General features: G+C 39.9%; 1 protein-coding gene across 1 annotated transcript; it reads right to left on the minus strand.

Moving 5' to 3' along the window:
* Positions 1-32,486: 32,486 nt before the first annotated feature.
* Positions 32,487-116,923, minus strand: ammecr1 (AMMECR nuclear protein 1). Its single transcript, XM_076302399.1, has 6 exons — positions 115,309-116,923; positions 105,619-105,729; positions 62,693-62,807; positions 47,011-47,101; positions 46,836-46,932; positions 32,487-36,375 (listed from the first exon to the last, which is right to left on the minus strand). Exons 1-6 carry the CDS (start codon positions 115,758-115,760, stop codon positions 36,261-36,263), a joined length of 981 nt encoding a protein of 326 aa, XP_076158514.1. The 5' UTR covers positions 115,761-116,923; the 3' UTR covers positions 32,487-36,260.
* Between the last annotated feature and the right edge of the window lie 27,256 nt (positions 116,924-144,179).

Consider the following 144,179-nt stretch of genomic DNA (forward strand, 5'->3'; position numbering starts at 1 on the left):
GGGGCAGTAACATTAATTTAAAAGTGGTGATCATCAATTATTAAAGTTGAAGGCTTTTGGTAACAAGTGTATTTATTAAGAAATGTCTTATATACTTATTACTATATATTAATTTGTATGTTAATTTAGTCTGTTTATTATTCTATTTTGAACCATTCAGTTGTGACCAAGCATGGAGATTACTTGGTCACACTTATCTGTGAGCTACAGGCATAAAAACAAGACCAATTTGTCAAACCCAGGTAGACACAATTGTTCTTTTATAGCTGCCCTCGCACACTTTTTCATTTCGCTGGATATTTTATTCAACTGTTTCTCAGCATAATGTATGTATGTGAACAGAAAGTAAGACATTCTTACCTTTTTTTTTTCCTTTTCCAAGAACCGAACTGAAGATGCTGGGATCCACCATTTTAAAGACGACTTGAGGCAAAAGGACATCTTGACAACCCTCAGCTGCAACAGCAGAACCAGCCCCTCTGCGGCTTAAGGACAACGTCAGCTTGATAGAAAACTGGGGGGCAGTTACCTTTGGGGTCTAGTGTTTCCCTGTCCCTTATATGCCTTGTGAATCACTGTTTTAAATCGGAGATGCCGACCACAGTCTTTGTTTCTTGTTTCCGATAGTATTTTGAAATAGCCTCTTAGTTCTGTTAATTGGGCAAAATGTCCTGCGAGTGTGATTAGTAAAAGCCTTGTCCATACAGCCACCAGCTTGTTCAATGCATTTCTTGTCAGGCCATTATTCCTAGTCTACCTGTTCAAGTGGAAGCATTTGATGGGTTTACTTTCTTTCTATGTAGTGCTACTCTGTGTGCTACTTTGTGTGTTTTGTTGGAAGGTCTGTGGAAAATTGTGTTTATAAGGCTTAGCTTGACCTTGGACCATGGCGAGTTTTAGGGTGTGCAAGTGAGTTTATGCTGTGTAGTCATCTTTTTTTGGTGGTCTTGGACCTTTGTAAAATAGAAACTTTTTTTATTTTGCCCTCTGTGTGGGGTTGTTGAGGTGCCAGTAGCTGTCCTCTGAAATGGAAAACAAAAACAAAAAAACAAAAAAAACCTCACAACAGCATTGGTGTTTTGCAGAACTTGCATAGAATTTGTGACATGATTGACATAAAGGTTTTTAGCATGTATTTAATATTAGTCGGAGTACTAAAATTTAAGATCAATGACTGTTTTGAGGTGACTGAAGCAAAGTACAATCAAGATTCCTGTTAGGGAAAAATAATCTTCATGGCCATTCTTCATGACATTGCAGTATGTTGTCATTTGTGCTCTCATCAGAGTATTATCATTGCAATTTTTCATACAGACACAATATTTTTTACTGTCATTTCTCTGTGTTTGATTACAAAATGAGTATTGTGGAGTTTTTGGGAGAAAAGACTGTTATTGTGGCCAGTAATTGGATAACAAGAGGGAGATCTTAGTCAAAATTGCACTAGACAGCATTAACATTAGGATTGGATTCTGATTAGCAGTCACTGTTTTAGCTACTCTCCACCTCAGCCGCTCCAAGGCCTTCATGCTCTGTACTGGTTGACTAATGCCTACCCTGCAATGTGGTTTGTTAGTACATCACTTCAATCTGTGAAACGCATGAATTTGACTTCAAATGTTGTTTTAATAGAAATAATTGTTGTTGTGATTTATTTATGTGGTCCCTGCATTTAAAATAAATGCTTCATCAATTCAGTATCTGAATATATGTCATTGCTTTTTTTTCAACTGGGTCAGAGTTTGTGGAACTGAAAATTGTTATGTAGTTCTGGATTAATCCTAGTTGAGCACAAATAGTTTCTGTGGGAATTGAGTCATCCCTAGGTAGTGAATAAACAATACAAACCAGTGGTTAATTTTTCCGGCTCGAAGATAGTTGACTTAGAAAAAAATCTGTTATTTTATAGCATGTTAGCCTATGGGTTTTGCTTTGCTGAAGGTGAGCCCTTTATTTTCACTATAAAATGGAAATACAAATTCTAAACTAGAAATTGTCATATCCAGCATAGCATTCAAACCTAATCTTTGTGCTGGACATGGAAACAACCTTAAATACTCGTATGGTGTAATTCTGAACTTTGACGTATCACGGTAAGTAAATGGCCACAACACTACATTACACTGCGTTACCAAGTGGCAAAGTTAGCAAAATTACCAAGCCACTACGTTGCGGCAACGTAATTTGTTTACTTAATGGCAACTTCCTGTAGGCAACGTTGTGGCAACGTCACTCATAGTACCAAGAGGCAACGTTATCAAAATTACCAAGCCACTACGTTGCGGCAACGTAATTTGTTTACTTAATGGCAACTTCCTGTAGGCAACGTTGTGGCAATGTAATTTGTTTACTTAATGGCAACTTCCTGTAGGCAACGTTGTGGCAACGTCACTTACACTACCAAGAGGCAACGTTATCAAAATTACCAAGCCACTACGTTGCGGCAATGTAATTTGTTTACTTAATGGCAACTTCCTGTAGGCAACGTTGTGGCAACGTCACTTACACTACCAAGAGGCAACGTTATCAAAATTACCAAGCCACTACGTCGTGGCAACGTAATTTGTTTACTTAATGGCAACTTCCTGCAGGCAACGTTGTGGCAATGTTGCCACAACGTTGCCAGAAAGTAATGTCGCCATGACCAAATGGCAACTTATAGGCAACGTTGCCATTTGGTCGTGTGTTAGCTGGGTCAGTCATAGTTTGAAACTTGAATCAGCGAAAATTATTGAAAAGATGGCGGAGTCTTTTACTGCCTATGGCGAAAATCTTAATGTGAATAAAAACTTTCTAGACGAACATTGGTACTTGTATCAACAAGGATTGTGGTTTATATATCACACGAACTTAGTCAGGGCCAATACACCATCAAATAGAACACTGTAAATGCTAGTTTGAACACTTAACTTTTCAGTTAGCCGAATGTCATTATAATGCTGCTAACATTAGCCTATATGCTGCAACACAGGTATGAAATATATTATGTTTTAGTGACCTTGTTGTTTCTATGAACATGAATTGTTGTTTATATGAAACATCAACTTAGACGAGGCATAAAAAGCCCTGTATATCCCCATTAAGAACTTAAACCTTTGAACTAGCTAGCTAGCTGATAGCAAAGCTGGATGCTACCACCGGGTAGACACTGCAGTAAAATGGTTAGCAAACCGTCCATGCCCCCGGCCCGTGAATATTTCAGTTTCAAGGACGAAATCAAGAGTGTCCAAAGGGGTGAAAACCACTTTAAATCGGGTCACATTATTGACTGTTGTGTGTCGAGGGTCAGCTTGTGGGTTTTGTATGGGCCAGCATGAGGAACAAGACCTATCAAACCTACGAAGTTGTGTGGTGAGTTTTGCAGGGAGGTTGGTAATGCTAGTTAACATTAGCTAGGCTACTGTAGCCTTCATACTGTACGAGCTATATCAATCATTAACCTAAAAATACTTCTTCGTACATTTAATGAACATTTTGTGTAATAATTCAAGTTAATAAACTGAATATGGTGGTCCAAGAGCAGACCATGCACCGGTCCATGCATCAGGATGGCAGTCAGATACGAAGCACTGCACAATGTTGCTAACGTTAACGTTAACCGCTTTCACACACACGATATAAAATACACGATGGTAAATATAACATTCAATACCAAAACACTATTATTTACACGATTACTCCTGAAATAACTGCTATTAACTATATAAAAATCATTGCTTGGAGGAGAGGGTTCGCTGCTGTCGCCGGTTGGAAATGAATGATTTCGTGCTGGTTCGTGCTGCTTATATATTTTTCAGTGAGGCCCGGTGGTTTATGGGATGAGTAGTTCCTTCGCTCGGAAATGAAAATATGTACACAGTCTTGTACCTTTGACTTTTTTTGGACTTTCTATTTGTTTTTTCACTCGAAATGATATGTTGTATGCTTATGAGTTACGCCGTAGCTGATTAGCCTAAGACATGCTCTAAAACTCTTTAGATACGGATTTTTCCAAAACGTCAATGGGAGAAATGAATGGGAAATTTACTTCCGGAAACTAAGCTCTCTCGGAGGAGGGGCGGGACTGTGATGCTCTATAAGGTACCACCTGCGAGTTTGCGTAAACTCGCAGCTTCGTTTGGATTCACCCGTTTTATGGCGGGAGTTTCGAATTGTGAGATTTGCATAGGAAGGAGGTGTCGGTGGGGTTTTGAAGTTCTCTGTATGTCCATTTCACCCACTGAACTATCACTATTCATCTATGACAAAGTAAACTCGGTTTTGCATTCTATGACCCCTTTAATACAGAGCAAATGCAATACAGGATTATTAACCATCTCCATGGCATGGAGGAAGATAAGACATGTCTTAACTGGTGTTATATCTCATCTAGAGGTTATATGCTTTTAGAAAATATATGGTTTGGGGTGTTTAATCTGTTTTGCCTGGACAATATAGGCTAAAATGTATCCCCTTTACACTAGATTTGCCTATACAGAATAGAGGGCAATGCATTTTTCATGGCATGGAGGAAGATGGGACATGTCTTAACTGGTGTTATATCTCATCTGCAGGTTATATGCTTTCAGAAAATATGTAGTTTAGGGTGTTTGATTTGTTTTCCCTGGACTGTACATGCCAAAATGTATCTGCTTTACACTAGATTCACCAATACAGAATAGAGGGTAATGTATTGTTCATGGCATGGAGGAAGATGGGACATGTCTTAACTGGTGTTATATCTCATCTGCAGGTTAAATGCTTTCAGAAAATATATAGTTTAGGATGTTTAATCTGTTTTCCCTGGACAAAAGAGGCCAACATGTATCCGCTTTACACTAGATTCGCCTATACAGAATAGAGGGCAATGTATTGTGCATTAATGGAGGAAGATGGGACATGTTTTAAATGGTGTTATATCTTATCTACAGATTATATGCTTTCAGAAAATATATATTTTAGGGTGTTTAATTTGTTTTCCCTGGACTTAACATGCCAAAATATATCCCCTTTACACTAGATTCGCCTATACATTATAGAAGGCATTGTATTGTGCATGCATGGAGCAAGATAAGACATGTCTTAACTGGTGTTATATCTCATCTAAAGGTTATATGCTTTTAGAAAATATATGGTTTTGGGTGTTTAATCTGTTTTGCCTGGACAATATAGGCTAAAATGTATCCCCTTTACACTAGATTCGCCTATACAGAATAGAGGGCAATGCATTGTTCGTGGCATGGAGGAAGATGGGACATGTTTTAAATGGTGCTATATCTTATCTACAGATTATATGCTTTCAGAAAATATATATTTTAGGGTGTTTCATTTGTTTTCCCTGGACTGTATATGCCAAAATGTATCGTCTTTACACTATATTTGATTATATTTGAGTATGTATTATGCTTGGTGTGGAGGAAGATGGAAATGTTATTTTGTTGATTGTTATATTTCATGTACAGGGTATATGCTTTTACAATATGTAGAGTAGAGTTTGCGAGTAAGTGGATTTTTTATGACTTTAATGAACCATGACCCATGTACTGTATAGGCATGCATTGTATATTTGTGTAGATCAATAATTGTTGGCATCTATCATTAGGGGGGGGGGGGGGCAATTAAACTGAATCTTAAACTATATGCATAAGTAGATCAGAAATAATTATTAAAGGAACTTGTGTGGATGGTCACATTGTTCATTTTGACACGTTCCACAGGCATCAGTGCAAGGTAATCCATATCTTCTACACGAACAGCGGAGTGTCTTGCAGAAATGCACACAATTAAGAACAGCTGACTGTCTCTGTACTTGGATCTAACATGAAAGAGTATTTGATTGAGGTTGATTCCATTCCATTCGGTAATCAGTATCTGAAAGCTAAACTGAGGGAGCTGTAGGGGAATGACATATGTTTCACAGAAGGGAAAGGTTTTGAAGGCATGGTGACACTGAGAGAGAAAACATCATGCATCCTCAGGTCCTACTATAAGAACACTAAAAAAGATGGAGATGAAGAGTCATCAGTGACCTCTTAATCTGATAAAACATGAAAAACACTTTCCTAGGCTGAATAATGCTTCAGATATAGCCAAAATTAGCCTCTGGTGGCCATCTTGGACGCCACCTTGAAAATGACACGTCTTTGAAAATGATGAACTGATACTTTAGTCTGACATATATGAATCAGTGACCTTTAAATCAGATTAAACACGACAAACACTTTCCTAGGCTGAATAATGCGTCAGATATAGCCAAAATTAGCTTCCGGTGGCCATCTTGGACGCCATCTTGAAAATTCTAAGTCTTTGAAAATGATGATCTGATACTTTAGTGTGACATATATGACTCAGTGACCGCTAAATCTGATTAAACATGAAAAACACTTTCCTAGGCTGATTAATGCTTCAGATATCCCAAATTAGCTTCTGGTGGCCATCTTGAAAATGACTCCTTTACTGGGGTCAGATTTTACTAGATTTTTAATATGTTATTAAGTACATCTAAAGGTATCATAATCAGTTGAAAAACCTTTTGTATCAATTTTTTTGAGGTTAGGTGTTTTTTTTTTTCATATATTGACCTGCCTACATGTCTTTGTCAGGAGTCAGGACGATTGAAACAAGTCGTCCCGACCAGGTTACTCCATGTATTTTAAGTAAATGCACAAATATCTGTGTTTAAACAATCATTTATGGAGGTGAGATGTGTGACAAGGTGATTTCACGTTGTGCCTAGTAATTGGGTGGTATCACGTGAGGGACAATGACATCTCCTAGCGCGCTACACTTTAATTGCTCCCTGCACTTTGCTTGTGGATGTTGATCGCTTCCCTGCTTTTTGTCTTGTTCCCTGTATCCCCATCTACCTTCGGCCATGCCTTCCTGCCTCCCTGGTTCCCTTGCGAGTCCCCGGGTGTTTGTTTCCACTGCCTCGGGCACTAGTTTTACCATGCTACGAGTTGACTTAACCATACGGAGTAACCATACCGAACACTGTGGACTGCCTGAGTGTGACTGTCACTACAGTTTTGCCTCTAGTTTAATTTGATTGACATTTTTGGTTTGCTTTTGTCCTGTTGTGTGCGTGTGTGTTTGTGGCCTATCGTGGGTCTCCGTCTCGCTCCCTTTCGTCTGCGCTGCTGTGATTGTAGGCCTGGGAGGGGGCGTGAGTGTGTCTGTGACGCGGCGTGTGAGCGTCTGAGGATAGTTGTGCGTCCTTATTTCTCCTTCCTATTTCTTGTGCTGGGGCAACTGGTATAGCTAGCTTAATAGAGGTAAATTTTAGACTGAAATCAGTAGAGCAATTAATTTGTGGACTCGACGCTGTATGGTGGTAGGGTTAGTCAGCGTACAGCGTATATATTTGGGTCCACCAAGTAGGGGGTCGAGTTTTCCCATGTTATCCTATGGAGACTGACGGCCTGTGGGTGGTTAAGGGTACTTATTTGGATGTGCAGTGGCCTAACCCATGTAAAAACCCAGTTAATGACATTTTCAACAATACCCAGATAGCAAAGTCAGATTGACAGATAGCGGACCGCTGGTGGTATGCCACTTGTGGTCTACTGTTGTACCACCATCTCCTTAAATTTAACTTATAACTGACTTAACGTTAACTTATAACTAACTTATAACGTATAACTGAACAAATGAAAAATATTTATAGTGGTAAAATATGGGGCAATTTGTCTGCAACCTGCAAGAGGCTGGCGGACCACTGTCGGTCCATTGGGGGCGTAGCTGGCGGTCCGCTGGCATTTTGCTCATCGGTTCTCTGCAGACCGCCAGCTACGCCCCCAATGGACCGACAGTGGTCCGCCAGCCTCTTGCTATCTGGGTAGAAACATGATATAAATGGGAAAGCTTACTGTTGTAGCTATTAAAATGGCAGAATCATCAACAGGGCATGATATTTAAAAAACTGCTTCATACACGCTTCACGATGATGGCAATGAACATGTTAACAGACATGCACGAAGACGTATAGCCCTGCAACAATCTATCTAAAATAACACCTTTTCGAAGTACCATTCATGATATGTAGTAAAATTTTGAAGTTGTGGGAATTAATATGGCTTAAACTGTATGTTTGTGGGCGGTGGTAGTGTAGTGGTTAAGGAACTGGGCTAGCTAGCGTGCAGTAGCCTGAAAGTTGTCGGTTCAATTCCCGGCTTCCACCGTTGTGCCCTTGAGCAAGGCACTTAACCCCAAGTTGCTCCAGGGACAATGTGATCCCTTGTAATATAACTGACATATGTAAGTCACTTTGGTCAAGAAGTGTCAGCTAAATGTAATGTAACAACAATGTTTAATTCGGCCCCTTATGGCAGGGGTGTCCAAACTGCGGCCCGCGGGCCAAATGCGGCGCCACACACTTTAATCTGGCCTGCCGAGCATTTAATTAGGTTATCATAGGCCGCTCGCTATCTTTTTTCCAGCGATAGACGACGTTGTGGTTAACTTTAGGCTACTACAAACTGCTTTACACTCTTCTTAGAGAATGTTTACAATGTCAATGTCAAAACAGCTTGTTACATCGAGATTGCAGCAGATCTAACTACTTTATGCTACTCCATTTAATTGGGAACACATTTGAGCGTGCACGAGAGGGAGAGAGCGCGGCAGGTTCCAGCTGGCTTGTCATTGTTGATAAATTATATCTCCTTTTTATAAGAAACTTTTAAAAGGAAATCGTGATGGCAACAGTAGTTCCCACTACTGACCATTTATAAATTGTGAGAGGGCACAGCCATAGGCACAGCACTAGGCATAGGCTATATTTGACAGTGCACCATTTATAAATGAATTAAAACAGCATCAAATTAATTCTTAAGAAATTAATTTTCTATAACAAAATGACTGTCATTTAAATGATACAAAACGTTATACATATATATATTTTTTGTGTGTGCAATTTTGAAAACCCAATGTGGCCCTTGAGTCAAAAAGTTTGGACACCCTGCCTTATGGTGTTTCAACTGTCCCGACCAGGAGGGACGCGAATAAAACATTACGCACGTCCCACTTTTGCTGTAATAATTCCTGAACGGTTTTGTTCAAAGCTGAATGAGCATTAGTATTTGACTGAGGACAGATGTAGGTTGCTAGTGACCAAATATTAGCTTTCAGTGTGGTACGGTCGCTTTGTAAATTACGTTTAATTAAAGTGTTTCAACTGTCCTGGCTCTCCCCTACATTGCAACCCCCCCCCCCCACCCCACCCCTGTTTTTCTACATGGACAGTAGGCCTAAAATAAACTAGTTTTTCAGCTGTCAGTTCATCCTACTACTCACTTGTTGCCTCAACCTAATAAAATCCTATTTTTCGCGGAAGCTTGAATGTTAACCTTGATTGTATCATCTGCTTGCACAGCTACAGTAATTAGCCTACTCTGTTAAAGTTAAGCGATTTGTAGGCTAGGCCTACTCTTAAAACAGAGGTGATGTTGACAAGGTTTACAACGGCTAGTTGCGCTATAGTAGATGTTTTTTGACGAAAAATCTGGTGGACCCGTGACGTCGACTTAACAACCGGATACTTGTTCGACTTGATGCAGATCTGCTCAGATCTGACTTGATGTGATGCCTGCTGGGTTGAACACAATGCATACTGGGATGGACGCAATGCATACTGGTTAGAAATCCTGTCCGACTTCTGTCAGACGGGGAGGGACTTACCACCGTGTCACCATGTCACATGACCTTAAAATATCACGGGAGTCTTCGCCTGCAGACAGATCTTGCAGTTGCCTTTCTACGGTCTGCACGAGCTGAAACCAGCCCTCATGACATCAGTTCAAAGACTTGATAGGGCAGGGGTGGGCAAACTGCGGCCTGCGGATCCGGCCCGCCAAGCACTTTCATCCAGCCCGCCGAGCATTTCATTTGGTTATCAGGCTGCTCGCTATTTTTTTTCCTGCGATAGAGACGACGTTTGTTAGCTTTACTGCAAACTGCTTTTCACTCTCCTTAGAGAACGTTTACAATGTCAATGTCAAAACATCATGTTAAATAGAGATAACATCATGTTAAACTAAGTTAACTCTATAGTTATCTCCTTTGCAGCAGATCTAATGTGAACATATTATGCAATCCATTTAATTGGGAACGCGTCTGCACTCACGAGAGGGAGAGAGAGCCGCAGGTTCCAGCTGGGAAATCATGAAGGCAACAGTAGTTCCCACTACTGACCATTTAAAAACTGTGAGAGGGCCCAGCCGTAGGTACAGCACTAGCCATAGCGGAGCAGGCAGAAGATCATTGAGAAATAAACGTGAATTAAAGCGACTGTCTTAAAGCGACAGTGCACAATTTATTAAACAGCGTAAAATTAGCAGTATTTTTAAGCAATTAATATTTTAAAAGAAATATGTTCATACTAAATTATAGGCTATAAAAAATGTATTTTTTAATGTGTGTTGTGGGGGGGGAGCAAAAGTTTGCCCACCCCTGTGATAGGGCCATTTGGGAGGAATCTCCTCATGACGATTTTGACTGGTTTCTCATACTGCTTCCTTATGTTGGAATATGCGAAAATGAACAGAAATCAAAGGGATACCTATTATATGTGATTTCTGCAACAATGGTAGTCTAGCCTACTGAAAACGTTTGGATATTCTGTTATTTTCTGCTGTTGGTTAAATAGATAGACACACATAGGGGAAAACACTTGATATTGTATTTATGTGTCATGCGCCTTATAGGCTTGTTCGAGATGAACTGCGTCTGACTAATAGGCTTGTTCGAGATGAACTGCCTCTGACTTTGACTGACTTTCTATGTCAATGTAGACGAGCCAGACCCACATCAAGATGTAGGGTCTGGGAACTCACCATTGGCAGTGCTCAATCCGAGGGGCGGGATAAACAGTTGTCTTTCGAATTACCTCTGCACGCAATAGGATAGCGCTACAACTCATGAGTCCCATGCATTTTCCCACCAGCGGAGCTAGTTGGCTAGTTGATCAAACTATTGCCAACTTAAAAAATGCTTAACTCATGTTGCGCTGTTCGCAAGCAGCAGCATCCATCTTCTTTGTTTTCAAGTAGCAGGAAATTAACGCGGAACCGTCGCAACTCTGCCATCATTATGTTAAGCCCGCCTGTTCTGTTTTAATCTGTTTAAATTTATACAAGAAGGACACCTACTGGTGTACCCTGGTATAGCACCCTAAGTGCCTTTGTTTTGCCTCGCCCCCGAGAATTTAGTTCTAACGTGTTCATAGAGATGTGTACGACAAAGCTGTTTCTCACGGTCAGATCCTTGGAGTAGATACGTCCGTAAGTGTTCTAAGCAATTATTGTTCGAAATATTCTATGTAAACACTCATGAAAATGCCTCTGTTATAATTCTAAAGATAATGAAATATAAAAAGTTTACTTTTGGTTAAGAACGCATGCTACCACGACTAGCGTGCTAATTAATAGCTCATAGCTTATTAAGAATGTAGCTCGTGGTTATCGTCGGATATAATTAGCATGTTGCTTGTGATATGAAATATACACTTAAAACACATGTTGATGAGATAGTAATTTGACATATGGTAATTTGATGTCTTTTTGTTTATTTTTATAGTTTTACGAAAAAAGAATGAGCAACAATGTAATGAGTGAAAGAACAACTGTGGACAGGCATGTTTTATGGATCAGTAAAGTTCATCGAAAAAACGTTCTGGAGCTTTATTCATTCCACATTCTTCAGTTAACTATCTGTCTGTGCCTTGCAAGGACGCAATTGCTAGGACAGAATACTGCCCACCGACTCTATACACGATGTGATTGGCCTGATCAAAGTTTAATTTTTCCAGCTAGTTGCTAGACTACCCTGGCTGCAAATTACATTTGCTGCCTCTAGGGTGTGTCTAGATTTCTAGGCTAACACCCACAGGTCGCAAATTTGAAATCAAGATTATGAAAGAGGCAAGATTTATCTTAAAGAAGCCCTATGCAGGTCTGGTTATTCCTTCGCTGTTTCTGGGTTTTTTGCCTGATTTGGGCTTTTTCACGACATAGCTCCCCCTGCAGCTTCGGTAGCAAGTGACTGCTACGCTAAACCCCCACTAGCTAGCGAGCTAGCCATCAATAAACCAAGCTAAACACATAGGGCTCACAATAAAACGGTCGAGCAAACACATTGTTCAAGAGACTATCAAATCACATTACAAAAACGAAGTTCACCCAAGGGTAGGCTACTTACAATTTCAACAGCAACAAAGCCAAGTCGGAGTCCGTTTTGCAGTCTTCTTAGAAACTACAATCTGACTACATTTTCGAGTATTTCCGCCGAATTACATCCGGATGTGTTTTTTTCCGTGGAGAAGCACTAGGGGGAGACGAAGCACCCACCAAACGACCCAAAAAGTGTTGTAGAACCATCAGAACGACTCTCAACCTGCATAATTAAGGTCATTTTTGCTAAAATTGTTGCATAGGGCCTCTTTAAATAGAACCAGACTGATCCACCACCTAGTTAATTTAGGTTGATATGAAAACGTGGAATGTGGACTTTCTCATTGACCTTCTGAGTGCCATTTAATCTTTGTTTTTGAAAATGTAAGCAAGGTGAACTGAAGTGAACCGGGGCCTGTACTACGAAGGGAGCTTAACCTACCCAGATGTAAACCAGGGTTACTTTGTTAAACCGGGGTTGACAAAACCTGGTTATCTTAAGTGGTGTTAATCGGTACTACGACGCTGATTATGAAGTTGATTTGTTGAGCCGGGGTTAACCTCATTGGAGTTTGTGCGTGTTCACATAAAAGGGGCGGGTTGCAGCGCAAGTCACCACTTTCAATGATGACGCGATCACCTTATTTGACGGATGAGGAATGCGCAATTATTATGCCAAGTTATGAGGAATTAAAACCCACTCTACGACAAAAATCAAATACGTCGGCTGTGAACAAAGCAAGGCAAGGCTGTTGGCAACGTATTGTAGATCGGGTAGCCTAAATGCCTAAAAGTAAAGTTTTATTTCCACATGTTCTTCAAATATGTGTTACGGAGGATTAATAGCTTGCGGAATGTCTGAAATGAGTTTAAATAATTAAATTGCCTATTTTGAGTTCATAGAAATGCCTACAGATGCAACACAATTTAGAAGTGGGCATATATATTACAGTAATAGGATAATTGAATGTTTAAGTAGCCCCCATTGACTGATTTAGTGTATGCCTAATCCTGTGAACATTTCAGATGGAACACCATTGCCAAACGCACATGGCAGCAGGTGAAAATGAAACACAAACACATTATTCAGAATAGTAGGTTTATATAGTTATAGCTTGCATTAATATTTCTTAATTATGAAAACATGTAGGACTAGTATGCTTATAGCCTTCACTTGGCCTCTGTTTTACAGCTAACAAGAAAAAGGTGTCTTTGAACACTACTGTAAGGAGTGTTTTACAGTAGCAGAGGAGTTGGCCATCGCAAATAGGCCTACTAGTGGAAGGCCGATTGTGGAAGGGGTTGAGGGAGGCATTCGGTCGGATTCTGGTGCTGTGGAAATGTGTAGACTTTATGTGCAGGGTACAGTAATATGACATTCAATTCAACAAGTTTGTTAAAATGGTGATTTTAATTTATTAGGCCTAGGCTATGTCCGATTTATTTTAGGCTATTCTTGCTCAGATGTTCAGCATACTGTAGGCTAGGCTAGGCCTATGTCCGATGTATTTTCGGACATACAGTAGGCCTATTCTTGCTCAGATGTTCAGCATCACCGATTAGATGGAAAACATGAATGTCCACGTAAGGGCATTGCTATGACGGGTGACATTAGAGACTTCTGCCTAGATCATCTGACAAAGATAACGATTTCCCTCGACTGACAATCTATATCTTCATAGATAATATATATATATATATATTAGGGGTGTAACGGTTCATGTATTTGTATTGAACCGAAACGGTACGGGCGTCACGGTTCGGTGCATGAATTTACACGGAGAATACACGGTATAAAAATACATAAAACTTGTGTGCGGATTAATTAATGTCATGCGCAATTAATGTTAAGTAGCGAGAGTTACGGGAGTTCTTTAGCGACACCTAACGCTAATCTGTAGCCTCGCCTTAGCTCTGAAGCTCTGATTGGCGCCTATGTTTTTTTTGTCAGGTCGTCGGTCGAGTCCGTCAGTCATTAGCAGCACTAAGGTTAGACCCACAAGAGTTAGAGGATCGATCGCGAGTTTGAGAACTTCAGTTACAGTAACGTTAGTACAGGCGAAAGAGTGGTGGATAAGATGAAACTGTGTGTCGGCGTTGTTCAGCAGTTGTTGGGTATGTGAGTGGAAAAAATGCTACACATATTCGAAGCCATCACCCAGATGATGTAGGCTACCAATCACTGAAACGAGGGGAAAAAACTTCCCCTGCGCTTCAGCAGCCTTTGGATACACATACAAATAGGGCCAAAACCTATGGCTTAAATTAAATGATTTCGTAATGACAGAAAGCTATGTAAATCGCGTGGTAATTACCTTTATGTTGGGGTAACTTGTAACTTCTCACATGAGGAGCTGGTAGTGTTAAGTGCATAGACAGTAAAATAAAGTGACAACGCTAACCAGGCTAATAAACAAACCATGCTACGGTGAGTTAACGTCAAAGGGCAAAGTCACGTGACTTCTAGTTGTAGGCCTAGTCTGTTTATGAAATGAAAGGAGCAATTTCGTTTTTTAAAAAAAGGCAAAATAGTGTGATATTTTCACAGTTAGTAGGCTAGATTATTACTTTACACACAATAAAAAAATTGTAGACCCTTCCATATACAACTAAACACAGATGTTTCATTTTCTATGTAATTTGCACTTTCAGAAATAAGAGATGCTGTAGGCCTATTTTCAGTTTTATAGCTGATTGTCTTATTTTGTTTACAAGTTACAGATGGAGTCTGGGTACTTATTGTACTGTTTAGCCTACATCTTACACACTTCAGGCTGTTGCAGATAGCTCAGGGAAGAGACTGTATGACACTAGGTGGTACAGCCTGAGACATGTACAAAAAAAATGCTTTCTGCATTTTTGTTTTGCTTTTCCCTCCATTGTACCGAACTCGTACCGAACCGTGATGTCCGAACCGAGGTATGAACCGAACCGTGACTTCTGTGTACCGTTACACCCCTAATATATATATATATATGTATATATAGGGTATATATGGCAGTCTCTAAAACCCCTCGAAGAGAGCACCTCACGATTTGCGCTCCGATGTCGTATGGATCATCCAGGTAGGCTACTCCGACATATCTCGAATTGTTAGTGGAGGGGTGGTACTTATAAAGGGTGTGGTTAACGGAAACCTCGGGTTAACCAAGAACATAACCTGCTCGGAGCAGGTTTGAGATGCAGCGTAAATTGCCATGGCAGCATACCTCGGTTAAAACCCAGTGTTTCCCATACATTGACTAATCTGTGGCGGGGCGCCACATAATCAAAATCGGCCGCCACAGATGAATATTCTGTTTAATTTAATTTAATTTAAATATAAGATCAAATCCTTGCATTGCCATTGAGCTGCGCTTTTTACGCACGCAGCCTTTCCTTACCCCGCCCCGCTCTCTGTCGTAGCCTGCTGCCCCTCCTCTGCGTGCATTTAACAAAATAATCACGATTGTTGAAGGATTGTTGTTGTCACATAGAAGCATTGCATAGAAGACGTCTGGCTAAATTGCTATTAAATCCGCTTAGCATCGTGACCATGCTGCGCAAATTTGTTCAAAACTGCTGCATTGAAGTTAACTCTAATAAGGTCTTATCACTACATAGTAGGCTACATTGAAGAGACTAAACTTAAAGTTAAGTTATGCAATCAGGCAGTATCTCAAAGCTAACGTTAGAATACTGTTTGGATGTAGAATTTAGCATGCTTAGCCTACTTACAGCTGCTTGTCAATTTCGTTGAAGGGCTCATTTTATTGACTCTGAATGTTTGCAAAATCCCGATGTAAATGGAAAATGTTTTCCAAAATTCAAAAGTGCTTGTCCCAAGGAAAGGTAGGAACCTTTATTTTAACTTTGTAGAAAACGTTATGAATTGCATCCACACATCAGCAGCCTTTTAACGTTAACTGTGTTAATCACGAACATCTTAACCCCCCGTTGTCCAAGTCAGCTACCGCCACAAATTGAATCCAATTCTGTGGGAAACACTGAAACCTATCCACCTTTCGTAGTACGGGTTAATCGGGAACTTACGCCACACGTGATCAAGTTACTCTCGAAGTTACCCAGATAAGCCAGTAACCCCGCTTCGTAGTACAGGCCCCTGCTCTCCCCTTCCTGGACAATGCTTTGCTCCAGATTATAAATAAATCAATGCTATCAGGGCATGTAGTGGAGACCGGGAACAGTTGCAACAGGGGATGGTTGCAACATGTCAATTTTCTCCAATCAGAAACAAGGTAGAGTGATGACACTCACACTGCATATGCTCAGTTGGATGCCCCCCCTAGCAGAGAAAAAGCAAGGAGATTCCTGAACTGCTCCAGGATTTATTGTAAAAAAACAGTTTTTTAGGTATGAAAGTATTTATTTTCTTGAGCTTTGTTTCTGTTAAACTGCTGTTACTGTTTTTGTGATTCATCTCAAACTTATATGATTTCAATGAGTGATATGTTAACTTTAAGCTATGGTTAGCATGTGTCAAGGTCCCCTTGTTTAGCTAGCACATGAGGTTTTGTCATAGCTGACAGGAAAGGGGACAGTTGCAACAACTGTTGCAACTGTCCCCGTACAGTCCCGTACAATGCATAAATATGATAATATAAAATATATATTTTTAAAAACATGTTTTACATGACAATAGTCTAAATAAAAGTGAATTGCCTCCCAAATTGTTCCATTCTTCCTATGTCACTAAAGTCCTACTGTATTTTATATCAATTTCAATATTTGACATCTGCACATAAGACCTACTTATCTAGACAAATCTATAATTGTCATGTAATCAAAGCTGGTGAATAAATAACACTGTAATATTATTATAACTTACATAACTTGTATTTACATACAAAAATAATCATTTTGCTGCACTGACATATATTGTAATATATTGCATTTTTAACATGTTGCAACCATCCCCAAACAATGTTGCAACTGTCTCCGGGCCCGGGGTCAGTTGCAACATCTGACTCCTTACATTCAAATGCAAATTGTGAAAAATGTAGATTCTGTAATTATCTTTAAATGGTTTAGACTATTAACAGACATATGTGTATTGTATAAAAAATGGTTTGTCTAATCCAAACCGTCTCGAGTAACAGAGCCAAATGCAAAAAGTGTTGCAACTGTCCCCGGTCTCCCCTACCACAGTCGTTTAATGGTGGCCTACATTGTATGATTTTGGTATGTTTTTACAGTCGGCAACTAAATTTCCAAGGGAAATTCCATGGGAGTTGTAGCCTACTGGAATCGCGGCGCGCTCCCGTCAACTAGATCGTTAAGTGTAAGGTGCCAATCTTAGCGGTTTTAAGTCAGCTGGAGTCAGTCTTTTTCTAGTTTTGCCGTTACGACAATATCAAACATGTTTGATATTATCGTAAGTCTTTCTAGTCGACTCGTGGCTCATGCAAATAGTGACGCAAACAATATAAAAACCAATTAGTGACCTCTCTCCAACACCAAACAGGAAGGGGCAAAGTAGGCGACAGCTGTAGCAAGAGACCTGATGAAACCCATGAATATGATAATTTGTTATTTCGTTTCTTATACATCATTAGTCGGCTCTTCCACGTGACAGAACAACTCTATATCGGTTAGGGATGTCACACATGAAACAATGCTGCAGAAACACGAAAATATGACTTTGAGTTTAGTAGGCTGTCATTTCAGTTCCTGTTGATATCTATTGCACGATGGGTAATAATTTGAAGGAATCTAGTTGCAGTCTTGTAAATAGTGACCCTGCAAGATCCCTAGTCATTGCAATATCATAGTCTGTGACTTAAAACTCTATTACTTGTCTTTAGATATGAGAGGGTCTGAGACTGTAGTCTTTCAAAAATCTTTTCCAAATCTTTCCAAAGTCTGTCAGTGTAAGGAGGGCTTAAAGCAACACCAAAGAGTTTTTTGTATCTTAAAATAATGTTTCCAAATCGTTTCAGTGGTTCATCAACTCGTAACAGGGTAAGCGGCACTTTCTGCATTCGCTTCGTGGCCCTCTATTGGCTATAACCGCACTATGTAAGTTTGCCGGATTGGGTAGCGGATCTGTAGTTGGAATGAGACATGAGAAACTACAAATTTGACTTGCATCTGATGTCGCAATACATCGTACTTTCATAAAATCATGCAACATATTCTACCTGGTCAATGTCTGTGGACATTGTTATAAGCTGGTGCTGGATAAACAAAAAAAAGTGTCCAAACAAATTGGTGCCTTCTTACATATGAACAAAATCCAGGAATTATATCAGTCTGGCTTCAGAGCTCACCACTGAATCAGCCTTAGTTAAAGGTACACTATGCAGATTTAGGTATTTTTGGCTACTGTAGAGCTCCCGAAATATTTATATTTTACTCTGCTGATGTAAATAGCAAACTTCTCGTAACTTCCCCCCTGTACACAATGAAATGCTTGTGTTGTGGAGGTGAAGGATTAACAGGCAAAAAATCTCCAAAGAGCTATATCTACTGACAATGTAATGTTTCACGGTTCTCGCGAGATTTGTCGGGCTGCCATTCTTGAAGTTGCATGGCTGGTTTTCTCTGTAGCAGCTTGCTACATCTACAATAGCTATGCTAGGTGAATGACTATTACAAGTTTGTTTACCATCAAATTGGCTTTGTGAAGGTGAAAATCTTGCATAGTGTACCTTTAAAGTTTTTAATGATCCTAATTGCTGCTGATAATGGACATGTATCAATACTGGTCCTCCTAGACCTCGGTGCTGCCTCTGACACCATAGACCATGACATACTACTTCATAGGCTTGAAAATTTGATAGGCATCAAAAACTCAGCACTCGCACCTACTAGACCGCTACGATCACAGAATACTGGACTTCTTGTAATCCCAAGAATCTCAACAACTACAGTAGGAGGCAGAGCTTTCTGCTACTGCGCACCCCTCCTCTGAAATAATCTCCCTCCCTCAATTCGATTTGCAGACACCCTCCCTATTTTTAAGTCTAGACTTAAAACATACCTCTTTAGTGCCTCGCATAGTTAGATATGGTGCAGTGTGTAACTTCAAGCACCTCTTTTTTGGAATGGACCACCCTGCTGTGTCCTTGTGTGACTAGCACCCCAGTCATGCGTGCAATGGTGGTCACTGACCATACCTGCGCTGGTGTCGACTTCCCTTCACCATACCTTAGTTATGCTGCTATAGCATAGTGCTGTCATGGACTTTTCATGTGTCACACCGTACAACCCCCCCACTCTCTCAACTCTCCCTCTCTTGCCTATGCTCACTATGGTATAACACTATATAGTACCATTGATATACTTATTGATATTAACCATTTCGATTTATAGTAATACTAACCCACTCTATATCTCTCTTTCTTCTCCCCTTACATCACTTGTGAGGTATACCATTACCAGTCATCAGCCATCCTTGTGTTTGGCCCTCATCTCACTGAAGTCCCATCCCTGCGACTGCCCTATGATCGCCTATTGCCTTCCCCCTGCCCGGATTCCTGGCCCGTGCAGCCTAGCGGCCCACTACTTGCCCTATGACAACTCCTAATCTCCCTGGACAATTCCATTTCCTACACTGGACTATTTGAACTTTCTGACACTAAATAGGATTCATGCATTATCATACTGGATATGTAGCCATCCCACCTCTTGTAACATACACCTCAGGTGGCTTTAAACACCATGTTCTATTCCCTACATCTAACTAACTTTTGCATTTATCATGTATACAGACCTTACTGTTCTGTAACAGACCCTAGGCAGACCCTAGGAGACAGGAGAATATAAATGATAATTGCTGCTCGACAATAGTGCAGACGTCTGCGCAAGCAAGTGTATGGATGACTTCGGTCAAGTTGGAAAGAAATGGACAAATTTGAACAAAGTAGGCTATGAGATGTTAGAGGGGTGATTATAACGGGGTTTTCCATATTTAACCCATTAAGATCTAGAGTGCCCATTAAAAAGGCTAAAACCTAAGCATTTTCTGAAAACCACCTGACAACCTGAATCAGAAACACTCTGAGGGTGCATCCGGCCTTATAGGGAGAAGCTCTTGTTAGGTGCATACTAGGGTCTTAATGGGTTAACAATGTAGCCTCACTGATAAGGTAATGTCGGGAAATATGCCACCTTGTGACACTGTAATGGAAATCAAGCATTTTAAGCATATTAAGCACCAAAAGTGATACTATATTGTTAATTTGCAACGTTCTGTGCATCCTACATGTATTTAGGATTAGGCTGCTGACATTGAACAATATGCATGCCGTTTCACCTTCTAGTGGCGCTCAACCTTAATACAGCTTCAGAAGTGCTTAGTTGGAAAAATGCTTAAGTCAGTGGCAAAAAGAGTATAGCTCCTCCCAAACGCGTAACTGCCTCCATGGTCCGTAAAAAGATAGTGAAGTCTAGTCAAGGGCAGAATGTGCGCAGGCTGAAAAGCGATTAGTTGTGCTTAGTTTTTTTTTTTTTTTTTTACTTACGCACCCTTACGCACATGGGAGAATTTGCCCCTTAGAGTGGAGCAAGTAATGATGATTATTAGTCTATTATTATATTTATATTTTTTGCTATAGGCTTAGGCCTACAGAACATTCAGTTTGTAGCCTTAGAAAGTCACAAATGTTGGCTGAAGTAAGCCTATACGATGGGATTCATTTTCGATTGTCAATTAGGTCTATGTTGCCAGCTGAGTTTGCCAAATATTGGTTAGGTCAACAAAAATGGAATTGGCTTTGTTACACTGTAACTTAAAAAATAATTTTATCTTAACGAAACACAAATGACTGAGTATATCACTTTACACTGAGGTAGTTTAAAGTAAGTTGCCATACGCTCTGTGGTGCGTAATAGGCTACAGGAAAATCCCTGACACTCATTAAATGATACAAAAACTTCTTAACAAACATTTTTCCTCCAGGGCTCAATGTTCCATCAGTCAGCGTCAACAAAGTTAATCAAGCAGTTCAAACATAATTTGAGTACCAAATGAATAGGAGATCTTCCTCAAAAAAAGTCAGGCTGCGTAAGTCGAGAAACTGATGGAGTGCCGAGTGTAGGAACAGTTGAGGACAGAGGAATTTAAAATAACATTCACTGTGTTTTCTGTAATACACATATTTCTTATTTAATTAATAGCACCATGACTATTTCTTCATTCAGAGCTATGCAGTCACGTAAATTTTGGTTGGTTATTACGTAATGCACCATATTATTACATTTACATACATTTTTCTTTGCAACAACCGTAATATGTAATAACTTATTACATAATGCAGTAAAATGTAATACATCTTGTGTTTTATCCGTTTATTACAAAATGTGGCAGATTATTGCGGCAGTTATTACCTAATGACGTGAAAATGTATTATATTTTGTCAAGTTATTACATAATTCGGTGCTATTACATAATGCTTTGTAATAGGGTGTGATTATGAACTTTCATAGGGCAGATTCAGTATGGAGTGATCTAAAACTACTCCATAGTATTTGTCAAAGATGTTGAAAGTTAAAATAAGAGGAAACCTGAGAGGACAACCTAGGGCTGCACAATTAATCGAATTTTGATCACGATCACGATTTTGGCTTCCCACGATCAAATTTGCGTGATCGAGCGATATTAAAAATGCGTGCTCTACCCATAGAACCAACCTGGTGTAAAAGGACAAGGTCCACGCCCCTTGCCTAACCCAGTAGTGCCATTGTTAGTGGCTCTTTGTATTCGGAGGCGAGCCAATTAGCGTAGAGAAGTGGCTACATAAATTGTAACTTTTAATTTGAAGGCCGACGTCATAGCTGCATACTGTTGGTTGTCCACCTGACTCCTGCCTTCACCGCGGGATCCCTTGTGCTCTTTTGGCCTCCTGCTCACTGTGCATGCATCCAGTGACATTCCTGGTAGGTTATCGTGGCATTGCGTGAGTAGTTAATAACGTTTCCTATATGATGTAGGCTAGTATAGCTAACACAAACTTTGGGGGTTTTAGGATTGCTGGCGGCTGCTGAACATGGGCCTCATAGCCGACCTCAGCTGATTGGTATGTAATTTTAACTGTCTTCAAAATAATATGTAGCTTGTGCGGGTTTTCAATTGTATCTTTTTCGTGTAGCAGAGCTTGCGGTAACACAAGGAGCGGCAACATCAAGGCATCTTGGTTCAAGTTCCGAACGCTGCTGTTTTGTTTTGTTTTGTTTTGACCTAAGTTGTGATGGTCGATTTTACATGTTTTGTTTATTGTATGTTTGTATACATTTTAACTTTCACACGGGAGAAGAACTGTATACCGACGGACGCTCTCGTCCAGTAGTCCTTGTATAAACCATGATGTTCACCACAGCTGATTGCATATACTGTGCTGTGTGTGTGTGTTAGGAGTATTGGCTACTCTGATTTTCCTCTCTTGTCGGACAGGAGCTGCAGGCCAACTGGGGTGGCGGGCTATCTCGAGGTGGTGGTGTCCCTTCACTTTTCTTGCTGTGGTGCAATTTGAGAATTCGATATTGACATGTTCACGTGTGGTGTCTGTAGACCCTCCCTCGGATAAACTCTCCAGCCCTGGGTAAGCTCCAGCCCTGTTCCTGGCTCCTCTCATCCCTCAGCCAGTAGTCTGAGCACATTCTGGTGTATGTGTGTGACTGTGTGTGTGTGTTTGTGTGTGTATACATGTGTGTCCAGGCCTTGTAGGCCACTTGTGTCAGTGCCTTTGTGACCAAGGTTCTAACTGTCTGGAGAGAACCCACTCCCCATATGTTTTTTAAGATTTGTTAATAAAGACAGTTTATTTTTGGAAACACGCCTCTGGGTTTCTGTGACCACGAACCTGTGTTGCCTGGTTGGGCTTCATGTACCCAGTTACAGTACAATTGATTGAAGATTCTGAGGGGCAGAGCCTCAGATGGCGTAGTCGACATTTCTATTAGAGAGCTAACCTACCACTTGCCACATTTGGCGTAGTCGCCAGAGGATCACATAGCAAAGCCAGAGACGTGTTTTTCTGTCTTTTGTATCTTGTCTGTGTTTTGTTTGATTGGTTTTTGTTTATCTTTTTTTTTTCTCAAGACAAAACAGCAGCTGTTCGTTGGACCAAGGAGGAGTTAGGAAAGCTTGTTTTGGCGCATGGCCAACAAAGGTTGCATCTCTTTTAACCCCCCACCCCCTTGTCTGCAGCATTGACTGCTTCTACTTATGTTGTGTTGTGTGCAGAACAACCAGGAGCGTCTTCTCCCTTTGGGTACCTTCGGGGCATGGGCTGTGGACCCATTAGCGGGGTCTGGGAAGATTCCCTCCTGGGGCCTCATTTATAAAAGCGTTGCGTAGAAACCATCCTTCATTTGATCTTAGATCATTTCTGAAATTATCGTATGTGTGATTCAGAGAAAACGAACGTACGCCACCCTTCCAGATGTGCCCATTATAAATCACAAATGAACGTCAACTTGTGCGCACCCGGATGGTTTTAGGTCTCCGCCTTGTAAACACCCCCTCATCAATATCATTAGCATATGTTTTAATGAAATCAATGGCCTAAAAGCGGTAGCCTATGTAAAATTATATATGAAAACATTGTATAGGCCTAGCCTATGCCATCTGATGTTGACTATATGCGTCAGTTCGAATAGCTTAACTAACTATTCGAACTGACTTAACTATGTTTTTTCCAAGCAAGGCTTTCTGGAAAGAGATCGTATTCATCCATGTCCATTGTCCTCTACTCGCTTTCATTCCTTTTGCTTGCAGTAATGTGAATAATCAACATTTAGGCCTACTTTGTAGAAAAAAAATGGTAGGCCTACCTTATGAAGGAAAGTCCTCTAGGCCTACAGCATAATCCTGTACGTTATGGTACAGTAGGCTACTGCGTTTCCAATATGACCCAGAGTAATATGCTGATTTAGCCTACAAAACAGAGGACTAAATTATAAGCGTGATATGTCATGTAGGCTTAACGTTTCTTTTAGGATAGGCTTTAGGATGTTTTTGCTGAAAAAGTAGCCTAGTTCGCCGGTCATTCATTCATTCTGCATCTTTGCGATCGTTTATTTTTAGGATGTTTTTGCTGAAAAAGTAGCCTAGTTCGCCGGTCATTCATTCATTCTGCATCTTTGCGATCGTTTTCTTTCAATAATGTCCAATGGCTTAAACATTGTCCTTTATTGTTTGCTTTAGGCCTACCTTTATATTTTAGCCTACATTATCCAACTCACGTATTGTCATCTGATCTTGGGCGCTGCCAGTCAAAAAAAGCAAACAGGTGCGCGCTCTGCACCTCTTTACGCAGCTCCGCCGCAACATTAGCCTAAATATGAAGATGCCCTGCTTTCAGAGGATAACTTCCGTCCCTTGGTTGTGTAGGGCAGGCTATTTATGATATAAAATATCTATAGCCTACATTGTATCTAGCTTACATTCAAATATTACCTTTCCGTTACGGAGCTGGGAATAGGCATATGAGCGCAAATTAGGATGTAGTGGAGGCTAAATGCGAGTAAACGCAGTTTCCACCTCTGAAATTTCAGATATAGAGTTTAGGCCTACCCACCTCTTATTAGAGTTTATCCACCTTTCAAAAGAGTTTATTCACTTTTAATATTCAAAACTGCATTATCAATACTATCCTATATTCCCAATATTGTACAATAACCTCCACCATTATCAAACATGTTCTGAATGCCTTTTTAAAAAATCTGATACCGCATGGCGCAGTCCACCTCACCGAGATTGCAGAATTCATAGTTCACCCACCTCTTATTTTACCACTACATCCCTGGCACAAATGTACTTTTTTACAAATGTACTTTTCTCTCCTTAACGAGGACAATTGGACATTTTATGATCAATATTAGATTGGTGAGAACACTAAATCACCTGTAAGAATGTTTCAATCATTCTATCGTAGGTCTTGGTGTGTTTTTTTTTAGATATTATGAAATAAGTGAGCTATAAGTTTTTTCACTTTCTTAAGTGGGCTATAGTTCTCATTAGCAGTTTTATGCCAAACCATGAAACATTAAGCATGCGTCCAAAAACGTCTTTAAAAATCTTCTGATATTGATCATGCATATGGCAAAGAAAGACATGAGATCGTTGGTCTTGGAATTTTGAAAATGCATCGCACTTAGACCTCAGATTACTTGCATTACCCAGGCATTACCACAAGGAAATGGTCGTACGTCAAGTTTGAACCTGACGTGGAGATAAGCACTTTTCCATGTCAAAGACGGTTTTTATAAATCTGAGCGTTGGAATGAATTTGAGCGTACGCACGGTCTAAGATCAAATCTGTGCTTAAGAACGCTTTATAAATGAGGCCCCTGGTCTCTGTGTGTCGCGGTGTTTCGGCCTACTGACCACCCACGTGTCGTGTTTTGTGTACAGGTCGACCAGGAGTGGCCTCTCCCTAGGTGGACCTTCGGGGCATGGGCTGTGGACCCATTAGCGGGGTCTGGGAAGATCCTCTCCTGTCCTCTGTGTGTCGCGGGGTTTGGGCCTACTGACCACCCGCGTGTCGTGCTATGTGTTTTGTGTACAGGTCGACCAGGAGTGGCCTCTCCCTAGGTGGACCTTCGGGGCATGGGCTGTGGACCCATTAGCGGGGTCTGGGAAGATCCTCTCCTGGCCTCTGTGTCGCGGTGTTTCGGCCTACTGACCACCCGCGTGTTATGTGTTTTGTGCATTAAGGGTAACCAGGGTGGCTCCTCCCTAGAGGGACCTTCGGGTCATGGGATCCCAGTGTGGTGAGTCCCATTAGCGGGGTCTGGCTGTAAAGCCCCCCCCGGCCCCTGTCAGTCACGGCATATATGTCCTGTCAGTCACGGCATATATGTTTTGGGAGAGTCTGGCAACCTGCAGTGCCTCCTCACCTGCAGACCTTTGGGTCATGGGCCACCGTAAAGGTGGGGCCCATTAGCGGGGTCTAGTGTGGAGGCCCTCATGGTTCCTGGTTCCTCACCTCTGTAGAGGTTTGACCATCAATCGTAGGGTCGACGAATCAAGAAGCCGGGGTAGAATGTAACAGGACAAGGTCCACGCCCCTTGCCTAACCCAGTAGTGCCATTGCGAGTGGCTCTTTGCATTCGGAGGCGAGCCAATTAGCGTAGAGAAGTGGCTACATAAATTGTAACTTTTAATTTGAAGGCCGACGTCATAGCTGCATACTGTTGGTTGTCCACCTGACTCCTGCCTTCACCGAGGGATCCCTTGTGCTCTTTTGGCCTCCTGCTCACTGTGCATGCATCCAGTGACATTCCTGGTAGGTTATCGTGGCATTGCGTGAGTAGTTAATAACGTTTCCTATATGATGTAGGCTAGTATAGCTAACACAAACTTTGGGGGTTTTAGGATTGCTGTCGGCTGCTGAACATGGGCCTCATAGCCGACCTCAGCTGATTGGTATGTAATTTTAATTGTCTTCAAAATAATATGTAGCTTGTGCGGGTTTTCAATTGTATCTTTTTCGTGTAGCAGAGCTTGCGGTAACACAAGGAGCGGCAACATCAAGGCATCTTGGTTCAAGTTCCGAACGCTGCTGTTTTGTTTTGTTTTGTTTTCACCTAAGTTGTGATGGTCAATTTTACATGTTTTGTTTATTGTATGTTTGTATACATTTTAACTTTCACACGGGAGAAGAACTGTATACCGACGGACGCTCTCGTCCAGTAGTCCTTGTATAAACCATGATGTTCACCACAGCTGATTGCATATACTGTGCTGTGTGTGTGTGTTAGGAGTATTGGCTACTCTGATTTTCCTCTCTTGTCGGACAGGAGCTGCAGGCCAACTGGGGTGGCGGGCTATCTCGAGGTGGTGGTGTCCCTTCACTTTTCTTGCTGTGGTGCAATTTGAGAATTCGATATTGACATGTTCACGTGTGGTGTGTCTGTAGACCCTCCCTCGGATAAACTCTCCAGCCCTGGGTAAGCTCCAGCCCTGTTCCTGGCTCCTCTCATCACTCAGCCAGTAGTCTGAGCACATTCTGGTGTATGTGTGTGTGTGTTTGTGTGTGTATACATGTGTGTCCAGGCCTTGTAGGCCACTTGTGTCAGTGCCTTTGTGACCAAGGTTCTAACTGTCTGGAGAGAACCCACTCCCCATATGTTTTTTAAGATTTGTTAATAAAGACAGTTTATTTTTGGAAACACGCCTCTGGGTTTCTGTGACCACGAAACTGTGTTGCCTGGTTGGGCTTCATGTACCCAGTTACAGTACAGTTGATTGGAGATTCTGAGGGGCAGGGCCTCAGATGGCGTAGTCGACATTTCTATTAGAGAGCTAACCTACCACTTGCCACACTGGCAACCCATAGAGTGCTACAAAACAAATCAAGCGCTAATTAAACCTGTCTGACCATGTGCCTGCATGCAGCCTACCAATCTGCTCAGCCTGATGCACTGCTCAGTTTGGATGCACTGTGGACTAGTAGCATTATGTTAACTATTAGTAGGCCAGTTAGACTATACAAAAAAACGACGATCAAAAATCAAATGTGTGGCACAGCAGAAGGCCAGCTAGAGCTTGTCCCTAGAAACGGATCATCCGTTGTTCGAAAATATTTCGAATTTCAGGCAAGTGAAGTTAACCAAAAACATAAGCAAAGCAGGGCTCTTAACTCATACCTACGTAAAACACATCACATGACGTAAACCACACATGCCTTTTTTAATCACGTTAACTTTTAGTCCTTGTTTGCTTTCTCATGGCTTCCTCCGATATAGCCAATTAATAAGAGTTGAGCTAACACGGGATCCGTGAATTTTATTCATGTATTTTATAAGCTACATGTGCAACCTACAATGCATAAGCGTTTCAAGACAGCCTACTTAAAACGAGTGAACAATAATGAAAATGTAGCCTACACGTCAGTGTTTTACATATCAACGAATGACTAAACCATGTCCAAACTGCGGCCCGCCACGCACTTTAATCCGGTCCAGTTTATCATAGGCCGCTCGCTATTTTTTTTCCAGCGATAGACGACGTTGTGGTTATCTTTAGGCTACCCTACTGCAAACTGCTTTACACTCTTCTTAGAGAACGTTTACAATGTCAATGTCAGAACAGCTTGTTACATCGAGATACATATCTCCATTGCAGCAGATCTAACTACGTTATGTTACTCTATTTAATTGGGAACGCATTTAAGCGTGCAGAAGAGGGAGAGAGTACGATGGCAACACTGCCCTACAAAGCCAAAAGGCAGTAACTGACCAGAGTGTCAAACTGAGAAAAATGACTTTAAAGTTGTTTGATTTGTCTACACAAATGTATTATAGGTAGAGCAATGAAAATCTGGTGACTTGTTGCCCTGATGAAGAAATGTGTGTATATAAAAAAAATCTTGTCCTCAAAGTTGACCTTTGACCCTTATTTGTCAGATACTGTACTCTGCCTTTGTATTATGTATTAAAAAATAAGGAGTGCCATTGCACCATTTATAAATGAATTAAACAGCATCAAATTAACAGTATTTCTTAAGAAATACATTTTCTACAGCAAAATTACTTTCATTTAAATAATACAAAACATTATTATTACAGTGCATGAAAATGCACTGTACTGTTCTTCCTAGGCAACTTCTTATTATTATTACAGTGCATGAAAATGCACTGTACTGTTCTTCCTAGGCAACAACTTCTTATTATTATTATTCCGCTTACCACTTTTTCCGTACGCTATTTCTCTTGAACAGTTTAACTTAGAAACTTCATTCAAACTTTGTAACGTAGGTATTCAAACGGACGAAGCTGCTATGTCTTTTCAACTTTGAAACTTTTATACTTTTTAAACTATTAAAGAAAAACTTTTTAAAAATCCCCATAGACTTAACATTGCCGATTGTGACATCATAAAACGGCTTTTAAGGCAGTTAAGCAATTAGAATCCTATGGCAGGTGTTCAGGCCACCTGCAGCCTCAGGCTTTAAGCATACAATCTGGGTCAATTAAGACTACACATCCTATTCAACTGTTTCCTCTGCCCAAAACTGTTTCAAAATAAAAGTCCTCACTACAATAATCCACTGTTAAACAATGTAACCCATTAAACTACTGAACTTTTTACATTCAACTTTTAAACGGTCTACTTTTAAACTATCATTAAACTATCTATCTATTAAACTAGCTGTCTATCAACAACTTTTAAACTATCTACATTCAACTTTTAAACTTTTAAACTATATACATTCACTAGCTGTCTATCAACAACTTTTAACTTGTCATCAACTATGTCAACACTTTTCATCAACTATGACTCCTACCCACTGTAGCTAGTTAGCATGGTTAACAAAGTTAGCATGTTAACATTGTTAGCATTTTTAACAAAACTGCTAAAAATGATTAGCTAGGTTAGCTAAGTCACATGGTTAGCATAGTTAGCATGCTAGTTAGCATAGTTAGCATATCTGCTAAAAATTATTAGCTAAGTTATCTAAGTAACATGGTTAGCATAGTTAACATGCTAGTTAGCATTTTTAGCAAAACTGCTAAAAATGATTAGCTAAGTTAGCTAAGTAACATTATTATAACCTATTATTATTATTATATTAACCTATTATTATTATTATTATTTGTGTTTATTACACGGCTCTTCCCGAGGCAAGTAGAACGCTCCATTGACTTGAATGGGATTTCCCAAAGTTCTAGCGGTCATTATTTCTTGGGAAAGGACCTCTGAAAAAAATAATGACCTCCGCTGCGCGTCGGGGTCCGGTTCGCCCTGTCGGCACTTATTTTCCCAATAATGACCGGCATTCTATACATTATCCCTTAGGTATTATTTATTATTATTCGCAGTCAAGTCTATATTTGCAGTAATTTAGGGGAGTAAATGTGAGGGGAAGAATTTGGGTGAGCCAGATAGCAAGTCCAATATGTTTAGGGAAAAAAATATTTTTGTCACTAAAATTAATTAATAATCGTGATCTCAATATTGATCAAAATAATCATGATTATCATTTTGGCCATAATCGTGCAGCCCTAGGACAACCTTTTCCAAGATCTTGGCAATAAATGCTAACTTGGAGATAGACCAATGTTAATTATAGTCAACACAAGAGGACAGATGATTTCTTGAAAAGGCATGAAGCTAAAACATCTACGTGGCACAAGGTGGAATTCATATGAGAAACAACCTCAGATAGCTGGGAGAATGATACGGCTCAGAGTAATGCTGTTTTAAGAGAGATTGGTAAAATCTTTGGAGAAGTTCTAAAAATGGGAGACTTTGAGTGTATCTTTTTTTCATTCATGTTATCACTTACTTATGTAATTTATGACGCTGCATATGTTTCATGGAGACCATTAACGACTTTGTTGGGAAATTATTGATGCATCGATTAACATTTTAGAGCCTCAAACTGAAAACATTCTATATGGGCCTATTTTTGGGATTTTGCCCGAAATTGCACAGCGTCTATTGTAATAGCTCCTGTGTCCTCATACTGTGACCTATCATCAAATGCCTGGTATCCCCTGAAAGCTGAGACCTTGTAGAATTTTTAGAAACTGTCAGAATGACTCTGTTATGTACTGTCAAGGTGCTACAGTAGCTGGAATATTGCTTTTTCTTTCAGGCGGTTATGTAAATCCCTGGAAATGGCCACATTTCAGATGTGAAAGTCCCTAAAATGGCCACTGAAACACATCAGAGGCCCACTCCCAGGTGTTGTGAAGATAAATATCTAAGGAAATGTTTGTACAATGAAGTATGACCCCTTCCATTTTTGTGTGGAAATGCTCAGCTGGTTCAACCTCCACGTTCTTCTTCTTTGCCTGTCTTTTCGGCATGTTTTCTGCTTTCTTCTTCTTCAAAAGATCCAAATGATCCTTGAATTTACCCTTGGGGATCAATAAAGTATCTATCTATCTATCTAACTGTAAAAATTGCAACTATTCCTCTGACGAGCCGGTCGTACTAGTAAGCTATTGTTACGCACAACGAAGGTGGACTCAATTTCCCAGAGTTCCCCTCACCGGAGGTGGTTGTACCATACGTCATTCGAAAGGTCTACTCGTTGGCTACAAGACGATCTTTGAACCATCCTCGTAGCTTGTCATAGGCCAGAGCTATTGTCAATCAAAGCTAACTTATCCATTAGGCAGCTCGCATGGCTATCATGCTTCTAACACGTGTTTCTCGACAACGGTACGTCACACAAAGTTGTCACTGGTGTCTACGTACTCAGGAGAGCTTCCTGAACACGCTGAGTGGTGTGAATCCCGGTGATACATAGGATAAGCATACGAACGATGTGGTTTTCTGTCAGAGAAAAGTTATCGTTTGTTTTTTTACAAACTAAACGGTACTGTTTGGGTGGAATTATGCATCTTCTAAACGTAATGTCGACAAAACACGGTGGATATTCGGATTCTCGTGCTTCTTGTGAACAGTATGACACCAAGCATGTTGGGGTAGCCTGAAGCCCGGGATGTACACAAAGGCTGTAATGTGAGGAGACACGGTGGTGGTGGGGGCATTTGGAAACGTGACTAGTGATACAAATTGTAGGTTTTAGCCGTTCGGGATGGGTTTCATTCAGTCGACACGGATCTCAAATGAATCCTGAGGCTCATGGCTTTCCAATGGTGTATGCCATGACTATGTAGCTAGCACAATGACTCGGCTACGATATACTTTACATTGAGATTAGTGATTGAACGAGTGATTTGGGTCGATACCGACCCTGTGCTATGCAGAACAGGTTAAAGTCACTATTGTGATCGGCGGGATCGAACAGGTTTAAGGTCACATTGATTGATCAAGATGTGAATATCAATGAAGGGCATATCTACAAGAGGAACTGTGATGTACTGCAACACAGATTTTCTACTTCTAATGCATAAAAACACCTTACTTCCAACATATAGTTCTCAACGAAAAGCAAGCTCAGATCCAATGAATTTAATAGCAATAGCTGACAAGTGATCCACACAAATGAAAATCTCACAACTCATTGTTTATTTTTTATTGAATAAATGAGTTGAAAGGTAACAATAGTATTTAAAACTACATCATTGCCATAGTCACATACGCCCCCATCCAAGCATGAGAATTCATCCCCACCAGTGCCCCCCCCCCCCCCCATTTAGGATCCGGTATTTTGTTCCATACTATTACATTAAATGCCCAATTCAACGGTCACCACACCAACAACTGGGGAAGGGGAGGATAATCAACAGGTCATTTGTCATCCATTACTAACAGCTCAGAGAGAGAAAACCAAAAAAAAAACTATGGGTATACAAGGCTATACCTGACAACCCCAATTCAAGCAATCCATTTAGTACATGGAGCATTCCATAGTCAGCATTTCTACGTTGCAGAAAATAGAAAACCACTAAATAATTTAGAAACTAGATCCAAAATATTTTCAAAAAGTTTTTTTTATGATGTATAAAACAGTCATGTTGTCTTTTTTCCTCCTTTTTACAGTGTTTTTTTTCTACAAATTGTTTTCATTAAACATGTTACTGTTCATATTCATTGTGTCATTATCAGTCATTTCTACTATTCTACTACTGTTCATCTATCAGTGCGATTGTATACTGGTGCAGCTACTGGGTCCAGAGTAAAGAAAAGAGGCTTTTTATTTTGATGGCATTAAAAAATAAAGATGAATGTTTCTTTTGTATAAAGTATAACTGCTGGTCTTTAGGAAAACACATTAAGAAAAAAAAAACAATTCTAAGAGGCACGCTATGGGGTATTTAAACACAAAAATAAACAAAAACACTGAAAAAGCATTACATTGACCGTATGTCTGGTCAAGGTACTTCCAGATAACAATATTTTATTTAACAGAGTTTGCAAACTGAAAAGGAAAAAAAATGAAATAAAATGAAAATAAAGACAAAAAACACATTAGAAATTGTACAAAATTGGTAAAAAAAGAAGACAAAAATAGACATTTTCTTGCAGGAGTGCTTGGAAGGACAAGGTGGCAGGTCTGAAGAGCAGCATTTGGACATGGCTGGAGGCGTCTTTGGTTCAGGTGAACAAAGGTGAAGTGAGCCTACACATTTCCAAATGGATACTGTACTGGAGGGAACAGTAGCATGGTATGGTGGGGTGTGTGTGTGTGTGTGACACTAATCCAAATACGTATATTTTCTAAAAGGAAGTTACAGTTCCTTTTCAACTGATCTCGGTCCAGGGAAATGCCAATGACATAATTTTTTTTTTTTACTGGGCAGAAAAGGGAGCGTACTATTACTGTAGCCTACAAATATGTTAAAACATTTCCGTAAAGCATTTTGCTTGAAGTCCCAAATGGAGTGTAAACAAATCTAAACATGCACTGAACTGAAACTAGCCTGTCATGGGAGGTACATGTACTAGGCAGTGGAGCAGTAACCATAGTTCCAAATAATAATGTTCTACACACGTAATCTATCTTTTTGCATAGTATTTGTCCTGTGAGAATAGTTGTGATGACAAAATGTTAAAGCGGGAGGGGTTGCAGAAAGCAAACTAACGTGACAAACATTTTATTGTCATGTGGTTGGGATGTGTGTGTGTGTGTGTGTGGGGGGGGGGGGGGGGTACTCTAACACACTAGATGAATGGCATATGTCCTCTACCCCCAAGCCATGAAACAGGGATGGTGATGAGCATGGGTTAGACTTGTGACTCCATGTCCTTTCAAACCTGCAGGTTCATTGTATTTAATCTTGGTTACACTGGTGTGAAACAAAAAACCCCTGCAAAATGTGTGTGCATATGAAGAATCAATAATGATCTATTGATATGATCGGTGAGTCCGCATGACCAGTCATGTTTATTTTGACCGCCCCAAAATGAGGCCTAATAGCACCATTTTATGTTCCTTTTGTTTCTCTTATTTAGTGTCTAGCAGCACAATATGCCATGGATGAACAGATGTTCATGTTCATACATGCAACAGAAAAGTATTGCATATGTGAATACATTTACTCCTGTATGCACATACATAACTCACTAGACTTTGCAGCAGCAAAGAAAGTATTCAGTTTGTGTTGTACTCATCAGAGGACCAGAAAAAAAGGCATTTACATGACTTAGATGACATACAACAAACACCACAAAATGTGAAATTTGAGCTATTTTAGCAGCCTCCAAGTCACAATTCCCAAATGGCATTACAGCGTAATAAAAATTATTGTATTTCGATATACTAAAGCTGGCTCGAACATCTCCCATATCTACGGAAATGAAAAAATTGAGCTAACGCTGCTGGGCATAATATCAGAAAAAAAAAAAAGGTCAAAACAATCAAGTGTATCACTTCAATGTGTGGAAAATGGTGATCTATGCCTGGAAATCTTAAAAATATAGAGAGAAGAGGTAAAGTCGGGCTGCCAATTTACTGGTTCATGTGTGTCAAGTAATTCATTTTTAAGGCAACACAACTGAAATCAGGGTCATCTCTGGGAGTAATAGGGTAACTGTGGATGGAACACCAAAAGCCCTTAATATTGTGCACAATGGAGGAAACAACAATGTCCTTATAGTGACATGTAGAAGCCTCATCACAATTGAGCACCTCTAAAAATGTCAGTTTCTTCTCCAGAAAACAGTACCGATAAGTACTTATGTGGGGGGGGGGGGTCACAACACAGTATGACTTACAAGATTATTCTTGGACATTAAAGTAGTACTAATCCTGTGATTTTCTCAGACAAGCCTGCAGCCCCAGCCCCCGCCCCCACCCCCCGCACTGCAACAGCAAAGTGCAAAGCACTTCACCTGGGTTTAAAAAGATAAAAAGGAGTTCATAAATCACTTGTGTGGCCTCACATGATTGCACCAAACTGCAACACACATAGCTGCAACTTGTGAATCATGTGAACAAAAGCCATTAAATACAACCTTTAAGTCTGAAAAATTATCTTCTCTTTACCAGCCCCATTGGTCTATTGTGAGTGTTCTTAAAATGATTTTCTCTAAATATTCACTCATTAAATAGTATGTTACAGTTTATTTGTTTTTGTAGATAGATGTAAACATTATTCACACCATGATGGTGCACTCGAGAGGCTACAACCACAATATATCAAGACTTTACAAAACCGTCACAAAATGTGACCCAAACCAAGACTGCTAACATAACCAACAAATGTCACGCAAGGATAAGACTCATAGTAAATGGCAGATACAATCAGAAATACCAGCTTTGCCTTCAAGGGAAAAACCTTGACTACACAGCCATTAGCCAAAAAATTCAGGTAAACAGAGTGGTGCCTAGATGTCAAAACTGAAGGGGAAAAAAAGACACCCAGAACCTACTCTGCATGCAGTAAGAAAATTAATATGGCTTATAGTCTTTTCTATGGCATGTCCCTGTGGTTTGAATTTATATTCAGAAAAAAAAAACAATCCTCAAAAACTTGCACAAAAGGGGAGCGATACAACTCAGCTTAAGATAATTCAGTCAAGTGAAGAACAATAGCGTCTAATATCCAGAATTATAATGTTGGGAAGTATCTTAGCCAATTTTCAGTACTTTAATAATAGTCAAAGCTTTCCAAAAACTAAACAAAGAGAAGCAGACCCTTGTATAATAACTACAAGATGTACAAGAGGTCATGAGGCAAACAACTGAAACACATCCACAACCATTAAAACCCACCAAAATTCATGATGTTCCACTGATTTCAGGAGAAAAAAACTTGGGTTATAGATCATGAATGTTTACATGTACCCGACACACATGGCAACACTCGGGGAGAAAAAAAGTTTAAAGAGAACAAAATAAAATAAAATAAAATAAAAGAAGAACAAATACTTACATTTTGCATACCCAGAATAAAACTAATCAAAATTTGGGGCTATCACCTCCATTCACAAAATCTAAACCTGATAAGGGGTCATTATTTCTCCACTTTCTCCTCCTTTAATTCACAAAAGGGTAACGGAAATATATGCTGCAAAAACTAAAATACATGAAAGGAAAAATAGGAATTTTTGCTTCTTTAGTAAATCAATATTAGACTTAATTTGCCAACCCCGTTGCCATGAGCCATCAAAAAGATGGTCTGCACAGCAACGGAAACTATCATCATAAAATGGTACAGTAGTAAAGATAGCTAGACCATGAGGGGGCGGGCTCTCCTGGGAAGAGGTCTGCTGAGAGGTCCAGTGACTGGTCATGCGGCTCGGTGTCAGGAATAATGGTTGTAGGGTGGAAGAGGGTGCCCAATGCCATTCTGGTAGTGATGGTGTTGGCGATGAGCAATATATTCTGCGTAGCTCATAGTCATCTTTTCACTACGATACCTGCATGGAGGAAAAAGAGAAGGTGGACATAACCATGGTTTAACAAAAACCTATTATATTACACTGGACTCTCACCTCCGCGACTACTAAACTAGTCCCTTCTGATGAGCATCCTTTTCATGTTTCAGCACTGGATCTTTCACCATATTGGATCTTCTGCCATATTGGATTTTATTGAAAGCGAAACTTAACTGTCACAGATCAGTGAACTGCACCTGAGCAAGCACACTTTGCAGTACATTGACATTGACTTATTTGCGGCGGCCCACCACAATATCAACATTGACCACCACACAATGATTTTCCAGGTTGTACTAAAATTTGTGCTTAAATCTAGTTAGCATCATAACCACTCTGTGCTAATTTGTTAAAAACTGTTGCATTCAAGTTAATTCTGCAAACCTGCCACCACAAATATAATTCAATTCTGTGGGAAACATTGTCCTCAGAAATAATGTTCTAGATAGCCTAGGCATACTGGATAGCTAATAAATAAGTTAACTACGCTGGTCGGAGTTTTTAGTTTCCTCATATGCTTTTTTGTAACATTAAATGTAACTGATATTTTTTCTTCTCAGTCTTGGAAAATGCATTTCATAATCCAATGGGACTGAATGGGCAAATGTGTTAATGGTAATGTTCACATTTGTCTAATGTTATCCACTTGCACAGGTAGAAGACAAGCTGTAACATTACAGCGTACAGGAGAACTACAATGTGTGGCGCAATAGCACTTGGGAGTACTTCGACCTAGCGTAGTAATATTAATTAACACCTAATTGTAGATCCCAGCCATGCTTTCCGCCGTTTGCGTCGAAGCGGAATTCTATGAAACCTTCTGCTTGTTATCACAACCCTTCACAATGCATGTACAATCTAATTTACCACTACCTGCTACTTTGCTAAGTCAGCTCAAACTAACGCCAGAAGGGCAGGTTGTCTCTATTTACGGAAATGACTGTGTGTGTGCCTCGGAGGGGGAGGGGGAGGCTGAGGGGTCGGCTGAACTCTGTGGTGAATAGGATCTACAATTAGGTGTTAACCCTTAGAACCCGATTGACGCAAAGTGCGTCAAAAAAACACACCCCTTCTTCTGTTACATTGCTCCGGAACGGTTCATCGCAGCGAGATGAAACCTTTATTGCACGACAGAGCAGAAGTGGGGCTTTCCAACGAGACTACACACTTGTCTGTACGATCAAGTATGAAAATAAAAAAAAATCATGAAATTAAATCAAATTGCATCATATTTACAGTCTATACTTCTCTGCGTTCACCTGCACACACATTACTCTAGTTTGAATTACTCGCGAACCCGTGATCGCATCGATATGGCAAGCATATCAGATGAAAGAGGGGGCACAGGGCTATCCATTGGTACCATGTTTATCGATCCTTCGGGCTTATAAAACTAGACGAAGTGACTGCAAAATAATAACGTCATGTACACAAACCAACGCTGCACACTCATTACTCTCGTTTGAATTACTCGCGGACCCGTGATCGCATAGATATGCCACACATGTCAGATGAAAGAGGAGACTCAGAGCTATCATTTGATACCAAGTACATCCTTCTGGGTTATAAAACAGACGAAGTGACAGCAAAATAATAACTTCATATAGCTGGACTTACCCCGCGTTTTTGTCTGTTCTTGTGGCAAAGCATGTTTATAATCCAATGCTATCATGTGTTTCTCTATGGCAAAGCATGTTCATATTCCGGTTTTGAGATCCTAGCAAATTCCTGCATGGCATCCAATTCAAGGCATACATTGCATCCCAATTTGTTCAACAAATAAACACCTTTTTTGCCTTTACTTTGTTCATGGCAATGCAGTAAAAAGTTGAGAATTATTATGACAGCATACACACAGGCACGCAGGCTAACACGTAACCTCGGGTCAAGTCAGGTCAGATCAGTTTGTGTCACAGATAGGGCTGGGCGATATGGACCAAAACTGATATCCCGATATTTTGGGGCTGATTGGCGATATACGATATCGATACGATATTGATATTTCAAACAGAAAGAGCGAAGTGCTTCATATATTCACTCAACACAACAATTATGACAACACAGCCAGTTTTAATTATATTAATTTCAGACTGCTCTAACAAAGCTGTGCAAAAAAGTGTAAACAATAACATAGGCCTACAATAGGCATAGGCTACAGTTGCTCTGATAAAGCTGCGCAAATAACAAAAGACCAAAAGTTGACCCTGACTGACAACGCAGGCCTACATTGTACTGCAATTTGCAATAGGCTATTTTGGGCACAACAATATTGAAAAAACCTGCAGTTTTGTCACACAATGCAGTTTTTTTTTACCTGTAAGGGTTTGATAGTCTACATTTGCTTGTCATCTAGGCCCTATGATGGCCTAGACATGTTGCTATCAACAACAAAAAAAGTTTTAAAAAATTAGGCTACTTAAACAACGTAACTGAGTCACTCATCAAGAGTGTGATAGACGCTACCGTCGTTTTGTATGCGTTCATTTTTGCATGTTCCGGTTCGTAAGAAAAATCCCTATGCACGATTGAATGGGGTTTCAGGAATCATAAAAAATGATGCCCTAACTGCTCGCGAGTCGCGTGCATATCCTCTTAATAAAATCAGCGTTTAGGTCGTCTCCCTGAGGACTTTAGATCTGCTACTGTCACTAAACGCAAGCATTCATCAGTGTATTTAAATTAGCTAGGTGTACCAAAAATGACATTTTACCGTGAGTCGAAGAGCTGTAGCTGCTAAACAGTGTTGTAACTTAAATCTGCGTGTACAAAACCGCTTGGAGCTCCAGTGGAATTTTGATTTCGAGAACGAGAATTCTCGGTCTAGCCGTTGATGTGCCGACGGAATAGGCATCAGCACCAACCTCTGATCAAGGTAAACAAAATCTGACTCAGTGTCCGTCGTGTTTGAAAGTTTGTAGTGCTGCGAGGGAGAACGTGCACACGCAAGGGGCGCAGTTGAGCAGAGCTGCGGCTATCTGAATGGTCTGAACACAGAAGAGCAAGTGGCTTTGATAAAATGGCCCATTATTTGACATAATACCGGTATTACGATATTGTCTCAACTACATATCGTTTTCAAAAATATATCGGTCGTAGTCGTAATACCGATATATCGCCCAGCCCTAGTCACAGATATGGAGCTCAGAAAGGTCACTATAAAAAATGGCATTTATTTCCGTAAATCACACAGCAAATATTTCTGTAAATTGCTCAGCCCCAGAGTATCCCTCTAACATGGCAATTATATTGCCCGATTCAGGACAGTCTGCCCTACAACCACATGAAATGCATGTAGAGCTGTGAGCTGGCTGTGGTGAGATACATGTCGAAATATAAGAATTTTTATAATACACTTTTTATATTTTAATTCTTTAAAAATCAAAATAAAATCAATGCTAGTATTAATACATGAAATGATGGCAGATCTGAATAGCATAGACTCTCCTGAAAAAAACAATATAGGTGTGTGGCACTTACAATGACCAGAATAAATCCTTATGAATAAAGGTAGTGAAAATGCCCTAAAAACAGCTTAGGGTTCTAAGGGTTAATTAATATTACTACGCTAGGTCGAAGTACTCCCAAGTGCTATTGTACCACACATTGTAGTTCTCCTGTTTATTCGCTTGAAAAATCGCCACGTTTCATGTTGTGTGACCTTACACATTTTTATCAACTACTCGTGCAACTGTATTTAAGTAGGGAAAACGTGGATGTGTTTGATTACTGCTATCTTCCTCCCTCTATGGCTACGTCTGAGCCCGCTAGCAAAGCAACATGCTAACACATTCGCGCCGCGCACCAGAGCGTTTGAGTGCATGTACAGACATGGGAGAGGTATGACTCAACTCGTGAAAGTTAAGGTAAGAACATATATTACTACTGACATTGGATGGCGTGTTCCTTTAACATTTATTTAATGTAAACCAGTAGCATACGGTGAGTTTTTGTTGCACCAGAGCGCAGCATCAATTTCCCATCATCCAACTAGCTTCTCTTCAAGAAAATGTCACAATAGTTAATCCTCAGTGATTCCACAAGGGTGTTTATACCTTTTCCAATGAGAGCTATTGCGAGGTAATTAGTCATTTTTTCTCTTTATAATTTTGTTTAATGGTTGCTGCTCCGTGGTTCATTTTAGCAAAAGAATCAAACATACATATTTCAATTCATTGGCGCTGGAGAATGACAGTGGTGCATTCATTGTTTTTCAAAAAGCACAGGCAGAAGGCATGATTTTCAATAACACACCTGCAGCTTCCTGCACACTCGTTAGTCTGTTCCATTGTATGTTTTTCAAATGCTAAGAAGCCGCCTTGTATAAAATAAATCAACAAAAGTTCGGAATGTAGGAGCAGGTATCTAAAGCCTTCGTTCTCTGCGACACAATACAGCCTCATGTCTTTGCATATAAAAAAAAAATGCAATGGCCTTGCAAAGTGCGACAACTTTTGAGTGAAAACCGTTGTCAGTGATGTGGCCGGCTTGGAAGCCTGTGCTCTCGCCTTTAATACCATAGCGCCTTTTCAGGTGTGCCGATAGATTTGACGTAGCCGCAGTATCTTCTCTCACACTGACAGTCTTTCTCTTTGCAAACGGCAACATCTCTTACCACTGCTTCATACGGTACCATCACTCTTGAAAGTCAGACTCAACAAAACAATAATGTGTGAAATGTAAGTAACAAATGCGTCTGAAGTGGTGTGAAGTAGAAGTGAAGTAGAAGACAATAATGAGGTTAGAGCCACCCGCAGCTTAGGAGTAGGTAGTGCACTTACATCGGAGCCATAGACAGAAAAAGAAAGGTCGGAGCTGATGCTGAAAATAGATAGGCGAACAAACAGGCGGCAAAATAAACACATTAATCGATACTCTTGCGGACGCATCGATGCATTGAATTGTCGGCTGCATAATCGATGCATCGATACGAATCGATTAATATTTACACCCCTATCATAAATAAATAAATGTTCTTCATTAAAATACAGGGTGCATAAGTATTCATACCCCTATGTTATATTCCCATAAAAGCAGGCAGATATATATTTTTAAAGGCCAGTTATTTTATGGATCCAGGGTACTATACATCCTGATAAAGTTCCCTTGGGCTTTGGAATTAAAATAGCCCAAATCACATACCCTTCAACATACCTAGAGATTAAGATGGTTTTATTTCAGTTAGCCTAATATAATAGCTGGTTTGATTTGCATTGAGAGATGATCTTATGGAAAGTACCCCATGCCAATCGTGAGAAAGTTTGGAATGGAAAGTTTGGTGTATGTAAGTGCTTCTGAAGTCATGCAGGAAAAACAGAGCGTTCCAACGGTACTACACATGATATGTTTCGGATCAAGGTCGCGATAGCATGTGTTAGAGTGCTAACTTTTGGTGAAATTAGGAGAAATATACAGGCGCGATTAGACAAAATGTAATGAAGTAAACACCTAAATGTGTACATCGGACTTTGTTGTTGTAGTAGTGTGAAAGAATGCATCCTAAGGTAACAAACTATCCCAAAATCTCAACATTGACCAGTGCAAATGCAAAAGCAATGTTTTCACCTTCCGTGTCTCACCTTAAGGCTTGTCCACACCAAATCCAATTTTTCGGAAGAATTATTCATATTTATTTATATTATGCAGGTTATTAAACACATTAAACTAAAACTTTCGGAACAGTCTTCTTTTGATGTGAAATTTTGCATGCGAAAAAGAGCTCAAATCAGCCGGGTTGAACGAACGAAGTAGAACGATAAGCAGAAAAAGCTGATCTTGCTGCCCGTAGTCTCGTTAATAGGCCTATATGCCAAAGTCACAAAGAGTTAATGTTACGTCCCAGGTGTTCAATAGTGCGAACTCTACCACAGATAGCTTTTCCCACTTCTTACCACCTTCCCATCATTTCGCACACAACTGAAAAAAGAATGAAATCAGTGAACAGAGAACTTCTCGCTGCACAGATGTGCATGAAAAGAAAAATTACATTCATTCACGGATCACGTGCATCACGTTAGTCTACAAATAGGCCATTTAGGCATTTGAACCCATAGGATGCAGTGCATGATAATATAGCCCATCATACTTTTAATATAGGCTATGCTGCTGACAACGGCTTTACAGGGTATCTGCACATTTTCCAAGTGCAAATTTAAAGACTTTTAAGACCTTTTCAAGACATCTAAATGAAAAAATTAAGACTATACCACGGCAAAAAGATACATACGACAACTTAAAACTGTTTTATGCAATAGTTTTTTTTCCTACTAATTTTAACCCCCACCCCATTTTGGATGTCTACAGAAGTTACCAAATATTTTTTGACGAAAGAAAAATAATTGTGTGTGAATTACCTTCCCAGCTATAAATGCCCAATTTTAGGGTTTGGGCTGCTTGCTTTTGAAGCTGGTTGTACATATTTGGTTGTGCTTACTGGCTGAGGCGGACTGTTCTTCACCTGTGTCTGTAGTAGCCTAGGCTACTTGCCAAAGACATGTGCACTGGACTGGATTCCCCGATGCTGCTTCCGAGCAAAGATTCTAGATACCCAGCGCAACTCCAAAAAGGAGGACAAATAAGCGTCCGGCTTGAGGCTGCGCCGGACAGGGCTTTTAAAATCTATATGTCAGGCCTAAATTCGAACGTATGGCCAACCTATCGCTAACTGGCTTACCAACTCTTTCTCCCGCTCACGTAGGCTACCTCAGGCCTCGGCTACACAACGAAAACGTCAGGCATATTTGTACATACTGTATTATTACAGTTTTCACACCTTTAACCACACCCGTGAAAAATATCTTCACTCTGCAACCACTACACTTCCTCCCGTAGCCTTATAGTCACTTACAATTGCGTTTTAAATTCACAAAACGGGATGGAGACATTTCACTCGCTCTCTTGCACTCGCTGGCGGTCCCATACGCAAATTGAATACATCCCTTTCGAAAATTCAAGAAATCCCAGACAATTTAAGACTTGTTTAGGCCTTAAAACCTGAAAGTTGTATTTAAGACTTTTTAAAAGACTTTTTAAGGATCCGCGGGAACCCTGCTTTATGTCCAGGGTTCCCACCATTTTAAATTTGGGCTCAGGTTGCCAAGCGCAAGAGAAGTCTCACCGCAGGCTGATGCCCTGGCATGCGTTAACGTTGCTTTATGCTTTACAACTGAAATAATGTGTAACTCTGTAGGCTAAACTCTATGGACCTTATAAAGATAGTAACTGGTATCGTTTATTAGTTTTTGCTGTGTGTTGATCATTACCATTGCAAGCTGATCAATGTTAACCACTTGTTGCAGCAGTGGTTAAAATTGCAATACTCATTTCTATATCAGTCTCTGATGTTAGGCTATGCCCTCTGCTCCTTAGCAGATTAACATGACTTTTGACGTGGTTTCGTGAGTTGCACATAATATAGTCTATGCCATTTTTGTGGCGTGTAGGCATACAACATCTTGGCATGCAACATTTTAATTAGGTCTACTCTACAAGTTGTTACAACAGTCCGCCCAAATTGCAGAACTTGTGTCCAATATGCGGGAGCAAAGGGTGGTTGTGTGTGTGTGTGTTGTGAAGTGGGGTGGATGGGTGCACTGGTGGGACCAACCAATTGTGTTCCGTGATTCGACTGCACTGGCCTATATCATAATAGCTCAACTAGCATAGACAAGGGATGGGAAGGATAAGCTTTCATTTCCCCAGCACCTCTCAAACCAAAATGCACTCCATGAATGAACTAATCTACTTTAAATCTCAATGATTTTTTGAGCTCTCCCTGTTCTCTCTTATAGCGGGCATAGCTTACCCAAAACTTGGCATCTCTTTCTTGGCTACATTTAACTATAAACAACTCCACAATTCACTCAGAAGCCAATAGGCTATAGCTTACTGAAAGTTGCTGCGTGAATCTGTGTGACGTGAGCAAGAAATAGAATGCGAAATATTAAAAATAATCACATCAGACTCGGTGTGTACACACTGCGCAAATTTCGCATTTTCGCACCGGAATTTCATGTCATATCTGGTGTGGACAGGCCTTTAGACTGTGAAAAGTTTGTTTTTGATCTCAACTTTGTGAGCAGCGGAGTTGGCTACTTTCATTCTATAAAGTTGTACAGCAAGTGGGCTAAGCAAGAATTCTTGGAATTTAAAAAAAAAAAATGTAGACTTGCGATACATATACACAGTTAAGAACAAAATTATTCATACCCCTGGCAAATATTGATTTAATGCTGATTTTCTCTTTATCAACATGTTTATTCAGACTAAAAATGACACCGTCACATGCCAAAAGTTTGTAAGACAATGTGGGAGAAACATGAAATAATAAAAAAAAACGTTTTTTGTAGAAGTGTAGAAGTTTCGTACCATTCAGGGCATTGTTAGTGGGGTAATTTACGAGATAAAAGTTGGTTCCATTCCGCCTGCAGAAAGTCATTTGTTTCTGACAGCGCTACTCGACCAGGGTTCGACCTAGGGGAAACGGGTTCTGGGAGGGTGTTTGGCTCGGGGTCATGGTGCAAAGGACCCTAGGGTGAAATTACTCCGAACCATCGCTTTAAAGTAGGCTACTCACGTTCCTCAATCTATGTCTGACCCCGCAGCCTCTGCATGGGTTGTAGCCTACCATCTGAGGGAGTTCTCCCCTCCCAAAGAATTGGTTGGGTCCATATAGGCCGTCTTTTCACAAAGTTCTCTCAGAAAGGCCTACAAATAGCCGGGCCGGACCTACCGTAACGATAAGCGTCAGGGAGGATGGATGGTATAAAGAGGCCAAGAGGGACTGAAAAGGCCAGGTAAAAAAAGAAAGGAAGGCATTGGAGGAGGATGTTGCCAAATGTGCCAAGCTTCCAGATTTCTTTAAAGACAGACACTGGCAACTGGTAAGAGAAATAGCAATGATTAGAAACGTAATTATTGGGTATTGCATTGGTTCCCAAAGATTTTATTTGGGTCGCCAGCACAATGTATGTTTTGTAATTAGGCCTAGCTTATACCATTTAACCAGGAAAGCTATCAGTTTTCTATTAGGATAGTTTGTTTACCACAGTCACGGCCCTAGAATAGCTCTGAAACGGGGCGAACGCGTTGCAGAGGGGACAGCGTGCATCTCACTTTCAATGTTTTTCAACCCGGGGGACCTGGTGACCTTCTCAAGTAAACAGTAACACTAAAGCAAGAGGCTACACTGAGATTCTGGAGGAAAAGATCAGGCAGTGTGCCAAGAGACCTGCCCCAATAGGCATCATTGGACCATTAAACCATACAATGATCCAAAACATCCAGCCAAACAAGGCAAGAAATGGTTAACAGAGAACAATGTCAACATTTTAGAGAGGCCCAGCCAGAGTCCAGACCTCAATCAGTCAAAAAAGTTAGCACAAGGCCAAAGTGATGGCAAATAATCGTTCCTGCCTCAAAACTCTGCTAAAAAGGTGCAGTCTACAATCATTGTGGAGACATTGGAGAGGCTTGGTAGGTATTATAAAAACCATTTTGAGAGCTTTGATGGCAAATAAAGATGTTTCCATTGATTATTTAAAAAGGGTATGAATAATTTTGGCCATTTTTCATGCTAGCACCACATTTTTCATGCTAGCACCACATTTAAAAGTGACTAAGATTTCCGGTAATTTTCCTATTTAAAACTTGTCTGTTCTTGTTTGGAAATCTTAGTCACTTTTAAACGTGATGCTAGCAGGCGAGATGCTAATGGACTAATTCGATTCAATGATCTATGCTAAGCTGGAGCTAAAAGTGGTATCGCCAGACTCAGAACGGCTGGATGAACTGGAGAAAGTAAAAATCAATTTTTTAACTCAAGGGGAGGAGGGAAATGAGTGTAATTCACCAAAAGGTGGAATATCCCTTTAATCTCTATTGTATTCACAACCATACTCTACCTGCACTTGGTATTTAATGCTTCTTTGTACTTCTGGTTGGATGTCAACTGCATTTCATTAGCTCTGTAGTCTGCTAAATGACAATAAAGTTGAATCTAATCTAATCTAATCAATTAAGGCTGAGCCATAATTTGTTGGAAATTCTTACTGAACCATTAGCTGCTTCTCTGACAGGAATCCAGACAGCTTGGTTGTTTCATAAAAGGGAAAAAGACAGTATCGGATTGGTATCGGCAGATACTCAAGGTTAAGGTATCTTCATCGGGCACAAAAAAGTGTCATCATGCAATCCTTACTTGTGAGGGAGCTAAAAATGAACTTCTAGCCACTTCTTGTTACTTTAAGCTGTAACTGTGGAAAAAAGTAGCGACATTGGAAAAAAATTGCATTTTAATACCATCTGTTCAATCATTCAGTCCCCTAAGGGCAGGGGGAGCCTTTGCTTGCTTGGAAGGTCATTCCGAAAAATGGGCTGAATTTGTATAACAAAATTGTCTTCAGAATTAGCAAATACTGAACTGAAATACAATAAGCTTCTCTTACCTGGTCAATTTAATGCTCTTCCTGAAGTCATTTGTGATGGGAGCTTTATAACCTCCCTTGCGAAGTAAGGAATCTATGGTCTGAATGTGGTCCCATCCTGAACAGAGAGAAAAAATATATATGTTAAACAGGAGAGAAATGCACATTTAAAGAAAAAAATAAAAGGTTTACTTACCTTGTTCTTTTGCAACCTCCGGAAGATAGGTGGCTGTGCGTTTTGATCCTTTTTCATTGAAAAATTCTATCCTAATGCCATGCACACCAACCTGTAAGGAAGAATGTGTCATTGTAGGATGGTGCAGAATTGTAGGATGGTGCAGAAAGACTTAGTTTCACCAAGCTATTGCTGGGTGGGGTTAGAGGAACATTGTATAAATTTCTGTCCCATGATCTGGACATGCATTGGCTGCAAAAATTCAACGGGATACAGGTTAATTGGATTTATGTATGAGATGGTATTCATAATTTAAAAGCTAAAATAATAGATATTGCATATATTTTTGCCTGAGATATTCAAAATGAGTATCAATATCCATGAATTCTGGTAGACAAGTCAAGTTCAAAATATTTTGTGCTTGAAAACATGCCTTGATGAATTTTCCTCCAGCTGCAGTCAAGTCAAGTCAAGTCAAGTCAAGTTTATTTATACAGCGCATTTCATACAGAGGTAATTCAATGTGCTTTACATAAACAAAACCAAACAATAATAACAAATAAAAGTATAGAAGGGAAATATAGTCAAAGAATAGTTAAAAGGTAAAGATCATAATAAAAAGAAAACATAAAACACAAGGTAAAATCATTTACAAATAAAGAATAATTAGTCAGCAAAAACAAAGGCAAAAGTAGTAAAAAAGTAATAAAAGACAAGGTAGAATAATTATCAAGGCAGATTCAGAATTTGTAACTCGGCACAGTTAGCAGAAAGCATCTGATAACAGTTTGGTCTTAAGTCCAGATTTAAAACTGGCTACAGTTGGGGCCTTTTTGATGTCATTCGAAAGTTGGTTCCACAGCTGAGCCGCATAGCAGCTAAAAGCTGCTTCACCATGTTTAGTTCTAACAGTAGGTTTTACTAGCAGGTTTTTCACCTGGGACCTGAGAGGACGAGAAGGTGTGTACTGCTGAAGCATGTCTGACAGGTATTTAGGTCCTGCTCCATTTACTAATTTATTCAACAAGCAATAGTGCTTTAAAGTCAATTCTGTGACTTACTGGAAGCCAGTGCAAGGACTTAAGAATTGGAGTAATGTGGTCAGTTCTTTTAGTTTTTGTTAGAATCCTAGCTGCTGCATTTTGTATCACCTGAAGCTGTTTAATAGTCTTTTTAGGAAGGCCTGTGAACAGTCCATTGCAGTAATCAACCCTGCTGGAGATAAATGCATGAATGAGTTTTTCTAAGTCATGTTTTGACATCAGCCCTCTGAGTTTGGCAATATTTTGAGGTGGTAAAAAGCTGATTTAGTTATCGCTTTCATGTGGCTGTTGAAATTTAGATCAGTCAATTAATACACCAAGATTTTTAACAGTATCCTTTGCCGTCAACCCTTTTGTGTCAAGGAGAGTGGCAACCCTAAGCCTTTCCTCCTTTTTACCAAATATAATTACTTCAGTTTTTTCTTTGTTCAGCTGAAGAAAATTGAGACATCCAGGTGTTGATTTTATCTATACACTGACACATAGATTCAAGAGGACCATAGTCGTTTGGTGACAGAGCTAAGTAAATTTGTGTGTAATCTGCATTGCTATGATATGAAATCAAATTATTTTGGATGACTTGTCCAAGTGGGAGCATATAGAGGTTGAATAATAGTGGCCCCAAGATCGACCCCTGGGGAACACCACAGGTCTAGGATGTTGGTGTTGAGGTACAGTTTCCGATGGCAACAAAGAAGCTCCTTTCTTGTAGATTTTAGCCAGCTGATAACTATGCCTGTAAATCCAACCCAGTGTTCTAGTCTGTGTAGTAAAATATTGTGATCAACAGTGTCAAATGCTGAGAGAAAGGAGAGTATGCAGAAATTAAAAACATTGAGAATTTAAACTTGATTGTTTTTTTTTTACTTAACAAGCCTTCCATAATTTAGAGCAGTGCTGCACACTGTCTTGTAGAATAAAATTGGCTACATTCTAGCGCACATATCAACAACAAATATAGCCGCAAGCAGCGATTAACGGGGTCTAAGCAGTATGGCCGAATTGGCTGAAGTGGCTCCTGGAGGAAAATGGTTGAACTATTTGAGAGGTTCAACAGGTGGGAAAAGTACCTGCAGTTTAGGAAAAATTTGTAAATGTGAGAATAAGCACACCAGATTTAACATGTTGAAGTTCTTTAGATATTAACATGGGTTTTTATGAAGATCAGCCCTTTACACTGGCATTAATGGCATATATTGACTCTTGAAATTTAATTCACTGTTAATGGCCATTTTGGAGAGCGAGCCAATTGGCACAAATGTAGCCAAATAAGGTCAGAACTCATTGTACCAAATTTGACATTTAAATAATACAGTTCTTGAGATATTGACATGGAGCACATGTAGTGTACTATTGGTATAATTTCCCAAAATGCAGTATGAATCCAAAGAATGTTGTGGTGATTTTGTATTACTCTCCTTTCTCCCTTATCAGAAGAAAAAACCTAAGTAAATTTTGTCGGCATGGTCTGTAGATGTTGTTATGGAGAATATATGGAGATTAGGATGAACAGCTTTGGAGGATATAGATTAGTTTCACCACAGACTTTTTTAGAATGGTGGTAAGATTTGGAGTTGTGTTTTAATCAGGAGCATCCAGAATCAGAGGAAAACTTTCTTTTAATTCCATGAACTTGAATTATGACCTAAAACGTAAATGTACTTATTGCAGCGCCCCAGAGTTATGGGTAATTACAGTTAGGGTACGTTCAGACTAAGCGTCTTTTTTCGCAGCTGCTTTTACATTATAATCCTATGGAGTAGTTTAAAATGCGACCGCAGCAGTCTTTTTCTGCAGCTCAGAAGTTAAGAAATATTCAACTTCTAGCGGAAAAACTCCATACGTCATGCTGTCTTTTTTACAGCTGACCAATCACAAGCGGATTACTGAGACCTGTGGTTTCCCATGACAAGTAAAAAATGGAGAAGGTGACAGAACACCGGTCGAGAGACCCGTGTCTGAGCAATTTTTTCTTCCGCGATATTTTGTATCCACACGTAACGTTAGTCACTTTGCCTAACGCTTCTGGCTACTTTTTGGAACAAGAGCGCTGGTAGATTTTTTTCCAAACTGGAAAAGCGGTCTGACTCTGCATAACTTCTTTTGTCAGAAAAATACAGTAAGTCTGAACGTAACCTTATGCAAGATCCCGGCATGACTAGGAAGCTACCTAGTACCCACCAGGTTTGGTGACGGTAGGACTTTTTTGCCTGTTCATTTGAATGGAACTTGCAGCGGAATTTGCAAACTTCCGTAGCATTCTGAAGAGCCGTTTAACAGGGTAATTGTACTTGCAAAATAGGCATGAAAAGCAGTGTTAATTTCGTTAACGAAAAATATGACAAAAAATGTTCATTAACAACCTTTTTTCCATGACTAATACGAGACGTTGATGAGCTAAAAATAGATATTTGATAATAAAAACTATGAGGAAATGTAGGTTTCGTTTTCGTTGACGAGAGGAGAAAGGACTAAAATGTTAGTGGTGTGCTACTGGACATTCAAAATGCATGTGAGGGAGTTCTCCTCTCCCAAAGAGTTGGTTGGGTCCATATAGCCCATCTTTTCCTAAAAGAAAGGCCTACCAATAGCCGGGCCGGCCCTACCGTAACGATAAGCGTCAGGGAGGATGGATGGTATAAAGAGGCCAAGAGGGACTGAACAGGCCAGGTAAAAAAAAGAAAGGAAGGCATTGGAGGAGGATGTTGCCAAATGTGCCAAGCTTCCAGATTTTTTTTGGAGACAGACACTGTCAACTGGTAAGAGAAAAAGTAATGACTAGCAACGTAATTATTGGGTATTACATTGGTTCCCAAAGACACAATGTATGTTGTGGTATAGACCTAGCTTATACCATTTAACCAGGAAAGCTTTCAGTTTTTTATTAGGATAGTTTGTTTACCACTGTCACGGCCCTAGAATAGCTCTGAAACAGGGTGAACGCGTTGCAGAGGGGACAGCGTGCATCTCACTCGCAAAATGAAACATTTCTGTGGGGCGCCTGCTATGGACCTCGCAGTTGCAAAATACAAGGGACATGAATCAGCACAAACATTAACGGACAGCTGCTTCCGTTGACCGATTAAAATCTAGTTACCATGCTGTCAACTAAGCCAGACGTGTACCGGGCATGGCTTTTCAATTTGCGTCATATGCTGTAGATAGTTTCGATTGTAGATGCAGATGCTTTAAAGTTAACAGCAGCCTCCTCACATTCCTTATTATTTCGCATTTAAAACGCTCAACAGTGCATTATATTAGGCTACAGTTTAAATGGACATTTTAAAAGCTATAGCCTATTTCCTCTCGTTTTCCACCTCGCAAACTCTACTAGGCTACAGTAAAAGCGCATTATCTTTTGGCTATTGCGCAAAAGCTTCTTGTTCTGATATTTATTCATTTCACATTCTTACGACAACATAGCTTGTCAGAGCATCAATATACAGCCTTAGTACAAGGCCTACAAACAAGCAAACGTTTAACTCCAGAGAAAAATTCGGATTCAACTTTCCAAAGAAACCTCCAGAAATAGGCTACAATATAACGACTTGAGTTATTTGCTATGTTTACATCGGAATTAACGGTGTTATGGATCCATTTGTCTGCAATGCAACGTAGCCTATACATCTCTTTAGATATACAGGAACAGCTTACTATGTTGAAGAGTGGCGATTGCATAGCATGCAAAAATATCCCCAAACTCTGCATTAAAACGTTATCTTTTAGGTAACTTTTGTTAAGGTTTCTTTTCTATCCGCCATGTCTATGTTCAATATGTTGTAGTCATCCATCCATTAAAGAATAATACAGATATATATTCTATTCTATATATATATATATATATTTATTTGTTGGTTTACATCTCAAAGCACTGGCATAACCTCAGTACCCGAGGGAGCGGTAACACATTCTTAGTAGCCAACAAAGTTTTACATTCACTTAACTTGAGTCAAAATAAAAGTCCCATTTGTTTACACATGCGCACAACGAACTCTTGCACATTTTGGCATACAAAAGTCAGTAGCATAATATAAAAAACTAAATGGCCCCAGCCGTGGCGCCAACTGGCACATTAAAGGCATAAAAAGCCCAAAAAATATATACTTTAAAAAACAAAAATATAAAAAACAAAATAATAGTAAGCAACATAACATAATATACATTTTATGATTAATGAGAACATATAACTCAAAAACTTTCCACGCTGATGGTGCTCAAAATGCAACACAACTGTGTTCAAAGCAGGATGAGGAAAACCTGAGGTTGTGTGTTTGTACAAAACTGAATTTCATAGCTTTGCAAATATTTAACATTGCTTCATGTGTAATTGAGATTGCAGAGTTGTGGGAAACTGAGTCAGTGAGTCACCAATCCCTGTAATAGTAGTGGGCCAGACCTATTACGTATCTAGATATGGCACTGTAGAATGGTTGGGGGGGGCATAGAAAAGTTTGAGAACCTGTGGCCTAAAACAATATTGGTGGTTGCATGTTAGATCTGAAGTGAAATGGGTCGTGATGGTCTGTCATTTTTAAAAAGGGGGTCCGCAGAAAAAAGTTTGGGAAACACATTGGACGTTAGCGTTGTCAACCTATTCACAAGCAACTTATTAAATTAATTAAATTATTAATCTTTTTGCATCATCCAACATTGCGATTCATAGTCTTTGCTAATAAATTGTAGCCTCTGAGCAGTAGATCAGCCAGTCCCTGATGATGATTAGCCCGAAATTAGCGAGGAGGCAATGAGGGACAAGTAGAGAGGATAAAAGAGAAAACAATATGAATTAAAATTATTTAATGTAAGAAAGATCAGTATGACAGCAGTAATCTACATGATCCAACCTATATGCTTTGTTCAGAAGTGAGTGTGGTAAAGAAGTAGCCTACATCACCAAACGCCAATATGATAGCCTACCCACGCTGAAAAACATGTAAACATTAGTTCAATATGCCGCTGTGGAAGAGTGGAATACATTTCAACTTATCAACCTATACCTATATTTTTTGTTAACTTCTCAGTTTAAGTAAATTATTATATAACCTTTATACATTTGTTGAACCATGGTACTGTACTAATAAAAACTACTGGATAGTAAGAACTGAACCATTGCTTAATTTATCCAATTTCCACCACCATGGAAAAAGTGGGCTGGTCTTGGGCCTGAAACTCCCGGGCTGAAAAGTGGCCCCACTCTGGCCCTGAATGTTGCTTTACGTAATTTTCAACACTTCATACAACCCGTCACCTTCATTTCAATTTCCGATACCTGTATTAGCCTAATTGAATTAGTTTAAAAAGAGAAAACATTTTGACTAAAAGTAATGACTAAAAGTTGACTAAACTGTAAGGATTTTTCGTCGACTAAAACTAGACTAAAACTACGAAGGAAAACAATGACTAAAATGTGACTTAATCTAATAACCAACATAAAGACTAAAACTAAATCTAAAATAGCCGCCAAAATTAACACTGATGAAAAGCATTGTTCAGTTTTGGCTGGTACAAAATAAATCTGGCCGGTAATTTTTTCATCTACCAACAATTTGTCTAGTAGGGCAAAAAGTTAACTTCAACCCCTGTCAAAGGGTTTTTTGATATAGTATGCAAATCAGCCCATATTTAATATACAGTGCATACGTAACGTATTCACAGCGCTTCACTTTTTCCACATTTCGTTATGTTACAGCCTTATTCCAACATGGATTCAATTAATTTTACCAAAATTCTACACACAATACCCCAGAATGACGACATGAAAATACATTAAAAACAAGTTTTTTTTTTTTTAAATGTTTACAAATTTATCAGAAATAAAGAATGAAAATGCAATATATACATAAGTATTCACAGCTCGATACTTTGTTGGGGCACCTTTAGCAGATATTACAACCAGTCTTTTGGAATATAAGGCCACAAGCTTGGCACACCTATCTTTGGCCAGTTTTGCCCATTCCTCTTTACAGAACCTCTCGAGCTCCATCAGGTTGGATGGGGAGCGTCGGTGCAGCCATTTTCAGATCACTCCAGATATGTTCAATGGGATTCAAGTCTGGGCTCTGGCTGGGCCACTCTAGGACATTCACAGACTTGTCCTGAAGCCACTCCTTCGATATCTTGGCTGTGTGCTTACGGCTCATTTGTTGCGTGCGTTGCAGTGCTGGAGACGCATCCCGTTCACTTTACATGAGCTTACGTCATCCGTTGCCGAACTAAATGGTCCGTTGCGTCGCGTTGCTCCCGTCGCTCGCTTTGAGAAGTTCAGCTGTTGCTGCTCCGACGAACGGCACCGGCCAATCAAATCAAGCCAATCGAAGGACGGCACCAGCCAATCAAATTACGGTTATACTTCAAGTCATTTGCACAGCTACCGTCGGGAACACCCACTGGCATGCGTTGACGGAACACAACTGTGTGTAGAAGCCCTTAGGGTCGTCGTCTTGTTGAAAGATGAACCATCACCCCAGTCTGACCTGTTTTTATTCGGATTATTTAATATTTTACTATTTTATTCCTGATTATTTTTCTTCAATTATTGTAGATGTGTTAATTTAGCTGTACATTTAACTGTACTTTTTTATTTAAACGGTTTATTTTGTTTTTCCACACTTTTATTGCGTTTTATGAGTTCTACCTGCGCTGTTTTTTCGCCTGGTGATCAGCTGTTTTTTTTCCCCTGCCGATTGCCATCAGCAAGGCCTTCACTGCTATTAGACTTGCTGTCTGCTTGTGTGGTGGAAGCTGTGCTGGATTCGAGCTTGCTAGTGTCTCTCTCCTTTTTTATCCTGAATACGCTGGGTTCATAGTCGGTTGACTGTCCAGCTGCTGGTTTAGTCGGTTGACTGACCAGCCGGAGATTGAGGCTTCGTGCTAGCTAGGTGATTAAATTGCACACTTTGGACTGGCTGATGCATCAAGCCGTGTCGGAGTTTGTGTTTTGGCTATGGGGGGCTTTCAGTACACACCCCTTGAACTTCGACAGTTCGCCTCCACCGACACCATCAACATCGAGGTGCTCCACCTTTGCCGGGCAGCGGGGACCCTCCGGCGGAAACGCTACTTGCACAGAGGCGCACGTCGCTCTATCATCCGTGCGACAGACGAAAGCATCCCTCCATCATCTCCATGATTTCTTGCCTAATCAACGCTGTTTTCCAGAGCAGTCCGCTCCCGCAAACAACTCGCTCCCTACAGTGTCAGTGGAGAATCTACAGCGACCAACAACGCAGCGAGAATCTGTCTCTCGCATCTTGGACAACTTCGATGGAGCTGCTGAGAATGTCACATCACCATGTCAGACTGCGCCTGAACCGCCGCAAGACCTTCATTCGAAGGTAAAAGTTCTCACAGCTGGTTCACCGCAGGAAGTTCTGCAGCATGCGCAAGACCCTCCTCCCATCAAATTTGCGTTATTGAACGCACAATCTATTTCGCACAACGCACAATCTTTCATTTTAAACGACCGCTTCACGTCTCATCACCTGGACTTTTTGTTTATAACGTCTTGGCTCAGCGGTAATGACGTCATTCCACTTTGTGAACTCTGCCCTCCTCACTGCAGCTTCATGAATTCCCCTAGGGCTACTGGTCGTGGAGGTGGTCTGGTCAGGTCACTGTTTATAATAACAACTTTAAATGTAGAATTGTACAAATTGATATGTTCTCCACTTTTGAGGTACAGCTTGTAAAGATAAATGCCACCCTCCTCTGTGCATTAGTTTACCGACCACCAAAAATTAAGCTTAATTGTAATTTCATTCAAGAATTTGCTGATCTACTATTAGTGTTGCACGGTGTATCGATACTAAAAAGGTATCACGATGCCTTCACGCAAAAAACGATACGATTTCCGACGTTTTTAGAATCGATACTTTATTAAAATTAACGTTCTGTGTCTGCGTGAACTGCTGCTCTCACTGCTCCTTGCACGCATCTAGGCAAGTGGGCGTGTCAAGCAGGCAGCTCTGAGTGAGTGAGTGCGCAGCCAACGTCAACATACAGTAGTTCTTTGCCGACCGTCCGCCTTGTGGATAAAACAAAAGGTGAAGTGAAATCTGCAACTATTTCAGATACATCGTGAATAGTGAAGGCAAGCCATCAGGTACACAGAGGCCCGTTTGTGAAATATGTTTCAAAGTCATTTAAAAGCAGTAAGCTAGCCTACGCATGGCTAAACACCTCGCAGACATATCCCAACATTTTTGTTCAAAGAACGACAGGTTAACGAATATGCTATAGAAAACACGACTACATGGTTAGTGCCAAGTGAAACGAGTACGGTTCTCTGGGATAAAGCGAACCTTCCTTCATCAATGAATTTTGACGAGACACGAGCTGTAATCATTTTGACGAGACATAACGAGCTGTAATCATAGGGTGCTAACGTGATGAAAGCGCAATGTTCACGCCAGAATAACATTACCATAACTTGTAAACAATCTATTTCATGTTCGGTCAGTACTACTGGTAATATTTGTCATGGCATGTAGAATGCAATTTGTTCAATAAGTATTACCCAGATGTAGAATAGGCTACCCGAAATGCGCTAATTAAAGCCCACAGCATATAATACCACTAAAGCGTGTAGAGTCCTAATAATAATAGCGGGTTATTGTTACGTGGTAGCAAATCATGTTATCAAAGAAATAGACGTAGGCTAATGTAGGAATGCACACAGACATATTGCAACAGGTAATGCTGTAGGCCTATCTGACGAAGACCTGAATGTTTGGAACGTCGTACTTGTACACTGGGCGCAAAGAAGACTATCCTCACATTTTTCCCTTTGCAACTGTCAAAGAAATCCCATGAACACGGGAAGGCCTACGGAAGCCTTTACTGTACATCAGATGGCCTAAAGATTAGGCCCCTCTGCATAGCATTCAGTGATTTGCATGCAGTAATTTCAACACTGACCTTGATCTAGCCTAGTTTGGCTATTTAAAGCTACTTTATTGGCAAAACACAACACAATGTAATGAACTATAACAAAAAATAAAGGACTTAATCACACAAAGTAGGCCTACTATTTTACTGACTATAAAAATAATAATTATGTAGGAAGTTTAGAACCCAGAATTGACCTGCACACTACAAAAGTGCACCGAATTCAACACAAATGACTCAATACACTTGGAGGAGGCATGAGTCCTTTTTTTTTCAGATATCTTAGGATTTCGCCGTAGTATCGTTTCAGTATCGAGCATCGTGATATTTATGGCAGGTATCGTATCGAAGTCATAATTTTGGTATCGTGACAACACTATCTACTATCTTTTATGGCCTCTCGCTCTGACAATTTCATGATTTTAGGGGATTTTAACATTCACATCTGTTGCCCATCAAAACCTTTGGTTAAGGACTTTTTATGCCTTGTGGACTCTTTCAATCTTGTGCAATCTGTTATGGCCCCGACGCATCAGAAAGGCCACACATTAGACCTAGTATTGTCTTATGGTTTCAATGTTTCCAACTTAGAAATTATGGATGTTGGGGTCTCTGATCATTTTTTGATTTTATTTGAATCTATTTTGTTTTGTCCCCCTGTATCTCACCCTAAGTCCTATTCCTTTGCCTGTTCTATTAATTCCACCACAGCCACAACATTCTCTAATACTTTCATCCTCTCTCACTCACCTACTATCTCTGTTGCTATTTCCACCTGCTCTGACGTTGAAGAATTAGTCACTCTCTTTAATGCATCCTGTCTTGAGACCTTAGACTGCGTTGCCCCACTAAAACAAAAACGTGTTAAAACTATCACCACTCCATGGTTAAATGCCACGACCCGTTCTGTCAGAAAATCTTGCAGGAAAGCAGAGCGCAAATGGAAAAAAAAGAAGCTTCAGGTCTTCTATGACCTTTTCAGAGATTCTCTAAAGACCTACCAAAACTCTGTTAAGGCAGCAAAGGTTGAGTATTATGCTCAGCTTATCAACAATAATGCTCATAGGACAAAAGTTTTATTTAATACCATTAACTCTATTATCAATCCTGCCTCTGCGTCATCTACTCTTGCCCCTTCAACAGAAATCTGTGAGAAGTTCCTCAACTTCTTCATCGATAAAATTGACAAAATAAAATCTCAAATCTCACCTCCAGATTCGGATCCCTCAGTGATAGAACTTTCACCTAGCTGCCTCCAACAGTTTCAGGCTATATCTTCCTCCCAGCTTTCTGAGGTGGTCTCCCATATGAAATCTACATCCTGCCACTTAGATGTTTTACCTGCACGCCTTTTTAAAGAAGTTTTTACCATCATCTGCCCTCTTGTATTGGCCATAATTAATCACTCACTAACCAATGGAGTGGTCCCCTCAGGTTTTAACCCTCTAACCGCCCATGTCGCAATATTGCGACAAGCGTCATTACTGAATAAAACAGACGATAGACGCGAGTACAGTGTAAAATCTCATTTGTACTCTTGATCACTAGTTGGCAGACACCCAGAGCTTCGATTCAAGCTCAACCTTTTTTTTTCAAAGTTTTCAGGAAGCATGTGAAAACACGCGAGAAACACACGAAGACGATGTGCATTTCCTCCATAACGCGGAAGCGATGCGGGCCATAGTTTTGCACAAATTGAAGCAGAAATACACCAAATGTTGAAAAAAAAATTCACGTTCGATGAAGTCTTGGATCTGTTATTCACCTATTCTGATTCTGAAGGAGAATATCTGCCTTTTGGAGAATATGATCGATCGTCTATTGACTGATAGTCACGGAGCGTCTGTGAATGGAGGTACGTCTTTGCGACAGTGTCCACTAAGCATACCATGCTTATTTCGACCGATTTCGACCCTCTGCCCAACATAGCTGGAGGTTCCAGTGGCAATAGTGATGATAGTGTCCGTAATGGACGTGGTATAGACAGCAAGGGTTGTAAAAATAGGGCTATGAAGAACTACAAAGTCACCCGCGATATGGAACTGATTTGACCAGGCTACTTTATTGTATAGTAGCATAGGGTTTGTGATTATAGTAATAGTTTACTATTGTTGGTTTACATGTGACTGTATTCCTGTTCATTTGTTATGTCGGTGAAATGACAAAAAAAGAAAGAAAAACTGCTCAAATATGTTCAACATCTAGTATTTACTGAAATGTGCATAATTCACGGTGGTTACCATCCAGTGACGTCATAATATGCAAATTAGATGAGTAAATTTACCCCCTTCATAAACTTCTGTTCATATTAAATGATTTTCACATTTACAGTAGGACTTTATCTCTGACCACTTGCAAGCCATGGTCTTTTGAAATTTGTATGTACAAATCCAATTTATTCTTTTTAAACCCTGGCGGCTAAAGGGTTAAAAACAAAATATTTTTCATTGGTTGTTGGTAGTTAAACCACTTGTGTCATTGTTGCCTTGTTGATAGGGTAAGTAGTAGTCTTTTTATTTATAGTCTGGCTGTTTTCTTTTTGGCATTTTCAAGAACCTTTCAAAATGCACCTTTTCAACCATCATCTAGGCTAATTAGTAGTCACCCCATACTTTGGGGTGATTTTATTTTATAGTTATTGTAAAATGATTAGCCCTATTTTGTCCATAATCTTATACTCTTCCAATGTCAGTGTATCGTTATATTGTTATTTTGATGTAAGATGCTTTGGATAATAATTAAGTAACCACACCCACTCTGCGAATACAAATGAGTTTTATAATGTGATGAGACTCTAATGAATCTGAGATAACAAACTGTCATTAAAGAAAACATATATACAGTGCAACTGTAAAGTTTTCAGACCCTTTCAAGTTTTCCACATTTTGTTATCTTTCAGACTCTTAAAATGGATTCACTTAATTGTTTTCGTCAGTCTACGCACAACACTCCAATACTCCACAAAAAGCAGGTGTTTGGAGCGTTTTGTACATTTATAAAAAATAAAAGGCTGAAATATCCCATTTACATAAGTATTCAGACAACTTGTTATGATGCTTGCAATTGAGCTGTGTGAAAATCAAGCTCAATTAACCTGTCGCTAAGCCCCGCCCCCCATGTGAAACTCAGACAAACATACCAGACTTGATTAGAAATACATTATGGAGAATGACAGCTGACAGTATATCAAAGCAGGCTTTGAGGACGTTTTGGTTAAAAAAGGATTTAATTTCCTCCAGAAGCAATCAAAGGGGACTTAATTATGCTATGGAGGGGTATATTCAAAACTTTAAAATATATACAAGGTGACAATCTTAAAGTGGAGGTGAGTAGCCAGATCACCGTGCAAAAACCACTGACGTTAATGTTAATGCTAGTTAGCTAGCTAGTTGAAGATTGAGACCGAGATATGTTAGGTTACATTAACATTCGATGTAGTAAGAATATAGTAGTTGGCTAATGAGCATTTTCATCTTGAGATTTAACAGGGAACCTGGTTACTGTGCCCACGTTGTTGGCTTAATAGCTTACATTACGTTGAGCTGTTGCAAATGGCCTACGTCCTGTAGGCTACTGTTGATGAAATATACCCCGTTTACTAGCCACTCGGGGTACCGGCTATCGGTATTACACGTCCCCCATGCACAACGTTTGACCATGGTTATCCATCGGGGTTTTTTGAAGACATAAACTCCATAATCAACCATTAAAGATGCCCTGCCACACGTATTTTATTACTTTGTGGTAATGTCTGAAGTTCTACCATGGACTCTAACATTTTTTGTGGAAAACATGCCTTGGTTATCTTGTTTCAAGCCATTCTAGTGTGGTATTGAAAGCCTGCATGAAGACTCTGCTCGATTTGCGCCAGTTCTCATTAATATTCAACGAGCTAAGCTGCTTGACTGATTGGCTAACAGCTAGTAGGTTTCGTCCATAACATGACAGCCGTTATCAACTCATTTTAGCTTCATGGCATGAACTTAGCTTGGCTAGCATTGTCCAAATGTGCATAAATAAAACCTGCTAGGCTAGCGAGTTCATTAAACCTGTATAACATAGCACTTCCTTGAGTTGACAATTACGTTTTACTTACAGGCACTGGTCATAGACTGTGATGGTAGCCTGCTCCAGGCTTCAACAGCAACCTTTTTGCAAAGCCTGTGGCATTGTTCCAAAAAATAAACTGAAGCCATTTGATCTGGGTTCTTGGGCAAAATGCATTGTTGAAGTTCTATTTGTGCATAGCACACAAGTCCGTTGACATTCAGCCATTCTTGCATGGGCCTACGAAAACTGTCACAGAGCTAAACGAATTTTGTGGGCACGGTCTCAACTGGGCGAGCTCATGAATAGCAATGAGCTCATCAATTCCACGTCAATCTGAAGAGCTTTTGCAATTGGCCTAATTTCTCCGCTTATTTCTTTTCAGTGGCTAGAGCTGACAGAGGAGTTAGCTGTTCATTTTCACATTCACGACATAGCACAAACACATGGACCTAACCTTTAATTTGTAATGCTTCCTCCCTGTTGTTTCCTATGGAGTTGTTCGAGCTGATGTCCGAGTCTGTTGAGGCTAGACTGTCATTTCATCTGCGTTCTAAGGGTGGCGCTTAGCGACAGGTCAATTGAGCTATCGTGTGAAAATTATGACCAGTTGAGGGAAGAAAATAAATCGCGATGCAACTACTTTGTCTGTCTCTCTCTCGCATCCAAACATTCACAATGAATGTGAAAGCAAGGACTGTTGGTGTTAAGTTGCTATTAAATCCACTTAGCATTATTAGCACACAACTGATTTTTTTTTTTTCCAAACTGTTGCATTCAAGTTGACTGGTCAGGTCTTATCGTGTTAATCCCGATGTAAATGGAAAGGTATTTTCCCAGACTTAAAGGGCCTGTCACAAAGAGAAAAAGTATTATTTTGAAACTTAAACACACATGGGGGAAACAGAACAGTCCAAACAGTAAACTATGATAAGGTAGGCTAACCCATTAGGCTACTTTGTTTACAATATTTCCAGGCTTCAACCAGTGCTGCTGACATAATAATAATAATAATAATAATAATAATATAGATATTATAATAAATATATAATAAAACTGATTGAAGCTTAATCAACTAAAAAAAATGTGAGAAAATCGCATTGTGACCTTAAAATTGTGAATCATATCGAATCGTGAGTTGAGCACATCTTTACATCCTTACTGGCCGCTCAGCCAAACTGAGTAATCCAGGACGAAGGGCCTTGGTCAGACAGGTAACTATCACTATGAGGTTACTATGAATGAGATGCAGAGTTCCTTTGTGGACATGGAAGAACCCTTACAGAATTACCATTTGAGAATTATTTCAATTTCAATTTAATTTCCCTTATAGAGCGCCAAAACATTACACATGTCTCAAGGCGCTTTACAGAGAGTTAAACGATGCTCTTTCAATGCGGCAGAAAGAGCCGCTGTCTTGACACAATCTACGGTCTAGGGACAATTCTGTAGACCTTACATGCGTGCCTCTCCTAATACTGTAATGTAAAGTTTTTATACATTTTCAAAATACTCCAAACACCTGCTTTTTTGTGGAGTATTGATATTACTGAGTATTAATTTAATCATTAAGAAGAGTCTGAAACAAAGAAATGTGGAAAACTTGAAAGGGTCTGAAAACTTTCCGGTTGCACTGTATATGATTGAAGAGCATTGTTCAGTGTCAATCAGTGTGTGCAATAACATTAAAATAGATTTTGTTGCTTTTTTTGAAGATATCATCTTACCTCCCAGTCAAGATAATCGCCAACATCTTCAAAGTTGGTGAGCAGAGATACTGAGCAGAAGAGACGTGGCAGCTCATCCCTCGTCATGGGGGGAAAGCGGCTGTCTTTAAGGGCACTGAAAGTAACAACAAAACAACTTACAACAATAAAGCTTTCCTTTAGATTTTCTTTTCTTTTTGACAATGACAATTTCCTCCAGATTGTCATAGCCAATGGTGCACATCTGCACCATTACCTTTTAAACATAGAAACTTGGTTCAGATTTTGTTCCGTACACCTTTCACTTATTAGAATAATGATCCGTCACATACACAATAATAACAGTGTACAACTAGTAGTGAGATGTAAACCTGACTTGACATGACTTAAATGGAAAAGAATATAAACTAGAAAATGTAATTCCGAGGAATTACCAGTGCATGAAAATGCAAGTCATAGTTCATGACAACTGACAGTTGGAAAGGCTGAACAGGTTAATAGTTGGATAGTTTAAATTGTTCAATTATTTAATAGGGAATTATTGTAGTGAGGACTTTTTTTTTTTTAAATGGCTTACGTTTAATGGCTTACCATGGATGCACACAATGGCAAGTAGCCTAATCAATCGTTCCTCTGCTTTAAAGTTCATCCAGTGCAGGTGGCTTGCCATATTTAATGTTAAAACGGCTTGCCATGGCACTGCCAGGTTATGGACAATGCCAATTGCATCTGCCCAGAGCCACTCAGGATCTGCCATAACCAATCACTAACATTTGGTCGTGACGTATGTATTGTCCAGTGTTGGGGTCGTTACTCAAAAAAATGTATTACACATTACTTGCTACTGTAAAAAAATGTAATCCCTTGCATTACTTCTTTACTCTCTATGGAAAGTAACGCATTACATTACTTTTGCATTACTGCGCTGAAATGCTCCTATGGACGCTGTTATTGATATGCCCCCTTTTATTTATTATTTAATTTATGATGTATGAAACATTAGGTAGCATAATCTAGTCTACTACACTCTACAACCCAGGTTGCGCTGTAGGCCTACCAGATATTTCTTACAGATAGCTAATCATTGCTTTGTCTTACTGAAAGCTGCCTTCAAGTTCAAACACGCCACCCCAGTGTTGCTTTTAAAAATTGTGCAAATTCGAATTGCTTTATGGAAGCGCTGCTGCCCTGCTTGCGCACCCTCCCTCGCAATGTTGAATGGTGACACGCACACAACAACAAAATTGAATTGAAGTGTGCTCGCGAGTTGCGCACTGTCATTAAGATGCTCTTGTTCACATTGAAAACAGTGGCAGTCCTAGGTTGTATAATACCCTGAAATCTTTTTGGAGGCAATTCGTGATGTGAATGACTTCAGACTAGGCATTAGTTAGTTGTGCACGGTTTCTTGCTCTCCCGCTCAGTATTAAGCTAACAAATACTCCGATGGGTTATGTTTTTTGCAGATGTTCTTGTCGCCTTCCCAGAAGATGCGCGCGTGCACAAACACACTAATATCGGCAACGCAGTTTAACCTCGCTACCGCGACATTTTGAACAGCAGATTTTTTTAATACAGGAAATATTTAGTCTTTTAGTTTTATCTCTTATAAACGGCCTGATTGTACATAGGAAAGCAAAGAGGTATCATTTAAAGCAGTGGTCTCCAACACTGTGCCCGCGGGCACCAGGTAGCCCGCGGGACGACTATGAGGTGCCACCAGCGCACTTTCTAAAAATAGCCAACAGGTCGCCTGCAGATCACGCTAAAAACACGCTCCATTGTGAAGTTTTCAATAGATATTTCTAGACCAGAACCATTTTAAGAATGTATGTAGCCATACATCTGTAACATTAAATTGATATTGGTGATACCTTACAAATTGTAGCTGCGTTAAATTTTAGCCTTTGGCTCCAAATCCGTTTCCCATTCAATCTTTAAACAACAACGGAAGCGGAGCGCATACACGCTGCTCGCACGCATAGACAGTAAAGGGGGAAAAAACTTGCTTGTCTGGTGTAGCCAATGGAAGCATATCTTTGCAAAAGTTCTGTTGCCATTCCATGTTCGTCAAATACGGTTCTTGCATGATTTCAAGGACTGAAAAACAATTGCTTTAGCTCACAGGCCTTTTCTCCATAGGCAACTGCCGTATAGCCTAATAGCGCTGTAAATGTTATTAGCATGCATGACTGAGCAGGACTGTGCATTAGGCTACCCTTTTTTGTCAGATCATGGATCATTTCAGGTGTGCAATAACTTTAAAAGGAGTTTTCATATGTTAGGGTGGTGTGGCGATTACAATTGAAATGTTAAAACCGAATTGTCCACTGAAATCAGAACTTAAACAACCCCTGAATTCATAATGGTGGGTGGGTATAAATTGGGTACAAATTGTAACCCAAATTATTAATTGCACAAAAATTTTTTTTTTTGTAAAAAAAAAAAAAATAGATTAGATTCCCCATGCAAACTTTGAAATGAACAAACTGAACAAAAATGTTGGTAGTGTTGCATAGGTTATTGATATTACATTTGAAAATACAGTTGCTTAATATATAAAGACGTATAGGCCTGCACAATATTGATAATTTAAAAGTAAAAATCACATAGGCCTATTATTTAGGAGGACTACCCTCGCAAAAAAGGGGTGAGGGTATGTTTGTTTTAAATGAGTAGCCCTCTATATGATTTTGGGTCTTCAGGTAGCCCTCATTCCCAAAAAGGTTGGAGACCCCTGATTTAAAGCCAAGAAGACCGTCTCAGAGGCAGCTGCAGTAGGAGGCGGCCTGATTCCACGCACCCGACATGACAGGGTAAAGCACACCGCAACATGCGTCTCCAGGGCTCAAGGAGGAGAATTCCTATTTCCTAATAGGAGAATCTCAAATAGGAGAATAAAGTAATCCTTGCTCACACACTTTTAGTAACTGTAGTGTGATTACTGAATTTAGAACAGTAACATGTTACACTACTCATTACTGACAAATGTAATGTGATTACAGTAACACGTTACTTTCTAACGCGTTACACTCAACTCTGGTCATGTCCAACCTTAAAGCGAAGCAGATTTATTATCTTATATACGAAATGTAATAGAAGTATTTTCCTCTCTAATTTCAACTTCTTTAAGTAAATCAGAGCGTCTGAACTTTCAAAAGTAGTTAAAGTGACTAGGGCTGCAGCTATTGATTCATTTTGGAATCGAGTATTCTATCGATCGATTATTCGAGTAACCAGATAAAAAAATATTTTGCGTTAAGTGCAATTTATTAATATGCACAACAAAGGTCATGCTGTAAACTAGCCCTAGTCACTTCAAAATAAATAAACCTAGCGGTTATGTAGAGCATTATGTAGATTTGTGCATCTACCATTACTACCAAATAATCTCCCTTACAAAAAATAGCTGCAGTTTTTACAGTGCAGTTAGGCTATACAACAATACAGCGTAGTACTTTAGTAGCCTGGGGGCCAGCCAAACTTAGCCCCGCTTTATCCCAGGCTTTATACATTGATGGACAGATAAGCAACAGTGCCTCGTCGATCACATCACCTGAGCACGGTTAGATCGATTTTGTTTGCAACAAAAACGCTGTGGATAGAAGCTAATCAGATGGCTTTGAAGACCCCATATAAAAAGATGCATAACTATTTTCACTGAAAACTATTATTTCTGAAAACTTTGGCAAAAGTGCATATGTGGGAAAACGTCAAAGGGCGTTCTATATTCTCCTGTAACGGCTGCAATTCTTAGAGACATCGGCTACAGTATAAGTTAACCTTCATAGATTAAATAATACAGTGTTAGTGGACACATGACCACTACACTTTTATTTTGACACACTTAAATGGCTACGTCACTACTGACATTTCTCTGGTATTTTTGAGTTTAGCCTACACTATTGACTGACCAGCTAAGGAGTTGCGGTGCCTCTGGAGTTATGGCTTCTAACAAGCGTCCGCGTCTGTTATGTCTGATGTGCATCCACCATGTTTTGATGTCAGTGACGATCATATTGATGTAAGAAAATGACAAAAATAAAAATATAACAGTAAAAATATGAAAGTGTAATATATTTAACGTTTTTCATGCCTAACTTAGCTGCCTCTCTCTGGCATCTTCGTATGGCTGTCACTGTGAAAGTCAGTTTGAGTTTAGCTAGCACCAGCAAAATATAGACATAATTCAGTGATGGGTCATAGCCTAATTAACCATAAAGTTTGATAAATTTGCAGATATAACACTTAATGGGGCAAATAGGGGCAGCCGTGGCCTACTGGTTAACGCTTCGGACTTGTAACCGGAGGGTTGCCGGTTCGAACCCCGACCAGTAGGCATGGCTGAGTGCCCTTGAGCAAGGCACCTAATCCCTCACTGCTCCCCGAGCACCGCTGTTGTTGTAGGCAGCTCACTGCGCCAGGATTAGTGTGTGCTTCACATCACTGTGTGTTCACTGTGTGCCGAGTGTGTTTCACTAATTGGGATAAATGCAGAGACCAAGGGCTTTTCTCAATATGCGTTCTTTTCTATACTTGTGTTTAGGGGTGTCACGATTCTCCAAATCCTCGATTCGATGTAATTTTCGATTTTAAAGTCACGATTCGATTCGATTTTCGATCTTTTTAAAATATTACTATTAATGCATTCCTTATATGTTATTTACTCTTTTTGGCCTTTTCTTTTTCGGGGGGCTTTTATTTTGAAACCGCTTTGAAACCGTTCCAACCGCGAGGTTGTAATGTAAACAGAACTAACATTAGGCCAAAATAGAGACGTGAACATGGTAAAATGAAACAACACAGAATGTTAATTTCATTGTTTCAGCACACTCCGAAGAGACCCAAGGTTAGTGTTCATGGAATATGTACTTATAAATGTGCATTTTAAGCCTTAAAGTAACTTTGGAGTGTAATTAGACCATCTTTTCACTTGCTAAGTTGAGTAGGCTAAGTTAGTTTCAATTGACGTGAATGAACGAATACTTCCACACCGGTGATTTCAAAGTAGCAAGAGGGGCTTTGATTTCGGTAGGTTGATGTGTAGGCCTATATTTTAACTGGCTGCAGCTTAAAATTAGAGGAGTGTTGGCGCTGCAGTTCAGCACGTGCATGTGTGTTTGTGCGTCTTGTCATACATGCTGGACGTGACATTGGGGCTGTGGCTGCATCGTCGATTCTACTTTTAAGTTCGAAGTTCGAGATTGAGATGTAATTTCGATCGATTTCGAAATAAAATCGAAATCGTGACACCCTTACTTGTGTTCTCATGAACTTGAAAATCGTTCTGAAACGTCATCAATCACCGCCGAAGTACTGTTCCAATTCACAAGTTCGCATTTATTCAAGAACGCATAACATTCCCGGAAGTGTTCTCGAATCGTTGGTTTTAGCAAGGATGCATCGGGTGGTGACTTGGTGGATTGAAGATTCCACAATGCATTACGTCAGTTCAGCCGTGACACTCACATAAGAGAAATGGCAGCATTGATACATAATAGGCCTACCTATCATAATTGCTGCTACAATCCGATCCATGTTTAGGCTATAAACGGTAGGCTACAGGCTTCACAACTAACGTTAATATTAACTGTCACTCAAACTGCGAACTTCAAACGTTGTTCCCGCCATCGGCAAGTGAATATATTCTTATTAATATTTAATTAAAGAAAGAAGAAACAAACTTAAACAAGCTGGTGAATTGTATATTTTATTGTAAATGTCAGAAATACTGGGTAGACCAATAGAGCAATAGGTAAATGACTAGACTCCCGAGCTGTTCCGAGAGAAGCTGCCGTTGGCAAGAACGCTGCTGTCTCAAACTGCAAATTGAGCGTCCTGTGTCCTCGCGTTCTCCAGAGTCTGGACCAGGGCCTGAAGTTAACTTTTTTGGCCACCAGCCACTGTGGCAGGTGAATTTTGAAATCCACCTGCCACAGTGTTTTTTTACCAGCCAAAATTATTTTGTGCCCAAAATAAAGGTGAACGACTCAGAAAATGCATAAGAATGGTTCTTGAACGTGTACAGAATACACATTACAGTACTCAAGTAAAAGTAAAAAAAAGTACTTTGTTAATAAATTACTCAAGTAGGCCTAACAAGTTACTTTTTTGTAGGCCTACATTTTTATATTTTTGATGGACCTTTAAAGGGATACAAAAGTATCCTTTATGCATATTCTCCTCCTCTGTAGGCTAATCATATAGTCAAACATATTTTAAAAGCCCAATTGAAATATATTTTATTTAATATATTTTGTCATAGCCAGAATAAGCATTACGTGGCTATGGATTGAAAAGCAGTCTTCCAATACATTGCAGCTGATTCTTCTGCTTTGCATTGCTAGAAGTCTGGTTATAACTCCACCATACAGACAATGTAACCTAAAAACAATGGCTATATTATGGGTAGACCTATATTTAGGCTATAATAGTCTAGGCATATCCACTCGGGCAGAGCGACAGATCAGGCTATCTTTTTTCTCAGCCGACCGTCTCATGTCGTGTCCTGCAACATTGAGGCTACATAAATGAATGCTAGGCTTTTTCTAACTTGTATGCTCGATTTCCAGTGCATTTGATTTGCTTGTAAATTAAGTTGTAGGCCTACTTTCCTTGTCCAATGTGATTGTTGAACGATGCTGGCCAGAAATGAATATACGTGAAAGTTTCCGTGTCATGTCATAGCCTACCTCTAGTCTCGTTGCTACTCTGGCAGCCTCACCAGAAGATGCAGCAACTGTACGTCATTGTGTTAACTGAGCTGTTAGCTAGGCCAGGCATTACTTTTATAATCGTGGGCTAACGCATTCTGAAGCCCCGTTTCTTTTCTCCTGGGAGAGGTGCGCTTTTCCCTCTTCGAGATACTTTCTCCAATAATAAACTTGTACTCGTAATGTAAGGCAATTGAAATGTAGCGGAGTAAAAGAGTAGATTATTGGCTTAAAAATGTACTTGAGTAGCCTAAGAGTAGAAGTAGGCTACCGTTTTGAAAAAGGAAAGTCGTTTGCCGTTCCTCGAAAAAAAAAATGTAACGCGTTAGGCTACTACCCACCCCTGCAAATGGGTTTGATCTCGCTTTCTCCGAGCCTACAAACGGACAGTGCATCTCCTTGCTCAGTGTTGTGTTGGCTACCCGCCAACGTGGCAGGTACATTGACAGTTTCACCCGCCAATCACAAAAGTTACCCGCATTTGGCGTGTGGGCGGGTGCCAATTTCATGCCCTGGTCTGGACTCACGATCTTAACTTTTCAAGTTCGAACTTTCAAGAACGGGAGACGGTTCTTTAGCGTACTTTGTATTGAGAAAAGCCCCAAATTTCCCTCACAGGATCAAGAGTATACTTACTTATATACTCAATGTTAACATTACTCCTTTCTGGCATGTAAAGCTAATGTTATCAATATCCCACTTACAGATAGTTGCAAACTACTACTTATGTACCTGTTCTCTCTCAATTACTTTTTATGTTGACTAATAACCAAAGTAGTGTTTTCTGTTTATGGATATCAGGAAAATGTATCTTATACAAGTATGTCTCGTCATCTCATTTGTGATTACAAAAAAAATGAGGTAACGTTAGTCTGAGACTCGTAATGTTAGCCAAGGATAGGTTGAAGGTTAGTGAACGAGTGCAACAGGTTCATTATCATCAATTGATCAAGTTCAGATAAATTATATAAACATGATGTGCATGTAAAAAAAAAAAAATTCATGTCAGGTTTAACAGTCCCTGTTCTTGGTGGCATGCTTAGTCAAATGAGTCATGGTTTCATGCGCTATGCTTCTCCCATAACGTTAGTTAAATCCTCATCATTCTTGAGTTGTAAGTAGTCTAGCTAAAACCTAAATAAGTGCAAGATATGCCTGTCTATTTCAATGAAATCAGTACTCATATAGTATCTTGCAGTATTTCCCAGAGAATTGAATTCCATTTGTGGTCGTTGGTTTGCAGAATGAACTTAAATGCAACAGTTTTTAACAAATTAGCACAGCGTGGTTATGATGCAAACCAGATTTTAGCACAATTTAGTACAACCTGGAAAATCATTGTGTGGTGGTCAATGTTGATATTGTGGTGGGCCACCACAAATAAGTCAATGTATGGGAAACACTGTCTTGTTTCCCAGCTTCTAATACAGACCCATGTGAACCATATTTATAACTTTTTCTTAGTGAAAGACTTTGAGAATGTAAGTGACTACGCCTATGGCCGTCTATGGAAAACATGGATATGTAATTCTTAATGGATCATATATCATTTGAAATTGCCATTTCTAATCTTTAAACTGAAAGAAACTTACAATTGACACTATTTATTAGCTTTTTATTCTTGGTTATTTGAAATGTTTCTCAAACTGCCCTTTTCTCTGTGAATTCCCAGGAATCTGGAGCATTGCTGTAGAATTCTATTGGGGTATAGAGGGTTAAAATCTCTGGTTGGCTACCTGTTTGCTCTAGGGGTTTGCGACACCCTTCCCCAGCTGTATAGCATAGGCTGGGCAATATGACTGAAAACTGGATCACAATAAAAGTGTTTCATATCAGTCAATATCGATAATTATTGATTTTTTTTACCTATTTGAAATAAGGACCAGGAGATATTTTTTTTTTATTTAAACACTTTTTAACGATTACCGGTATAATGGTAAACCGGGATAAAAATGTTGACGATAACAATTACCGTTTTCATTTGAAATATCATAATTATCACAGTTGATTACCACGGTGTGGAAACCGTGTGTTTAATCCTTCCCAGCTTCATCCGAGCCCGCTTTTGACATACAGTAGGCCTGGTACAATGAAAAGGAAAAAAAAACGAGTACCCTAGTGATTCTGTTGTCTAATTGATGGATTTAACTGCGATTCGGATTAGGTTACACCTGATTTTAAAAGGCGGAACATTTTCACCGCAAAACACTGTATCATGCAACCACTCAGCGTCTTTTTATACCGCGATAATACCGAAAACCGTGATAATTTTGGTCACTATAAGCATGAGTTTCATTTTTCTTACCGTTACATCCCTACTTGTGATATTGCTTTACAGTAGGGCTGCACGATATATCTAAAATCTATCGTTATCGCGATATCAACGCTTGCGATGGACATACCGCAAAGATTACTACATTTTTGATACATTTTGATACATTTTCTGTGTCGCACGCATTCCATACAGTCTATGGTGTATTCACATTCTGAATGTCAGCATATTTTACCAAACCGATGCTGTCATGCAGCCCTAGAAGCCCGTCCCCCACCAGTTTAGGTGTGTGGTGTTTTAGGTGTTGAGGCAGGAGCTAAGTCGTGATGGCTGAAGATAGTGAGTCAAGCGAGGTAGGCTACACTTAGGTGAAGAGGAATTGGTGACTAAAAGGAAAAACATGTCTGTTATAGGGAAATATTTTGGTTTTATGAAGGCCGACTTATTACAAACACAGCGCCAAATGCGTTCTCCACCGTGTTCAAATAAACAATTTCTTTCGTTGTTGTTATAGGATCAGAAGATAGCCTATCTGTCTTTCACTGTAAGGCTTGTATTTCATAATTTGCATTTAGCAAAAGCCCCAGACAGCAGCAGAGAGGTAATCAGGATTCGTTATTTGTAAAAGTTGTTTAGCCTACTTTGTTAGCCTGGACGGTGTGATCGCAGCCACTTACTTTCACTTTCCGCTGCCCTCGTAGTCGGCATGCCGGTAGCCTAATAACGTGGGATGCGCAGCGTATACGTATACAGACTGGGATACTTAAGATTTTAGATGAGTGACCGCCGCGATATAGCTTAAGTACAGTAGCTTTTTTGCTAGGCCCAGCGAAGTCTGGCAATGTGGAATATTCCGCTGGTTGGTGCGCAAGTATTCAGATTGGCTGTCTATCCGTCTTTTACGAGGATTTTCTTGGAGCACATCTTCCACACAACTTCGATAGCCTAGTCAGTGGGTATCTTAGCTGTCCACCTAGGCTACATAATATACTGCTCAAAAAATTAAAGGAACACTTACAGTTTTCCACAATTGTTCAAACCAATTTTTTTAAACCTTCCACCCTTCTCTCCATTCTCAAACTACATTCACAGAATGTCTGACAGTTCTTGCAAAATAAAACACTCGCCTTAAAAGTTTTTCTTCTGCTCAGAATCAAACAGTGTCAGCACCAATCCAGTGTATGATTGAAGTGTCCCCTTAATTTTTGAGCAGTATATTTTATATTGTTTATGTAGAAAATTATACATTTATTTCTGTAATTATACATTTACCCCCCCCCCCCACCCTTCAGTCTATGTTAGCAGCAAGTAGAATGGAGAAAAACATTAAATATTTAAATATCGCAAGTACTCAATAATGTTATCGCATATCGCATGTTTTCCTAATATCGTGCAGCCCTACTTTACAGTAGGCTACTTGGCAATGGCATGGCATCACACGAGCTGTTAAACCCAATCCACTAGCCCAGGGATTCCCAAACTGTGGTATGTGTACCACCGGTGATACGCAAGCTGCCACTAGGGGGTATGCGAGATGAAAAGGGCAATGTCGGAAAGGTGTTAAAAATGATTAATTAATTAATAATCGAATTAATTCATAATTAATCATTTTGAATCAGGTTATAATGATATGGAAACGTGAAATTAAAGGAAATAATTTGTAAACTCTATAGCAGGCTATGTTTTCATTAAAAAAAATAAGCTAGCCACAATGCATGTGATTTCCTGCGGGCAGCCAGAATATATGGCGCGTTAGTTTCGTGGAAGTATAAGCTAGGTAGAAGGCTATGCAAACATGGAAAACAGGGACACTGTCCAAAAGGCTTAATTAAAGCGATCAAAGTGGAGAAGCGAGAGAAACAGAGCAGCAGGCAGGTAACGATGGGATGGGGGGCAGAATGGTGAAGATGGAGGTGGCGCGCAGGGGGGTAAAAGAAAGGACGGGACAGAAAAGACTGCAAAGAAAACAAAAGTAGCCTATGATGAGGCATATAGGCTGAGGCTTCACTTGGATTTGGAGACAGACTGCCCAAACCTACAGTGCGTGGTTTGCAGTGAGGTATCTAACCAGTCTAATGGTGTTCTCCACACTGTTTTTTTAACGTGAGAGCTCATAGATCAGTTGCACAAGTTGGCAGGTAATTAAACATGATGCCTGGGATGTGTCAATAGAATGTGTTACTTTTCAGATGGTGGGGGTATGCGAGCGGAGTCAGGATGTAGAAGGTGGTCCGCGAGGAAAAAAGTTTGGGAACCGCTGCACTAGCCTATGTGGTACACCCCTCTGCTCTAACCAATAATGACCAGCGTAATAGAACATTGGGAAAATAAGTCCCTTCAGGGCGGAACAAGACCCCTCCGCTGCGCATCGGGGTCCGGTTCACCCTGTTGGGACTTATTTTCCCAATAATGACCGGCATTCTATACATTATCCCTTACTTAGATGTCCGTGGATTGTCCTATATTTGACGTTGAAAAATGGAAATGTCTTTAAACATGGAAAATCGATTTTACAATCTATTCAATGAACACTTATGTCTCAAAAATCTAACAGGTTTTTTTCACAAAAGTGACAACCATACAGACAAGCGCGAACCATTGACAGTGAATGAAACGAAGGGAACGTATAAGCCATGGTGTGACATGTAACCAGGGAGCAAATTTTTTTTTTTTGTAGGGTGGTAGCGGAAGACTGTCTGTGATTGGCCAATACCGCCCTACTATGTCTATGATTGGCTGGGATATGCATGAGAATACGCCCTACTCTGTCTGTGATTGGCTGGGGTTATGCCTGATTGACAGTTGCTGCCTCTCTGGCTAAATCGAACGGGAACGTTAAAAAATCAAAAGACAAAACTGATGGGCTTCTATCACTAGTATCAGCCAGAAATTATAAAATATCCCACCTAAATGTCTGACTATGACATGTTTTAAGCCTGCAGCAAATAAACAGTCCTAAACTCCTGTTAATAAATTATGGCAGTTCAATTTTATATTACCCTGATAACCTAGTTACCTTAATGCTATCCCTGTTTTCTAGCTAGCACTACAGGTTGCTATGCTAGTTGTCAGTTTGGTTGTGGCTCACGAAGGATCCACTAGCTAGTAGCTAGCGCTACCTATCAGTAGGGAATTTATAAAAATAAGTTGGGGGGAAACCCCCCAAACCCCCTTAAATACCAGAACACTTGACAACTTAGCTATTTTACAGTATTTGGTTGACAACTTCAACCCTAACCCTAATCAATGCAATCCTTGTTAGCAGGTTGCTATGCTAGTTGTCAGTTAGATTCTGGCTCACGAAGTTTAGATACTACCCATAGATATAGAACACCTATCAGTAGGGAATTAAAAAAAAATAAGTTGATATAAATAAAATTAGTTGGGGGGGAAACCCCCCAAACCCCCCTAATACAAACAACCTATTTTACAGTGTTAGGTTGACAACTTCAACTATCGTTAAAATTGTTCAACGTCCACGACCAGAATGATGATTTGATTACTACCCATCTCCTTAGAAACGGACGAGGTAGTAGCCTTCTAGCCTCAGCTGGCCAATCACAGGGCGAGTAGGGCGGGACTCTTCCCCTACCACCCTACAAAAAAAAAATTTGCGACCAGGCATGGGAATTCCAGGCGCAAGTCGCAGAGACGCAAGTCTCGAAAAACGACGTTGAAGTTTTTTTTTTTCAAAATTAGTTATTTTCGTTTTTTTTGCAGAATGTGCAAGTTGAAGTCCTAAAGAAGCAATTCCATGTTTCAGATAACAGCATTGGTTGCTTTAACCTGTTCATTCGCTAGCGCCCCTAGTGGTAGCGCCGCCGATCCCGAACTGATAACATCAAAGTTACAATAAACTAACAACAAAACTAAATAATATATTTTCATAAACAATGTGGCAATACAATAAGAACTAATATTCATACAAGCACACACAATTTCAGATGCATAGGTCCTACAGTTCATTAGAAAACAGTTCAAAGAAAAACTGCTCAAAATCAATGAATTGTAACCTGACGGTAACGTCTCCCAAACTAATCGTTCATTTAGTCATGTTACAGTTGTGAAAAAAGTTTTTTTTTGCCATATAAAATCATTTCATATCTAAAAGATGAAATCACAAGACTGGGTAGATTATCTATTCACATTTGAGTAGTTTATTATCGTACTCACATAATGGTGAAAAACGTGTATTAATTTTCCATATGACGCAATCAACATATTTCCAATCTCGTAGGGGTCATATAAAAACGTTTTTTTCCAAAACCATGGCTATATTACGAAAGCTTAACAATACTATATGGTTTTTATTCACTCAAATACATTGTACTCCTTGTTTTATAACAGTTTCCATGTTTAGCGCAAGTAGCTAAACTACTTCCGCATTTGAAACCAGCCCATCTAACGTGATGATTCTTCTAACCATGGTTCCTGACCTGATTGACACCTGTTTTATCCAATAGTACTGGCTTTCAGCTTCAAAATGGTATGACGATTGCCTGACTTCGAAAGACATTGAGGTGTGATTGGTTAGTGTGTAAGCTAACTTGGCCCCCTTGCGCCCTTGTTCTCTCACGTGCGTTGTTTACATTTGCGCAGATACGCACAAGTGTTGTTGACGAACCCTGCCTGTGCCAGTCAGGTCTGCATAATTTTTGCAGTATTGGTAGACTTAACCAACAGAATTGAAGAGATTTAACAGGGAACAGGTTTTCAACATGCTTTCTAGCGAGGGAGAAGATGGCAACATGTCTTCTTGATGGCCTAGCTTCCAGCCACCATGGAATCTTATTTGAAGAAAGGCTAAATTGGGTCCTGAACATGTAAGTATATGTAGTTTGATTGCGTACTGAAATGAACATGCATTTAGAGCTTGAATGAGTTTGCATTCAGATATATTTAAGAAATGCCTATATGTACAATTGCCTATATGTATTGGCTAAAGTTAGCTGTTTGCGAACTACAGTTAGCTAATGCTAGCTAATGTAATGAAAATGGCCTAGGCCAGGTAGCATACTGAAAGAACAAACGTCTGCCTATGGGCTTTTGTTTTTGTTAAAATGTCGATGGTATATTCATTGAGATAAAGTAGGTGATAATTACAAATGAAACATTTGATTTGGAACAACAATTCAAAGGTAGCCTTTGGTCTCTTGAGTTCAGTTTACTCCATTTGAAGGCGTAAAACAGGCTTAGTTCATGCAAAAATGTGTCAAACCAGCACGGATATTTTTCTCCTCGAGGTGGATAGACTAATGTAGTGGTAGTAAAAATGTGTAGGTTACTGTCTCTGCACATGAGCAAAATGATAATAAAGGACTTAGCAAAGGTGTATTGTGTGGAGAGAGTATTTGCTGCAGCTGCTATGCTTTAATTAATCTAATTAGCGTCGCGATCGTGCAGTAAAAAAGTAAGTAGGTCCTGTATGGAACTGATTATTTGCAGGGAAACTCGTCTATAGCCTGGCTAATTCTAATAATCAGCCTTCCACAACAGTCTAAGACCTTGCAGTTTATGATGTTACATTAACTAATTTTGTAATCTTCGATTTAATATCTTGTATGATAAACTATGCATGTTGTCGTGCAGATGACCTGTGTATAACCCCTGTGGTCCTGTACAACTGTCAATCATTAGTAAAGTACATGTATTCCTCATGCCTACATAATAGGACAGGGAAATTTAGTTCAGCCTGTGTTTTGTTCTACAATATCAATGCCAAGTCAAATGCATACTTATGTGTAAACATGCTATGTATGCATCTAATATGTAGGTTAGCCTATGGATTGTTTCCTGTATGTTTATCTTTTGCCACTTTTTCATTTCAGAGTGAACCACACCTGTCCCTGTCTCATCCAAGTCTCTCCCATCACTCAACGTGGCTGCAGAGGACCCTCTGTATACAGCTCACCCTTCCTTCCCTGTGTCCCTCCCATTGCCTTCTTCAGCTGAAGAGCCTCCAGTTGATCAGCACCCCACAGCTCTGTCCTGTCAGGTGATGCAGGCCTTCCACGAGCTACATGGGCAAGGCACACCACCAGCACCATGCAGAGCAGCCGCACCACCACAACTGCGTGCAACACCACACGTAGCTGCTGCTTCTGTACCTGACTTAGCAGACAGATGGCATGGAGTTCAGGTGGATCTCCTGAAGTTGTACAGCACATTACTAGCTTAGTAATTGTTCTGGCTAATAGAACTCGGATGTGAACATTTTGTTTTTGTTATTCGGAAGACTGACATCACAGGGACAAATGTGAGGAAACCTCACAAATAAGTGCAAATCCACTGCAAGTGTCAACATCACAAGAGCTTACAGTAGAATACATTACTGCATTGCTAAATGATTTAGAAGTAACTAAACATTAATTTGGATAGGTTTTTGGTATATTTTGGAGAGGGTTAAGACCATCATTTAGATTCCCATAAGAAAATGCATCATATTACCCAGAAATTAAGTCAGGATGGTTTGCTGTAGGATATAATGCATGGAAAAACTAGACACACTTGATATTCAGTGATTGATGTGTTGTTTTGTATTTGGTGATTTTGGATAAGCTATGAGACACTTGGAAACGCCTAAACATACCATATGAAATCTGCTCTGTAACACCTGTAAACCGTTACCTATAATCTTCAAAATTTACACACATACTACCATGATGTTGTTGAATCATGAAGTGCAGTTTTTTATTTCCTAAGACTCTCATAACCAGTTCCACACTACAATAAACAAACAAAACAGTAGGCGTTTTGTATTTTTTGTATTTTTTTTGCTTTTGCAGCTGTAAAATTGAACACAGAATTAACTTAATAAAATACTGAATATGTTTGAAGTTGATGGCCCAGGTGTCCTATTTACTTTAATCCATAACTGCTTATTATGCAATTTGTAGAGCCATAGATATTTAGGTTTAAAATGAAACCATCCAATATAGGCGGAAATTGCCCATTTTTGCCTACTGAACCAACAGGTTAAAAGTGTATATTTTGTCTTTGAATATGGTTAAGTTTCAGGAAGTAAACCAGCGTGAATTGGGCGTGACCATTAGTGCTCTTTCGTTCTGTCAGCCAATCAGCTGTATGCTAGAAGTAACCTCATGGCTACAAGCGAAACACATGGCTACTTAATATACAGCGACCCTGGAACACTCTCCTTGGCAGACATTCGTGTAGCCACAAACTTTCTCCAGAGCTTATGTACAAAATACGGAGTGATTCTATAGCTGCCGAAAGAGAGTGGCAGGACATGCAAATCATTGGCCATCTTAAGGCAAACAGACGTACAGTAGTTTCTTCGGAGATGACTACATCCACCAAAAAGCCGCAGACGGAAAGAAAGTCCCCCCAGACCACTATCTCATCTGAGTCAATGAAGTCTGCAGGAATACTTTTCAGTTTCTCATAGCGCAAGTAGTCTCTGTTACATTGCAATCCCTGCTACATTGCTTGCTAGCTAGCTAATGCTACATTGTTATTAGCTAGCTCAGTACTGTCGTTTAAAGTGTTGCACATCGAAACTAAGCTGTAATGGGAGGTTTTTGGCTAGTAATGTGAGCATCTGCTATTAATTTGAATAATGCTTGAATTGCTTGAATGGACTGATGCTAATGATTTAGCACCTAGCCTACTGGAGGATAGTTTGTATGAATACATCCAGAGTAAGGTGCAAAGGGGCCTGTTAGCATTGCCTGAATTCAATGTGACGCTAATGGTTTAGCAACTAGTCTACTTGAACATTAATGACTTCAGTGCTGCTCTCTGTTCTGATTCAATGAAACGTTTAACTTAAAGATATTTTTTCTTCTTCTGTTCTTTTTTTTACATTGCGGCTCTTGCAGTCATCAGGTAGGCCTAGTGGAAAACAGCTCTCCTGAGAGTCACATCAATCCCACAGCTTGTTGGAACGGCAGATGGCAGAGTGTTTGTCAAGAACTTCGACTGGCAGAAGCATCTGAGTCCCTACTTCAGAAGGCTTCCAAAGATCAAGAGTTATCAGCACTTCAGGTATTTATATTGAAACTTTCACACTGTGTTCATATAAAAAATAATTGGTTGATGATGGTGTTTCATGAGAAATAGTTAGCCATTTTTAAAATGTCCTGTTATTTGCTTACAGCTTTGATGCCAAGAGACCAGGTGTGGTGCTTGCAAAAAGTCACTGTGAGGCAGAATCTGTGGAATTTCAGTTACTGCGCAATTCAGCGGTTCTGCCCCCTGTTGACTGTTGGACTGAACATTGACAGGCAGACCTATCTGCATGAAAAAAATCAGGCCTTTCTGTGCTGATGAGGCAAGACATCACATGCCCAGCACCAAGGGTCACAGCACAGAAGAGTGCACAAAAGAATATGCAGAAGAGGATGCGGATGTGATCTCACCAAATAATTGGACTCTTCTTCACAGCCTCTTGCTTGCTATGTTAGCCTTTATGCACAGCCTCTCCCTCCCTCCAACAGCCTGGACTAAATTCACTTAACTCTAGTTCTGACTTGATGTGTTGCCTCCAAAGTCTACTGACTTAAAAATGCACTGTCTTGCCTTACTTTTTTGCACTTTACCAAATCATACCTGAACTCTCCTGTACCACAGGGTCAGTCCCTGCCCTGTCACCCTTATCACACTTATCACACAGCCTCAGCACATTTATGTGGACCTTATTTGTTATTTAGTATCTTTTTCATAGTATCTTTATTCTTATTGTCTAGTGTATAGGATCTTTGTTCTTATTTTTCTATTGGATTCATATTGACTTCCATTTTGCAATCCTGCTTGTTGTGTATGTTATTGGGTCTTCTATTGGGAACTAGATGTGGTTTATACCTTGGATTATGGGATTGTAACATCTTATCCTGTGTATTAATGCATGCTATTCAGGGCCTTTTGTAATAAAAAAGCATTTCCATTTCAATAAATTACCTTCTAATTCTGATTATTCTAAGTCCAGTGAAGTGCCTAATGAAAATAACACTACATCAATATTAACAACACTACAATTCTTTCTGCCCTGCAGGCTAACAGATCCAGGTGTCACAGTAAGCGCTTTCAGACATACGTGTAAGACCGGAGGTTCTGCCGATGTTAAACGGTGGGGCCGTATATCTGAACGACATAACCGGTCATATGGAAGTCCGAATTCACCCGGTGTTTATACTACCCCCGACCTAGTATTTCCTCCGGACATTATGTAAATGTGCTGTGTCTGAACGAGGAGTAGAACATTCGGTTAAAATCACACCTAGTGAGAGGGCGTGTTGGTGACGTTTCTTTCATGCGTCCATGTGGTTAGATCTGACTTAAATGCCAGTGTTATGATGGAGTGGCATAGTGCTGTCCAGAAAATCTCCAACCTGGAAAGATGCAGACATCACGGAGCTACTGTCCATGAGGGCATACAACATTTTGATAGAACACCTGAAGGGAACGTTAGAGACACGTTAGGCTACAACTGCATGGCAAGGAGAAACGAATTCAGAAGACTGAATCATCATAAGCAGAAGGCGCTGAAAAGGCAGTAGCCTATAGCGACGTCGTTGACGACAATAACAGGAGTATTTAATAAATTGTTAGCCAACACGGTTTTCTGTTCATTGATAGCCTTCATGACCTGCTGAGCTCGCTGATATTTGCTGAGCATATATGCCTAGAGAAAATGAAAACGAAGAAAACCCAACTTTGTTCCAAGCTCCTTACGTAAATGCTACACATGGGGAGAGGATGCTTTTGGAAAAAATAAACCATGAAAAAATGAACAACTTCACTGTTATTAATGTTAGTATTTTGTTTGTTGCTTAAAAACGTTGTATGATCTTGAAGTCTTGAGTTAGCCTACTGAATTGGCTGGTAGCCTACCATAAAGTTTGTGCATGCTCTCTCTCTCCAACGCAAACCAGATTTGGGGTTCTATAGCCTAGCTAATTCTGGTACATAACGTTGAAAACAGATAAATGTGTTTATTTGAAGCACACATACAAATACTGTAGGCTAGGTCAATTTCAAGTGCCCACTTACGTGACTAGCCTACTTCAAGTATTAGCCTTTGCACAATAGATTTCTTCTTCTTTAGCCTACATAATGATAGGCTATATTTTGTAAACAAGAAGCAGCTGTGACAGGCAGCGGCCGCATATAATCTGCGTCATGTCTCAGCATCTTGTGAACTCTACAAGCCCCCACCCCTCACTCGACAACCACACGGAGATTCTGTAATGTGCGTGTATGTCGTTCACACATACGTCCGTGTAAGGTCAGTATTAGGTCCGCAGTTTAGCATCATATCTGAATCATCCGAAGGGTAGGACCTCCGTTTGACAAACCTCCTCATATACTCCGGAGGTTATATCTGAAAGCGCTTAGTGACACCGGTAGGGGGAAGGGCTACAGATACCAGAGGTCACAGTGTGACATCTGTAGAGGAGGGCTTATCTCAATGAGATGAAAATGAGCACAATTGTCTTTCCTTTGACTCAGGTGAGGTGAGAATTTGCAAATATATTGGGCCAGTTTTCTCAGTAAAAGGTTTTCAGAGGGATATACATTAAAATGACCACAACTTATTCACTTATTATCAGATCTCCATGAGTGAGACATCATTGGATAGCTTTGAAACTACACTTTCAGAATCTGTGAATAACTCAAAATGTCTCTGGGGAGACATGTGGCTGGTTTTCCCACGCCTGGTCACATATGTAAACCAACGGTGTAAACATCACAATCATAGATGACGCCACAGGTTTTTTTTTTAAAAGGAAGAACGTATGCTATAGTTGTATGTAGGCAATTTATATTCACAATATAAATATAATTAAATATAAATATAATAAAATATAATTAATATTATTTTATAGCATTTGTATAAGTTGTTTGAAGAGTAACAACGGCCGGTCTTAACGCGAGTTCACAACTGGCAAGTCGGTCAGAATAAAAGGAAATAAATATTTGGATCAATCCTAAATTGACAGGGTCGGTTGGGTTACGGCAAACAAGGATGGCCTAATCACAAAGTTAATACATATGCCATACTGATAGATACATCGCCGAAGGATTACAAATGTTAGGTTGGTTCTACTTCATGGACCCGAAAACCACATAGCTTCGCTTGATCCGTGAACCCTCCCTTTTCGATAGTAAGTCATTTCCCAAGGGTGCGTCAGCAGTAAGGGTTAAGACACAGTAAATGGTTTGGGAGGACTAAATATTTTCAGAAATGCCTTTTTAGAGGTGGGCTTAAATGGTACAGTGACCCTAAAAGCAGCTAGCACAAACTTAAACATTTGTTTATTTACGATACATGATACATTAAACATTAAAATTAACTTAAACATTTGTTTATTTACGATACATGATACATTAAAAAATAATTGATGTCCTATTTTTTTTAATTAAGCCATTAAGACAAAAGGCAAAGTATTTTTTATTCCTCCCTTTAGTCAATTTCAGCATGGGTGTCTTAACTTTTGCACAGCACTGTATAAACTATATAGACTTCTCTTTCACGTCAGGTGCTGTGCAAGTCGAATTGAGTGCCTGTCACTTTAATGCCGTGACGGCTTGCTTGATTCTCAAGGTTTTAAGCTAACTTAGTAGCGTTGTTGTGCATGGTGCATATGTGGATTAAATGAATTATGTTTCCCATGTCATTTGGTAAAATAAATGCTCAAAAACTCAAAGAAAATCTATCTTGGATTATAGCAGATAAGTGTCTTGTATCATATCTATAATTTTGGTGAGCTCTACAGGAATTACAAACTATCTCAGATGTGAATGGTTGCGTATCCTATTACTCAAATTCAATTAAACCCACCAGTAGGCTAGCTAGACCTTAGTTTCACAGCCTAGGTATTAGCAACACGGCTTGAAATCATTGCCTGTATCACAAACAAAAACGAAACAATGCGTGGAATTTATCTGGGAATAGGCTACTGAAGGTAGGGGCAGCTATCTCGCTGGTGTGTTTAATTTGGTTCCTTGGTTAACATAATGTAGGCTACCTTGCACAAAAATGCGTCTGCTAATAAACTTAAACATAAACACAAACAAGCGTGATCTCATGTGGAATCCTGACTGCGCCTTCAACGTTAGCCTACTATTATTTGTTGACATGAAACCTGAACGAACGGCAGCTGTTCCTGAAGTTCACTTGCGTCTTTTTTTTTTTTTTTTTAATTAGGCAACTTTTTTTTGCAGTGGCGCTTGATTTCCAGCAGCGGCGCTGCGCCGCTGATGAATACATTGTAGGGGAAACACTGTAGTGGTCAAAATAAAGCAAATTTATTGTGCGTCCTCAGGATGGGGTCCCGAGTCTGTGTACCAAGTTTGGTTTCGATACCTAAAAGCGTTCCCGAGATATGACCTACTTCTTGTTTGGCGGCTATGCCTCTGATTTCTTTTGGCTGTGTTGGGCAAAAGCTTTCGAAAATCAAAATTCAAGATGGCGGCAAACTTAACGGTAAACTTCCTGAAGGTACTGTCTGTATAACTGAAGGTACTGTCTGTATAAATCGTCTTGTAAATAAACTACCAGTGCTTTTTCAAAGTCTCGTTTTAAATGTCAGGGCCCTTGGAAGTCTACCAATGAAGTGTGGAGCTACTTTGAGCCTCGTTAATGGTGTAAAACAGTGATTTATTTGCATGGCTAGCCCGATGCCCGAGGCACCCCCATTGAAAACCTGTTGGTAGCATCGGCTAACTTGCGCCAGATTTCGGAGTGCAGGGGACAAGCCGAGATGAGCTATGAGACAAAAGTTCACACTCGGTATCATGTTTCAACACACTTTATATCACACAACTTCTCCTTTGACAGTTGTGATGAATAACTTTGATGAACGACCCCCCATTTGTACCTGAGCGCCCCCCTCTATGCTATCTTGTTTACAGCACTCCCCATGCAGTGTTTCCCACAGAATATGCAGAGGAGGGGCAGCGGGCTCGTTACGAGAGAGAGAGGGAGGTGGGTCAAGGAAAGGCTGCGTGCATAAAAAGCGCAGCTCAATGAAAGGATTTTATCTCATCTTTAATTTAAATAGTACAACATAGAACATTAATGTGTGGCGGCCGGTTTTGATTACGTGGTGCCCCGCCACAGATTAGTCAACGTATGGGAAACACTGCCATGGTCGTAGATTTGCGTGGGGACCAAAGGACGTTGTAAGAAATGTCTAGCCTTAAAGGACAAGTTCGGTATTTTAGTGTGTAGTTGTGTATTCAATGAAATGCCAGTGGTTTGCTTGTAATTGGCAAGTGTACGCAAAGGTGTATTATCGCCACTAACTGGACTGGAGTGTCTATTATTCAAGCTCTCAACGGAGGAATGTATGGGTGTGAGGCGTTTGGAAAAACAGCTCCACAGTTTTACAACGAATGGTAAAACCCCTGTTGGAAAGCATCTTTTGCAGCAATTTTTGTGTGAGCATATCAGTGAACACCTCTGACCACTCGGTGAGTTTCACGTCTTTGTAAACGAAAGTTTAATGCGTTTTAGGAAGGATTGTTCCAGTGCACCTACGCAGCCATTGTGGAGGTGGGGGGGGGGGGGGGTGTGCTACCACAGAAACCAGAAAAAAAAAAGCCAGCAGCATGTGTCCAAATTTCAATCTCAACTGTTCTATTTCATCAGAAACAATCTGAAAACATGGCTTTAAGTGTAAATTACTAAACTTGTCCTTTAAAGACATTTCTATATATGTGTGTGCTGTATGTTATTAGTGTCTTTTTTTAACTCTGTGTGCAAAGTTATTCATAGAAGTGTATGAGTGAACAGAAATTGGGTTGATGAAAGATGTTTTGCATCAGTGGCATTTTACCTCAAGGTGATTTGGGCCTAAGTGCTTGTTTGTTGAGATAGAAGAGGCCCTGAGTTGGCGTCGTCATCTCCTTCTAGGGGGGCTGGCGCCTTCGTGTGTGTTAGGTCGGCCTTTGGGTAAATGTCACTGATGCCGGTTCTTAAGGGTTACATTCTTGTATACAAAGTTGTGCAAAACAGGTGATGTGATCATCTTGATTCCTGTCATACCATACTTGGAGATGTAATCTGTATGATTGTTCTATAAGATGTGTGTCTTTGTGCGGCGCCTCAGACTGCGTCTGGTAGCAACACGACGTGGGTCTCCGGTGCCGTGAATAAAGCTCTCTGAGATCTCTGACTTGACTACTGACTGGCTGAGACTTTGTTTAACTGATTGCTAAAATCCTAGACCAATAACGTGTTCACACCAATGTGAAATTACGACTGAAATGTCCCCACCAATATTCTGGTTGAAACGGAAAAAGCGCTCAAATACGGTACACAAAGGGTTAAATAATTTCCCACTTTAGTGCCACCTCTCAAAATACGTCTTTGAGACCGGTCTGTTTTTTGATTGGCTTAGCTTCCTGTATGCTGTCGATACAAAGTTTCTGGCACACTTGGCTGCAATAGCTCTATAATCTTTGCTTGGCTGTCGATTCGAGGATGTCGGGCAAGAAAAGAAAGGTGGAGGACATCAGAAGCTATTTCAAGAAACAAAGTGTAAGTCATAATATGATGTTCTAGTTCAAGGCATAGAAATGGCAGAAACTTCGTTTTTTGGTACAAATTTCATTGACGGTGCTATGTGTATAGCCCAGGGATGGAAATTAGCAACCGCCATCAGCCAAATACGGGTGAATTTGTGCACTGGTGGGTGCACTGTGGCGGGTAAGATGGAGCTAGTATACCCCAAATATACAGTCACAGTGTTTCCGCTAGATTGTTTTTTAACTTTTAATTTGGCGGCAGAAATTATTTATGACAGAAATTAAGTTTTGTGCCAAGATGTTGTAGAAACAACCCACAACACTGCCTTCATTTGGTGCAAATCTCTTTTACATTATAGTCCGCGATTCACATTAGTCAAGTCAATTTTATTTATATAGCGCATTTCATACACAGAGGTCATTTAATGTGCTTTACATAAACAAAACCAAACAATAACAACAAATAAAAGCTTAGAAGGGCTATATAGTCAAAGAATAGTTCAAAAGGTAAAGATCATAATAAAAAGAAAACATAAAACACAAGGTAAAAAAAAAAAAAAAATAAAGAATAATTTGTAAGCAAAAACAAAGGCAAAAGTAGTAAAAAAGTAATAATAAGACAAGGTAGAATTATCAAGGCAGATTCAGAATTTGTAACTCGGCGCAATTAGCAGAAAGCATCTGAGAACAGTTTGGTCTTAAGTCTAGATTTAAAACTAAAAACTAAAAATACAGTTGGGGCCTTTTTGAGGTCATCCGAAAGTTGGTTCCAGAGCTGAGCCGCATAGCAGCTAAAAGCTGTTTAGTTCTAACAGTAGGTTTTACTAACAGGTTTTTCACCTGGGACCTGAGAGGACGAGAAGGTGTGTACTGCTGAAGCATGTCTGACAGGTATTTAGGTCCTGCTCCATTTACTGATTTATAAACTAGCAATCAATTCTGTAACTTACTGGAAGCCAGTGCAAGGACTTAAGAATTGGAGTAATGTGGTCAGTTCTTTTCGTTTTTGTTAGAATCCTAGCTTCTGCATTTTGTATCACCTGAAGCTGTTTAATAGTCTTTTTAAAAGGCCTGTGAACAGTCCATTGCAGTAATCAACCCTGCTGGAGATAAATGCATGAATGAGTTTTCTAAGTCATGTTTTGACATCAGCCCTCTGAGTTTGGCAATATTTTTGAGGTGGTAAAAAGCTGATTTAGTTATCGCTTTCATGTGGCTGTTGAAATTTAGATCACTGTCAATTAATACACCAATATTTTTAACAGTATCCTTTGCCTTCAACCCTTTTGTGTCAAGGAGAGTGGCAACCCTAAGTCTTTCCTCCTTTTTACCAGTTTTTTTCTTTGTTCAGCTGAAGAAAATTGAGACAACCAGGTGTTGATTTGTTCTATACACGGACACATAGATTCAAGAGGACCATAGTCGTTTGGTGACAGAGCTAAGTAAATTTGTGTGTCATCTGCATAGCTATGATATGAAATCAAATTATTTTGGATGATTTGTCCAAGTGGGAGCATATAGAGGTTGAATAATAGAGGCCCCAAGATCAACCCCTGGGGAACACCACAGGTCAAGGACGTTGGTGTTGAGGTACAGTTTTCGATGGCAACAAAGAAGCTCCTTTCTTGTAGATATGATTTTAGCCAGCTGATAACTATGCCTGTAAATCCAACCCAGTGTTCTACTAGGGCATCACCGCGAGTGCATACAAAATGTTTTGGGCCAAGTTTTGCTTTAATCCAATTTACCTTCGTTACTACCAGTCGTGGCTTTTTTACTGCGTCGATTCGCGATTGAGTGCGCATCTAATGTAACCGCGGTGTCTTCGCGGAGACATCCACTCTTCAGTTTCATTTTTGCTGTTGTTGCGAGCGAGCTAATAGGCTACGATAAGGGAAATACTTTCAACAAGATCAGCTTTAGAAATGAATGGGTTTTCCTTAGCCTGTGCTACACCTTTCCACTAAGTTGTGCTAAAATTTTCGTTTTTGCGATGTTGACAAACATGCGTAGCACATGGAAGCTCTTCATAGCGCATGCCACTAACGTCTATAAAAACAATATATTTATGGAATAAAACTAGACAGGTACCTCGGCTTGCTGTTTATTGTTAAACTGCAGTTTTCAGCAGCCAGCGGAGGGCATTTAGCCTACTATGCTTCCGGGCAATATTTTGCATCTCCCCTAATTCTGAAGCAGAGGCACCGCTAAATGAATAGGAAACACTGAGAAGAAAGTTAATGTTTTAAATAGGCTACATCAATACAATATAATATGTGAAGTAAAACTGGACGGGCCATAATAACCTCTCACTAGTTTTAGGCTACTTATTGTTAAATTGCGGCAGCCAGCAGGGGAGGATACGTCGGCAGGATAATTTAAAAAGCAACGGCAATTATGGTGTGTCTGCCCTGATTCTGATACCGTGGGGGTATTAATTAAACCGTGGCGGGCCACCATGCTGAAATAAACATAGAGGAAACACTGAGTCAGATAAGGTAGAATTTTCATAGGCTCTGATGGTTAAAAATAAGAAAGTGTCTCTTACGGATCATGTAATGTGCAGTAGCCTATAAGGGTAAATCGTGCTGCTTTGAAGTTACCTATAATAATCACCAATGAGCCGCAGTCTCCCCGCAGCATGGTGCAGCACTTCACTTTTTGACACTACAATAGGCACACGAAGTGTCCAAATTCACCCATTCTTCTCTGTTGAACTCCTCGAGAAGTATTCAATCACATAGATGTCACATGAAAGAACCTTTTCTCAGCTTTTAAACAGTGCTAGCTAGCTGCTATTTGCTGCAATAAACGGTTCGCGAGGAAAATAACTTTCAAAAGATTTAATCATTATTCTCTGCCCATCTCCTCATCCATTCGTCTCGGTGGAATATCTCATGAATTCTTCACGCACACATGACAAACCATAGAATAAACAGCAGACCTTACCGAACACTAATGCATTCCTGTGTATAATTAACCGTTCCAGAGTAATCCAGTTTTGAAATAAATTGTAGCAAAATTCAACATGGTCTCCAACTTTGGGCTTTAAACATTTCTTAAAACTGAGAAAACAACATCGGAAAATATTAGAATCAAAGAATATACAGCTCATGGTTAAGAGTTTGTCAATGTAGCCTTAATGATTTATTTTCACAAAATGCTAAGCATGCATGCAGTTAAGTTTTTGAGCTGTGCTTAAATTGGTCAATGCATGATTTCATAACAGACCAAATAGAAAATAAATGTTAAATATAGCCTAGATATCTGTAAATATTAGTCAGATTATGTATAGTTGAATCAAGTTGGACAGCTTACTCACGCCAAATGATTGTCTTAAAGGAGCCACACCACTTTTATGACACTATAGCATATGAATGCTGTTCTGTTGACCTTTAGTTTTGTTGCTAGTGTGCATGGAGGACAGGCCAATTTTGAGTTCTGTCCAACACTGGTGATAGGTTTAGAGAAAAATTCTGCACATTTTAATCGTATCACAATAATGCCGATAACCGGGACCATTTACTATACTTACTACTATATTTACTATAATCATATCACATCACATTTTTACATTGTATCTAAAGTGCAATCTGAATTTTCCTCTCAAGTTAAACTTGTGCTTGTCTGAGCAGGCTATTTAGGCATATCGGTGTTGTGTTGTGGCTATGTTCTAAGAATGTAAAATTAATATAACAAGGCTTTTGCGCAATAGGTAAAGAAGAACAGAAAGATGAACAATGATGTGCCTACTGTAGCCTACCACTTGGGAGTTTACGAGATGGAAACGAAAGGGAAAGAAGTTCCATTCCAAAAAAGATGTCCATTTCAATTGTAGCTTGAATTCTAGCATGTTTTAAATCCAAAATAAGGAGGAAGATGACTGTTTCATGTTTCCATAGCGCATTATTTATAGTTAATAGCAATCACGGGAAACACTGCTAAGGTCACACAAAATAAACAGAGGAACGCAAAACAAACTAATTTCAATTTCAGTAATTGTAACTGTGTTACTTGATTTAAACAAATACTTTGTTACATGCTCATTACCTCTAGAAGAAGTGGAATTACAGTAACGCGTTACTTTGTAATGTGTTAAGCTTACTCCCAACATTGCACCTAACCCAATGCAAGTGGCAAACTCTGTGGAGAAATCTCATTTGTTTAGTGTTTTGTTCACTTGGGTTTGAGAAATATGTTAGCATTTTCTGCTTTAGCTCCAGACCGTAGTTGGATCATTATATTATCCACATTCTCTTGTAGAACGTAAACAGGAACTTCACTGGTTAACCCACTTTAAATGCAACAGGCGAGATACCGGCTGTTTCTCAAAGTCGAGGAACATCGAGGATTCTTGCTTGGTAGAACTGAGCCCTGCCCGGTCAAATCCTTCTTTATTGAATTTCCCCTTGGGGATCAATAAAGTATCTATCTATCTATCTATCTATCTATCTATCTATCTTTCAAAGACGAGAGAAGGCTTTTTCTTAGCATTCGGAAAACACACAATGAAACAGACTAGTGAGTGTGTGTTATTGAAAATCATGCCTCCTGCCGGCTTCTTTTTGAAAAACAATGAATACACTACGGTCATTCTCCCACATCAATACATTGAATTATTGTTTGATTCATTTGCTAAAATATTTCATATATTTTATTTAGGCTACTTTACATAGTGACAAAAAGACAATGATTACATTTAAATAGCCACATAGTGAACTGCTTTGTTCAGTACAGATTTTAAAATCTCCATAAACGCGTGCACAGGATTGTGGGTGTTCCAAGCACACCGAGGATACACACCACCTCCAACCTCCAAAATTCAGCAACAAAGGACTTCTACCTTGGTAGACTTTGATAGAGGCTTGACATTGGAACAATACTTCAGTGGAGTTCAATGACACAGTGTCCTTGAAAAGGCGGTCATTAAGTATGCTTCCTTGACTTTGGGAAACGGTGAGTTTCATCTACTTTAGCAGGGATTAAAGTGAAAAAAAATCGTTTGACAACTTTTTTCAGGCCATAAGTCATACGTTGTTCATATCTACCTATAGAGATAGCACCCCTTTTGCGGTCGCGACCTATTGGTTTTTAATGTACAAAAAGATGCAAACAGCAATGTAAAGGGAGTATTTGCCTTATTCACACGGCGGCCATTGTTTAAACCAAAACGAGGCTACAGGGGACACTTACTATAAGCGCTTTCAGATATAACCTCCAGAGTATATGAGGAGGTTTGTCAAACGGAGGTCCTACCCTTCGGATGATTCAGATATGATGCTAACCTGCGGACCTAATACTGACCTTATACGGACGTATGTGTGAACAACATACACGCACATTACAGAATCTCCGTGTGGTTGTAGAGTGAGGGGTGGGGGCTTGTAAAGTTCACAAGATGCGAGATATGACGCAGAATATATGCGGCCGCTGCCTGTCACAGCTGCTTTTTGTTTACAAAATGTAGCCTATACATTATGTAGGCTACAGAAGAGAAATCTATTGTGGATAGGCTAATACTTGAAGTAGGCTAGTCACGTAAGTGCACACTTGAAATTGACCTAGCCTAAAGTATTTGTAGGTGTGCTTCAAATAAACACATTTATCTGTTTTCAACGTTATGTACCAGAATTAGCTATAGAACACCAAACCTGGTTTGCGTTGGAGAGAGAGAGCATGCACAAACTTTATGGTAGGCTACCAGCCAATTCAGTAGGCTAACTCAAGACTTCAAGATCATACAACGTTTTTAAGCAACAAACAAAATACTAACATTAATAACAGTGAAGTTGTTCATTTTTTCATGGTTTATTTTTTCCAAAAGCATCCTCTCCCCATGTGTCGCATTTACGTAAGGAGCTTGGAACAAAGTTGGGTTTTCTTCGTTTTCATTTTCTCTAGGCATATATGCTCAGCAAATATCAGCGAGCTCAGCAGGTCATGAAGGCTATCAATGAACAGAAAACCGTGTTGGCTAACAATTTATTAAATGCTCCTGTTATTGTCGTCAACGACGTCGCTGTAGGCTACTTTTCAGCGCCTTCTACTTATGATGATTTAGTCTTCTGAATTCGTTTGTCCTTGCCATGCAGTTGTAGGCTAACGTGTCTCTAACGTTCCCTTCAGGTGTTCTATCAAAATGTTGTATGCCCTCATGGACAGTAGCTCCGTGATGAATGCATCTTTCCAGGTCGGAGATTTTCTGGACAGCACTATGCCACTCCATCATAACACTGGCATTTAAGTCAGATCTAACCACATAGACGCACGAAAGAAACGTCACCAACACGCCCTCTCACTAGATGTGAATTTTAACCGCATGTTCTACTCCTCGTTCAGACACAGCACATTTACATAATGTCCGGAGGAAATACTGGGTAATACTTAGGGTTGGGTATCGTTCGGGTTTTATCCGATACCGGTGCTAAAACGATACTTTTAAAACGGTGCCGGTGCCGAAACGGTGCCTGAACCGGTACTTTGTTTTTAAAAATATTTTAAATTAAAATGGTCTAAAGCATGAATTGCTTTTTTTTATTGATGAGACAAATTTGAACATGAAATTGAACTGTTATATTCAATTTACTATCAATATCTCATTGCTCCTATGAATAATACATTTAAATGTTAAAACAGCTTGCCATGCATGCACACACAATGGTAAGCTCTGCTTTCAAGTTTACCCAGTGTAGGCGGTTTGCCATAAGGTATGTTAAAACCGCTTGCCATAAAACTGCCAGGTCATGGACAACGGCATTTGCAAGCAAGTTAATCTAACAGGGACTTTACTTTCCAGTTAATTCAGTGTGTTGCCAAATGCTTCAAGAAATTTTATGTCTTAACCCATAACACGCAGTAGTTTTGAACATGTTAGGCTACATGTCGGTGTAGAAGTGTTAAGATTCCCAGCAGAAGGCATTTTAACAGCAACTATGGCTATGCGCTAACACCAGTCAGCTGAGTTTAATTAGCGATAACATACGGTGATGGTTTCGTAGCCTCTTTGACAGCTCAGTGACATCAGGTATGTAACCTACATATTTGTTTCTGCCAGCTAACTTTTAACATGATCTTCATATTCATTGTGATGCTATATGGACCTCATGCACATGAAAGATTAATATCATGCCATTATGTTGTTTAACACACCGTGAAATAAAGTTTTCACCTTACAACTTTGCTGATAACATTTCAAATAAATGTCAGTTAGCGCATTAGCAAGGATATTGTGTAACGTATAGGCTAGGCTAGCCTACTGTTGATGTTGTTTCATAGCTTTTTGCTTGTGTGTAGTTAGGCCCACTGCTAGATTTTGACAGGAGCTCGCGATATCGCTTTAAAATAAGCTACTTGGGCTCACGCAAGCTGTCAAACACTGTCCACTCATGTGGTGCACCCCTCTGGTTTATACATCCAGTGTTTATCATATGTTAGCTAACTGTATCTGGATGTGTTGCTATCAGAGCAAGACGTTAGAGATGGCGCATGACATGCAGTGATGCCTCGTATTAAAAAAAAAAAAAACGCTATTTAAGCACCGAAATGAGGCACCGAAATCCACGTTGTTATTCGATGCAGTTACTACCGTTTGTGTCGGTACCGGTGCCATATTAGAACCGTGTTTCGGTGCCCAACCCTAGTAATACTGGTAAATTCGGACTTCCATATGACCGGTTATGTCGTTCAGATATACGGCCCCACCGTTTAACATCAGCAGAACTTCCGGTCTTACACGTATGTCTGAAAGCGCTTTATATAATTAATGCCACCTACAGGTGAATGCATAAAACATAACAATCCTATGGGTTGTGTACCCTGTAGCCTCGTTTTAGCCGCCAATGGCCACCATGTGAATAAGGCGAATTGAGAGTGTTCTTGATTGAGATAGAGTTTTCCTGATGAACAAAAATATATTTTAGTACCATCCCTGACCATTGCTGATTAGCCATTGCTGTTCTTTTCTACTGCAGCAATATTGTAGAAAGGCTTTAACTTACACTCTTATTTAATTACTTCAGGCCAAAAGTGTTTAAAGGGGAGATTTTTTTCTTGTTAATATGCAATTCAACACAAGTAAAATCTATAAAATCAAGTTTGCAAGACTTCCAATTTCCTCATCAAAGTAACGAATCGGAACATTCTAGATATTGTTCATATTTCCATTTGTTGCCTCATCCGCATTTAATGAAAACATGGTAATTTTGAGTTTTACAGACAACTCAGTTTTCCAATGAGCAGCAATACTGTGTGTGCTCATGCAGGTGGTCTGCACATTTGATAACGACAATCTGGAGAGGGCGCTTTTGTCTTCAGCAGCAGATTGTATAAGGTTGACAAGAGGTTGCGATATGGTGAGGGACAGGTCGTGTTGCGCTATGAAAGAACATGCGTAGCATTCCGTCGCAAATTGTGAAAAACATTGTTGTACATGTCATAACAGACGGGATAATAAATTGCATAGGCTACGGTTTATAATTGCGTCGCTGTACATAATGTTAGTTGCATTGATTAAAAACTGTAACAATAATAGTAGCCTACATCGGGTGGCATAGCAGGCTATCTGTTCAAGTCATAGGTGACACCCAAAATGAATGACCTCCCCTGACAAGAGTTCGCGATAGTAAGAAATTGTCTACATTGATGCACAGAAAGAACACAGCCTACGCTTCTTTTCCGAATTCGCACATAGAGCTCACAATATCATATCCAAAAAAGTTAAACGGATTGGCCAACCTCATCAGCGGTCTCGATTGTGTCACTATAATCCAACTTTTAGACCGTTATTAGTCCTCCATACGTGTTCTTTTTTTAAGCAAACGCCCCAGGCCAATGAGACAAGGGTGTAGCTACAACATAAACAAAGCGAAACTCATGGCTGACGTAGGCTATCTTCTTGAGCGGTCCCTGATTGAGACACAGAAAGTTCTCAAGAACACTATTAGGTCTTTAAACATTTACCATCACACACATAAATTCATCGGACCTAATATTTGTAGTTGCCTTAAAAAAGGAAAAGAAAAGGTGATAGTCCCCCCCCTCCTATTTTTTTTCTCATCGGATCTGCATCGATCTCAAATATGACATTTCTAAAATCAAATTGACAGAAATCCGTCGTATGACGGAAAACTTTAATCCTTGCTTTAGTCACCAGCTTCCCTCTTCCTGTTTAACTAGTCTATTTATCTTTATATTTTCTCTTGCTGTAGTAGCCTACAACTTAAAGGAGCCACACCACTTAATAAGATACTATGTTATTTTGTTGACTTATTTTTTTGCAGCTGTACCATGAATGACAGGCCTATTGTGATTTATGTTAATCATTGGTGGTAGGTTTAGGCAAATGACTGCAATTATTGTAATTGGACTATGGAATAGGACCGATAATATTTTATGTATACCAAAGTCACATTTTCTGAGAAGCTGCTGAGAGTTTACATGGCTTAGATATTGCAAAAACTTAAAAGTTAAATAAATTTACATTTATTCATTTAGCAGGGCTTTTATCCAAAGTGACATACAGAAGGAGGAATAACATTCAAGCAACAGTGCAGAGGAGACTTTAACTTTGAGCTATGATTACTACTGCATCAATAAATTACTAGAGGATAAATTGCACATCATAATTACTGTTGACTGTTTATTAAATTACTATTTATTGTCAATGTCAATTTAACAGTTGACCAAAGTGCTGTAAAATAAAATAAAATAATAGCAAAATAGTATATTATAATAATAATAATAATAATAATAATAATAACAATAACAACAATAAGAGTAAATTCAAGGTAATAATCTAACATTTAAAGTATGTTAATGGTGATGGTGTGTGTATGTGGGTGTGGGGTCAAAAGAAAGCTTAAACTGATTTAAAAGCTATAGAGTAAAAAGGGGCTTTGAGATGGGATTTGAAAATATTTGGAGAAGGGGCAAGTCTAATGTGGGGAGGGAGATTGTTCCAGAGTTTGGGGGCAGTAGCAGCAAATGCACGGTCTCCTCTACTTTTAAATTTGGTTTTGGGAACTGTCAGGAGTAGTGTTGCACGGTGTATCGATACTAAAAAGGTATCACGATGCCTTCACGCAAAAAAAACGATGCGATTTCCGACGTTTTTAGAATCGATACTTTATTAAAATAATAACGTTCTGTGTCTGTGTGAACTGCTGCTCTCACTGCTCCTTGCACGCATCTAGGCAAGTGGGCGTGTCAAGCAGGCAGCTCTGAGTGAGTGAGTGCGCAGCCAACGTCAACATAGTTCTTTGCCGACAGTCCTAGGCCTTGTGAATAAAACAAAAGTTGAAGTGAAATCTGCAACTATTTCGGATACATCGCAAGCCATCAGGTACACAGAGGCCCGAATGTAAAATATGTTTCAAAGTCATTTAAAAGCAGTAGGCTACGCATGGAAGTTGGCTAAACACCTCGCAGACATATTTTTCAGCAAGTTCAAAAAACGACAGGTTAACGAATATGCTATAGAAAACACGACTACATGGTTAGTGCCAAGTTCTTCTCTTCTGTTTTAGTCTAGCGCAGCGTTTCTCAAACTGTGGGTCGGGACCCACTACTGGGTCGCGGAGACATGCCAGGTGGGGCGCGAACTGACGTGAAAAGTTTTTTTTTTTGTTTTTTTATCTGTAGCCTGGGCCCAGGTAGCACCCGATGCGCAATGGACGCACTGTGTTATTCATAGGGAAGCGCTCGTGTCAAGGCAGCTTAGTTAGTCCTGACATACATGAGATTTTGAACATTGTTGTGAGAGTGGTGAATTTCTTGAATCTGCAAGCACGTTCACTAATGAACATTTCTTGATGAAGCTGGCCTATCTTAGTGATATATTTGATATATCTTAGCGATACATTTGAGTTAAATGTCCAGTTACAAGGCAAAGATAAGCACCTACCTCACCTAGCAAATAAGATTACAGCATTCACCAAAAAAACTTGAGGTATGGGACAGGCGCCTCGATCGCGACAGTATTATGCCTTTGAGATTTCTGAGCGAAATCGCTGAAACGTCTGATTCAGGAGCCACTCTTGTGATCCCATGTATTAAACAGTAGACCTACATCACATCCCTGCAAAGTTTATTTCAAAAATATTTCCCAACCAGCAGTGCTCACTATGACTGGATTATGGATCCATTTAATGCAGCATGTTGGTATTTCATTGAATATATTGATCAATGCTGTAAAATGGCCTATGCTTCCTAATATGTTGCTGGAAAACAGAAATATGTGTGTTATTATGTATTTATTTATTATTATATCTGCAGCACCAGCTGATTTTAACTCTGTTGAAGAGGATATATTTAGAACTTGTCATTATTTCAATAAATTTGACAATTTTAAGCTTGACCTACCACTTTCTTAGAGCGAATAGGGACAGGTGGGGCTCAAGAATGCCCCCTTGATCAAAGTGGGGAATGAAAGAAAAAGTTTGAAAACCACTGATCTAGTTTGTTAACTACCACAGTCACGAGTTGGGTGGCGATAGTCTGTCATTTTTAAAAAGTGGGTCCCCAGAAAAAAAGTTTGAGAAACACTGGTCTAGCCTAAGTGAAACGAGTATGGTTCTCTGGGATAAAGCGAACCTTCCTTCATCAATGAATTTTGACGAGACATAACGAGCTGTAATCATTTTGATGAGACATAAGAGCTGTAATCATAGGGTGCTAACGTGATGAAAGCGCAATGTTCACTCCAGAAAACATTACCATAACTTGTAAACAATCTATTTCATGTTCAGTCAGTAGGCTACTACTGGTAATATTTGTCATGGCATGTAGACCGCAATTTGTTCAATAATTATTGCCCAGATGTAGGATAGGCTACCCGAAATGCGCTAATTAAAGCCCACAGCATATAATAGCCTACCACCAAAGCGTGTTGAGTCCTAATAATAATAGCGGCTTATTGTTACGTGGTAGCAAATCATGTTATCAAAGAAATAGACGTAATGTAGGAATGCACACAGATATATTGCAACAGGTAATGTAGGCCTATCTGACGAAGACCTGAGTGGTTGGAACGTCGCACTTGTACACTGGGCGCAAAGAAGACTATCCTCACATTTTTCCCTTTGCAACGGTCAAAGAAATCTCATGAACACGGGAAGGCCTAGGGTAACCTATACTGTACATCAGATGGCCTAAAGATTAGGCCCCTCTGCATAGCATTCAGTGATTTGCATGCAGTAATTTAAACACTGACCTTGATCTAGCCTAGTTTGGCTATTTAAAGCTACTTTATTGCCAAAACACAACACAATGTAAATGAACTATAACAAACAATAAAGGACTTAATCACACAAAGTAGGCCTACTATTTTACTGACTATAAAAATAATAATTATGTAGGAAGTTTAGAAGTTTAGAACCCAGAATTGACCTGCACACTACAAAAGTGCACCGAATTCAACACAAATGACTCAATACACTTGGAGGAGGTATGAGTCCTTCCTTTTCCAGATATCTTAGGATTTCGCCTTAGTATCATTTCAGTATCGACCAACGTCATATTTATGGCAGGTATCGTATCGAAGTCATAATTTTGGTATTGTGACAGTCAGGAGTAAATCAGAAGATCTAAGATTTCTTACAGGGCAGTATTTATGTTATAGAGATAGCTGGGGGCTTTGCCATTCAAGCATTTAAAGGTTGTTAGCAACATTTTAAAGTCAATGCTATGGTAGATAGGGAGCCAGTGAAGGGAAGCTAAGATGGGAGAGATGTGTTCTCTCTTATGGGTACCAGTTAAGAGGCGAGCTGCTGCATTTTGAACCAGTTGCAATCGGAAAAGTGAGGCCTGGTTGATACCAACATACTGACTCATGTGTCCTCTTAGATTCCAAAATCAAAATTGAATCTTTACTCACTGAAACTGTCACCACATGGTTATTCTTGCTCTACATTGTTAGTATCTAGTTGTTTTGTAGGAATAGTGCACTTGTATGACTTATCAGTTTCCTTTCTAACAGTAGCGTAGCCAGAAATGTTCAAATGGGTGGGCACAGAAAAAACGGGTGGGTAAAGCGAATTTGATTGAACATAGAGAGGCCTAGATTAGATACACCATACAAGCATTAATCATAGGCATGTTTTATATTTATTACATAAAAGAGGAATTTATTGAATGCATTTGATCACAGCTGACAAATTACCGTAAAACTCCAAATAATAGGCCGGGCTTTTATTTTCCCAAATCGCCAATCTGCACAGGCTAGTATTAGAGACAGGCATCTATATGAGACAGGCCTTTAATTCCCTTTACACAAAACTTTTCCTCTGCAAAGATGGAAAATATTATCGAATTAATTATTTCATCTTATGTCTACCTATGCCACTCCGACTCATCAATAAACACTGCGCGCACACAGCAGTCCCATAGAAGCGCACTTGACTTTACATCATTAACCTATTTCAGTAGGTTATATAGCCAGAGAATGTCCGTAGACGGGCTCTGATATAGCCTAGTCTAAGGTAAATTCCTTTTCTGACTTCTTTCTCTTTATCGCCATGGCATTTAGAATAAAGAATAACGTTCGCGAACCGTTCTGGTTTTGTTGCCAGCATAAAAACAAGCTTACCATCGGCCTATCCGCAAATTTTAAACACAAGGGATGAATTGAACGATGACGAAGTCGGACATATAGGCATAGTTCATATTGGAAAAAAAGTTATACAATTTGGAACTCTAGCTTTTCCCCACCGCAGTCTTTTAATGCCATCTAATCATAACGTGCGCAGTCTGCGCCATACTTAAGCCCAAATCACACCCAAGATTCGCAACGAGATGAGCAGCAACTTCATGCAACATTCTGAAACCTTGCAACTGTGACCAGACATGTGAATGCTTTGTGACGGCTTGTAACGACGCGCAACATCTAATTCACACTGCTGTAACCTCCTTTCTGTAACAGTTTCGTGTCATTGCGAATCTTTAAACAGACGATCTGACGGGAAGAATATTTAGAAGATTAAATACAACCCGAAACTAAAAAACAGACCAGGCCTCTACTGGAGACCGGCCTTTAACCCAAACCTTTAGCCACGCCAGGCGTTTAAAAGAGACAGGCGTCTCTTAGGGACTCGGCAATTATTTTTTTTTAAGTTTTACGGTATGCAGAAACATTTTCAACTGGAGCAAAACAATGCATGAATGTCACATGAAACACAATTAGATTGACCATATTGGACAACTGCCTTATCATAGGCATGTTACATGCATGACATGAAAAGTGGAACTTATAGAACGAAAATGACAAATAGAGTTCCATGACGGCAGAATCACTGGATCTAAACAAACTTTTGAAGTGGCTTAAATAGCATTGAATGTAGACATGTGGCATCATTTCTAGCTAATAAATTGTCTTCTCAAAGACTGGCGGCTGTTTAGAGTGACGTTTTTTGCTTAAAAAATAAAGCCAAAATACGTCTGTGAATTTAAGGATTTTAACCGCATGCTGTGAAGTTACGTGCAGATCTCTTTTACGGAGGAAACCCATGCTAAAATTAAACTCTGTAGTCACAAATTTGATCGTGTTGGTATGAATATATGTTGTAGTATGTGATTCCTACAGTGTAAAAAAATATACTAACATCTTAGAAACGTTGTAAAATTATTGAAATAGATTAACTCATTGAGTGCCAAAAACATAATATTACGTTTTTCCTTCCCATGCGTTGAGTGCCAAAAACGTAATATTACGTTTTTAGCTTTTTTTTTTTTAATTACGAAACTAGACACTCTAACACACCTTATATGTGATTTTGGGAACTCTGTGATGAATGGAAATGAAATATATGACGATCGAAAACTCATGAAAACGCAAGATCTGGACATTTTATCTGTACGTTTGATCTTAACTCTGCTTTTGATGGTTGCCGCTTTGTTTCAAATCAGTCACTGATTAGCCTATCAGTGACATGCACGCCAGGTCAAAATCAGGTCATTTATTTTCGTGGGTTTATCACTAGGTGGCAGGTCTCGTTAGATCTCATCTCAGAAACTTTGCAGGCAACACTTCTCAGGTGCTGAAGGGAGAAATGAAAAAGTCGAAGAAAAAGATAACGCTGGATGAGTCCACCTTTCTACTAAGACAAGATGACTCTAGCGGAGTAGCGGAGTAGGTGGTAGGCCGAGTCGCGCTTGCAAGAGGGCACGCCCTTGCCAGAGTGCCGAATATGTCGGTGATAGTGAAAGCAATATCTCCATTTCTAGAAAAAAAAAACAGGGATTTTGATGAAAACTAGCCACCGTTTAGCGTGGGATTTCTCAGGAACAGAAGCGTTTAGAAATACACGGTTTGCACCCACTGAGAGCTTAAAGTCTCACCTTTTAAACGGGCCATAGTATGTGTTCATAGCTATAACACAGAATATGCTGTGGCTGTACAAAAATCATCAACAATGGTCTAGATTGCTGGCACTCTAGGACAAAGCTTCCGAAAACAGCTTGGCATTCAATGAGTTAAGAAAGCACCGCTAATGGTGATTTCAATGGTTAGATTGATTTGTTTAGATCCAGTGAAATTGCTGCCTTGGCAACGCTACGTCATGGCTTCGGTACTCTATTACGCAGTCGGCTAAACATTTTAAACGTGCGAAAAACTGATGAATCCAGCATCGGTGTGTTGCATAAATTAAAACACAAATTGAAGCAACAACTTGACCATTGGACAATCCTACCACAAAACCTTTCCATAGGCCTGCAACGTTTATGACATAAAAAGTGGAATATGAACGCATTTATCACACCTGACAATTAAACGGAGCAGTCTGTTTGCGATTTGACTGATTCTTGAGAGCGAGGAGCGGGATATTTGCACCGCTCAGCTCCGTTCACTAGCTCTGATTCGGAGGCATATCATCACATATGTAAAGATTATAAAAAACGGATTATTTTTCGATTCATGGCAAGTTTCTTATTATTTTTTAATGCGTTCTGCGGAGAAGGGAGACTGGTGTTGGACAGAGTAACACGGCAGACTACTTTTTTTATTTTGACAACGTAGTTAAGGCGGCAGGCGTGTTTTGCCAAGGCAAAACATTGGTAGGTGAACTCAACTGAATCAAAGATAATCTCTAAGGCTGTATCTAGCCTTAAAGTTCCCAAATGTTTTTTTTCCCCTCACAGCTGCAGCCCTAGAAATGTTTACACCGTTGACACCTGCATCTTTGCTTTGTTTTGCCTCACCAACACTGCCCTTTTCACTGTGGTACTAGATATTCACAAGAAAAGATATCCCGGAACTTTGCCAATACTATGTGGTTACCGTCACTTTAGGCAGGGCTCCAGACTAACTTTTTGCACTGGTTGCACTGGTGCGCCTAACTTTTTTTCTTAGTTGCACCAACACAAAAGTTAGGTGCACCCAAATTTTCAACCACATCGCATTTAACACCGCAGCAGGTTCACTTTTCTTCCTTAATTACTGCCCTATATAGGTTGTCCTATGACTTATGATTTACAATTCTACAAGAAAAGTAACTTAATGAAATGTTGGTGCTTTAAGTGCTTCACTGAGCTGAAATTTAAACTTAAAACATCTCAAGATGAATTAAATAAAAATAACAGTGAGTAAATTAACAGTGCACGTCTTTTAAGGGCTTCAAACTGCATCTCATGGCTCAATGTCTTACATACTATCCTTCATGATCTTTAGGCCTTGGCTAAACCAGCTCGCCATGCTAGCATCTTCCATAGAAATGTATTTGAGCACAATTTAAAGAGATGTTCCAAGTAGCCTGGGGGATTTTTATGTGATTTTGCAATGATGATTGCAATAATCATTTGACAGCCCCACAATGCAATTTACTTTTTAATTTTAGTATTTTTACATTTTCAATAAGAACATCACTATGGTTAGGCCTATTATTGGAAGGCCTATTATTATAGGCTATTGCAATGACTTACCATGCTCGATCTAAATGTGTCCATTCAATTCACCGTACACAATGACCACAGTTATACTGTACATGCAAGGATTATTCGGGCTTTAAATGTAGCAGCGATATTCGGTTTGCGCCAAATACCGGATTAAATTGATTGATGCCATCAGAATGAGTTTACACAACTCGCGCGCAAAACAAATATTGCTGTTGAAAACCGGGTTACTCCCTGCATGTAACTGCGGTCAATGACGCACTCCTTTTCGGCGATATCTGTATCTTTGTCGTTCGGGAAGGCCTTGTATGCATTGTTCGCAATTTTAAGACGTCTTTTCATCTGCAATGACTCCTATAAATTTGGCGCAAGTGCAGGGCTGTACGTTAACTTTTTTTGCAAGTAGCACTGGTGCTACAGAGGTTAAAAGTTTTGTAGCACCAGCCACAAATTCTGTAGCATCGATATAAAACCTCTAAAATCTCTAAAAACAATCAGTTCATCACAGTTCATCAATTGTGGTTGGGATCTAGGCCTACTGCAACTGGATTGATAAAAGATCATGTACCTGTAAACATCTCACCTGGCTACATTGTGTTTGAGATGAACAAAAGCTATCAGCATGATATGTTATTTAGTTGTTGTGTTTTTGTAAAAACAAAAAAACAATCCCTGACAGTTCCATGCAGTTAGACGTTTCAATGGGTATCAGCAAGACAGGTCATGCCATTGATTTTTTGTTAATTTTTCTTATTCATGGAAGTGCGTTAATTTATTTTTGAATAAGTAAAAGATATGCTGAAGATTTTATTCCACTAAGATTTAATTCACGTTTAGTTCATATTTCTAAGTTTTTAGATTAGTGTAACGCAACCCTACATTCAACCTTATTGTCATTGCACGAGTGAAATACCGTAATTACAGTGGTGCAAATGAGTAGGCTAACTGACATGTCAAATGCATCCCTAGACTGTTCCATACACAAAAGCTACAGTAGGTAGCCTAGATAGCTGAAGGTCTGTGGCTAACGCAGTCGTAATTAAAGTGTCGTGAAGGTTTTTTCGGAACCGATCTTGTTTTAAGCACTACAAAGCGAGACTGTTGCGCATGAAGTGGGCTCATATTTGACAGATAGAAGCGAACGTCCCGGTGGACTTTTTTCTTCTAAGTTTTAGATCTGAATGGTGTTGTTTGGATAAGTTGTTCGTTTTAAACTGAACTAAAAATGTAAAGCAACAAGGCGATTGCCACAAACTTCTACCTCTGCTTGCCTAATCTAATCACCTCAGCCCGGCCCGGTCGGAAGATACTTTCGCTTTAGGCTAAACATATCTATCACTTGTTTGATTCGCGAGGATAATTTGCAAGGTGTTGTTTGTTTTGGAGTTGGATTGTTTGGATACTAGGCCTACAAACAAGTAGACATAGTTGCAGTCTACACGATTAAAAACTAAGTTGAAATCAAAGTAGCCTACATCGATTCCCCTCTCACAGAAGTAGTCTATACATACGCACTTCAAACAAACAAACGTTTCACCGGGAGCTTACACCGGGCTCGTAACGAAGAGCTCCGTTCGCGACGCGCAAAAACAGAAGACGGGTCTTTTTTTTTTTTTTTTATGTAGCCTAAGCGCCGCTATCACATCTGGTGTAGCCAGTTGCACTGATCACAGTAGAAGGTAATTGATGTAGCCTCCCTGTCAGTCTCACACGCATGCATTGTATTGCCATAAGCAAAACTGTATACTGTAGCACCAGTGCTACCTTGGTAAATCATCCATCGCACAAACAAATTTTTTTGTAGCATGTGCGACATATATGTCACACTGTACAGCCCTGCGCAAGTGGCATTCCTGTACGTCGGGTTTACGTTCAAACTATTTTTCTGGTGAATAATTATTTCGGACTGAACTTGGTGAAGGGAAGTTTCACTAGGCCTATCGTAGGCAACGATAAACTTGATCATCATCTCGGGCTCGTCTGATCGGTTTGCTGCTGCCAGCCGCCGAAAGGCAGTGGGGAGAGGGGACATTTATCTCGGCCTATGTGACCACACTGTAATGCAACTACATCCACTCTGTTTATCTGACGGGTCTCTGACCTCTCTCTCTCTCTCTCTGCAGCACACGCATTTTCAAATTTACACAGGCACTGGGCCACGGCCAATCAGAGGGAAGGTCCCACCCTTCACTATCTGTGATTTGTTTAAAGCACGATATTGGCCAAATATGTGTCTGTTATTGAACCAAAGGTAGAGTTTCAATGCGGACACTTTTTCCTCTCTCGAATAGCTGGTCGCACCGGTGCGACCTCCGATTTTTTTTAGTCGCACTTTTGAAAAATTAGGTTGCATATGCAAATTGGTCGCACTCTGGAGCCCTGTTAGGTTGTATGTGATAGACGGGTAGCAGTGTCATTTAACACCGCAGTGACAGCGCAATAAAGTATTTCATTTAACACAACTGTTTCAAAGAAAAAAGTATTTCAAAGAAACTTACTGCTGGCTCTGACTATTAAAGGCAATGTACATGTCAAGCTTTATGTATGCAAGAGATTGTCAGTAAAAATGATTTATGAAAGATACTCACCTAGTAAGGGTGTACTCCCTGAGTCCTGAGTGCAGGTTCATGGCAGAAAATGTACCTATACAACCCCTCAACCTCTTGTCTCTGCCAATTTTCCAAGTGACGAACAGTGGACTGCAGGAATGGGAGAGAACATTAGTGACAAAATCGTTGCAAATGTATATATTTAAAAATTGTGAAAGGTGGGAATATTCAATTGTTCAAATCAGCCATCCTCTAGATAAACTATAACCCCAAATCAGAAAAAGTTGGGACGTTGCGCAAAATGGAAATAAAAAAAGAATGTGATAATATACAAGTTTTTAACCCCATATCTAGCAGCAAAAAGGACATAGACAACATATCAAATGTTGAAAATGAAAATTGACTATTTCATGGAAAACATGATCATTTTGAATTACATGCCAGCAGCATGTTTCAAAAAAACTTGGGACAGGGAATATTTACCGCTGTGGTGCTTCACCTCTTCCATTAACAAAATTCTGTAAATGTTTAGGAACTGAGAAGACTAGTTGCTATAGTTTTGAGAAGTAAATGTTGTCCCATTCCTGCTAGATATAGGATTTCAGTTGCTCAACAGTATGAGGTATCAGTATGTTTTTCATTTCATGATGCACCTAATTCAACAGGTCTACACTGCAGACAGGTCATTTTAGCACCTGGACTATTCCTCTACGTAGAAATACTGTTAAAATGTGTGCAGAATTAATTTTGGCATTGTTTTCCTGAAATATTCAAGGTCTTCCCTGGAAAAAAAACATTGCCTGGATGGCAGTATATGTTGCTCAAAACCTGTATACATAATTCAGATTTGATTATGCCTTGCCAGATGTGCAAGATGCCCATGCTGTAGGCACTAATGCACCTCCACACCGTCATAGATGTTGGGTTTCGAATTGAGGGTCAAAAGTTGGAAAGCTTGGTTGCTTGGATAGGCCCTCTCCTTTTAGCCCAGATGGGTCCATCATTTCCTAAAAGAATAGCAAATTTTGATTGGTCTCACCACAGGACCTTTTTCCATGTTACCTCAGTCCATTTTAAACAAGCTCAGGCCCAGATAAGATGGTGGTATATCTGTATCATGTCTAAATACAATTACTCTAGCATTTCTGAATTGAGTATCAAACTCTGCTCATAGACAATGGTTATCAGAGGTTTTCCTGAGCCCATACAATGATTTTCTTTACAGCAACAGGTCTGGTTTTAATGCAGTGCCATCTGAGGTCCAAAAGCCATCCAATATTGTTATTCAGCTCTATCCCTAGTTTGCAAAGTTTTCCCTGGATTCTCTGAATATTTTAATGATATTATGTACTGTATATGATTAACTCCCCAAATTCCATGTTAAGAAGCATTAAAATGACATTGTTTCAACATTTGTGCACTCAGGCCATCCTTAAAAATATTTTTGTTTGCAGTAACCCGACCGACCCTGTCAATTTAGAACCGACCCAAATATTTATTTTTTCCCCCTTTTAGTCCGACCGACTTGCGTTAATACCGACCGAATGTTTTTTTTATTACTCTAAACAACCAATACAAATGCAATAAAATAATATTTCTTTTAGTAGGCCCAAGTATTGTGAAAATAAATTGCCTACATGCAAACGTGGCTCACTTAAATAAAACCCTGTGGCGTCATCTGTACACCATTGGTTTTACGCATGTCACACTATGGCCTACGCTTCGTTTCATTCACACAAACTGATAACGCTTTTACTTGGCACGAAGTTCTGGAAGAACTGTGGCCAGATCTTTTCTCATCCCTTCTCCCCCTAGTCTAACGGTGACCGTGTCGGAGTATTGAAATTGGTTGTGGTCTATTCAGCATTTCTCAAAATATGGGTCCGCAACATGGAGACTGCTGGTCCGCGGAGTCGTGGAGTGAAATTAGGCCCGGTGCTTCATCTGATAATTTGCTGCGCAGTTGATCAAGAAACCGCGGATCGACGAAAAAAGAAAACAAACGTTTCTGCTATCGATGTTATTAAACATGGAGCCCTACAATTAAGTGGTGGTATGAGCATTCATTCAATGCGCGTCTGCGCGAGAGAAACTGAAACTAATCGATAACGTTGGTATCAAAGCTCCGCTTCAACCTGTTGGAAGGCTATTTATTTAACGAAACTTAATAGAACGACGTTGTTTTTTGGAACTTCCTTAGAAACAGAGCAGAGACTGTATAATACACTGTATAGCATTGAGTATTGTATAGTCAAATTTCAATATAACGTGGCCAAGAGCTATTGTAGCCTTCTTTCTGGGTACATGTAGATGAGCCCTATGACCCCAAAGTCTGCCATGACCGGGCCTCAGGTCAAAGAAGTTTGAGAAAGGCTGGTCTATATAACCTGCATCAGAATGAGGTTTGCAATGGTGCGCCTGAAGGCACGGGTTGAAGACCCAGTCAGTTACATCACGATATACACATTTGTGTAAATTCATTCTTACATAATTACCATGACCAAAATTTTACTTTTTTTTTTACTTTGAATCTTGAAAAAAAAAATATTGACCTACCTACCGACCCATTTTTATTTTTTTTTGGCTGTTACTGCAAACAAAAATATTTTTAAGGATGGCCTCAGGTTTACACAGTGTGATGAATACCCCTACATCTTTACTTCTAAAGCCTATTTTATGCTTAGCGTCGAATTGACGGCGTACCCCCGCGGACCCCTCTGCGTCGTCACAAACCCCTCTCCGACCCCTCCGCCGTAGCTCGGGACTGTGATTGGTCAACTCGTCCTGTGTTGATAGTCGGTGTTTCTACCGGCCTACTGTGGGGATTAGCAACATGCTAGTTCACTGACATAAGCTTTGCAAATAAACTCAGACATATTTTAATTACAATAACGGGGTTTTCCGTCTGTAGATAGATAGATACTTTATTGATCCCCAGGGAAAATTCCAGAAATTGTAATGTGTGTATATGTCAGTAACGTTTTGAAATGAACACTCCGCCAGCAAGCAGTACTTTGTGGGCAGTTGTGCTAAAGTTTGACTGCTAACATAACTTAAACTGGCTGGCAGACACCTCACAAATAACCTCAGACTCTTATTTACTGGTTTACGGTGTCTATTTCTCAATACTTTAGTACAAAATCTAAGCAAGAAAAGGCCAAACAAATAAGATTAATATTTTGGCACGACAATCTATGGGGTTTGCCATTCTGAGTAGCAGAGCCCGTTTACATTCTCTGTGAGTAGGCTGCCGTTTCGGTCATAGGCTACAGCATTATGTCTATGGGCTGCAGACTTGTTTCGGTGGTGGGCGACGCAGTATGTATATTTGCATGTATATTTGCATTTAGCCTGTATATCAAGTATCCTGCAAAATGTATCCTAATTTATTTGTGAATCCATCTGTTGCAAATCCAAATGGTGATATGTCTAACTCCATACTGCAGGCCTACTACTACTAAAACAAACAGCCCATTTCCCTTCCACTCCTGTTGTTTTTAAATGTGCTATAAAAATAAAAAAGTGACTTGACTTGACTACATGCCTAGTTGGGAAATTGTCCTGTCGCTAAGCACCACCCTTAGAACGCAAATGAGCCAATGACAGTCCAGCCTCATCTGACTCGGACATCAGTAGGGCCCTATGAAATCAGTTTTATTATTTTCCAAATTCCGTTTTATTTTCTCTCAAATTCCGTTTTTTTGGATTTCATTTTAGTCGTTTCTGATTTTTCTTTTTCTTTTATTTAAGCAGCATCCACCTATAAAAAACTCAATGACAGACACAATTCAGCTTTTTAAATATTCTGCAAAGCCAATCATTCAAAGTTCTCCAACATTTAGCCAAATATTCAACAAATCTCTGCTCAAAAACAACAGTTAGGGCCTAAGGCTTGCATAACTTCAACAAGTTTAGATCTCAATAAAAGGGCACTTTGTGAATCAAAATTGTCCACTACATAAAAGTAGCCTACTTTTTTGTAAATTCATGTTTCATTTTAAATATGTGTTGTTTTTTAGAGTTTTCTAGAGTATTTAGCCTACCATCGTTAGCACACATCTCCATTGAAGTATGGTTACATGAGGCTAAGGGGCTTGGTGTTTCGCTCTCTCGTCCGTGAAAATCTATTGCAGCACTTTTTGGTGGGTCTGCGCGTCTGCTTGAGGTTGCTGACATTCACGTCTGGGAATGGGACTGCTTGCAATGTTTCAAGAAACTGACATAGCGGTATGTCAGCTTCTGCACACATTTCAACACACCACAAACTCACATCAACTACTGATTTTGTCATTGTCTTGAATGGAGGGATTTTCCCACAGTGGATTTAAGTATAAGTATAAGTATACATACTCTTTTGATCCCGTGAGGGAAATTTGGTCTCTGCATTTATCCCAATCCGTGAATTAGTGAAACACACTCAGCACACAGTGAAGTGAAGCACAAACTAATCCCGGCGCCGTGAGCTGCCTGCAACAACAGCGGCGCTCGGGGAGCAGTGAGGGCACTTCAGCCGTGCCTACTGGTCGGGGTTTGAACCGGCAACCCAACCCTCTGGTTATAAGTCCGAAGCGCTAACCAGTAGGCCACGGCTGCCCCAAACAATTTAGCTTTGTTCTTAAGTTGCCCTTTTGATTTCTATGGTCGCTATATGTATTTGCGAGTCAGGTCAATTATGTGTTGACAAAACTTGCGAGCTAGTTGTTTTCAGACTCATATAGTCATTGGGGTATTGTTTAGCCCCGTTAGGGACTGTTCGTTTTTTAAGGGGGCAGCGGAGGAGTTTTGGGAGCGTTAGTCAAAAAAGACGTGACCCTCCCTCGCCAGCAAGAAATTTTTCTATAACCCTCCAAAGTGATTGAGAAAAAACGCATGACCCTCCCCAACAATTTAAACCCTTCTGTAGACTGGGTCAATTAGGGAGCTTGCATGCTACCACTCCTTCCTTGAAATGCCTTGAAAAGGCCATAGTTTGCACAATTTCACAAATAATCACCGGGACCGAAACATACCCGTCAACTTTTTCCGGGGTTTATCACGTATTTGAACTTTTTTTCCCGCCATCTTAGCAGGAGCTGCAGGGCCATAGCAAGGGGGTGCGAGGCCCTGTGCGAACTTGACAGGTGCGAGACCCTTTTCACTTACGTGCATGAAATCATGTGATAGCCTACTTTACACGTAGCCTACCTGTTGGTGCATTTCAATAGTAGGCTAATAGACCAGCTTGTCTTTAAGAGGGGAAGCCTATAACATTAGCTGAGTCACATAGGCTACTTTGGCCATAAGCCGTTTATCATAGGCTAAATCACGAAACCAAACTAATGTAACAAAGCACTTTAACAGGGGGAATTAATTGGGCATGAATCATTGTGCTGAACGCTATTTGTCAATGAACAGAAACACACTCGACATTCAAACTATTGATAAGATGTGCACTATGGAAACTGGTCTGTAGGCTACCATTGGACAAATAAATGACATTGACTCGCCATATCCTGACTGAATAAAAACATTTTCTTGCTTACTTTGCCGCAAACTCAGCAATGAAATCATAGGCCAGCTTGCAGGTAGCCTAACGTCTTTTTCAATTCATAGAAGGGCGAGCCCCTAGTCTTTCCTGTGTCAAGGAGGGGCGCAAATAGTTTTTAATAGCCTATTCAACTTCGAAAAGCTTTGTTCACCCGATGCCAGTCACTGATCGCAATTTAAAAGTTTGGAAAGGTTCATCTTTTTAAGTTTTAAGTGCAGTAGCCTAGGCCTATCTGTCCCCTTTTGAATTATATCTCGAGCCTAATGAGGTAGCCTACAATGCGTTGTCCTGGGATTCGGACGTGCTCCAAAAGAAAAAAAACTTCAGGGATAGATTTTTATAGATGGTTATGAGGAGCAATATGAGAAAGAAATTTGATGATCATTGATCGTTGTTTTAGGACGTTAAGCCTTTTATGCGTCAGTGAAGGAGAAGATTGAAGAAACATGCTGTCACGTCAGGTAACCTAAAGGTTCTTAGTGATGAGGAACAATATCAGAGAAATTTGGTGATCACTGATCGTTGTTTTAGGACATTAAGCCACGTTAAGCTTTTTGCTTAGGCTACAATAGGCGTTAATGAAGAATAAATGCTTAATGTCATCTTTGGCCAGGTTGCGAGGCCATGGGCGACGGCCCAAATGTTGCTGTTTTCATAAATACAAAAGTTGGGTGACCCTCCCTCCTAGAATAAAAAAATCCTCAACAAAGAATAAAAAGACATGACCCTCCCCTATTTTCCTCCGGTGGTCCATTCCATAAATACCGAACGTTCCCTTATCTAGCAGTCAAGCAGTTTAGTGTTTTGCCACCGCTGATGGGATCACTTATTGTCTTGGTCATGCACCAATCAACAAACTCAACGACACACGTGAATATTCGATGTATGATGATTAATAGGCTACGCAACGTGTTTAATAATGTCTTTTGGCCACGGTTTAGGCAGACCTTCTTATTTGCATTTTGTTTTAAAGTAAACTGAAATAAAAGAGAAGCAAGTAAAAAGTTTATTTAATGTGTCAACAGAATATCTGCAAATTCCGTGCAATTCCGTGTTTATAAGAGAATTCCGTTTTCATGTGTAGATTCCGTGATTCCGTCCGCGTTTTCCGCATTGTGGAAATCATAGGGCCCTACATAAGCTCGAACAACTCCATCGGGAAACAACAGGGAGGAGGCATACAATTACAAATGAATGTTTTTTGAGGAAATAAACTCCATAAATAACCACAGACGGATAACAATGGTCAAACGTTGTGCATGGGGGACGTGTAATACCAAGTAGCAAGTACCCCGAGAGGCTAGAAAACAGGGGTATATTTAATCAACAGCAGCTTACAGGACATCTCTCGCATTTGCAACAGCTCGACGTAATGTAGGCTACTAAGCCAACAACGTGGACACAGTAACCAGGTTCCCTGTTAAATCCCAAAATGAAAATGCTCATTAGCCAACTACTATATTCTTACTACATCGAATGTTAACGTAGCCTAACATATCTCTGTCTCAATCTTCCACTAGCTAGCTAGCATTAACGTCAGTGGTTTTAGCGTGTTGATACTCGCCTCCACTTTAAGCTCGTCACCTATGTATTTTAAAGTTTTGAATATACCCCTCAATAGCATTACTAAGTCCCTTTTGGTTGCTTCTGGAGGAAATGAAATCCTTTATCGACTAAAATGTCCTCAAAGCCTGCTTTGATATATTGTCAGCTGCCATTTTCCATAATGTATTTCTAGTCTGGTTTGTTCGTCCAAGTTTCACACTGTAAAAATGGGGGCCGGGACTTAGCGACAGGTCAAAACATAAAACAAAAATATCAGCGCAAATTATCAGCCGGAATTCTGTTATCAGAACGATAATAATATTTTTCTTTTTTCACTTATTCGCCGATATATCGTGCATCCCTAGTTTCAACCAGGCCATTTTAGTTAAATTAACTTAGTTCCAGTGTGTAGACAGATAGTGAGAGGGTTGGGGTGGAGAGGTTCATTTTTTGAACACATGTGTTAATTAAAATTTGACAGGAAGTTTGGAAAACAGTAGCATATAATAAGCAAGGACCGTCTGCACATTTGTCTGTCTGTTCTTCACATATCTCTTGCACAGTTTGTTTGGCCTACATCAAAGTAGGTGTAACAACAAAAGTGAAATGTGTCAAGTATGACACTGCTTTGACGTATGAACTGCGGAATATAAGCAAACTGTTCAAAGACAATTTAGGCCTATCTGACCTCAACAATATGGCGACTGCCCCTAGATGTGATGTACCTGCAGGCAAAAAAATGTAGCGCCTCTCTGTCACTCCAAGCATAGCCTACTCTGACACACTGACACAACTGTGTAAATTCTGCATGCTGTTGAATTTGATGTTTGTTTATTCAGAGTTACACTCTCAGAACATTCAGAAAGTACTCTGGGATCTTCAGCTAAAAGGAAAGAATGGCAGAAGGTGATGAATTTGTTGAAGATTGCATGGAGCGAAATTCACTCTTGATTGGGCAAAATGAGATCAAACGAGGCAAGCAAATCAGATTTGGCAAATCTGTAATACAAATGAGAACCATTCAATAACTAATTAACATGTGTGTTTTGTATGTAACATTCACTAGAGGTGGTAGTAACAAAAAAAAGTTTTTAAAAAAAGTTGGCAAAGGCCTTTAACATGAGAACATTTTAAACAGTGTCTGGGCGACCATTGACGTCTATGTCAACATGGATTGTAGCATGTTTGTTATACAAACTTAGTGAGGGCAAATAATGGAAGCGCATTTTGGGCCGGAAGATATCTGAAGTGTTTGACTGTTGTTGTTTTTCCATTCTCATATGTTCCTGAGTAAAGGTAAAGCAAATACCACAAAATGGCTTCAAAATTAAGGTATTGTAGATCACATGCACATTAAATATTGAATGGTTAGTGTGAAAATACCCACCCTAAACTTCAAACAATGGGCTGACAGCTCTTTACTGATCACCATAACAAGCCCTAATATTCTGTACAAGTGTAACGTTAACGTACACTCCACTTTACTCTCTGTAAACTCTGGAACTGACCTGAGAAATACATTGAAAGGACAAATGCACAGCAAATTACCATTTGTTTAACATTACTACATTTACCATAAACGTTGTCTAGATTCGGCTAAAACGCCTACATTTTAGAAATATGAAAGGTGTGGGGGGGGGGGGGGGGGGGGTGAGTTGTTTCTGATCTCCCTCTGACAACAATGGCGTTAGCATGCTAACAAGCAGACACAATAAAAGTTAGCTAAGATGCTAGCAGAGACCGGCAGCAATACGGAAAGTGCCCGGCAGCTTTATTGTCTTCTATTCTACTGATTCGACAAAAAATCAAGATAGCCACTTAAGGTTAAAGGTTGGTAAGCAAATATGGATTTACATGCATTATTTGCTCGTCATAAACCTTCAAACGGACTAACGTTAGGTAGTCGCTTAGCTCACGGAAGCGATCAGATAACAACTTTCACGGGGCTAAGCTAACGATTATTCCCTATTCATATGCGGTAACAATTCTCATAGAATCATCGGATCATTTACAGAATGTATCTTAATATTGTCCCTGTTTATTAAGCTTACAAGCAAACATTACAATGGCCTTCAACAGAGATATCTGCACAGCTAAGTTAACGTAAAAGACCGTTAGGCCTTTAAACCAGTTAACGTAACGTTGACATTAGTCTAACAAGTGCTAACGTTAGCTTTATCTTTAACGTTGGATACATTTTAACATTAACGTGAAACCCTTCCGTGAAACAACAACGAAGTCATTTAGCTCTCATAACGTTAATTTCGGTACCAATCAATTATCTGTATTATTTTCATTTCACACATGGCTATCAATATTGAGCAGAAACACGTAATCTTTACCGCTAACGCACTGCTAACACCAGAAAGCTTAGCAGCTAGTTGCGTTAGGAATTTAACTGGCGAGCTAGCCATCACTAAGCCACGTTAACATTAACGTTAACGTTAACTTGCGTTACCTTTCGTGAGACAAAAAGTAAGCACAAGTTACTTATTAGCTGTTAACAGACCGTTGACATTAGCTTAATCAGACAGCCTTAGGAAAAATATAAAATCATTGGAATTAAAACTATCATTAAAGCACAGGTAAGTCAACGATAGGCCTAATACTATTGCTATACAATTATTAGCTGATAGCTTAACGTTAACGGTACTTACTAGGGGTCGTTTGTAAACCTGGGTGTCCGTGGAGGTTGGTATCCGTAGAGATGACAATAAAGGACGTCGAAACAGAAGCAACACATCTCAGCTGACACGACCATTTTCCTACCTCCGCTCCCAGAGCCACTAGAGCCGGGGCTGAGATGAGGAGAGAGGGCAGTGGAGTTGTAGCTTCCCCCCGAGGAAGGGGACAGAGTGTTGCTGTTACTGCTACTACTACTACTCCCTGGCCCCCCTAGGCCGTTCACTCGGTTCACGTTCCCTGCCGCAACAGCAGCGGACGAGCCAATCCCCAAGTCCGATCCACAATGCCCGCTTCCAGCTACCCCACTAGCCGTTCCGCCGGGACCTCCAGACCCAGGGGATCCCGACAACTTCTGCTTCTTCACCCCGCAGCACCCGGCCGCCATCTTGGAACAATCTGCACCGACACACCGCTTCCGACCCATCACCGTCACCGCGGGAAGGGCGGGAGGGAAGGCCGACCAGACGTACAAATCCCACTGCGTCAACACGTTCGACGGACAATGCTCCACCTTCCCTGTTGTGTCAAACACCTAGCTCAGTTTACGTGTTAATTCCAAATGTAGAAATGGGACTGCAGTGTCATCCAAACCAATATGCCCACTCCACACGGAAGAATATGCAATTGTCCTTGAGAGGCAACCGGTTACGAACGGCGAGGAATCATACGTTTTAATGAATCCAAGATATTTCACACTTCTTCAACCAAACTCGGAATCCAAAGGCCATCCGTTGTCATAATATAAAATTACCAGTTAGGCCTTTACATGGCCCTAAGATGAATATTTACACATTCTTTGTCAGATGCATTAATTTAAGACATAGGGACATCCGATAGGCAGCTACTCGTTGCAACACAAATCAGTCATCTAGTAAGGGGTTGCAAACTAAACAACGTCTCAGCCTGCACAGGATGTTGCACCTTTGATAGCCGAGTATTATAACGATTGTTGGCTCACATCCGACCTCAGATACGGAGACTGCTACAATATCCGATTCTGAAGTCGACGCAGTCAAAATGGCTAGGGGCAATGCGGTTTAATTTCTGAATTACAGCATTTGCAAGTAACAAGTCACTCAAGCAAAGCTTGACAGGCTTTACGCCGCAGGTCCTGCTGTTCTTATTTCAGTCCTAATGCAAAAAGCAGTTCTGAAACTTTGTTGTCGATTTGTTTGGACGTTACCACTCGATAATAGGTAGACATATTTTTAACAGTATATTAATCCATTTGTAGAGATCCACCGTTTTCCCCACCTTCGTTGCTAACTGCTAACATTCAGCTACGTTGGTTGCCGTAAAGACCTGGTTACCCCAAAGTCGTTGCTACCGTGTATCTGCCACGCAAATAGAGAATCCAGGACGCATTTTGTGATCAATTCTTCCCTGGATAACCGGATGATTCTCTATGCATCCTACGTTAGCATGAGCTGTAGATTGCCCTTCCCAGGCAGTAGCCTATCCCGTAATCGCGTGCAGTAGTACTGATAGTCCTCAGTCTGGAAGAAATAAAGAAAGAGAGCGAATTCACCAACCGGAGGCTGCTGTCCTTTGACACCACCGCCTTGCCAGGAACTTACAGCTGTCTGCAGATAGATGCTGCTGTACAATCATGCCCGTATGCCTTTAATTTAAGGAAAGATGTATCTCATGACGTGTACTCAACTCAAACTTATCACACACACACACACACACACACGTGCTTCTCAGATATATTTCAAGGGTTTAAAAAGTTCCAAGTGTGTGCGAGTTGTCTGTGATGGCAACAAACATTGTGATGTCATTAAAGCTGTAACGTTTAGCATTAAGCAACATTTAACGCCTAGGCCTACTTATTGAAGTCATTGGCCTCCAATAAATCATATTGCTAGTCCATTTTTAAGTAGCAGATTAAACAAAGCAAAACAAATAATACATTGAACATAAAATCATTTTATTTAGAACTAGCCTATGCTGCTCATTCTACCTGCAAGCACACCGTTTGTTCAGAAGGGGACGTACAGCTTTTGAGCTCAAAACGTTTAATTTTGCTCCATATTTTCAATATAGTATTGCAGAGGAGAATTGACTTTGCACTAAATGGACTTTTGATTGTTTCCATGTGCTAGCAACCCAGATAGCAAAGGGGCGTTGAGTGGCGTTGAATCCACGTTTGTTTGAAGCGGCGGAGGTTGCACGTGGATTCAACGCCCCTGTGCTATCAGGGAATGGTGTAAAAGGTAAGTAACCTAAGACGATTTGCCAAAAGGTGGCCCAATTGGTCTGTTTTCATTCAGAGATAATAAAATAGGCTACAATAACAAACGATAAAACAAAACTAAAATAGATATAACCGAAAGCGGCAATTATTGGGGTCCAAGCTAAATTGTAAAAAGTGCCCCTTATTAGAGCCCGACCGATAAAGGATTTTGAAGGCCGATACCGATACAAATATTTGTTGATTTAAAAATCCGATATTCCGATAATGTTCAACTAAGGTAGACTGCTGTTGTTCACAGCACTAAGCTATTTATGATTGATATACTCCGAGTCTCTGGCCCTCTCTTAGAGCCAGGCATAGTGAGCTGGCCCTCGGAAGAAAAAGTTTGGGGACCACTGCTGTACAGCTTCTGATTTCTTACCAGGGCAGCCAGTTCGTCTGTCTTGTTGGCCAGTGAGTTCACGTTTCCCATAACCATCGAAGGAACTGAGGGCTTGTGTTGCCACTTCTTCTCCCGACGCCTAGTCCTCACTTTAACTCCTGCTCTACACCCCCGAAAGCACCACAGCTCCTCCGGGATGTTTACGTGAACCCTACCAGCATTCCGCCGTATTGCAAGCAGCTGATTCCTTGTGTACACAAATTTGTTGCCGCTGGAGCATTGTAATAGATCCATATCCATAGGATAGAATGAAAACACTCCTCAAAGTGCGTAATCCAAAAAAGTTGCGAAGTAAAAAAAGTAAAAAGTAAACAAAAGATGGTAAGAAAAACACAAAGACACGGAGCTACCTCGACAGGCTGCCTCTCTCGTCGGTGCCGGAACCGTAAAGTTGTTCTCGACAACCAACTAAACTTCTCAGATCATGTTGCCTCAGTCGCCCGGTCATGCCGTTTCGCACTCTACAACATACGGAAAATCAGGACTTACTTGACTCAAGATGCTACCCAACTTCTGGTTCAGGCAATAGTCATCTCACGACTCGACTACTGCAACGCCCTCCTGACAGGTCTCCCAGCCTGCGCAGTGAAACCCCTTCAGATGATCCAGAACGCGGCGGTACGCCTGGTCTACAACCAACCCAAAAGGGCACATGTTACCCCGCTGCTCATCCAGCTACACTGGCTACCTATGGCGGCCTGCATCAAATTCAAGGCTCTAACGCTTGCATACAAAGTAGTCTCCGGTTCTGCTCCCGCCTACTTGAATGCCCTCATACAGACATACGCTACATCTAGACCGCTGTGCTCCTCAGACGAACGACGTCTAGCTCTACCACCGGTACGCTCAGGCCAATCCAAACTTTTCTCATCTGTTGTTCCTCGTTGGTGGAACACACTGCCAGTTCCTACAAGGGCAGGGACATCCCTCTCCATTTTCAAAAAACTCCTGAAGACCCAGCTCTTTAGAGAACATCTCCTCTCATAGCACCACTTACAACAAGTCTTGCTGATCCTAGCACTCACCAGCCGTCTTGAACTGACACGTAACTGTTAAAAACAGCACTCACTGATGCACTTATTCTTACTGTACCGTTTTTTAAATTGTCCTAAAATTGTTGAGAATTGCTTTAAAACTTAAACAGTTTACCATGTTGTTAGTCGCTTTGGCTAAAAATGCATCAGCCAAATGTAATGTAATGCAATGTAATGTAATGTAATACTGATAACTTGCAGTTGATACATTATATTACAGTGATTATAATATTGTACTATTTATTTTTTATGTAACAAACTTACAGTAGCTTAGAGGGTGCACCCAACTTAGGATAGACCTGTTTTACTACGGTAAGTTTTATGAATTGATGATATTTGTATATTACTACTTAATGGTTTTGCACATTTTGTGATTTATTGCATTGCATGTAAATGCAATGGACTATTATCACTGTTCTTATTATTACAGTGCATGAAAATGCACTGTACTGTTCTTCCTAGGCAACTTATTACAGTGCATGAAAATGCACTGTACTGTTCTTCCTAGGCAACTTCTTCTTCTTATTATTCCGCTTACCACTTTTTCTAGACGCAATTTCTCTTGAACAGTTTAACTTAGAAACTTCATTCAAACTTTGTAACGTAGGTCTTCAAACAGATCGGGTTGCTATGTCTTTTCAACTTTGAAACTTTTATATAAAATTCCCCATAGACTTAACATTGCCTATTATGACATCATAATACGGCCATTAAGCAATTAGAATCCTATGGCAGGTGTTCAGGCCACCTGCAGCCTCAGGCTTTAAGCATACAATCTGGGTCAATTAAGACTACACATCCTATTCAACTGTTTCCTCTGCCCAAAACTGTTTCAAAATAAAAGTCCTCACTACAATAATCCACTGTTAAACAATGTAACCCATTAAACTACTGAACTTTTGTACATTCAACTTTTAAACGGTCTACTTTTAAACTATCATTAAACTATCTATCTATTAAACTAGCTGTCTATCAACAACTTTTAAACTATCTACATTCAACTTTTAAACTTTTAAACTATATACATTCACTAGCTGTCTATCAACAACTTTTAACTTGTCATCAACTATGACGACTGTAGCTAGTTAGCATGGTTAACAAAGTTAGCATGTTAGCATTGGCCGTAGTGGGTAGTGGTAGTTGATATTGTTTTCATTACGGCTGTCTGTTTAATTGCGCTTAGACTGGCCTTGGTGTCGTGAGTTTTTAGAGGGGGTGGTGTTTTTAAGTGTAGCTGGACTAAGTAGATTGTTAACGTTAGCTTTACTGAACTCAACTGGTTTTTTTCTGGAGCTGCGTCCGCACTTGCTGTAAGTTTTAATTGTATGGGAGTCTCGTGTTGTTAAGGGATTTGTTTATGTAGTTGTCATAGTTACAAGTTGGTAAACTAGTTATTAGCCGTAGTGGGTAGTGGTAGTTGATATTGTTTTCATTACGGCTGTCTGTTTAATTGCGCTTAGACTGGCCTTGGTGTCGTGAGTTTTTAGAGGGGGTGGTGTTTTTAAGTGTAGCTGGACTAAGTAGATTGTTAACGTTAGCTTTACTGAACTCAACTGGTTTTTTTCTGGAGCTGCGTCCGCACTTGCTGTAAGTTTTAATTGTATGGGAGTCTCGTGTTGTTAAGGGATTTGTTTATGTAGTTGTCATAGTTACAAGTTGGTAAACTAGTTATTAGCCGTAGTGGGTAGTGGTAGTTGATATTGTTTTCATTACGGCTGTCTGTTTAATTGCGCTTAGACTGGCCTTGGTGTCGTGAGTTTTTAGAGGGGGTGGTTTTCCGCGTGATCAATTAGGACTAGCATTTAAAGTGGTTATTGTGCTGGAGCGTCAGCGGAGGCGTCAGCGCTCGTGTGCAGCCGTCCTCGTGTCAAGACTTACTCGTGTCAAGACGAATCGAGTCTACCTGCGACGAGTCCACCGAGCAAGGACACAAAGCAAGGCACCTCTCAGATAAGTTTCACTCTTGTCTCACCTTGTCTTGTTAGCTGACAATCCTTCTAATAATGTGCCTTCAACATATCCCTGTATCCGGTCAGGTTAATAAGCGTACTGGTGTTGAAAGGCAACAATCAGTTCAGCAGGCTTGTCCTACTTTTTCTGTAGGGTTGTGGAATTGCCAATCTGCAGTGAATAAAGCGGACTTCATTCCTGCTCTGGCCTCACAGTTATCTCTTCAATTGCTTGCGCTTACAGAGACGTGGATTAGGCCGGAGAATACTGCCACGCCTGCAGCGTTGTCGACCAGTTATGCTTTTTCGCATACCAGTCGTTCGTCTGGTAGAGGAGGCGGGACAGGCTTTCTCGTCTCTGATGATTGGAGGTTTACACAGTTGCTGCCTGCTCAGGTCCACAACTCGTTTGAATATCATGCCATCATGATAACTGAACCATACAAATTATACTTGGTGGTTATTTATCGCCCTCCAGGACAACTTGGGAACTTTGTGAACGAGTTGGACATTCTACTGTCTGCTATTCCAATGGATGCATGCCCATTATTAATCCTTGGCGATTTTAATATTCATTTGGATAACTCGTCTGCAATTGACTTCCTGTCCTTACTCTCCTCATTTAATATCACACGTGTCCACAGTCCTCCTACTCACAAGGCTGGTAAAGATCTTGATTTAATTCTGGTACGTAACTGTAATACAGACAAAGTTTTGGTTAATCCATTACATGTATCGGATCATCACTTTATCAGATTCTCTGTGCGTCTCCTGGATAACCCAGCAGCTCCTCCTCCGATAATTTCGTTCCGGCGTAATCTCAGAAGCCTCTCAAGTGACCATTTTGCAACATTAGTAACATCTGCTTTACCTACTCCTAGCTCATTCTTGACACTTGAGGTTAATGACGCTACAAAGACTCTCTGCTCTACACTGGCATCTTGTCTGAATGCAGCATGTCCTCTTTCCTCAAGACCTACTCGTTCTAAACCTCGCCATCCATGGCTGACGAACAGTATAGTCTCAGTACGAAAGGAACTTAGAGCTGCTGAGAGGAAATGGCGTAAATCCAAAGATGGAAATGATCTTAGTAACTACCAGTCTTTGCTGTCATCCTTTTCATCCACTGTTACACTTGCAAAAAAGGCATTCTATCAAAGCAAGATTGAGAGCGCCACTGACAGTAGACAACTTTTTTCTACTTTCAAATCTCTCCTCAATCCTCCACCACCACCATCAACTACTTCACTGTCAGCAAATGACTTTGCAACATTTTTCACTGAAAAAGTTGCTAAAATAAGTGCTCAGTTTGATGCTCCTATAAGGAGGGCTTTGCCTTGTGTTAGTACGACCCCATCATTTGACTCTTTCTCTCCTCTTGATGAGGAAGCAGTCTCTCAATTGCTTCAGCGATGTCGTCCAACAACATGCCCATTAGATCCTGTCCCGTCCACTCTTCTACAGTCTATCTCACCCGCTGTTCTACCAGCAGTCACACATGTATTTAATGCTTCTCTCAGTTCTGGAATAGTTCCTTATTCTTTTAAACAGGCTAGGGTTACACCTCTGCTAAAGAAAAGTACACTTAATCCAACTGAGGTGAAGAACTACAGACCTGTCTCCCTTCTTCCTTTCTTGTCAAAGGTTTTGGAGAAAGTGGTCTTCAAGCAAGTTTGTGACTTTCTTCATCAGAATAATCTACTAGACCCTATGCAGTCTGGTTTCAAGAGTGGTCATTCTACTGAAACTGCTCTTCTGTCTGTGACTGAAGCATTGAGAGTAGCTAAGTCCTCTGCTCAGTCATCAGTATTAATTCTACTAGATTTATCTGCAGCCTTTGATACTGTTAACCATGACATTCTCCTATCTATACTATCTGAACTGGGAATTTCTGGAAAAGCTCTTGACTGGTTTGAATCTTACCTTAAAGCGCGTTCTTTCAACGTGTCTTGGCAGGGACAGGTATCTAAGTCTCATGCCCTCACCACAGGTGTGCCTCAGGGATCAGTATTAGGACCCTTGCTTTTCTCTATTTACACCACTTCCTTAGGTGATACCATTCGCTCCCATGGATTTGACTATCACTGTTATGCAGACGACACTCAACTTTACCTGTCTTTCCCACCTGATGACTCTAGTGTTTCCCACCGGATTTCTGCATGCCTTAAGGATATTTCAGCCTGGATGAAAGATCGGCACCTTCAGCTTAATCTCTCAAAAACAGAGTTTTTGGTGTTTCCAGCTAAAACAGCTATTCCCCAACAGATTAACATCCAGCTTGACTCAACTTCACTGACCCCAACTAGATCGGCACGAAACTTGGGCGTTGTAATTGATGACCGACTTAACTTCTCTGAGCATATAGCTTCTATTGCAAAATCATGCCGGTTTATGCTTTACAACATTAGGAAGATCAGACCTTATCTGACACAAGATTCCACACAACTTCTTGTTCAGACCATGGTCATCTCTAAGCTGGACTATTGTAATTCACTATTAGCTGGCTTACCCGCTTGTGTAACAAGATCATTACAGCTGATTCAAAATGCTGGAGCACGCCTGGTCTTCAATCAGCCAAAGAGGACACATGTAACTCCTCTCCTAGTTACTCTCCATTGGCTCCCTATAGTAGCCAGAATTAAATTTAAATCTCTCACTTTGGCCTATAGGACACTAACTAGATCTGCTCCTAGTTATTTTAATTCAATAATCAAGCCTTACATGCCCAACCGCCCACTGCGGTCTTCTGGTGAGCGTATGTTGTGTCGACCAGTCATAAAAACTGGGTCTAATTCCAGACTCTTTTCTTCAGTGGTTCCATGTTGGTGGAATGAACTGCCCAGTGCTCTCCGTTCCTGTGGTAGTTTTGGGTCGTTTAAGAGGGGTCTAAAGACATTCCTATTCAACATATACTTAGTTGTTTAAGCGCTTATGTGTTATGGTTTATATAATGTTGTTTTTATTTTAATTGGGCTGTTAATTAATTTGACATTATTGTTTATTATTGATATTCTCCTTAATGTAGTCTTAGCATGTTATTGTTTTTATATTATTGATTGAATTGACATTATTGTTTTATTATTGCCTTTCCCCTTTTTTACATTGCTTTTTTTATTAGGCTATTGATTGAATTGATATTATTGTGTACTACAACTATTCTCCTTACTATATTTGACCTAGATTTTAATCTGTTCCCTGTTCATTTTTAAATATTATTATGTTGTTTTGTATTTATATGTCGCTTTGGACAAAGGCGTCTGCTAAATCCATAACCATAACCATAACCATAGCATTGCTAACATTGTTAACATTTTTAACAAAACTGCTAAAAATGATTAGCTAGGTTAGCTAAGTCACATGGTTAGGATAGTTAGCATGCTAGCATGTTAACATGTTAATTAGCATTTTTAGCAAAACTGCTAAAAATGATTAGCTAGGTTAGCTAGGTATCATGGTTAGCATAGTTAGCATGCTAGCATGTTAACATGCTAGTTAGCATAGTTTAACTGCTAAAAATGATTGGCTAAGTTAGCTAAGTAACATGGTTAGCATAGTTAGCATGCTAACATGCTAGTTAGCATTTTTGGCAAAACTACTAAAATGATTAGCTAAGTTAGCTAAGTAACATGGTTAACATAGTTAGCATGCTAGCATGTTAGCATGTTAATTAGCATTTTTAGCAAAACTGCTAAAAATGATTAGCTAGGTTAGCTAAGTAACATGGTTAGCATAGTTAGCATGCTAACATGTTAATATGTTAGTTAGCATAGTTAGCATAATTGCTAAAAATGATTAGCTAAGTTAACTAAGTAACATGGTTAACATAGTTAACATGCTAGTTAGCATAACTACTAAAAATGATAAGCTTGGTTAGCTAAGTCACATGGTTAATATAGTTAGCATGTTAACATTGCTAACATAGTTAGCATGTTTAGCAAAACTGCTAGAAAATGTTAGTTAAGTTAGCTAAGTAGCATGGTTAGCATGTTAGCATTGCTAGCACTGCTATAAAACATTAAGTAGCATGGTTAGCAGAATTAAAAATCTTAGCATAACTGCTAGCAAAAATTAGAGCCATTTCAACTTTCAGTTATCGTCAAATATCTACCTATACACAGCCATTAAACTATTTGAATATCAACATTCATTCAACTTCCAGTCTGTCAACAACTTTTAAACTATTTACCTTCAACTTTTAAACGGTCTACTTTTAAACTATCATTAAACTTTCTATTAAACTAGCTGTCTATCAACAACTTTTAAACGATCTACTGTCTATCAACAACTTTTAAACTATCTACATTCAGCTTTTAAACAGTCTACTTTTAAACTATCAACTTTTATTAAGCTATGCAACCACCATGTCTATCCTAGCATCACCGTAGTAACCATCTCTGTATTATCTGTTTTAACTATACATAATATTTTACATCACAACTTTAGCATTTTCATGCACTGGTAATTCCTTGGAATTGCATTTCTAAGTCACATGGTTAGCATAGTTAGCATGCTAACATGTTAGCATGCTAGTTAACATAACTGCTAAAAATGATTAGCTAAGTCACATGGTTAGCATAGTTAGCATGCTAGCATGCTAGTTAACATAGTTAGCATAACTGCTAAAAATTATTAGCGAAGTTAGCTAAGTCACATGGTGAGCATAGTTAGCATGCTAGCATTTTAGCATGCTAGTTAGCATAGTTAGCATAACTGTTAAAAATGATTAGCGAAGTTAGCTAAGTCACATGGTTAATATAATTAGCATGTTAGCATGCTAATTAGCATATTTAGCATAACTAATAAAATGATTAGCTAGGTTAGCTAAGTCATATGGTTATCATAGTTAACATTTTAACATTGTTAGCATGCTAGTTAGCATAGTAACTTGGTTAACATTATTATCTTTGTTAACATAGTTAGCATAACTGTTAGCAAAAATTGGAGCCATTCCAACTGTTAGTTATCGTCAACTATCTGCCTAAATAATTTAACCATTTCAATTATCAACCTATTTAACTGTTCAGTCATTCCAACTATATTAAACCTTATCTACCAAGCAAATAATTTAACCATATGAACTCATCATATTTTATTACTCTTCTTCCGACAAAGTTTGACGTTTAATGACACTAAAACCACTAAACCGTTTGACGTCATTCAAACACTCTTAGAAAGGTCTTGTAACGGACAATTGTACAATGTATTTTTTACATTTGTGAACTTTATACTTTTTGAGATATTTACGATAAAAGAGCAACAAATTCCCATTGAGTTAACATTGACCGCTGTGGCGGCAACTTTTAGCATTATGATGTGACCTGCAGCTGAAAGCAATCAGCCACTGCAATCTCTCTACCAAAGATCCTTGATTGCTAGCTAGCTCCGCTTTAACCCTCTCTGTCTCTACAACTGGAGCTGAGTCTTCTGAACGTTCGTCTTATCGCCTGCCGTGATCCCACTTTAGGCTACTTGCTCGTAACTGACTGTCCTTCTCTACTTACAGACAAGGTAAGTGGTCCGATTTTTGGCATTTGACTCATTTATGTCATCAAACATTGTGTTATATGAAATGATAGGTCACAAATAGCCAAAACGTTATAACGTTAGGGGAATAGTTAACGTTAGCACCCACCTTATCAGCGTTAATAGGCCTAGCAGCTACTGTATGTCGTCAACTTTAAAGTGACCGGTTAGCCGTAGGTTTCGATAACGTTAGCTAACAACAATCAAACCTAACATTGCTCCCAGCAAATGTAACGTTAACGTTACATTTGCTCACTAACCAGCATTAATGTTAACCAGATACAGTAGTCTAGCCTAATCATATTGTACAGATACTATCTGGCTCTTGATTAAATACACCTGTGGAAAGGGACCTGATAAAAGCCATAACGGACCATATGACCAAAGTATTGTTAAAACACACTACAGAAGTTGAGGTATAACGTTTGTGTCGTCAACATAGGCTACAGAGTATGTTTACTTGGCCTAGGCTAATGTTACTGATTTCTGCATTATTCTGGCCTAAAATTTAAAGCTTCAAGCTTTATTTAATCAAGCTTCCCAGTTGTACATCCTAGAGTAGGCCTACATCGTAATCTGTAGAAAAAATGTGGATGACAGACCTAGCAAGCTGTATAAACTATTGTAGTTGGTTATCAAGATACATAATATCAGAATGGTCCATCCTTAAGACTCAGTTTATGATTATCAACAGCAACAACACACCCTTTGCCTACAAAGTGTTCTAAGCTGTTTACTGGAAACTGTTTGGCTATCAACTATCCTTAAACTGAAATGAATAAAACACAAAATGTTGCTTTGTTCGCGATACTATAGGCTAGTATATTTAACTACCATTACAAATTAATGGTGCAACAATCTCACTTAAATATCTAAGTTTTATTGAACAATTGTACACATTCCTTGTTTTTGGTATAACTCTAACTTGTTTGCTTTTGTCTTTTAGGTTCCCGACCAGGCCAGACCAGTGTGTGGTGACCGTGTAATACATTTTGTGTGTTCCTATCTCTGTGTGCACATCCTGCCAACCATACATCGCTGACATTAACACTTACATTCATTCCTAAAAACATGTGACCATATCTCAACATATCTGCACATACCCTTGAACTATACTAAGACGTAGATCTGAGATCTACACTGAGACATTCTGAGTATTATATTGTTACAGGAGGACTATGCCGACAACTATATGAAGCATGCATACATTTGAATCATAAAATTTGCTGTGACATCTGTGAAACTGATCATCTGAAGAGCTGCATCTTATTCTTCAGTCTATATCACCATCAAATGTGACCTATTACTATTAACTGAGACCTCTAGCTCTTGCTGCCAGTTCAGAATTACCACTGATAAATAGATCTGTCTTAGGATAATATGATTGGCATTATCAAGTTCTGTAAGAATGCAAATTCAGTAGACATCTGGTTTCTCTCTAATCATTATTGTGTAACTTTAAAATTGGTTTCAACAACTGATTTTTTTTTTACTTCAAGCTTACATTGGTAAGTGTTCATACTGCTGTATTCTGCTGTATTAAAACAAAGAATGTTGATCAATATTGAATTAAAAATTAATTTTTACTGTCATATACAGTACTCTAAGCTAACATCTAACCAAGTAAGTGGTTTTCAAGAGTACTTTAAGTCTATGTAATCTGAATAATTATACTGTAAGTAATATAATGTTATAAACAGCAGCTTTTTGCATTTACATGCAATGGTAATTCCCTGGAATTACATTTTCTAGTTTATTTTGTTATTTATATCCGTTATGAATGTAATATTTTACACTGTTTTGGGTGCGCCACACGCTCCCCAACTTCAAAAGTGGCTCCCGACACTTGCTACTTATGAGTAACCCATGATCAAATATCTATAGAAACTCTCAGTATCACATACAAAAAAAACAAATACATCTCAAACATCAAACCTCCAGGTAAATGTGTAGGCACATACTATTCAATAACAATGAATGGGGTGTGGGGGTGGCAGGTAAGTAAAGGGAATGATGTGAGAGAGATAAAGAATATCCTTCCTTCAATTTATCCATTAATTGAAAAAGTGTCAGGTGGGCGGGACTTCCGGTTGATTAAGGCGGGACTTCTGGCAAAGGTATTTGATTTCCGGTGAGGGCGGGACATCCGGGTTTTGAACTTGTCATCAATGGAGTCTAAAAGGTTGTTTGAATGTGGCGGGTTGCTTTTTGTATGAGTCATGTGTCTGGGGGAGGGGGCTGTGTGTGTGTGTGTGTGTGTGTGTGTGTGTCTGCGTGGAGATAGTGAATTTGACAGTTTTGTATGTTTTAGTGTCATTTTTGTACTTTTTATGATCATTTTGTATGTTTTTTTAGTCATTTCGTGTTTTTTGGCCAGGGGCGGGGGCTTGTGTGTGGGTGTGTGTGTGTGTGGGTGTGTGTGCATGGGTGTGTGTGTGTGTGTGTGTGTTTACAGGGGCAGGGGTGTGCAGGGTGTGTGTGTGTCCAGGGGTGTGGGTTGTACACGGATGTGCTGGTCATGGGTGAGCGTGTGTCCAGGGGTGTGGGTGTCCAGGTGTGTGTGTGTGTGTGTGTGTGTGTGTGTCCTGGGGTAGGGGTGTACACGGATGTGTTGGTCATGGGCGCGCGTGTGTCCAGGGGTGGGGGGGTGTACACGGATGTATTGGTCATGGTCGGTGTCCTGTTGGGGGATGTCATGGGAGTGTCATGCCTAGACAATTATCAACAATCAAAAATCTGAATGGGTGCTAGAAGCCATGAGTCTGGTCAAGTTTAAATTCAGTTTTAAATTCAAATTCATCAAGATTTTCATCAAGTCATTGAAAAGAATAAAATGTATCAGACAGCAGAGCGGTGGAGGGAGGGTAGGGGGATGGGTCAAAGGTCTGTGTGTGTGTGTGTGAGTGTGTGTATGTGTGTCTGAGAGAGGGGGAGAGAGAGAGGAGGGGGTTTGTTTGACTGTGTGTATGCTTCAAGTTTTAGTGATATAAACCTGAATAAAAGAATCAAGGATGTGATGATGCCGAGAGCCTAAAAAGGTTTCATCCATGTGTCTGTGAACTAAAATAAAAAATAAATCCTACATTTAAGCTAAACCTTAAGGCAGGCATGTCTAATGTCATGGCTCCAGGGCCCTGAGGGAGTAGGTTGTGTGTGTGTGTGTGTGTGTGTGTGTGTGTGTGTGTGTGTGTGTGCTTGCATGCTTGAGAGTGAGAAAGAGAGAGGTTGAAATGTTTAGTCATGTTTATGTTTTTAGGATTATTAAACTGAATGTGAATGAACTGAATGATCTGATCATGTCAAGAACCTTCTTTCATATATGTTTCTGTGAACTAGAAGAAAAAATAAATCATAAATGTAATTTTCTGGGTAAGCGTGTCTAACGCCATGGCTCCAGGGCCCTAAGGGGTAGGTTGCAAGTGTGTGTGTGTGTGTGTGTGTGTGTGTGTGGAGAGGGGGAGAGAAAAGAGAGAGAGGGTCTATGTATAGGTACTTTATGCTGAAGGATGGGTGTGTGTGTGTGTGTTTATGAATGATTGGGGAGGGGAGACTTGCTGTACTGTAGGAACGTGGTGGAGCTATTGATCAATCTAATTATCCATCCAATGATCTGACCGGTCACTGAAATTCATTCAACACTCATATTGTAACTTCATATGGGCTTTGCACTCAGAGACCACCTCCTTTTTAAGTTTGTGAGGTTAATGAATATTTTTTTACTGTTTTATCATTAATAAATAAAGAGAGGGCGGGGTATACCAAATGAGAAAGTCAATTATATATCAACCACACCAAAGGCAAGTAAGTTGAGGGTTTGCCTGTACTGGTTCAGATTATATTATTGTTATATGCAGATTTTTTCATAGTCAGATTGTGTCTCTAATAGGATATCATGAGATAAACTAAAAGTAACATTGTATAATCAATAATAACATTTAGGAGTTTGGAGTGAGTGAAATAATAACAATTTTCCAGTTTCATCCGCACACTTCCTTCTGCTTCACACCCAATATATCCTTTTCAATATATCCTTTCCTTTTTCATGGGACGGAGGGTTTTTTTCCCCCACAGTAGGTATATCTAGCTATATCTATTGCTTGAACACTAGCATCAAAAACAGTTAGCAAAACCTTAAACTCAAGGAGCAAAACATCAGCACATATTTGCACTACTATAACCACATTGTTATTTTAAATCCCATGAACATTAAGTTTATAGTATATAGGCCTACTGAGGATAGACATTCAGGCAATAATTGTAATAGGGAATATTGTGCACTTAGCATAGAGGGCAGTGTCTCTCAGGCAGAAAACCTTGCTATTTGGCTGAAAAGTATTGAAAAGCCTTGAAAAGTATTTACTACGGCAAGGTAAAATATCCGAGACAAAATAGACAAAGACAAAACTGCTTGAAGCCTTGACAAACCACATGAATAGGTCAGGCCTCAGCATTCTCTTATTCACTTCCATTATATTGTATGTCGAGGAACAAAACTTCTCAACAAACTTCTTCTCAAAGCATAACATAAGACACAATCCTGCATCAAATTCTACGGTTCTCTTAGCATAACTGTCTTGATAAAAACCTATGTATTCTGGCAAAAGGCTCATGGGAACACCATGAAACGGCGACACCAAAACTTGCCATAGGATCAATTGCTTACCTGGTTCAGTACTTAGCTGCACTTACACATGATTCTGTCAGATAAATTCATTGAGGAGGTAAAATATATCAGTTCAACGTAATACCACAGATCACTAATTGTGACAAACCCTGTTTTCCTTTTTTCACAGTAGTAAAAAACAATTAGGCAAATGGAATGCTGAATTGGAATGACTAGCTGAAGGCCATACGTTGGTGTTCCATTCAAACCTACACTGTTTTATGTAATATTACAATAATATGACTTCCTTTTTTACAGAGTTCACACTTTTTGCAAAACACTACAAACATTGATTTACAAAACACTAAACATATCTCTCTACTTCTGTGATGTAGAAATCACATATTTTCCAAAATACTTCCAAAATACTACCACCAGAACCCAATTGATCAAACACAATGATAAGGTGTAAAGACACCTAGCTGCATAGCTGTCAACTCAACAATCAGGCCTAAAACACAGGGCAACAGTCGAGCCCTAGTCAGCAACAGAAAATGAAGGCAATATAGCACTGAGGAAGAGATAACTGTAGGCACATGTGAAGAAAGACAAGGACCACACATATTTATCAGATGAGATTTGAGCAACAATTGCTTGTGAAGATTGGGTCGAGCTACGTAACATATGGCCGCTTTCTATCTTTTTTGTTTGACCCAACTACCAAACACTGCTCTTTTATCAACATAGTATTTCCAGATCAAATTTGGAACTGGATAGATGTATTTGGTGTACTTTACCACGTGAAGAGAAAAAAAGGCTGCAATGTACAGGTAGGGTCTTATGCGGCATGTTTGGGCAGTATATTCTCTATGTACAGTATACGTACTCTAAATTATCCTCTAATCATTTGCAAAAATATTAGGCTACTATAGCATACTGGTTAGATTACTATCAGGTTACTATAGCATACTGCAGGGGTGTAAAATGCAGGACGCAAATGCAGACACCGAGATGGGAAATGGATATAAGGTTAGAATGTTAAGGTTAGTCAGCAGCACAAAGCGGTAGGTATATCTTGGTAGCCAGGTTCAATACAGAGGAGACAGGCAAGACAAAAATAACTAGACTGCATTTCCGGCGGGAACTGCGAAAGTGTGCTTGCCCTGGTCCGGTCACCAACGTGAGCAGACAGTGACATACGCTATGCTGAACCTGGCTTGATCCAAGCATTCTAACAGTGCCTTTCAGTGTTGGAGCAGTGGCAATACCTCAAAAGCTCTATTCAACTATTGCCTTGCGGGGTGAATGCGGTTCGTTGGATTTTACCTGTGGCCTGCCTTCGAATTTAGCTTCTATGACTAAAATCAAATCAATAAAATAAAACAACAGCAGTGATTGGCTGCAAAAATAAATAATGTCACGCGTCTTGCACCTCTCAAACTGGGCTATCAGGTAACCTAGAGAAAATTTTGAAATTATGAAATATGACTAAGGCATTAAAATGCTGCTTGTTTGTCAGGATACTTTTTCACTGATTTATTTTAAAAATATGAGCTATGAGTGTGAATGTTATATATTCCATCCCCTAATTCTGTTTTACTGGTTTATTTGACAAATAATCTATATGGATTTGCTCTATAAAGACCTTATGTCTGTTTGGGATTGTTTTGAGAGCCTATTGATGTATCTCAGAATAAAGGAATGTCCACAACATTAGTGATGTTTTTTTTTTGTGTGTGAATGTATTTTACTTAACTCATTGAATGTAGCTGGATACTCATGAACGCATGTCTCTAATAGCCACAATAGGAGTAATTTTAGCAACACCGTATTTTGTGTGGCCCATAACGACCCAGTGGATCATGAAAATGTGCCAAAATTCACATTCCTTGCTTGTTGTTGGTACATTAATCCCATTCAGATTGCCACTTATCTGAGATGTAAGAGTTCAGTATAGGTTTAAGGTCTGGGGCAGGGATTTGACATTCTGTGACTTCTTCATGGAGGACTTGCTTAGCAGCACTGTCCTCTTTCTCATTTCCCCTCAGACCAACATGGCCTGTGACCCAGCAAAAAACTACACTCAAGTTCTGGTTCTTTAGACGTTCTAGTTGATCAAGCTCAGCTTTGGTTGTACTTTTTGCGTGACATTAAAGCCTACTGGAAATATTTTTAATTGCAATTTAATTGAATTCAATTTACTTTTATGATTAAATAAAATTAATTTATCCCTCTCACCCATAGTTTTTTATTTATTTACAAATGTACATAGGCCTACTGTAATTACATTTATACATAGTTATTCTACTGATCTTTATACTATTCATCCTGCACATAGACTTATTCTTACTACTCTTATAATGTTGTTTCTGCACTACAATGACACTGTTTCCACACTGCAGATAGCTGTATGTTATGTACATATCTGTTATATATTTGTCATATTGAATATCCATATTTATTCTGTTTTATTATATTCTGTTAATACACTGCATATATCTATTATTATTTCTACTATTATAATGTTACTGCTACATCTACATACATTATTCTACTTATTGTATGAGATAACTGCTAATACACTGTACATATTTATATTTAATTCATATTACTCTAAACCACGTTCTGTAAATCAACTGTATACTACTGTCTACACTGCACTATATTTCTTGACCTGTCTCTGTATGTTTCATCACCTTTCTATACTTTGCCTCACATTGCAACACAGCTCAGATCTTTGGTTGCTATGAAGGCCAGTCGTTCTATATGGATGGTTGCTATGGCCAAAGGCCAGTTCTATCTCTGCCGTTGTCAAGCGGGCATATCGTAGAATTCTGATTAACCTTATCTTATTTAAAACATCTCTATTTTACTTAGCCCACTTCCATACAGTGGGTCCCATTAAGAAGTGGCCACTTCATTCACGCTTACCGTGATTCACACAGCAGCATTATTAAATTAATCTGTCACCATACGCCTATGCCTACGTTTGCAAAGAAAACATTTTAATTTGATTCACATGAAACGTTACATTTCATGTACATGTTGACAATGAGTAGGGTAGTTTTGGTTGCTGGTGGTGTTATTGCATCCCTTAGTTATGCCTACAATGCAAGTTCCCTCGCGATTGGAAGCTCCTGTAGACAATAGTAGACGCATTTCAAAACATCGCGTTAGGAGTCCTTGCCACTTCTTTTAAGCTGTCACAGACGTAGGTGCTACTTTTATGGCTAAAGTGCTTCGTGAATTACTGTTAGTAAAAAAAATAGCAGTCCTAAAGTTACACGTGACGAAGTTACGAGTGCAAGCATCTCATATCAAATGACCATGGCATTACGCTAAACAACATAAATCCCAATTAGCAACACACATCTCCTCCCTATAGCTAGCCACACAAAAAATGAATGATACTAAATCTCTGCTTAGCATGCTTCTCCGCTTAGCATTCTAATAACAGAAGGGGCACATTTATGTTGACCACTACAACATGACTCATTATGTCTGTAACGTTAACTGTATAAAACACTTACTTTCATAAAGGACGCACACCATCCAGCACATGGAAACCGATATTTTAGGTTCTTGGCCACAAACTCAAAACGTGTCTCTCTGAAGCCCTGTTCTAGAATCTTTGCTCTGAAGGCTGTGTTACTAGGCGACATCAAATAAACAAAATGATAGTCTTTCAGTATTAAATGTGTACGTGTGATTCCGAATGGATGTGTGTGGTTTGCAATTAAAATAAACAAGAAATAACATTTCCAATAATTTCCCATGATAAATTACATAATATTTGCACCTTCCTTACTTGTGAATCTCACACCGTATTTCAAGTAGGCTACACTAGTGAAATGTAATACAACGTTGCCACCTAGCGTTAAGATGTCGTTCTAGGCTATTTAACATTAACGTGACATTGCTTGTTTATTCTTTCGTCAACTCCATGCTTTTAGGAAAACAATCTTTTTATCATAGTTCCCTCTTCAATGAGCGATTACCAACTCGTTTTTGTAACAGAGATAGCTGTTTATTGTCCCTAGGTTTACAGAAACACCTATTCATATTAATACGTAGCCTATGGAGTGCTGCCGACCACTGTTCATTACGACCCAGAATGCCTTGCATGTCTTTACAACAAAACAACACAGTAAAACCTAAATGCCCGTAAACATATGCATTTGCATACTTGTAACATTTTTAATAATACTCTTCCAACATGATATTTAACAATAATGAAAAATGTAATTTCAATACCGTCAATGTGAAAACAACTCTATTATGTAAGCTATATATAGCTACTGTTCTCCTTGCTATTTCAGTTCGTAAGTCCATACTATCCCATGGCAGAGCAAGGATTTCATGATTGGGCAAGGTTGCCCGGAGACATTGTGGCTGCCCAGAGACATTGAGCATACTTTCAAGGCATTGTGATAGAAGGTGAATGGTGCAAAGGTGAATGGTAAGAGTTACCAAATACCTGTGGGTGGTTTGCCAAATGATGGAAACTTTTGGAATATTTTTTTTAGCTTATGCACCCTCACACTGGAGTCCCCAGTTCATATACAAAATTTGGTATCGATATGTGACAGTGTTCCTGAGATATGGACGACTTCCTGTTTCGGAGCTTCGCCACCGATTTCGTTTGGCTGTGACGGGAAAACGCTTTCGAAAATCAAAAATCCTTCCAGTAACTTTTGTGAGGCTTGGTCCAAGGATAATGTACGTCAAGTTTCGTGGCGTTCGGACCAAATTTGTGACCTGTGAAAATTTAGTTTCGCTTTCTGTTCAATCCAATATGGCGGACGCACGACACGCCCACCTGAAGTCATCTTCGCGACCAACTTACACCGGTACTGACCGGACGTTTTAAAGTTGGAACGGTGTCTCTGTCTCAAAGGGCCTAGGCGCTAGAGCTGACAAAATATTAGGGAGACGGGAATAATAAAACTTAAGAAGAACAATAAGTGTGCTGCTTTCAGCAAGCACACTTAAAGGAGAATTCCGGTGTGATATTGACCTAAAGTGTGTTGAAACATGATACCGAGTGTGAACGTATGTCTCATAGCCCATCTCGGCTTGTCCCCTGCGCTCCAAAATCTGGCGCTAGTTAGCCGATGCTAACAATGGTGGTGCTCCGGCATCGGCCAAGCCATGCAAATAAATCACTGTTTTACACCATTTACAAGGCTCAATGTATCTCCACACTTCATTGGTAGACTTCCGAGGGCCCTGACATTTAAAACGAGACATTGAGAACTTTGAAAAAGCACTGGTAGTTTACTTACAAGACGATTTATACAGACAGGTCCTTCACGAAGTTTAGCGTTTGCAGCCATCTTGAATTTAGTATAAGGGATCAGATTCCAAAAATAATTCCGTGGAAATGCATGGATTCCAGTTGCTGCTACTGGAAGAAACTGGAATCCATGCATTTCCACAGAATTATTTTTGGAATCTGATCCCTTATCATACCTGTTCATTCTTACTCGTCGCTCGACTTATCGTGACTAAATTCAAGATGTCTGCAAACGCTATACTTCGTGAAGGACCTGTCTGTATAAATCGTCTTGTAAGTAAACTACCAGTGCTTTTTCAAAGTTCTCAATGTCTCGTTTTAAATGTCAGGGCCCTCGGACGTCTACCAATGAAGTGTGGAGATACATTGAGCCTCGTAAATGGTGTAAAACAGTGATTTATTTGCATGGCTAGGCCGATGCCGGAGCACCACCATTGTTAGCATCGGCTAACTAGCGCCAGATTTTGGAGTGCAGGGGACAAGCCGAGATGGGCTATGAGACATACGTTCACACTCGGTATCATGTTTCAACACACTTTAGGTCAATATCACACCGGAATTCTCCTTTAATAATCAATAACAATCCAAAAATTCAAGAGTTTTTGAAAAGAGACGTGACGCGGAACGAAAGGGCTGAAACATTTAGAAAATAATTTAGAAAAGCCCCAGAAACAAGACAGTGTGTGACGGACATAGTCAGGGTGATTGAGTAACTTAGAACAGGGATGCAGGACTCAATCAACAGAAAGCCAGGAAGTGCAGTAACAGGACAAAACATGGCGTGGACAGAGTGGCCTAGCACACATTACCAACACGGTATGACAAGGAACAGGAAACATAGAACCTGGACCAGACTGTGACTCATACACTAGGACATTGAGTAGCCTACATTAGGGTGTAACTGGTTCAAACATTATCAGATCATATGATGGCTGGATGGATGGATGTGTTATGACAATGTGATATGTGATATGATTTTGAAAGATCTGAGGTGTAGTGTTTTTTTTTTTTTTAAAGAAAAAGAAAAAAAGAAAAAATCTAAATTGAGGGAATTGACAGCAATTGAATATGTTGCAACTATTGAGGTTTAAACTTGGAAAAGTACAGATTTTTGTAAAATGAAAATTAAATTAGGGGCTGTACACTTACCGGTAGTTACATTTCTAACCATCATTCTGGTCCTGGATCTTATAAAGTCTCCTTTAGCCAAATCCCAATAAAAGTTCAAGCCTCAAGTTTGTAAGCTGATATTTCCAATTTTTCTTCTTCACTCATCTTTTTTGTCAGCCCATTTATTGTCTTTAGTAGCTTCATCTCTAACTGTTTGTTTCTTCTCATTGGGCTATTGGTCATGGATATTGCATTGACATTATTGTTTATTATTACTTTTTTCCTTTACATAGTCTTAACCACATTTTAAAGTCCTTTTCATCTGTAAGTCGCTTTGGACACAATCCATCATTGTTTTTTTGGTGGCATTACAAGGCCAAAATATCTGGTCATATCCTTAACAAAAAACAAACTTTTTTTGAAAGTAAAATGCATCGTTCAGCGGTCAAAGTGTATGAGTAGATGCTTACTTTATTCTGAGAAGGAGTTTAAGGGTGGCTAAAGTATAAAAAAGAAAGGATCCCTCACCTTTTAATTAAAAAGGTCTGTTTCTAACTCCTCCTTCTCCTACTCTGCTCTGAAGAAATAAAATGCAGGAAAACCAATGTGATTCAGTAGGCCTGCTGTGTAATACTGTACTGCCCGTGGCATGGAGGAAGGTGTTTCATGTCCCAATGCATATTAAATCCCTTTTAGAGGGCATTTAGAGGTCCCTTAATAGGCCAAAAAAGCTGAGACACAATGTTGTGAGACATCGACTCATTTTTGGAGAAAAGATCATTGTTCATCCTTAGTCATTAATGTTATACATCATAGATTTAGGGAGATATTAGACTCTCATCCGTCGAAATGGCTGATTTAGTGGGGAATTGTATGTCAGCGGAACTTGTACATAGAACATGGTGGGATAATCAAGGATCTGCAGTAACGTTATCCCAGTTTAGGGCCACAGATTGTTCGCGAGACGGTAGCTAACTGTTTACAGTAGCCTACCTCAGCTAGCTGCCTTGATCAACGGCAAACTTTATATTTACACTTTTATTGTTAGATTACAAACAACACTACAATCAGTTATAAAACAGACGTTAAGAAAAAGGGTGATAACCCAATAAGTAAAGATGGGCAGTTTACCCATTACTGACCTGAAAGACAGGTGAAATAAAGGGACAGTTTAACACTGCAGCTTATTGTGTCTTCTCCCAAATTGCATCTGAGAGCGAGCGAAGGTCCGTTCCCATAGCAACTGCTTGCTGTGTCAACCCTTAAAGTGACAGTAGTCATATATACACATGTATATAGAGATTGTATTTATTTAATAATAAACCATATGACCAGTGTGGTCACCTGTTTTGGGTGCGTCACACCTGCATAGGGAAAATTGCCCCTCGGGGATAAATACAGTTTTTTTTAATTGAATTGAATTATCTACGGATACAGTCAGCCTCTTTAGGCTTCAGTGATCGACTTGGTTTGCCAGTAATATCTGGACAGGATATCTAAGGGCCAGTACCTTATTGTCCTTCTTTGTCCTTTACTGGGCCGGTTTGCACCTGCGCTATTATTTTATCAAGACTTTCATGCGCGTTTTCGAGCTTCTGGATTCCCCGGTGCGCTCTCCGATCTGAAATGCTCTTCCTGTGTTATCATTCCCTGTACTCTCGTGGGTATTTGGGTCCGAGCGCTCAGGCTAGTGTGGTGACTTGTCCATCCTACTCAATCACTGCCCCACGTTGGGCGCCATGTTGCGTTTTGTGTCCACTCTGGTGAAACGGGGCTCCCGTAACACAGTAGAGATCGCTACTCCATTGTGTGCGATGGTGTGTGTGCTGGTCTTAGGTCTGTGCTGTTCTCACAGAACAAAAGAGGAAGTATCTTTCAGTGTATGTGTCTAGTGCAAGGGCCCCTTTTCAACGGGTTTAGGATGTACGAGAGGGTTGACTTGATTGAGAGGCTCTCTCTCTCTGAATTAAATTCCCTAATTTTGGTTTTGGGGGCTAAGGAAGGTGGACTACTTTAGAGTCTCTTTCTATCTCGGAGTCGCTGTGTCCTTGGCTCATACTTCATAATGTGGTTAACTCAATAAAAAGGGGAAGAACTTCAGAGAATAGAATAAAATAGAAACTTTAATTGCCACACAACAATGTTGGTGGTATTTTTTTTTTTGTAGCTTAGTTCAGGGGGCGGGGGTTAATAGCAGGAGGGGATAAATTAAATAAATATAAATAAATAAGTAGAGTGGGTAGAAGTTGTTGTTGAAGAGGGCAGAAGTTGGAAAAGATCATGGCTCGGATGTGAAGCGTCCCTGATGATCTTGGTTGCTCGGTTCAAGCTGTGTTCAGCATACAGAGAGTGGACTGATGAAAGGTCATAATCAGTGATGTTGGAGGCTTTGGTTACAACTCTCTCTAATTTCCTCTTCGTGTGACTGTCAGAGCCCCCATACCAGACAGTGATTGAAGATGAAATGATGCGTTCAATGATGGCTTTGTAGAAGAGCACCAAAAGGGTTTACAAAAGAGCTGTTTTTACAAAAGTTGTTTAGTCATTTTGTCAACCTTGTTGCTGGAAGTTAGCCTATGGGGACTATTTTCAGGTGCTGCATGATATTATTGTGCTGCTGCACCCATGGTGTTCATTGATTATTGCGCTGGAATGAGAGTCTCTGCTTTGTAATAGTGCTGTGGAGTTGATGACATTCATTGTCCAAGATGTTGATCAGTTTGTTCAGGGTCCTTTTGTCTGATATTGAAGTGATGCACTCCAGTTCGGCTCCCACGACAGAGCCAGCTTTCCTTACCAGCCTATGTGGTCGCCCAGCATCCTTATTCTTTGTGCTTCCTCCCCAGCATACCACAGCATAGAAGAGGACGCTGGCAACAGCATCCTGAGGAGCTTACTTACAGTTACAGACATTGAAGGACCGCACCGCAGCCTCCTCAGGAGGTACAGCCTGCTCTGCCCTTTCTTGTAGAGTGCTTCGGTATTGGCTGACCAGTCCAGTTTATTGTCCAGGTGTAAGCCCAGATACTTGTAGGTGTTTACCACCTCCACATTGACCCCATCAATGGAGATGTAGCAGAGCGGGCTTTGACCTGCGAAAATCCACCACCATCTCCTTGGTCTTTGAAGCGTTGAGTTGAAGCTGTTGTCTTTGAAGTGTTGAGTTTGCACCATTGCACAAAGTCCTTCACCAGGCCCCTGTACTCCTCCTCTTGATTGTCCCTGATACACCCCACAATTGCAGTATCAGAGAAATTCTGCATGTGGCATGACTCAGTGTTGTAGCAGAAGTCAGATGTGTACAGGGTGAACAGAACTGGCGAGAGCACAGTTCCCTGTGGAGCTCCGGTGCTGCTGATCACAGTGTCAGAGAGACAGTTCTTCAGTCTCACAAACTGTGGCCGCTCGGTCAGGTAATTTGTAATCCAGGATACCAGCTGAGCGTCCACACCCATCTGCAAGAGCTTATCTCTCAGTCTGAGGGGTTGGATGGTGTTAAAAGCACTTGAGAAACAAAGAACATGATTCTCACAACACTTTTCCCCTTGTCTAGGTGAGAATGTGTCCTGTGTAGGAGATAAGTGATGGCATCGTCCACGCCCACTTTCTCCTGGTATGCAAACTGTAGGGGGTCTAGTGCATGGTGTACCTAGAGTCTGAGTATGCACAAGACCAGTCGCTCCATTGTCTTCATCACGTGTGAAGTTAGAGCGACAGGCCTGTAGTCATTGAGCTCACTTGGGTGTGGCTTCTTAGGGAGGGGGGTGAGACATGATGTCTTCCACAGTGTTGGGATTCGTCTGAGACGGAGACTCAGGTTGAAGATGTGCTTCAGTGGCTCCCCCAGTTCAGCAGCACAGACCTTGGACACAGTCTGTCCGGGCCGGCTGCCTTCCTAGGTCAAAGTTTCTTCAGCTGTCCTTTGACCTGATCTGCCGTGATGATGGGAGGGATGAGGGGAGGGGGAGGGGTGCATCTGAGGGGGTTGTCGGGTGGCTGGAGACTGATGGCTTGTTGACTGAAGCCATTGTCACCATGTGGGGGAGGGGTGCAATAGTGTTGCACTGAGAGTGAGGGGGGAGGTGTGGGTAGGGCAGGTAAGCAAGCAAGAGCAGTGTCTGAGTCAGCAGGGGGTTGTGGACACACCACTGCCATTGGAGCTGGAGCAGGGCAGTGAAACCTGTTGTAGAAGTGGTTCAGCTGGTTCGCCCTAGAGGCCAAGTGATGCCAATTTCCTAGTGCGTCCTCACAATCAGGTATCAAGTCCCTATACCAAGTTTGGACTTTGTACATCAGAGCATTGTTGAGATACAAGCTCACTTCCTGTATTGCAGCGCCCCCTATAGAGGCCAAATGATGACAATTTCCTAGTGTCCTCACAATCAGGTACCAAGATGTAACAATATTGTACGATATGTAACGGAAATTTAACCTCACTGTTATAGTGACCAAAATTATCACGGTTTTCGGTATTATCGCAATATTTTTAAAAGTGTGTTCAATATGTTCAGAAAGGACTAATAGGCCTACACAAGCTGAAATAGTTTCAAAAAGTGTGACAGCATTTACTATTACAAAATATAGGCAAAACCTTATCAAAAGAGCAACATTTAACCAGGGACGCTGGAACAAATTTTCATCTGGGGGTGCTCATAGAGGGGGTGCTGAGGGAGGGTAAAAAATTGTTACTGAGTAGATGTGATTCTTTTATTCTGGTGCATTTTAAGGTGGCCTATTGCTACTGGAGAATAGCATATTTTCATTCACATTCATAGGCCTACATCCTGACTGCACAAACAAACCTGGCTGAGCTGAGCATTCTTAATTCATAGCATAACGTTACCGTGACATTGTGTGTTGTCCCGTTCACTTTTTCCTTGGTCATGTTTAATTGGCTTTGTGCCACAATTAAATCCATCAAGTAGATAACAAAATCAGTAGGGTACCAGTTTTGTTTCATTGTACCAGGCCTACTGTATGTCAAAAGCAGGCTTGGATGAAGCTGGGAAGGATTAAACACACGGTTTTCACACCGTCGTAATCATCCATGATAATCATGATATTTGAAATGAAAACGGTAATTGTTATCGTCAACATTTTTATCGCGGTTTACCATTATACCGGTAATCGTTACATCCAGGCTTGGAATTTCACCATTCTGGGGGCAAGGCCACTTGGCCTTCAGTTGGGCATATTTGGTGGGGGGCACAAAGGCCACATGTCAGGGCACCAAGGCCAAAGTTAACTATACAGTAGTAGGCTATAAAAATGATCAAAGTTGTATTTAGCCTATTCACTGCAGTAGACCTGCATCACTGTATGAAACATTACAAAAACATGAAACATGACATATTACATAGAACTGTAACTCATCTGATCATCTAATATTTACAGATATCTAGGCTATATTTAACATTTATTTTATATTTGGCCTGTTATGAAATCATGTATTGAATTTAAGCACAGCTCAGCTTTAAGAAACTCAAATAGCCTAGATGCATCCTTAGCATTTTGTGATCATTAAGGCTACTTTCACAAACTCTTAGTCAGCTGTCCTCTGATTAACCTATATCTAGGCGACATTTGCAATATTTATTTTGTATTTGGCCCGTTATGAAACAATGTGGAACAATTTAAACACAGTGTATAACTCCAATCCCAAATTTGGAGACATCCATGTATGTTGAAATTTACTGCAAATTCAAAACGGGATTACTCTGGAACAGCTAACTGTACAGGGGACTGCTTTGCACCTTTCTGTTCGGTAAAGTCTGCTGTTTATTCTGATATATGGTTTGTCACATAACGAAGGGGTTCGTGAAGTATTCCACCGAGATGAATGGGTAGGGAGATGGACGCAAAACCTTCAGTAGAATTTATGATTAAATTGAATATTATTTACTTTTCTCGCGAACCATTCATCACAGCAATTAGCGGCTAACATCGTTTAAAAGCTGAGAAAAAGCTCTTTCATGTGATACTTGTGATGTCTGTGTGATGAGGCTACTTCGCGAGTAGTTCAACTGAGACGAATGGGTGAATTTGGACGCACTCTTTCTTGCGCTGTCACTTTCTCCACTGCGTAATTTGCGCTGTGAATGCTAAGATTGTTTTGACAGGCCATAGGCTTAATATATATCGCTATTAGTAGGACGCAAAGCAGAATATTTAAAGGGGGCACCAAGGCCACCGTGGCCTGTACACCTCTGATTTTCAAAGGGGCGTCACGGCCAACGCAAGGGGCTACGACGGCCATGGCCGTCGTGGCCGCCGTGAAATTCCTACCCTGGTTACATCCCTAGCCAAGTCCCTATACCAAGTTTGGACTTCATACATTAACCCTTTAGGCGCCAGAGGTTTTTTTTTTTTCATCAAGCCAGTACCTTTCCGGAAATGTTGTCATCTTTGCTGCCATCTTTAGGGGAAAGTACACAATTTCTTCGCCGTTTAAAAAAAACAAAAAAAAACATAGTCCAGTCCATACAACTTCATTTCAATTTCAAAAGAAATACTGGACTATGTTTTTTTTTTTTTTTAAACGGCGACGAAATTGTGAATTTCCAGAGCACACTTGGCAATTGACTCCTACGGACTTTCCCCTAAAGCTGGCAGCAAAGATGACAACATTTCCGGAAAGGTACTGGCTTGATGAAATTCATTCTGGACTCTCTATCCGACCACATAAAGAC

The sequence above is a fragment of the Alosa pseudoharengus genome, unplaced genomic scaffold (genome assembly GCF_046254945.1).
Source record: "Alosa pseudoharengus isolate Yale_2024_CS ecotype anadromous, Long Island Sound unplaced genomic scaffold, YU_APseudo_1.1 YU_APseudo_1.1_scf_23, whole genome shotgun sequence".
NCBI lineage: Eukaryota > Metazoa > Chordata > Actinopteri > Clupeiformes > Clupeidae > Alosa > Alosa pseudoharengus.

Coding starts and splice junctions, on each gene's coding strand:
- ammecr1 (XM_076302399.1), bottom strand. CDS start 115,760: ATGGGTCGGAAGCGGTGTGTCGGTGCAGATTGTTCCAAGATGGCGGCC. Junction 105,730..115,308: donor AGGTTTACAAACGACCCCTA/GTAAGTACCGTT, acceptor CCATTCCTGCAG/TCCACTGTTCGTCACTTGGA. Junction 36,376..46,835: donor AAGAGCATTAAATTGACCAG/GTAAGAGAAGCT, acceptor TCCTCCATGCAG/GTATCGTAGTGAAAAGATGA.